The sequence below is a fragment of the Lampetra planeri genome, chromosome 4, assembly GCF_965212315.1.
Source record: "Lampetra planeri chromosome 4, kcLamPlan1.2.h2, whole genome shotgun sequence".
Lineage (NCBI taxonomy): Eukaryota > Metazoa > Chordata > Hyperoartia > Petromyzontiformes > Petromyzontidae > Lampetra > Lampetra planeri.
In genome coordinates, this window is record NC_136110.1 from 3,097,447 (window position 1) to 3,241,625 (window position 144,179).

At 46.3% G+C, this 144,179-nt stretch overlaps 1 protein-coding gene and 3 non-coding genes across 11 annotated transcripts; 2 read left to right on the top strand and 2 right to left on the bottom strand.

The window, feature by feature from the left end:
- Positions 1 to 14,461: 14,461 nt before the first annotated feature.
- Positions 14,462 to 117,806, top strand: ATE1 (arginyltransferase 1). Of its 8 annotated transcripts, none has more exons than XM_078593043.1 (14): positions 14,462 to 14,509; positions 14,696 to 14,847; positions 18,970 to 19,033; positions 19,758 to 19,820; positions 21,554 to 21,639; positions 22,876 to 23,052; positions 24,538 to 24,896; positions 34,157 to 34,285; positions 34,906 to 35,034; positions 46,143 to 46,175; positions 65,207 to 65,388; positions 68,956 to 69,055; positions 87,750 to 87,870; positions 88,219 to 90,366. In XM_078593043.1, exons 1-14 carry the CDS (start codon positions 14,490 to 14,492, stop codon positions 88,296 to 88,298), a joined length of 1,695 nt encoding a protein of 564 aa, XP_078449169.1. In that variant the 5' UTR covers positions 14,462 to 14,489; the 3' UTR covers positions 88,299 to 90,366. The 8 variants fall into 8 exon arrangements, with proteins under 8 accessions (XP_078449169.1, XP_078449172.1, XP_078449168.1 ...); XM_078593046.1 differs by lacking the exon at positions 88,219 to 90,366 and adding an exon at positions 117,597 to 117,806 and having other exon boundaries at positions 14,464 to 14,509; XM_078593042.1 differs by lacking the exon at positions 88,219 to 90,366 and adding an exon at positions 108,478 to 110,138 and having other exon boundaries at positions 14,465 to 14,509.
- Positions 113,027 to 113,098, bottom strand: TRNAA-UGC (transfer RNA alanine (anticodon UGC)). The gene has a single exon. It is a non-coding gene; the product is annotated as a tRNA-Ala (tRNA).
- TRNAQ-CUG (transfer RNA glutamine (anticodon CUG)) lies at positions 113,334 to 113,406 on the top strand. Its single transcript has one exon. It is a non-coding gene; the product is annotated as a tRNA-Gln (tRNA).
- TRNAA-CGC (transfer RNA alanine (anticodon CGC)) lies at positions 113,891 to 113,962 on the bottom strand. Its single transcript has one exon. It is a non-coding gene; the product is annotated as a tRNA-Ala (tRNA).
- Positions 117,807 to 144,179: the final 26,373 nt, after the last annotated feature.

Below are 144,179 nucleotides of genomic sequence, written 5' to 3' on the forward strand. Positions count from 1 at the left end.
GGCAAGTGGGGCCCGCTGTTGCAGCGTGCATAACCGTGCGGGTTACGATTGAGTGTGTTTACGAAAATAGTCAGGGGGGAAATATCGAGAAAGCCGTTAACAAAAATGTTTTTTTTTGCTGACCTCTCGGTCACATTCTATTCACAGCCCCCGTGACGGGCAGATATGAGAGCTCTTATCGGCTCAAGTACGAACTAATGTAGGGGACGCTGTCGTGGCTTAACGATCAGCGCAGTTGTAAATGGTTCTATCACAGTCAATTAGCAGTTCACGTGTGAAGGGGTAAAGTGTGGACACTCCCACTTCTTCAAAAAACGACCGGCTAATGTGAAAGAGTAGGAAAAATTTCCTTCTTGAAGGTGTTCTCTCGCGCTCTCTCTAGTGGAGGCCCTTCTGACAGCAGTGGCATGCACAAATAATTGCAGGATCGCACCTTTATTTTTCAATAACTAATGTAAGCCAAGTTTGCGGCTTGTAAAGGAACTGTGTGGGTTATGGGGGTTTGCGTAATATAGACAGAACTGGAAGCACTTTTACAAAAAAGACTCAAATTGTCCATAACTGCATTCAACCTTTTCGTTATTTGTATATTTATTGAGATGATTTGCGTGTTTTTATTGTTGCAAATCTGGAAATGAAACCATGTCGTTACCGGGTGTCTCGGCGAACACACACAGCCCGGAATAGTCTTCACTCGTTATTATCACAGTTGGAGTCCAGATGGGTCTTATCGAGCAAATCATCTCATACAAAGAACTTGTCGCCATGCTCAAGGCATTCATCCACTCAACGTCGTCACTGCTCGTGGCCCATCCAATTCGACTTTCAAGCCTCATTTCAAAGCCTCCCCGTTGAACGGCGACCGCACAGTTGGAGAGAGAGTTCGCGAGATGGAGGCGTCCCAATGTGCGTGACGCGTAACAGTCGACTGCACGCTCTGAAGCTTTAGATGGATGACCTTTATTTATAGATGCCCTTTATTTGTGGAGAAGGGCGACGGAAACCAACGCGGTTATTGGAGTGGTCTCTGTGAGTCTGCCGACCAAGGGAAGGTAGCTACGTGAGTCCAGGTGGTGGGTGGGATACTGCTCGGGTCCTCCCTTAGAGTGTGCGGCAGCTGCGGTGTTTGGCAGGAGGCGATTTGTGATTTATAACCAAGCGAGAGACTTATTGGGATTAGAAGTGTCTTTTTCAATGAGGGGCTGGGAATTGAGAAATATGTTGCTATGAAAGCACAGCACGTAAAATGATTAAAAACCGCATATGGTATAGACTTGGGTTGACAGCTGATACATCTTTGAAAACCAACTTAATTTCCAAATCACCTTGAGAGATGAAGTTAAAAAAATACAGGCTTTCTATTACAAAACATCTCAAAGGCATTGATGTTCAAATGGTCCAACTAAGGAATCAAATTGTTGATTAATGTTTGGCTGGCCCTGCATCATGTTTAGACATAATGCAGATGTGAGATCAAGCCATCTGTGAGGCATGTCAGACATGGAAGCGGATTTGCCAACATTGTATTTACTTTTGGGACATGGCACGGAAATATGTGAATCACAATTTGAAATGACACGGGTTTAACTGCGAGGTTAAGCAGATTAAACAGCTGTGTAGGTGATGCGTTTATGAAAGCCTTGGAAGATACATTAATTTAGATAAATCCAGGCTACTCCAGAGAGATGACCAGATGATTTGTGGATATCACGGTGAAGGACAGAAAACAATTCTTGCCAAGAATAAAGCATTAAGCCGAAGTGAAATTGTGCAATGTTCTTGCAGTGTCGCGTTTCTGCAAACAGCGTGGTGGTTTGTTGCTGCTCTATTGAACACAGAAACACCACGTGCCTTTGGAACTCGGTGCAACTGTAAGCAAACACCATTCGAGGTGTATCGTGAATGCGATGCCGTGCTCTGCTTGGCTGGATGTGATTGGCGTGGGAAACATGGTAATGATATATCCAACATCGACGTTTTAAAAAAAAAATGTACGGTTCAGCACTGTGTGGAGATGTTTTTGAATATAACTAGATGTATGTATATGAATGTAAGGCATATACCCACCTGAGTTATATTCATGATATTTTATTTTTTGTGCCTAACTTTTATAAAACTATATTCTTAGTTCTTTCGGTAAAGTCACGTAGAAGGAAAATAAGAAAATAATAAAACAATACAAATATAAAACAATAAAAAATCTTACGACGTTTCGACTGCAACACAAGCAATCGTCATCAGGTGTGAAATCCACAGCAAGAACATTTTCTTGATGATGATTGCTTGTGTTGCAGTCGAAACGTCGTGAGAATTTTTATTGTTTTATATTAATATTATTTTATTATTTTATTATTTCCCTTCTACGTGACTTTACCGAAAGAACCAAGAACATGAATCTCTGCAGTCACGAAAGCTTTAAATCAAAATTTTTATAAAACTACCAATTTTTTTTTTATAATTCACCGGCCGAGCAAGTGCCTTTCCTTTCCTACCTCCCCCGCCAAGGCCTCAATGGGCCGCTATTGAGTTCAATGCTCATTGACGACGAGCCGCACTTTAAAAGGGAAGCAACAAGTTTGGAGTGGTTTTACATGAACTATTGTCCAACATTTGAAAAGTGTACGTTGCATTCCAAATGGAAAATAACAAAGTTTGCAATCACACTGTGCGGAAAACATGCGGACAGTTGTCTTTCCAAACACAAATACATTTTCGTGAATTTCAAAACGAGTCATTTGTCATTTTATTTTTTCCCTATTCTTTTCCACTGCAGTTGAAATGGCATCAGCGGGCAGTTTTCCGAATGGAGCACTGTTTGTGTCTCTGCTGGTGATGAATGCAAAGTTCTATCGACAGCTGTCTGTTTGTTTTTCAGTTTCTCTGCCGAGTGTGTTGCATGAGCTTCGACTTTTCGCTACACATCCTAGCAGGTTTTTTTCGGGAACTGATATATACTTTTTTTATAACACATGACAGAGTGGAGAAGTTTAAAAGAAAACTAGATCCATCAATTGAATGATCATGTATGACGTAAATTTCCTGATAGATCTCCAAGCACATGGACCAAAACGTCGGACATGAACCCAAACATTTTCCGGAGAGCTACACGGCATGACCGCCCAAACTCTACACAGTAGTCATTTCTTTCTTGTCATTATAAATGTCAGAAATTGAGTTGCATATTGCCGAAACAGCGCAATCAGTACATTTGATTTGGGTGGCTTTGACCTAGTGGGGCTGAGTTCTCTTCGTATGGGTGAACGACAACGTATACCTCCACCGGATTCAAGCAGCCACCCGCTGGGTTTCCATGAAGAAGTAGGAAAATCAGGTCAGCTTAAGTATTTGAAAAATTAGAGTTGTTTCCCTCGATGGGCATCGTATGCTTTGATCTGTTCGTTGTTTTCACAGAAAAGGGTAACGGTGCAACCCTGCATTTACTTGCTCGCACCATTGGTGGCAGAAGGGCCTCAAACTAGAGGGGGATCTGGAGAGCCGCTTCTAGAACAGTGGATGTCTGCCAACGCTCACAAAATATTCACAGACAATTTTGTTGTCATTCTATTGATTTTCCAAATCAATGGCGGATCGTTAAATGGTACGGAGTAGTCGACCAGCAGGTCACGTGTGGTGTGGTAAAGTGTGAGTGCTGCCTCATCTTCGAAGGCGTCTGACCAGCGTAGAAGAGGAGAAAATATAATACGCTTTAAAGGGACGGCTCTCTAGAGCTCCCAACAGTGGAGTTCCATATAGCAGCAGTGGCGAGAGTTGGAAATTACAGGGCTTCACTCGAACAAGAAAGTGAATTGTAAACCTCGTAACTGCCGTGCAAAGTGGACTCTTCCATAACAAATCTAGATTGAAAACTCTTTTCTTTAGAACCGCTCTTTGAATGCCCTTCCTCCGCACCTTCGATGAGCATGGTTGGCTAACGTACATACACACAAGAAAACTGTTCCCTGAGGCACATCTGTCCCCCGTCGGTCGAATGGAACGTGCCGGCAAGCCGAGGAGTCACGAGCCCTGGTGGTTATAGCCGAGTGCCTTAACGAAGGACAGGATGGAGTGGCTCCTCTCGAGGTGTTACTAAGGTGCGACAACAATCCACAGCAACACGACCGTCATCATAATCAACGTCGCTTTAACGAGATGATTGCACAGAAAAAAAGAAGAATACTTCGTTCAGCCCACCTATATATAGAAATCAATCAATGGGGTACAAGAATGTGCCATTAAATAGTTATTCGGATATAAAGCCCGCTGTAGCCATGGAAGATTTTGTGCACCAAAGCACCACTTTCAGATCACACATTTTTCAAACGCATTTCTGCTAAATGAGATATACTCCCTTTTCTATTTCTCATCATGGAGAGACATTCACGATACATGCAAACATGTAAGAATCTATTCAGACCGACTCGTCTGTAACGTGTAGTCCTATTTTAAATTCAGGAATGCTTCTTAATTTATAAACCGTGAAACAAAGTGCAGTGTTTTTGGGGGTGGGAAATTCTGGAACGTGATTGGTTTATTTTCCAAAAAGAGTGCACATTACTGTTTTTGGAAAGTGCGATTTGAAGTAATGTTTTTAATCGACTCTTAAAAAATATATCTTCTGTTAGCCTTTTATATTAATTCAGTTCTCTTAACAAACGAGGTTGTACATTTCTCGCCAACATCATCAGAGCTGGGATCCAAGGCTGAGTGTTTGGAATGGTTTGTTTTCCCAAGACTTTCAGGGAGATGCTGTTACATAAACTGTGGCACCAAAAAACGTACGTCATAAATTTCCCAACGTGCTCTTGGCAATTTCATTACTTAAGCTCGTCTTATTTTCGCTACCATATTGCATTACTGGTCGATGCAAAGAGCAGAAAATAAATTAAAGAAGCAAGCAAAGTTTGCGTCTCGACGTCGGCCGGTTAGCACGGGCATAGAGATACAAATCTAGTTGCAGCTGTCATCTTTGTAATCATGACCATATCATCATTTTCACTATCGTCGAAATCATCATCATTTTGAAAACTGCATTCCTCCTAAACCAGATGTCACGGTAAGTGACAGTGGCTAACAAATGCATTGAGAAGACCAAAGTTATTTTAAGAGATGACTTTATGATAATCGTTATAAATATTGCAGACTTTTTAAAAGAGAAAACTAATTTCCCACTGTTATAATTTTCCACTGTAATAGATTGTTCGGACCTGCAGTCCATCTAAATGGCATCTCTGATTTTAATCAATTCACAACTCATTCTTATGATCTAATTACCCAAACAGACCTTGTAGTTGTGATATATGATATGTTGCGCATAAGAACAGTTAATTAAATTAATTGAATTAATTGCTTTGTTTTGTTTTGTCAGTGGTGGATTAAGTATGATAGCACCCGGGGCTGTTGTAGCTGTTGTAGTTTTATGGGCCCTTCTTAGCAATTAATTCATTTCACCGTTTTACCACTGCCGATACCAACTACCCCATTGCTATTCACCTTGGATGTTTCAGTTCTGTTTTTTTTACATGTCAATCAAATTGTAAAGTTAACTTAAATTTCGGCACGTAAATCGTAAGTAATACACACAGAGTGATGCTATGATTTGAAATGACCAAAATAACTCTCGGATTGATCACAGTATTACTTTTCAACCATTATAAATCAATAGATATATACTTTTTTAGGAGGGGTGGGGGGGGGGTTAGCGGTCTGGAGTCCATAAAGCCATCGCGAAAATACATCGCGCTGTTTGTGTTGATTCGGCACAACGATGAACCGGCGGGTCTCCCTTGCAATAAAATAGCTTCGGAACTTGCGAAACGGCACTGCCCGTACGCTTAACTCACCAAAGTCGATGTTAAATCTCGTGCCCAGTGGTTTTGTGTCTTGCCAGCTGGCGGGGGGCAGGGGATAGGACATGTGCCGGTAAAGTCGATGCTTATCAGCGATGGTGTACAGTTATATTCTTTCCTGCGAGCAAATGAGAAGTTCTTAAACATTTAAATTCAAACTAAATTAAACAGTCGGCGATTTGCAGATTCACCTTAAATAAGGCATACGGATTTAAAATCAAGTGTTATCTTCAATCACGTACTATTTTGTATTTGCAAATTCGACTGCACATTGTACATTGCGTCATGTGTTCGATTCTTTGCCGCAACTATCATCAGCGGTGAGTGAAATCTGGACTCATCAAGGCCCTCTCCGTTCACCAATGTAGTGAAATGAAGTATCGTCACACAACTCCTATGGCAAATTGGGGGGTCTCCTGGGTGATTCGCTAGGCAGCAGTAATTTGACAAGGGGCTGAACAATTTCATTCGCTTCACGGTGGACAATTTCTGTTGTTTTACCCATTAGAATACAGTACTGTCAATGTGTTTTTGTTGTTGCAGTTTTCTGAGAAAAAGAAACTTTACTAAATTTCGATTTAAAGCTTTCGTGACTGCCAGGGATTCATCTTCTTGGTTCTTTCGGTAAAGTCACGTAGAATGGAAATAATAAAATAATAAAAATAAAACATAATAAAATAATTCTCACGACGTTTCGGCCACAACGCAAGCAGCCGTCCTCAGGTTGAGAACAGGTCTGTCGAGAAGACAGAGTCGAGAAGACAGAGTCTGACAGACCTGTTCTCCACCGAGGACGGCTGCTTGCGTTGTGGCCGAAACGTCGTGAGAATTATTTTATTATGTTTTATTTTTATTATTTATTATTTCCATTCTACGTGACTTTACCGAAAGAACCAAGAAGATAAACTTTACTACATCGTGACGAGTAATCGTGAGATAATTTATTCGTAACGCACATTCAATTCGAACATGTCTCGCGTCGATTCAAACGTAATGGAAATCCAGTTGCCCAGGAAAACGCACCCAGCATGTTCTTTTCGTGCAATGACTTGGTGTTAGACGACAAGAAGGCTTTGTAGGGGATTTGTTGTTGTAAACGTGTTGCCGTGCACCAGCCGTTCCTTTGCTCCCGGGTAAGAGCAAAACATGAAGTCCCGACGCAACATTGAGCAAGCGTCCTGTTACACGGGGCACGGCCGATGACCCCTGGGTGCCACCGTTCTCCACTTCACTCCTCTCGCTTGCACAGTAGCGACGGCGAATTCGTGAGCCGTTTGCGGCGGAGCAGCACGTTCCGGCCGGTAGTTGCCGTGGGCGTCAGACGTAAATCGTTTCCAACAGACGGACTGTGAAGGGGATGGGGTTTGGGGACATCGCCGAGGCACGAGACCTCGGCTCGAACGCACCCTCCGCGTCGCATCAGTCAGCCCGCATCGGCAGAAATCCGTGACCAAATTGGGGGGTCCCCTGGGTGATTCGCTAGGCGCGGTTTAATTAATGTGCAGTCCGTTCGTAGGCAATTTCGTTTCTCAGTTTTATTTGCGAGTTTCTCCAGCAGTTAAACTAAAAGTTGTATACAATACTGGTATGGGTTTCGTCAGTGCTTAACTTCTCGTGACATACTTTTTGGGGTCACTGGTAAGACTGGCATTGGCACTTACAAAAAATTGTCATTATTTACCTAAGTAATAGTTGCAACATCCACGACCAGAGGTTTGTTTGTTGACAATATATCTTCATTCCGTGCTCTCTTTCCATATTTTGTCTGTCTCCATGACTCTCCGGTACTGTGACCTCTTGTTCAGGGTCTCCATGATACTTTCACACATGACATGGCTGACGCATCTTTGTTTTTTCCTGATGCAAAAACCCAAGCTGGCAATGGTTTTCCTCTACCCGCTTCGAGTGACTCAACCAAATTAGTCTCTTTTGCTTGTTCCTCACCCTATTCCATCCGTAACTTTCCTAGGTATGGTTTTGTTGTAAACTAAACTATGTTTTATTTTACCAGGTACGGCCACCTTAATTATATATAGCAACCTGGCAACAAATGATAGCTCAACGAAGTGGCTTATCATGTGCAAATGTATAGCCGCCAAATATTCTAAATGCATGTTTATAAATGTGGAGGGAAACACCAGAAGACCCGGAGAAAAATCCACGTGACCACGGGGAGAACATGCAAACTCCAACTATACAGGCATCAGGGTTGGGATCGAATCTACGACCTCCTGTATACCAGGTGAGGTTGTTAACATCTCGCCACTGTGGCACCTTGCCATGGCAAAAAAGGAATTATTCAGTCTGGACTAATCGATAGTAAGTCATGGGATCTGGACTCCAAGCAAGGTCTCAAAGCACCCATAACAGCTTGTGCTGTGTGACATTTTTTATTGAATAAAATTGCATGTATTCTAAAAAATGCTTATGTCACTCGTAAAAAAAAAATCGGTTAAACTCAACGACTGAATACAAATAACAAAGAAGTCACGCCTCTCGCATGCCATTTTAAAAAAAACATTCGAGGAAAAAAAGAAGTCGGAACATTCGTTGTGCTGCAGAGCAAATTACAAGTCGCAGTGAGAGGAAATCAATGAAAGCTGAGCACAGAGTTTCTTCATCAGGAGACCCTGGTGACATTGACCAGCCAACACTTCCCCTGGCTCAGATGACTCCATGACTTGCACACTCCGTGAGCCAGCCCTGCTGATAAAACACAATTAATACAACCCAAAGCTGAACGGCAATTAGGCTGCACTGGTCGATGTATTTGTTACGACGTATTTTGCCTTCTCAATTAGACCTGTGCTTGAAGTGTTGCACCAAGCTCATTGTTTCGTGCATTCTTAAACCTTACCTGATTACAGTACAGTTAATTATTTATCCGCTTTAACAAATGTTGGCGGTTAGTGACTCACACACTTGTGTTGAAGTACATTTATTACTTAAAAAGCTATTAAAACAGAAGACACATTCAACATATTTCACTAAATACAAGACAACGTTTTCACACTTTTTCAGCATGTGCATATGTTGGTCTATTTATTTATAAATTACCCATAATTCTCTGCAACAGCGGTTGTGTTGTTTGATTATGGTTACTGGAGCTTAAATGAATGGCTCTGCCTATAACATTTGGCGACAGGACAGAAAATACATACTCTTTGGTTCTTTCGGTAAAGTCACGTAGTTAGAAATAAAATAAAATAAATCACGACGTTTCGATCGCAACACAAGCAATCGTCATCAGGTGGGACAACCACAGCAAGAAACAACTGCTGAAGAAGGCGAAAGAGCTGCCGTGGCACGAGGTTATAGAGACTATATAGGTAGGGTACAAACAAATACATGTTTTAAACAAGTTAACCTCTCCTGATGAGACCTTGAAAGCCAAAACCGGTTGACAGTTTGCCTCTTTAAACAATCTAATGTTGCGAAGCATTGGACTGGAAGGCTGATTGACTCGAAAAAATATACTTTTCAAATTTTTAGACAGATGTTTGTTTATTTATTTTAAACAAATGTTGTGCACTGGGCAGGTGTCTAAACATTCAGGCACTCAGATGCCACCGGCCATACGAAGTCATTGTATTTGTTTGTAACAGGAGGATGTGCACCCTCGCAGCTGGTACATCGCTTTAGATTTTTTTTCTTCTTCACCTTAGATCCCCCCTGACAATTTTTTCGAGAGTTTTTTGTTACTTTTTGTATAATTGCGAATGTTCCCATTGAGCCCAGTTTTATCGGCCGCGTTCCTATAAGCTACCTGGCTTCACCCACGCGTGTACTTAGAATGCCATCCATGTCGCATGTGCCGGTTTGGGAACGGCTGGAGCACAGCATCGTACAGCGCTACCTGATTTCCTTTTCCCTAACCACGAAAAATGTTCTTAAGCTGTAAAAAAAAATGTGTTCGAATATCGCATTATTCTATCTTTATAACACTTTTACTATGGGAGACAAACGTATGTGTAGTGTACTTACATTTGGGTAATATATTAAATGCATGCAATTGTGCTGTATTTGGACATGACTGATGACGGAAGGTTACAGGAGGTTACTCTGTTCTACCTCGAAATAAAAAAAGAGTAAAGACCCGAATTTTTACGGAAAATGGGAAAATAATCCATCGCATATTCTGTAAATTAATTTAACCTCCACACCATAAAGGCTTTGCCAACCAAAGTCAAACATGAATGTCCCCATTTTGATTCGTGACCAAGTGTCTGCTGATAGAATAGAACTCAATTACTGGGAATTAAGAGCTCTCCCTGTATCCAAGATCGGAGGGTTTTTTTATAATGCCCAAACGCTTTCATTTTTAACAACGCTCAGGTTTCTTTCAAAGTGGGCTGCACACCATATTCGTATTGGTATCCACGCATACATTTGAAGCAATCACAATGCGCTTGGGAGCATTAAACTGCTACGATTTACTGCATGAATTTGATTCACTCCTTTGAACATGATGAAGATATTTGTGGCGTACAATTTCCTTTCGACCATAATTGTTGTTGAAATGTCTACCGCTGCATTAAGTTAACGTGTTATTTTCCCAGTATGTAGCACATCATTATGCCATGTGTTTATGTTTTAAATTATTGGACACCAGTTTCTCAATGTGTCCCTTGAAGGCAGCCTCCGAGTGCCTTTAAGATTGTTTCCTCACAACATCTCAGAACATGCAACGGTAATGCATGCTTGATTGCGTTAAATGAATTCCCTGAGGGGAAGAAAATCTAATGGTGAAAAATGAGGTTTTTTTTTTACATAAATGTACGTTAAAGAAAGACATTAGTTCATGTGCTGGGTGGATTGTTACATCACGGAATCATTCGAAGTGGCAGCAGCTTGGGGAGGCCTTCATACAGCAGTGGATTGACGTTGGATGATGGTGGTCATTTTTTTTCAATCAGAAATTATACGTATGGATTTTTAAAATTTACTTTGTGTTAAGGAACAACTTTTTTCTTCTCTCGAAAATCATGAGCATCATCTTCATCCATGATTAATCCACTGTTGAATGAAGACTTACCCAAGTCGTTGCCATCTCTCACAATCCCGTGAGGAAAAATTAACATATCACCTGCATACGAGCTGATTAGAAAAAAAAAACAGCTCCATTCAGCTCTCTTAAATGTCGTTTATATTTTTTTCAGCATTGTTTTAAAACCAAAATCTAAGTTATTATACAATAATGCTTGTCTATTGTTTATGCGGGATATATAAATTGAGTACATGTTAATTGAAAGTTAATTTTGTTAAGTCTAGAAATAAAATCAGTTTAGTATAATGGCTGATGATGATGATGATGAGTAATAACGCCAATTGTTAAGCAAGAAAAGCCTCACTCAGTGTCAAAATCTTCTTAGGAGGGTTCTGCATTGGGATCCTTGGATACTTCCATGAATCGTTGTTAGACTTAATTAATGTGCACATCAATATACAAATAACTTGCTTTGAAGGTATTCTATCACACGTGTTAGGGCAGTAATTTTCAGCTTCAAACCTCATGACCCACCATTAAATACACTTTTTTAGTCTGGGATTCTTCATTTCATTCACGTGTACATACACCTAAAACTATTTTCTCTGGGAGTTGGGTAACATTGTCATAGATTGTACGTGACATTGCATTTGCAATACATGGAAAACTGGATGGGTTTGAATTTCAGAACCAATCTTCTTGGTTCTTTCGGTAAAGTCACGTAGAAGGGAAGTAATAAAATAATCCAAATAAAACATAATAATTATTTTACTATGTTTTATTTTTATTATTAATTATGTTATTATTAATTATTTTATTATGTTTTATTTTTATTATTGTATTACTTCCCTTCTACGTGACTTTACCGAAAGAACCAAGAAGATGAATCCCTGCAGTCACGAAAGCTTTAAATCGAAATTTCAGAACCCTTTATCCCACGACCATAATCCTTAGTTGGTCAAGCATTGAAGATGATCGGCTCCTGGAGAGGTGGCAATTTGGTAACAGCAGCACTGTAGACCCACCTAGCGGATAACAGTATGAACTACAGCAAATCCAGCAAGTAAAGTACTGTTTTGGAATGAACAAAAACATTGTAAACATTTGTATGTAGCGCTGCCTCTAAAACGATGGCCTTTCTTTCGAGCACATGTATGTGCTATGTTGCGTTTTTGTTAATTAATTGTGCCTGTATCACCAATGCAGCATCACCAAATCTACTGTTTTGGAATGCATGATTCCTCACTTAACCACCAAACCACTTTGCTATCAGTGTAAGCAATCCCTATAATTCATATCACACACACACAGATATACATATATCCGCGTGTGGGATAATCAACTAGAGCTAAAATAAGCATGGTTGACTTTAACCTCAAAAAGGCAGCGTTCGTGGGGAATGTAACATTAACCAGATTTTAGATTGTGCCCACTGCTCTGCATTGCATTTGATAATGATTTTGGGGTCAGGAACCTAGAAATGCAAATACTGCAACCAGCATGGGTTGGGGATTTGGCAGGCATGGACAACGTTATTCGTGACATCTCACACAATACAGGCCACGGTTGGACATTATTGCATATTGCGCACCGTGTTTTGACAATTACGGCTGCAATTTATCATGAAATGCAATGCATGAGTGTGTGAATGTACACACTTTGTGTTTTCATAGTCTATATTTAATTGTGGCAATTTGTGTAAAATCGTAAATAAAATGGCGACACGTTTACAAGGCAAAAGCCTGCTCCCCAGATAGCATCGTTACCATTAGTGGAAGCACAAAAAAAACTTGGTAAGGACTACAAAAAGCTCGGTTGTTTGGGCCAGAACGATGTCAAACATCTGGAGTCTCATTTGTAAAAAAACGAGTGAGAATCGCCAGAAAACACAGAGCTATGCGATCATGGTTGAACAGTTTCTGCTAGGAGCTACGGTGCCAGGTCGAAATACATCACTTCAAATACAACCCCATTCCACACTATCAAAGGCTAGCAATGGGCACGCACATAGCGATGTCAATTGGACATCCTTCGGGAGGTGTTAATGTGAGCCGTAGCATGCCTGATCGCTCCCTGCACATTGCGTCCACGTAGTCTTGGCTGGGGGTGGCAGAACTGGCCTGTGGTTAAAAGGTCAGGGTTAGGAACTCAATATTTCAACAGTGACTGGCGCAGAACTATGCATCCGTGTCTGTCGCTGTGAATGAACGAGGTTACTAAGCATGAGCAATGATAAATCCTTGAGGACTCGTTTATGGAAAGCGCGACAACTCACCAGATTACAGCCAGGGGGTTCATTTCTCACGACTGTCTTTCCTGTGGGGGATTAGGTTCTCGGGTCAAGAATTTAGAATTGCAAAGAGCGACCTGGCTTAGGTTGACCGTAATTGTCCAGCAATTCCCTTGCAACATTCAAGGATGCTCACATATTTGGGGAAATATTTTCGGAGTGTGAAATTCTTCACAGCGTGATCTGAATTGACCTACTAAGATTGCGTTATTATTCAGTGTATATTTTTTTATGCAGTGTTTTTGTGTTGTTAGTTACGAGTATTTCAAATGCTGTACTCATTTAAACAATTGGGCTATATACACGCATCAGTTATGCGGACTTTCCGGTGGATGTAATTTCCTGTAGGCATCAAAACATGCCACAAGCGTGGTCTTTATGCATCATGAAACTGATTTAACTCAACGTAAATTATTTAAAAGACAATTCAGTATAAAATGTTTAAGACATATTTTAACCTTTGAAGATACTGATTTCGTGGTTAAAATAGCTAGTGGGATGAGAGTAATTTCATGGTCTCTTGAGTTTTTCGCATTATGCTATTTAAAATACTCAAAATACCCAGGCTCGCAAGTCTTTCTTGTGAGAGATGATTCAATTTGGGCCCGACTTAGGGGCCGTCCATAAATGACGTCACGCACCTGGGGGGGGTCAGACATTTGTGACGATGTGTGACAAGGGGGGGGGGTTGAGAAATGTGACGTCACATCAAAATGCGCAACTTTAAATACATATAGACAACACGTTCTACTTAATTAAATAGACTTTTGAATAAATGTTTTCTCCTACAACATCAGAGTGCAGCGGCACATTAAATACGCACTACAATGGCAATAGTTTACAGCGATTTGAAGCATGTTTTTTTTTTTTGGGGGGGGGGGCAGAGCTTTGTGACGTCATATTTGAAGGGGGGGGGTCTGACTTTTTGTGACGCCGTGTGACGAAGGGGGGGGGGTAAAAAATTGTCCAAAATCGCGTGACGTCATTTATGGACAGCCCCTTAGCCCATAGAGGCCCCGCAGCAGAAATTACGTTTTGGGGCCCCCACTTTCAACACACGCACAGGCAAGCGATAGCGATGATGTGAAATAACAGAAACATTGTATTGATTAAAAAAACGGAGTGGCAAGATAGATGCAGACGATATTTACACGAGGTGAATTGCCTTTCACTTAACTAGCTTTAATTTTGGGATTGAATTTAACTTTTCGATGCACCGCACATTTTCCATCAATCCATGGGGGGCGGGCGGGGGGAGATGGCTCTTGAGCTGCTTGGGGGTTCTACACTTTGCCCTTTGCTTCATCTGCTCGTGCCCCCCACGTCACCCACTAGGGCAGCGAAACCGCCCAACAGGAATTGTTCAATGAGTAACTTCTTCGCAAAGTGAGACATTTTTTTTTTACACATCACTGGAAAAGAGACATCAACCAAGCCACAACACCAATGGCTAGCGGACGCGCTCTCGCACACAAAAGGCAAAACGCGGCGGCTAAAGCGATTGCTTCTCCCGGCACTTTTACAGAGGATCGTGTTCGTGTGTAGTCGTGGCTCTTTGTATGTTTTTTGTAGCTCGTTTCATATTCGAAGTCTTCGCAAGCAGCGAGGGGCATTTGCGATGGCGCGGGAGGTCGGGGCCTGGCAGGTTTTGGTGCAATTCTCGAGGTGCGTCTCGGGATCCTACTGCGGCTACTGCGGCGGTGACGCGGGCAAGTGGAGCAGCGGTGAGTTTAGATTATGTTGGTGGTGGGGGTTTTAACAACAGCGTCATAAAATTACTTTTTATAAAACCCGATCGCAATAACTATCATTTGTGATGAAACACAACGGGCTTTGCATTTCGTAGAGCTGTTGCGCAGCACGTGCGGAATCCAGAGCTCCCATTGGTTGAGACTATGGCGACGCGTGGGAGCGAATGGCACGGCCGCTCTGATTGGTCGAGCCCGACGCGAGGCGCCGCCCTTGCGGAGTGGGAAATGTAAAGGAGGTGCCGCGGGTGGGATCGTAATCGGAAATCTAGCGCGACCGTGAGCGCTTGTTGGCCTTTGGGGGCTTGATAGTGGCCCTAAAGAAGGATTTGGGGCCGTCCATAAATGACGTCACGCACCTAGAGGCAGAGGTGGGACAAAGTCATTGTTATGCAAGTCCAAGTCGAGTCGCAAGTCATCAAATTCATGACTCGAGTCTGACTCGAGTCCAAGTCACATGACTCGAGTCCACATCTCATAGGTGGGACAAAGTCATTGTTATGCAAGTCCAAGTCGAGTCGCAAGTCATCAAATTCATGACTCGAGTCTGACTCGAGTCCAAGTCACATGACTCGAGTCCACACCTCTGCCTAGAGGCGGGGAGGGGGGTCAGTTAGACGTTGCATATTTTCAAGTGAATTTTATGCAAAATTTCAGCTTTCCAATAAATGTTTTCTTCTACAACATCAGAGTGCAGCTCCACATTAAATACCCACTACAATGACAATAGTTTTAGTTTAAAGTGATTTGAAGCATGTTTTATTTTCAAAATGGAAATTTGGTTTGGGGGGGGGGGGGCAGAGCTTTGTGACGTCATATTTGAGGGGGGGGGGGTTCTGACTTTTTGTGACGCCGTGTGACAAGGAAGAGGGGGGGGGGTCAAAAATCGTCCAAAATCGCGTGACGTCATTTATGGACGGTCCCAAAAGAGCCCTCTCGCCCTTGCCTAGTTCGCGGCGCTCTCGAGCCCCGCGCTTGAAAGCCGATTACGACCCCGGGCCCCGTTCCGCTCACGCCGCCTCGTCGTTCGTCCGGAAGGGGAAACTCGGACAGAGCCCCGCCGCGTGTGTAGAGAGCACAGAGGGTAGGGTGGTGGTGGAGAGAAACCACCGTGAAGGGAGACAATGTCGACGATAGGGATGCGCAGCGTGGTCGAGTACCTGTCTGACAGCGGCGGAAACTCGTGTGGCTACTGTGGCGGAGAAACCTCGAGTGTATCGCATGGTATACTATTATTATCTGTTGTGCCCCCACACACACACACCAGCCCTCCCCCGTCTGTCATGCTTGTCTGTCGCCTGTCTACTCGGTTGTCTGTCTTATGTGTGCTTTGACCGTCGGCTAATTGTGCCTTAGCCTTTGTGCCGGCATTGGCTACAGCTACAGGGACAATTCATTCATGCTGCTGCTGCTGCTGAATCTGGTGTTAGTAGCAGCAGCAGCATCGTTATCATCCCTAGACGGGCATTTGACATCAACTTCTGGCACGTTCATACTCACTGCTGTTGCTGTTTTCAGCATCATCTTCACCATCACTCCAAACATCATCATCATCATCTCTGAGATGTCATTGAGAGCAGCTGATAACACCCCCTGCATCGCCATCATCAGCATCATCAGCAATACTTAAGGTCATCCTCACACGGGGTTCATGTCCTCGTTTAATTTGTGAATTGGGGAACGCTTCTAAGTGTTATTGCTTACATTGTAAATGTGATACTGTATTTCGATTTAAAGCTTTCGTGACTGCAGGGATCCATCTTCTTTGTTCTTTCGGTAAAGTCACTTTACCGAAAGAACCAAGCAGATGTGATACTGTACTCTGCTAAGTGATAAAGGGTTTTAGTCTTGGGGTTTCAATAGCTTTAAGGTTTGAATCGTTTGTGTCAGGGTTTTTAGGGTAAGGGATTATTGGCAGAGGTGTGGACTCGAGTCATGTGACTTGGACTCGAGTCAGACTCGAGTCATGAATTTGATGACTTGCGACTCGACTTGGACTTGCATACCAATGACTTTGTCCCACCTATGAGATGTGGACTCGAGTCATGTGACTTGGACTCGAGTCAGACTCGAGTCATGAATTTGATGACTTGCGACTCGACTTGGACTTGCATAACAATGACTTTGTCCCACCTCTGATTATTGGGGTAGAGTTTATATCACCATGTGTTTGGTTTATTGGGGAGCTTGCAGAGATTTGGTTTATAGAGCTTGAACTTGTAGAATTGTGGAAGTGAATTTGAGTGTTTTGGTTCCTGTAGATATTTGAACTTACTGTGTATGGCTATGAATAGGGCTTATAAGGTCAAGGAGTTTAGGGTTAGGGGCCGTTCATAAATTACGTCACGCACCGAGGGGGGGGGGGGTCAGACATTTGTGAGGATGTGTGACGTCACATCAAAATGTGCAACTTTAAATAAATATGAATTAAATAGAATTGTTAAAAAACACTAATTTTTATGAATTTTCACTATTAACTATTTGATTATTTAAATTTACTAAGGTCACCTTTTATTTACTTCATGAAGGAGCATTTTGCTTCTCCATGGGAGAATGGAGAAGCATACATTTCGTAATTTTTTTGAATGATTGCTATTAAACATTTTGATTCTCATGATTCTACCAGGGCTTTTCATTCTGTGAAATGAATATGTGATTGTTATAATTGTACTCTCCATTATGCTTCGTTTTACTACAAAATTTCAATAATTTTTTATAGTTATAATTACTTTTAATCTATATATAAGGGGAATTTGTGAATGTGTGTCTGTTCGAAATGTTTAGCATACTTTCCAACATGCTACAATCTTGAAATTTGGTATGTGGGTAGTTTCCAGACTGTACACAATGCAAAACGTATAAAAATAGACTTTTGTATTTTGGGGGGGGGGGGGGGGCGCAATAATGGATATATTTTGCATGGCAAGTGAGTATTAATCCAAGACAAAAATCCAAGTCCCGGGCGAAGCCGGGTAGTAAAGCTAGTATTTTATAATTATAAGATAATTTCAATGTAATATTCTGAACATCTGCAGTTTTAGTTAGACGTTTACTATTTTCAAGTGAATTTTATGCTAAATTTCAGCTTTCCAACGCCTTTTTAATACATGTTTTCTTCTACAACATCAGAGTGCAGCGCCACATTAAATACCCACTACAATGACAATAGTTTTAGTTTAAAGTGATTTGAAGCATGTTTTATTTTCAAAATGGAAATTTGGTTTTGGGGGGGGGGGCAGAGCTTTGTGACGTCATATTTGAGGGGGGTCTGACTTTTTGTGACGTCGTGTGACGAGGGGGGGAGGGGGGGGGGTCAAAAATCGGCCAAAATCGCGTGACGTCATTTATGGACGCCCCTTTACTATGTATAGGGCTATGAATATAGGTTGTAGGAGTTAGAGTTGATGAGATTGTAATTATATACTTAGGCTTGTAATATGATAATGGATAAAAAAATGGTATCTAAAGGTTTCGGTATGGTTCGGGTTTAATTGTTTATACTGTTCTGTATTCAATGTTAATATGGCTATATATTTTGGCATACTGACTATACAATTATTGCCTTACAGTACTATAGCTTTTTAGGAATGCGTTGAATGTGTCGTAAGGTTCTTAAGGTTACAACAGCATCAGTGGCGAGTGATAACCAAACCGGTCCCTGCACCCATCCCCACCCTGTTTCACCAAAACAACTTGCTTGGCCGACATGGTACAGGGATGTGTGGAGGCCTTCATCCGGCAGTGGATTGACAAAGGCCTGTAATTATGAACAGTTCAAGGGGCATGCGGTGCAAACCTGTTCGTTCTCCTTGCCAGGATCTTCAAAGCCTTACGATCGGATTGTGCTTGATAAATTAATGCAACTGTTGCATTCGCAATTGTATTATTACTCACAACTTATTGTGAAACAATCTTCTGGTTATGATGTTACATTCACCATCCGTGATTTTGTCCTTCCCAGTCTATATAATTGTCGCACTGACACGTTTTCGTTTGCTTTGGATGTTATTACTGATTGAATCTTGCGTGGTTTTGCAGGTCATGTTTGGTCCGTAATTTGCATGTCTCTAATTGTAATCTGTGTGTCATGTCTCCAAGGGATGTGGGCCCATGCCTTAACAGTACATGATTACCAGGATCTCATAGACCGGGGCTGGAGGAGGTAAGTAAGCTGCTTACTTTTCACTTTGACCTCTTGGAAGGTTCAATCTTAATTAGATGTTGTAATTCAGGGGGTTTATTCTTAAACAAAGTTCATACGAGACGTGACATGTGACCGCTTGTGAAAATGATATTGGGTTAAATGAATTGCCATGACAGACGCAGTCTTAATAGTCTCAAAGCCGTGTAATAATTTATGCCTTGATGAGTATCAATTATTAAACTCATCATGCATGCCGTTTCATATGTTGTATATGTTATTACCAACGAATACATCAGTTAAGCATATCTCAAAGTGGAACCTTGCAAGCACTTGAATGGATTCCCATAATGAATGCCAGGTTGTCAGAGGCAGCACGTGCTCACCCTGCGCACATGCTGGTCCATCAGAGGACGGTGCAGAAAAGTAAATTGTTCTACTGTACTTCTATACAACCATATTTCTGCTCCCCATCAAATAACCACCACGATCCACGCATTGCAGGGAGGCTCCCATCCAGCAGTGGATTGACAAGAAAAGGCTGTACATGCACAAATGAAATGTGTTAACGTCATCGCCGTAGCCACACGGAGTCGCTACATTCACCGCAATATAAAACAAAGCTTAAATATCTTGAATCGAATCACAACTTTAAATGGCTGGAGAGCTGGTGATGTGCTTTCTGATACTAGATTATGCTGATTTTCATTAGTTTATGGTGATATGAAATGTCATCTTTTTTAAGGAGTGGCGAGTACTTGTACAAGCCCATCATGGATAAGACCTGCTGTCCTCAGTATACCATACGGTAAGTTCTCTGGACATGGCAATGGACTGAATTGGCAGAAAATAGTGTGTTATTCCTTGCCTTTTCTTTTATTATGAGCCATTTTCTGTCCAATGTTGGATGAAGACCTCTCCCATATGGTTGTTATCGCTCACACTTCTGCATGTGCCCTGATCTCATCGCGCCATCTATGCAGTGGTCATCCTGTTTGGTGTATTCTCTCCTTTGGCAGCCTTTCTATCGGCAGACTAGTCATCAGCCATCATCCTTTCTAAATTACACGTCCTGCCCAAGTTCACTTAACTTTCTTAACGGTCAATATGACTTCTTTGTGTTTGTTTCCTGATCCTTTGTAGGAAACTGAATTGTATAAATAAGTAGCCATTGCAGTGTGTTTGGCAGTTGGGTGATGATATTGGCAAACAAAAGCCTGGGTTTATTCATGATTTCTCTATGGTTTTGTCGTGTCCACTTGCAGTAGATGACATGTTTGTAATTTCCTACACTATTGGCTTTGGAAATCAAACTGTTGAGTTTTATTTTGTCAAATCAAATCCTTGGCTTTACAAAATAACTTAACTTGTCCTTAGTGATTTAAATCGCGTGTTGTTGACTCCAAAATGCATTTCATTGAATACTTGCAACACACACAGCCTTAGTTTTTTGTAAACAAATTTGTACCATTGTTCATTTGCTGCAAATATATGAGAACCGTGATTTAATATTACTGGCCCTTTGGTGAACTTTGAAAGAATAACACGTTTTTGTAGCAGCAGTGGGATTAGACCAGAGGCTCAGAAAGACAGGCATTGCAGAAATTCCCACGACTCTCCACTTCTATAATTACGAATCGGTTCCCTTGGTACTGATGTTGCAGAACAAATATCACCGTAATTGGGTGCTGACAAGTAAATTTAATTCGGACTACCAGTTTTAACAGCAGCATATTCTCTCGGGTTTGCCTGCATGGAGAATGGCAGTTATGCGGTGTTTGGCTTGCGCTAATAATGTACGTTGGGGCTGACCACTTTCAATTTGCGTGTCCTGTTTATTTGCATTTGGTAAGCTGCGGCTCTGGAGCTGCGTGCGGCTCTTTTAGGGACTGCTTCGTGACGTTATTCACACTAAAAATATCGATTTTGTTTGACTGAATTCCAAGAAAATGGCGCTTCTTATCTTCTTCTTGGTTCTTTCGGTAAAGTCACGTAGAAGGGAAGTAATAAAATAATAAAAATAAAACATAATAAAATAATTCTCACGACGTTTCGGCCACAACGCAAGCAGCCGTCCTCAGGTGAAAACCAGGTCTGTCGAGGCGACAATTAGATTAAATCACGAAATAATAAAAATAAAACATAATAAAATAATTCTCACGACAGCGTCTGTCGCCTCGACAGACCTGGTTTTCACCTGAGGACGGCTGCTTGCGTTGTGGCCGAAACGTCGTGAGAATTATTTTATTATGTTTTATTTTAATTATTTTATTACTTCCCTTCTACGTGACTTTACCGAAAGAACCAAGAAGATGAAACCCTGCAGTCACGAAAGTTTTAAATCGAAGCTTCTTATCTTGTTTTCCGTCCCCTAGTCTAGGCAGTAAAGGGGGGAATATATACTTTGTGCACAGGGGTAATGTGATGGTGTATCATTGTTGTAGAATTTTTATTTGACTTATATTATGAAAATTGAGTTAAGGAATGATCTGGCAGGGAAAAGACAGCATGGCTAAGAAATGTCCAAACATTTCTTCACAGGTGTCAAGTTCTGGATTACCGACTCTCCAAGTCCCAAAAGAAAATTCTGAAGCGAATGACCATGTACCTTGCGAATGGAGACATCTGTAAGGAAAACGACAGTGAATAGTTATTTGGATTGCAATATTTTAAGGTGTTTGCTTGCAAATGTTTGCTCTGTTAGATTTCAAAGTGGCACGGTGATGTAAAGGGTTGACTGATCACAACTGCTCGTCCATTGTCTTGTATCATTGGAATATTACTCTTTGTTTTTTTTTTCCGGCAAAGTCACGTAGGTGAAAAATCAAATCAAATAAATGAAAACAATTAGATTAAATCACGACGTTTCGGGCGCAACACAAGCGTCCTTCTTCAGGTCGGGACAAAGTAGCGAAAGCACAACCGCTTAAGTGTGTCTAAGAGATGGCTGTGACGAGGAATTATATAGTCGCGGGGGATGGAGGGAGGGGAGGGGCCATGGTGAGTGTGGGCGATGTGAGGAACGGGGTGGGCGCAACGTACGGAGTTCAAACTGAAGCTTTGTGATGCCGGGGGCGGAAGTAGATAAGGAAACTAAGATTAAGCAGCCTTTTATTATGCTGCCGGGGGTAAATTGCGCAAGCTGAAGACACCGTGTATATATAATTGTGTCAGATCCCCTCCATTCAGCTGGGGAAAACATTATGATTTACATTTAAAAACAAGTATTTCCCCCCAGTGTTATCCCGATGTTGCTATCATCACGTTATGAGATGACGTATACGTTCTGATCTGTTGCAGAGCAGTGCAACCCTTAGACCAGGGGTCGGCAACCAAAATAACAAGAAGAGCCATTTCTTTCCAATTCGGTACAAAATTCAGTATTTCAAGAGCCGCAATGCATCTGAGTACATACTGTACATACGTACATATCGTCAAGAAGCAGCCCGTAAAGAGCCGCATGCGGCTCCGGAGCCGCAGGTTGCCGACCCCTGCCTTAGACTTTTAGAGAATGGGCGAGAGAAGAAAATATTACAGAGCCATCAAGTAACCTGTTTTGTACAATAGCGGCAGGACCTTCCCACTGTGTCAAAGCGAGCAATGGTCATCACACGACAGTCAAACCGATATGTTGGATGATCAGAACTGGAATTTAGCCGATTGTAAGTGCAGAACCAACTTGAAGGGGATGTTTTTGTTGCGTGTTGTCATTGGTCACTGGGTTTAGGCCATCAGCTGGGTGCTCATCTATGGGCACCCAGGATGGATCTCAGTAGTGGCAGCTCAGCGCTCGGACTTCTGAGCCACCCGGTCAGTTCTGTCTTTAATATTTTGAGTGAGGTTTTGTTTGTTGGTGTCCGCAGTACCCACTGAGGTGCCCATGGACGAGCACCCTTCTGCGTGCCACATGCCACATCCGGTGGAAAAGCCAAGCCAATTGGACACGGTGATTGTGGGAGAAGTCGATCAATCTGACAGGGCTTTGCCGAAGATATCTGGTCCATCGTCCGAAGAGAAGGCAAAGAGGCCCCCCAAACCTGGTAAATTCTAACCTGAGACATGGTTTCATAGCTTTATTTTAGTTTTTACAGTAACACGCTGCGTTAATATTTACCTTTCGTGTAAAAAAACCAACAAAAGGTGGGTTACAACATTACAAAACAACCCGTGATGACAAGTATGTAAACATGCTCTTGTTTTTCAAGGGTGACCGGCTTGCATCAAACTGATGGAAAATTGCGACACCGATTTTAAGCTAAACTGGTAGTCATCTTCTTGGTTCTTTCGGTAAAGTCAAGTAGAAGGGAAATTAAAAAAATATATATTTTCTTATTATTGTGACTTTACCGAAAGAACCAAGAAGATGAATCCCTGCAGTCACGAAAGCTTTAAATCGAAATTTAAACTGGTTGTGTTAAACTATGTTGCCTTGCTACATCGTGGGCAGCAGAGGGCAGTGCAGCAAATCCTTTTATCTCATCCAGCTTTAACCTGCCACTTGCAGGCATTAGGGAGGTCAACATCAACATCCATCAATGCCTTGACAACGGCACCGTACTTGTACGCTGCAACATTTGTTTGCTGTTGGTGCATTTGTAAAGGTCATTTTATGAATTTTTAAAAATCTTGTCCACGTCATTTGCAAGATGAACATTTATCCAAACGAATTCCTTTTGAATGTGTTCCATTTTAACACGTCCGCTTTCGCGACTAATATCATCCATAATCCATCATACAGGTTTTTTTGTGGTAGATCGCGTAAATATATAAATGTGTCGTTAAACCCGCCCCCACCTGACACAGCAAATTAGTAAGGTTTGTCACGTAAACAGAACATGGCAATTCGTATCTCGTACAGCAAACCAGTGTGTTGGAGAGCAAAGCCACAACATTTACAATCTGAGTACGACGTTTCGCCGGTAGTTACATCTAGCTTCAACAGGCGACCGCCACATTTATATATTTACGCGATCTAACCCAAAAAAAACCTGTATTATGGATGATATTTTTCGCGAAAGCCTACGTGTTAAATAATTAATAATGCAGGTTTTTTCTGGGTAGATTGCGAAAATATTGACGCGATCTAGTCCCCAATAAAACCTCGTGTGTTTCGTAAGTATTTAGTTTTTAGATTTACTCATCAGTTGCCTTGCTAGCCAGTAGGTGGCAGATTTGGACTGTTTCTGCCACTTGAGGGCATCTTATACCACAATCATGAGTGTCATACATTCTGGAGTAAATTATTTTAATGTGAATGTATAACGACTTGCAATGTCATATTGTTGAGTTCATGGTGCTTTGGGATCAGAAACATAACGTTCTATTTTTTTATTGCACGTTAACAGCATCTCATTAATTGTTGGCTTACTATTGTCACAAATGACACCATCATAAAACCATCCCGCCACTGATAAAAACATTTTTTACGTTTGTAAATAAAAGGAGTTGTGGCACAACGAAGATCCACGTGGTAATTATCAACAGGAGTTTAGAGTTTTGGTCACCGTTTTGATCCGTGGGTACAGGTGTGGGCGCTGACCCCAGCCGCCCAATGGCTCGTAAGGCCAAGGACCTGCGCAGGGAAAGGAGGATGCTGAAACAGCAGAAGCAGGGCGGCATGGAGAGTGGAGACCAAGCATCGGGCAGCTCTCAGCCGGAGTCCTCCTCTGCTCAACGTCTTTCTGCATCGTCTGCTCCGTTTCCATCCGACGGTCTTGCGTCCGACGCTGGGGCACTCAGCAACGTGGAGAAGGGAATGCGTTTGGCCGGCCTGTCGCACCGACAGGCCGGGCAGCACCCTGAGCAACAAGCACCAAATCAGCCAAAGACCTTGGAGGACTTTGTCACTAAGCACAAGGCGAGAGATGGCAAGCACAAGCTGGAGGTGAGCGAGAGGAACCGTTCGGTTGTTTGATCGTGGCAAGCCCTTGTTGGCGATGGTAGTGTGGTGGCCTTATCGTCTGCTTGGTTGATTTAATGTAATTAATGCCTTTCAGCCAGGAGGTGTAAGTATTTCATCTGTTTCTGACATTTTAGCACCATTGCCATGCATGTGTTGCTACAACTGAGTGCAAAAATATACAGTGTTTACATGGTATCCACTTGCAAACTATTTACATGAATAATTAAAGCGTTTAGTTTGTTGTCAGTTGCAGAAGAGGTCCGAGTATAGTTTACGCAATTGGAATTTTTTTTTTTTAAGTGGTCAACTCAAGCCTGTAGCCAAATTACCTCTGGAAATGTGTCTGATCTCAAAAGCTAAGTAGGGTTGAGCGTGGATAGTCAACGTTACAAGAAACAAAAGTGACAGTCTTTCCCAAGAACATTTCCGGAATTAAATCTCGCAGCCATTCAAGAGTTAATGAAGAGGCCTTTTAAAATAGTTCTCATTGGACATTAACATCCCTCTTCTGTGCGAAATCCCCAAAAGTGTTGTCTGTAAAAAAAAGGGTAAAATTGCAGCCCTGTAACTTCTTGCTCATGCCACTGCTGGCAGAAGCACCTCCAGAGAGTATTTGACCTATTTTTCCACGCAGGCCAGACGTCGTATAAGAGGTGTGAGTACCCACACTTTATCCCAGCACAACCGAGCGTCCTGCCGATCCTACTAACCGTGGTAAACCCATTTATACTTCATGGAGGATTGAGGCTGGGGGATTCAAGAAACGGGCTCATCGTTTCAACTCTCGCGCAAGGAAATCGAATTGAACCGGCGACCTGTGGAAATAAAATCCCAGCGTGCCACCGTGGCAGCAGCCCGATAGAGCCAAACTGGGTTTACATTGTATTTGCCTCGAGTAAAAAAACACACCAATACAATATTGTTTTTTGTTATTTTGCGTCCGCTAACGTTGCGTTCACCAGGGTCACGTTGTGGCTTCCTTCGTGAACCTTCCGCCCCGCGTGGCGTAACGCGGCCTTGCAAAAATACGTATGAAAGAGGATATTTGTCCGTACAGTGAGCTATGTGTTTTCTCCTACCGGTCCACAAGCACACGCACTTTTATATTTTGCAAACCCGGTGCTTGCCACACTCATGCTGTCGGGGATAATTCGTAAGTGACTTGCGTGTCGCTTGTGGGTGGCATTGCTTCCCCGGTGGGGGGAGGGGGGGTCTAACACAGGGAGTCTAGGGTCTGAAGTAAACAGCTCATTTGGAGTGTTGGGCAAAATGGAATTTATTCCCCCCCCCCCCCCCCCCGTTTTTGTTTCCTGCGCAGGGGACAGCTCTGGGGATTTCTTATTGCTGTTTTTAATGACCACAAGCGTGTAAGCAAATACAACTGAACTGTGGTTAGTTGTTAGTGGAAACATGCCTGACCGCTCGCCGATTGGTTTCTGCGCAAGGGGGTAGAGCGTTTCAGAATGAACATTGTATAAACACAATCAATGTAATTGTTAATGGCTGCAAAGTTTTGTTATGGAAGTGCAGAGGTTTTATATAGGAAGCATTCAAAAATGCTTCCTCCCATGCATTTTTTAAGTCTAGTGTGATTCATTGTTTTAAACTTAAGTTTTTTTTTATAATCGGTCTATATTTCCTGCATTGATGTATTGATCAGCAACCTGGACATTGTTAAATAAAGTGGAATATAAAACTGAAAAGTGCGCTAAGAAGCATGAAAAGGTGAACGCTCGGAATTACACTGAGTGGCAGAAATAAGATTTAGAGAACAAATAAAACCTGCAGAAATTCATTATTGACTGCAAAGAAAACTTAAGTAAACTTGGGCAGGACATCTTCTTGGTTCTTTCGGTAAAGTCACGTAGAAGGGAAGTAATAAAACAGAACCTGTTCTTCACCTGAGGACGGCTGCTTGCGTTGTGGCCGAAACGTCGTGCGAATTATTGTATTGTTTTCTTTTTATTATTTTATTACTTCCCTTCTACGTGACTTTACCGAAAGAACCAAGAAGATGAATCCCTGCAGTCACGAAAGCTTTAAATCGAAATTGGGCAGGGCACATCGTTAAAAGGGATGACGCTGCTGAGACGGCCAAGGGAGTGTACGTGTCTGCGAGGACTTCTAGCAGAGCTGCAAGTTGAGCAACTGCGCAGGTGCCAGGTGGATCGTTGCATTGTGGGACCGTGAGAGATGGCGTTGGCTGAGGGTGGAGGCCTTCATCTAGCAATGGACAGATCACGGCTGAATAATAACTGACGAGTATGTGCTAACGGCGTTTGGCGAACTGTCGAACAAAGACGGTAACTGCATCGCGCGTTTTCAGATGCGCTTCTGCGGCCATCTGGAATGCTCTTCTTTCCGACTTTTCGAAGCCACTAGAGCTTTGCACTTTTAAATCATCATGATTAAAAACTAATTTCATTAGAACTGCTTTTTGTGTTTAGGTCGTTATCCTTCCCCCGCACCTCCGATTAGCACGGTTGGCTACGTACGGTGCAAAAGAAGTTCATCATACATGCAACGTGCATCTTCCGCATGACGTGTTCTGCTCTGGCTTATGGAATGGCCGGTCCCAGCGCCATGCGCGCTGCGTGCGTGCTTGCTTGCTGCATGCGTTGCGTGCTTGCGTGCTTGCGCCGGGGAAGCGAACGGTAGCTCCGCGGGAGGTGCCGCGCGTGACGGGCGCCACAAGAGAGCGTTGTTGTTGCCGCGATTGCAAGTGACTGGGGTAATTGTTCAAAGTGGCGAGCCCCGAGGAGCGGCGGCACTCGCATTACCCGGAGACTGTGGGTCTCGTTGGGAAGGTTTTAACGTCTTACTTCAGAGCGGGTTGACGCCAGCGCTTTGACTGGTGAGGCCCACTGCCCTGATAATTACCCCAAATTACTTGGCGAGTTATGGCCGGGCTAATTCATGTTGTACGCAAAACCGTCCGATTTGCACGTAATATATGTCGTGAGTATGAGGTGGAGGCGTTGAGCAGGATGCCCGTGTGCGGCAGTGCGGCGCAGGAACACGATATTGCAATGAAATGTCTGCAGGGACTTTACGACTTGCGAGGAATCTCCCTGTGTCGAGGGGTCACATCCATCACCTGGTCACCGCCGGCTTGCCGAAGGTGCATTCACTGCTTAAGCCCCGCCGTGCTTTGTGCTGACGCACTCAATCCATAGTGTCACCGACTTGTCCTGTAACCAGCAAGCGGATTATAGATCCCCGATGTGTTTTCGGGTCCTGCTGCGTGTCGTTTGGCACGATGTCCGACGTTTCGCTCCACGTGATGGGAGCTCCTTCAAGCAATTGAATCTAGGCGATAACAAGTGGCTTCTCAATAAACTACGCCGACTCATCCACTTCCTTTGAGCATGAGTCTCTTTCATGCGACTTTGGCACGTGTCGTCATGATCAAGAAGTCCTATGTATTTTCAAAGTTGTTGCTTGTCCGGTTTAGTCTCACCATCTGCTTGTGAATCTCTTGGTTAGTCGCTCCCAGTCTGGCCGGCAGTCCTTCTGGCTATAAATCTCTCCATCTCTCTGCCCTTCTGTTCCCTCCATCTGCCAGTCCTGGCATCTGTGGTCCATTTGTTGGTCAATTTGTCCATCGTGGTCTCTGCCGGCTAAGCCATGAGATTTTACATACTTGGAAGTAGGCACGTATAGATTCTCACCCTCAGAAATAACATACATTGTCGTCACGTTTTAGACTGGTCATTTGATTATTTAATCAAATCACAGAGATCACGTGAAACCTCCTTAACATATAACACACGGGAATCTCAGAACGGTGATCTTTACACGCGCGATACGATGCCTGCATCGTCAGCTTAAGAATCGATATTTATCGATGCATTGTTACGTCTCATTTTGTTAAATCTCAGAGCTTCTCCACCTTTCTCTTTATCGAGCAGATACACAGATCTCCCTTACGAGGCCCCTTGTTCTACAGCAAAATGTGGCGCTGGGCCAGGCATGTGTGTGCGTGCAGTGTGGTGGTGCTGGCCACGTTACCCCCTTGTGTGCTGCTCCGGCCTTAATAGGTGCTCGCTAACAGCACTTACCCCTTGAGTCTGACCAGGTTATATGGTGGGGGGGGGGGGATCTTTGTCTATCTCATCATTGCATGATTTTGGTGAGAAATGCCAGCGGAAGCGAGGCCATGGGGGCGTGCATTATTAAGCTGAAATGTAATTTATTGCCAAACTCGTAATTGGAGCGCAGCCGGACTTGCACAATTAAATACATAAAACATTTCATTGCACTGTGGGACATCTAAAGTCATGCGCATTGAAACTTGGCCGGATGAAGTCTTGCTCTCTAACTGGTCGGGTTTAGTCATAAAGAACGGGGAGAGACCAAATTGAGCTTTGGAAGTTTATTGTCGTTCAGGGGACTGCATCATGCTAAACAGTTAAATCTCATGTTTGTGTACCGGGTAAGTAAGGAGCCCACTTTCTACATTGCGATTGCTTTACGTGGTCGTTTAATGTGGATGCACTTAGTCAGGTTGGTGGTAGGGGGGTGGTTGTTAACATAACTGGCTGAGTGTTAATTTACTTACATTGCATAAGGGGTGAAGCAGTGGCATAGTGATGAGCGCACTCCGACATGGATACCCGGCAACCTAAGTTCTATTCCCGGCCACTTCTAATGCCACCCTTTCGAACCGGATTGACCAGTGGTGAAATATGGTCAGACATTTCACGGGGAGGACTTCATGAGGCAGTGGTTTAGCAAAGGGCTGTAAAATTACTATTATTATTATTATTTCTAAGTGTTCTTGTACCATATTGAGGGCACTAGGGTGATATTTTGACCCAGGGCAAGGCAGGTTGGTAATCGTTGGGGTCCTGTGTAGCAATACTTCGTGATTCTCTGAAATATGGCACTCAGGGACTCCTTGCCCAGTAAATGAAGTCTGAGACTACCCTTTAAGAGAAACCTAAAACGTAAACTCTGCTATCAAAGTATTAACCATGCAGTTTTTTTTTTACAGTAAAGTTTGAACATGTGCAATGCATTAGGGCCATGATGTATTGCGTGCTTTTAATATTGAATAATGCCACGATAAATATTGAGCCAGTGCACTGTTATTTACTGTCTTCCTGTAGGTTATGAAAGGCAAAAATAAGTGTGATCGGAGATCCAGCCCCGAAGGAGCCCAATGGCTTTTAAGGGGGAGAAAAAAAGAGGCCATGCGACATAAACAATGCTTAGCGTGCGGCTATTGTGGCTGAGAGATGTAATGATCGCTTTTCATACGAGTGCTCATTGTGAGCCATTAGTGGTGAACCTGTCTCGACGGAACCCATCTGTCTGGGCATGTCTCTTCTGGCAGGATGCTGGCTTTATTTGAAAAAAAAAATCTCAACAATATTTTCAAATTTTCTTTTTTTAAGATGTCACAAGGGGAATTGTTTTTATTATTCGCTTTCCTCCCATGTTGCATTTTGTGTACCGGTAATTATTTTTTTGCACTAATTATTCTTTGTGTGTGTGTGTGCGTGTGCGACTATCTGATTTGACCGTCGCAAACCTCTTGAAAGGAAAGAGTATAATTGTCGCGGCGTCGTCTCGCCGCCCATTCGCCGCGCTCGGCGGTTAAACAAAGCGACAAACAAACAAAACGTGGCCCCCTCACATTAACTTGTTCCTGGCGGTAATGTTTTGTTGTTGGCTTTGTGAGCCATGCGTGCTGCACATCCGCCCGCGTTCGTGTGGAGACTCACGGCTGCCACTTGATCGACCGTCGGGACGGCTTTGGGGAGACTGGATTTGCCGCCGCTGAGTGGGCTGGCGAGCGCAGTGCTAATGTGTTGTGTATAATTTCATTGATTTCACGGGGGCCTTGCCCGCCTTAGGCATGGAAATGTTGTCGGTGTTTGATATCACAAGCGCACTGCCGGCTCTTTGTTTTGGGGGCAATTTGGCTGGCGTATTTTTTCAAAAGCAAACATGTTTTTAAGAAAGCCGACGCTTATTTACCAATGTTGGAATGTTTATGACTTTACAAGCACTTCGCTTGCACAGTTTCAGATCAGTTTTTTTTATCTGCTGCCAAAATTGCTTCATTTTGCTATTAATGTTTTTTTTTTACTTCTTGGATTCTAATCATTTCCTTGAACTATAATATCGCGTTTTGGCAGCTTATTTTTCTTAACTAGAAAATCACATGTGGCCATTAACCATATAAATGAATAAATAAATATATTTTTTAAAACTGAATAAACAGGAAGAAAAATACAAAAGTAGCCAATGTTCATTAGGGATAATTAACATTTGAATATGAATAAAGCAAGTCTTTCACTTGAGGTTATGCTGCAATTACGTGTACTCTGGTGTAATTGCGATCATTGTTAGTTTATGTTTGTTTCGTTCAGTCGAATTTACCAACACATCCGAAACCTTGACTCGCACTGCGTCGCCTGCTCTCCTGCTATTTACTCCGTGCGCCAATGCACCTCCCTTGCTGGCCTCCACAGCAGTGGTTGTAGGTTCATAGATGCTCACTCGCAGCACTTGCCCCGAAAAGTCTGCAAAAGGCTATGTGGGAGTCTTTGTTGTACATTATCAAAGTGTTGATTACCCCCTTGCATGTCAACGCGAGGTAAAGGTGCAGCCCTGTAATTGCTTACTCAACGCTACTGCTCCCGTTAGCACGGTTGGCTACGTATGGTGCAAAAGAAGTTAAAAATACGTACATACTGTTGGCAGAAGGGCCTCCACTTACATGGGCCCCCTTTGGAGAATATTTGGCCTTCTCTGGCAGGCTGGCCAGTTGTCTTTAAAGAGGCTTAAAGCAAACGATTTGATTGATTTTGGCGATTCGAGGGCTGTTTTGTAACGTTATTTCTTGTCATGTTCGTATTGTTTCTCATTCTTTTGTGCTTGTCGAATTTTGTTCGCTCCATTGGCGCAAATGTAACATTAACATATTGCTTGTGTAAAATTGTGTGCAATTTGTAAATCATAAGATTATTGCGTTTGGGATTGGAGTCATGTATTGTGAGCGTAAGAATAGATTTACATCTGCACCAGTGCATCTTCACATATTCATGCTATATATGTGGTGTACAGGTATAATGGCCCTTTTGTCAGTCCACCGGTGTGTCGGTCTTGGGGCTTATTTGACCCTACCTCACCATGCTGGTAAGTACAGGTTGGTGACGGCGGTGAGCATGGGCATGGGAACGTAGTACAACACAACAATGGATTCATGCTGCTCTCAACGGCGGCTTATATCACTCATATTTTATGCACGGTGGTCACCCATCCCAACACTCTCCTTGCTCATTCGGAGCTGATTTGGCAATTGGCCTACGCACCGTTACACCCTTTATGCAGGGCGCTTCAAAAAATGTTAACACTCATATGGGACTTGTTTTTAATGGAAAAAAGAACGGATAATGCAGAGTAACATGATAACAAACGTATGTTAATCGCCATCGTTGTCAACGCATGTCTGGAATCTTCTCCAGGTGGTCTCCAGAGCCCGGAGGCACATCTCTTGTATTATTATTACAAATTCTCAGAAGTGTTAACATTTTTTGAAGCACCTTGTATTTATACCTAAAATAAATCCACTTCACCCTTTGTCGTGCGAATACAGGGGGGGTGGGGGGGGGGGATCCTTTTCCATGACTCCTCATTCCGACACCTTGGGTCTAACTCAATGAAGCCGCATCAGAGCACCAATAGATGGGACGGTTCTTCATGACACCAGCTCCCGCGCGTCGTAAGGCTTCACGATGCGGCTTCACAGCTCAAGGTGGCGGGGAGCGTGCTCTGTTTGTCCAGCTGATTTGGGGCCCACTCGCCCACCTGCTTGTCCGCTCGACCACCCGCTAGGCCGCTCGCCGACCCGCTCGTCCGCTCGCTCACCCACCCGCTCGCCTCGCTCGCTCGGCCGCCTGCCTCCATCCGCCCTCCATTCCTTCACCAGCCACCACCACCAAAGACAAAGATCCCACCGTATAGCCTTACCACACTGTTGGGGCAAGTGCTGTTAACGTGGATCGCCTATGAGGGCCAGCACAGCACACGAGGGGGTGGGTGGCCAGCACCACGCCCGGCCGCCTTTGTCCCTCGAGTGGCGATGTTTACACACCGGACCGGGTTACTCATTTGAGGCTGAGTCAACCTAGCGGAGGCCCAGGACCGGTTCAGACAATCGTCACTGGTGTTGGCCGTGAGCGGGAATCGAACTCGGGTTGCCGGGTTCGTAGCGCAGACCGCTAACCGCTATGCCACCGCTCCCCTCCGCCACAGCCGCTGCTGTTGGCGCGCACCGTGCTGGCGTGAACAATGGTCCCTTCTGTACTCCCTCACTGGGGCTGCCTGCGGGAAGTTCCCTCTCTCTGGTAAATTTAGCGACCCCGTGTGTGTGTTTAGGCGCCTGACCAAAAAGGGAAGATTTGCGGTCCGTTTGGCTTTCGCAGAGACTGGAGGCCGCAGCCTGCGCCACTGTTGCTGTTTGTGTGATGGGTGTCACTCATGAGGAATGTGATTTTTGACAGTGGCATTTGAAAAGGAATGGCCAATTCACTTTTGATGTGCTGGGATTTTTCTTCTTAAGATTCAGCAACTAATATTGCATGCTCGTACAGTATTCCGTGTCTTTCAACGCTGGAGGTGAGTCGTCAGCAAGTCAGCGCTTAGCTAACGTGCACTTTGCAGCCGCAGATTTTTTTTGTTTTGTACCATTGAGTCATGATGAAAAGGAAACGATCAAACCAGTCCTGTATTATTTTGCACTCAGTTCTACTCCACGTGTATCTGAATGGTCACCACCTATTTCCTGCTATGCTCGTTAACATTGTCACAACCAAGAATTATTACGGAACCCAAAAAATTGTCATTTCAAACCAATGCCCTCAAATAATGCCGCAAGTTCGTATGATACTAAACGGAGAAAATGGCCTCTTTTTGATCAGATGGTTCGAGTCACTTTTCGACTCATTCCTGCAGATATCCAAGACATTGCAAACATAGTGGAAAATGGTGGTTTATACATTAAGATGGGTTCAGTTTTTCCCATCACTGAAATTATGATTTGTTTGCTCTTACGATGTTTTTTGTGCCGAGTTACAGTGACCTGGTAAGTACGCGTTGTCCCCGTGACAGTCTGTGTTTTTGCGTTTAAACGTTATGTTGCCTTGTGTTCCCCCCCCCCCACTCCCCCCACCCTCTTGAATCGTGTGGCCCTTCCGCTGCATGCTCCTATCGGTGGCCCCTTGCTTCAGGTGAGGCTAGTGAGGTCGTCTCCGCCCAGCTCTGAGTTCCTGGCCAGCTTCCAGGTGTCCTACCTCCTCTACAAGCGCTACCAGGTGGTCGTACACAAGGACCCCCCCAGCAAACCCTCGCAGGAGCAGGTTAGAGACCTAGCGCGCGTCGTGGGCGCTCGGGTGACGAACCGTCGCATGCGCGCTTACCGGGAAAGGGGTTGTGGAGGAGGCTGTGGTAGGCCCCAAGTGGAGCCCAATTCTAAATCTTGACTTTAACAAAAAAATATCCGGAAATTTGTTCCTTGGCCTGGTTGAAAGAGAGACGATCTTACTGACTCACCTCAAGTATGGAAATCCACTCATGAACAAAACAGCTGGCTTTTGAATTAACATAAAAATAAAAAAATAAACAATTAAGCTACTTCCTGCGCGAACATTCTTTTGAAACAAAATCTTCCGTAATAGTCGATGGCCCGTATGCTTTTGCCGTTGGACAAATTCCCAACGACAAGCTTGTGGAAATAAGTTGCGAATTGAAAATTCGAGAGCAGGTTGATTTAACTCGATCCCAGCTGTTCGTGCTTATTGTCGTGTGGGTCCATTCAGAGTCACCGACACACCGCTCTGATTTCTTGTGACGGACTCTCCTCTGAGCAGGTGTGAAGGATGTGTTGGGCTTCACAGTCGTTGAGCCACGCTGCCTAAACTCCATCCTTGTGTGCCTCCTCCCCTGCCCCTGCCTCGCTGCGGCCCGGCGCCGTTCAAAGTTGAGGCTGGTGCCATGCTCGCTAGAGAATGACTCGTTTAGGGCCTCGTTTGACGCGTCGGCGGCTCTCTATGCCAAGTACCAGGCGGCCGTGCACAACGACGCTCCGGAGCAGTGCTGCTCTGAGGAGGTGCGTTTCTTTTCCTTCATCATCGTCATCATTGCCAGCGACCACATCGTTTAAAGCAAAAAATACATGTATAAAAAAATGTTGCGTTGTTTATAAATTGTGCTCATTGTATGCTCGCATTTTATGGGTTGGAGTGGTAATCCGGGGGTTTGTGCCACTGTGCTTTGAACCTGGCGACCTGAGTTTGAATCTCAGCCACGGCTAATATCACTGGCGTGTGATGGTCTCAACCAGTCATTAACCCGCATTGACCACCATGGTGAAGTATGGTAAAATGAAGCCCTCATGATGAAAATAGCATGGGGAGACCTTCCAATAGTGAATCCAGAAAGGGCTGTAAAATATAATAATTATCCCCTGCTTTTTAACATCTTTCCTCATTATTATACTGCATATATATTTAAACAGTTTCGAGTAGCAGCGATATTTTTTGTTGCCAGTTTTATAAAAAAAAACTACATTTACTGCCCATTAGCCATATTGATGGTAAGCGAGTTCTAAAGTAGTACAGCTGCCACCAGTTACTTTGATAATGCCCCATAAAAATGAAATGGACGATGTCAAAATTAATAATTGTGTATTTAATGTGACGGCATTCAATAATTTGCAATGCCATTCGGTAAAACCTCCCAATTCAAACTGCTGCCTACACTGGGAATGAGACAGAGCAGCACGTGGATCACGGGGACACAAATCGGACAAAATGTTGACCGTGGAGAAAAGTAAGTGGACGGAATGATGATGGGCAATTGTAAAGATTACCGACAAAGTGGCGGCTAAGGAATGGAACGTGGAGATGGAGCAGTGAGGTCGGCTCGTGTGCAGGGTGCAAGGTGTGTTGCCAAAGGCTCATGACAGATGGCAGAGCCTTTGGGAGGCCTTAATCCAGCAGTGGATTGATAATGGCTGATGTCTCATTTTGAAAAACGTATTTCAAATATTGTGAAATTTTAACATTCCGTAAAGAAGTCTTGTGGTCGTGGTTTAACAGTGATTGGATTTAAGCTCCTTGCATTTGTCTTGTGCGCGGCAATTTTTTACTTGTTGTTCGTGCGTTTTAAAAACCTGGCATGAATTCAGAACTATGGTGCCAGATCAATTGGCCGGCTTCCCACGCTGTGCCATGTCAGCGCAGAGCTTGTGGGCCAATTGGCAGCTTGTGTGACCCTTGCTATCCATCCCCATGTGCACCAAAGCATGCTCTTGTCACCTCTCTAAACAAATGATGTAGATGATGAAAATTATATTTGTTGTGTTATTGAACAGGATATTTTGTCGTGGTTGCATTTCCTGGAGCCTTTCTTCTGCAGGGATCATTTTATTGTGTTTTTTCGTTTGCAGCTTTCGTTGTAGCACACAATAATAAACAAAGTATCTCATAAATAAACACCTTTCAGCTGAAAGACTAACAAATGATCCAACAGGGCTGTATGCATTCATAAATTAATATTAATATTAGATGCCTGTTCAGCAACGTCTTTTGGATTACTCTAATCTGTCATCATCATCATTAGCATTGAGGATCAATCCACGGCTGAATAAAAGCCACCATCATTTGCCGCGGTCCTGCGATGTAACAATACACCTAATTGTCCATCGACTATTTTCTTCATACGAACAACCGAATTTGACAGTTAAGCATCGATCGGCTCCGAATGAAGCGTGCCTTATGCGCTCAAATGTATAAGGAATATTAATAGTTTGTTCGTAATTGCCTATGAGTTCCTGTCAAAGCAGACTCGAGCATTCCTATCCCTTCCCTCGTGACCCGCTTAGTCTCTGCGCTAATTGTGCCCTTGCGCATAAGTCCCTTGTCACGAGGCCTCGCGACTTCTGAGTCAACGTGACCACCGGCAGGTCGCTAGCGACAATGCAAATTATTTTCGGCGGTGCCTTTAAAAAAAAATAAAAACTCGCGCAGCTGGAAATACGTTTTTGTTATAGAAAAGTGTAACAAAAATAAAACCGCTGCCAGATTTATGGATGATCTTATGCAACCCAGAAAAAAAGTAAGCATTTGTAAGTTTGTTATAGGGCAGAATAAAATGTTCGGCGCGCCGTTTTTCTCACGAGACTTCAGCAACTTTTTATGTCCATTCACCTCCATTAGCGCAACCCTCTGGCCAATGGCACTTGCCGAGGGCGTCTGGTCTTCCTGGCTACCTAAGCGTGTAATCGATATCGGTACGAAAGCATGGTCTCGACTCAATGCCCATTGCTTTAAAGAGAGATATACTGACTGGCCATTTACACCTGCAGAATCTGAGAATGATCTGTTAGGGGTTAGCCTAACATGTCAAATATCGAGTGCCACCCTCTGGTCTTAAAAAAAAAGATTTCCCCCAATTCTATTCCAATTGTTCTACCAATGTCGTGTCGTGAGAAGAGGCATCTATTTGGGATTCTCTCAGAGTTGTGCAAATCCTCTTTTTTTCAGAACGATCCATTCTAATAATAATAATAGTTAAATTTGTAACGCGCTCAAATTTGCAGACGTAGTGAAATTTCTTTGTCCCAAGTGAGGCATAAAGAGGTCCACTGCTGTGACCTTGCATATCACTCAGACACAGGGTGATACCCCACTAGCTGTGAGTTGTTCCAAAAGGATTTTGTCATATTTTGTCATGCCGATATCACATTTGGAATGTAATGGTGGAAATGAATATGTAAATATTTAACAGAAGGGGAGACATTTTTTTAAATTTACAATTGTGTAGTCAGATCTGTGCGACATGGCTTTTTATTTTAAAAATGTAATTAGAGCAGTAGGTTCATCGTCATCTTCAGTTATGATCTCCCCACTACTGAATAAAGACCTCCCCCACATTGGTACCATTGCAGATGATCCTGCAATGCTGAAATCCATCTCTTGCACATTAGCAGATCTCATCACCTTTCTCTCCACTGCAGTGGTCATTCTGTTTTGCATGTGCTCTCCTTTCGATTTCATTCTGTCACCAGCCTTGTCCATTGGTCATCATGGAAACAAGTTTTTTTCTTGATCGCATAGTTACTTTCAATCATCGTATATCTAATAAACCAATGAAAGCCATCGTGTCTCGCTTTTGTAGTCTGTTCTTCAGTTGAAATTTACACTGACAAACACATTCAAAATGGGAACAGCTAATCTGAGATTACATTAAAGTAACACTGCAAATCAGCAGAGGAGTCAGGCTCTCTTCAAGGCTATTCACAGTGGAGAAATAAAGAAGGTTCATAGCGTGCATGCGTGCTTTAAACCCACCCTCGACGAGGGCTGCAAGGAGAGATGAAGGATTATAAAAATAACCTGGCCTTCCTGTTCCCCATAAATAAAAAGGTGGAATTTAAGAGATACGCACTTTTCGGCATGCGTGTCATCATTTTATAGGCCGTAATTAATGCTTTCCTGTGTTCTCTGCTGGCTCGGTTCTTTATGTTTGTCTGAGCCTCTGGGGGCGTCTGTGGTGCATTTGTGTATTCCGCACAAGTTACAGACGGCTGTGTGTGCGTGTGAAGTCTGTACATTCAGACGCTGGGGCAGTCCCATGCACAGTCCACAACTTAGATACTGCACTGTTGAATGCCTCTAGCCACTACAGACAGTGGCCAGCTTTTGTTTATCCACTGCTGGATGAGAGCATCACTACGTGGCTCATGGGAGATATTTGACCACACTTCACTTTACTGGTCGGTGCTGGTTGGTCAAGTCGCCCATATTTTATTCACTGCCACATGCATTTGCTGCACATTCCATGATTAACAATGTAACGATTTGCCCTCCTTGCAGTATGATCAATTCTCACGATCCAGGGACTCGATTCAGTTCCAGATTTCATTATTTTTTGCCATTGTGGTACATGCAGAGCCTCCATTGGCTCAGGGTTCATGTGGTCCACATCGGCAGGACGCGTCGCTCAAAGGGATGACGTCCGGTGGCCGAGACTAACGACGGCGTGGCAGTCAATGCGGAGATGGAGCAATGAATTCAGCTCATTTGCAATTACTGGATGGATTTTTGCATTGCAAGACTGTGAGAGATGCTGATGGCTTGTCGAGGCCTTAATGCAGCAGCGGATTGAGCACGGACTCGTATCATTAATTAAATAATCAATGCTTTATTACATGCCTAGTTTTATTTATTTGTTGATATATGCTGAAAATAAGCAGCAGGTACTACACCAATAAACATTAGGATTTGTGTATTTTTCTGGGTTTGAATTGTACATTAATCAAAGCCATATTTTTACAGAACCAATTATTGAACAAGCCTTCATATGGGTTATTTAGTTTGGACCAATACACAGCCATAGTCTAGCCAATTAACAAATCTTATTCTCCACTTTACATCTTGTGCTATTTATCGACCTGCACAGGAGTGTGTGGATCTTAGTGTAATTGCAAGGCATATGCTAAAGCTACGAGGTAATTCTCATTTTTCGTCAGCCTGTGGCTTCTGGGCCCATTTTTTGTTGCTGCTGCTGCTTTTAAAGTGTTGGGACATTTTCCGAAATGGCCTGGGAAAACTGCACGGCACTGCGAATTTTTTCTGCAGTGAAGCTTTAGGATTTTTATTTTTAAATTGATAAAAAAACGTGAAGCCCTCTCCCCCCTTCCGCTTTCGCTTGGCACTCTGAAGATGGGTGCTGAATTCAGATTGGAGGAGTGCAAAAAAATGGGATAGGATTATTGGGCAATAGATTCCCTTTTCCTGACTTGCAATCTTGTAAATATTTCATTCATGCGACCTTTGCAAATTACCATTTAAACTGGCATTTCTCCCGGTTTAATCGCTGTGCAGCAGAGTCAAAGTAAGACCACCTCCCTCCCCCTTTATTTTAAATTGCATTTTTTTGGCCAATTCTTTTTACTCGCCATTCACTCACCAAACAAAGTGTTATATACCCTGTTGAAATGGGCCAAGAATAGTTAGTATGCAAACAAATTGATCTGGATGCATGCTTCGTCATGTCATATATTTTTTTGTTGGTGGATTTTTGTGTGCACCCACTGGAATTCACACTAACTTGCTTTTAAAGAGCCTACCTGGCATTAAATCTGCAGAGGCCATACCGACATTTTATGCACATGTTAGTATTACGTTTACATATGAGGAAAAAAATTATCTAAATAGTTAAAAGAAATGTAACTACTCCGGGGCCTGGTGTCGTGCCACAACTGTGAAGATGGATTTACATCTTGGTTGCAGCCGGTTGGTTCAGAGGTCCAAGCACCGCGCTGGCGCTGCTGAGTGGTGGTGCCGCGGTCAGCACGCTGCGCTGCTGCGCTACGAACCCGGCAACCCAAGTTTCGATTCCCGCTCACGGCCAACACCGGTGACCATTATCTGAACCGGTCCTGGGCCTCCCCTAACTCGACTCGTCTTCAAATGAGTAGCTGGTGTGGTGTGTAAACATCACCACTGGGGAGACAAAGGCGGCTGACCGTGGTGCTGGCCACCCACCCCCTCTTGTGCCATGCTGGCCTACATATTTACTCGCTAACAGCATTTGCCCCAACAGTCTGTTAAGCTATATCCAGGAAGCCGCCGGTGATTAAACCGGGTTCTCGTATATGGTTTCAGCTCAGTTACCAATGACTGTACAAAAATCCCCCATCACATTAAATTAAGTTTTTAACATAATTTGGCAAATTCGTTATGAGATTGATTGTCATATGACGAACAACCGTTGCACAGCATGTAAAAGGTGTGCCGCGGGTGTAGATAAAGAGACCTGTTTATGACCTCGGAAGTAGTTCTTTGATACCATCTTCGAGGGCCATCCTCCGATATTAGGGGGCGCGCTGCAAACTGCAGAGTTACGTTTGGAAATATCTATGGCTCGTGACATGCCGCTGATATCACAGTTGGAATGTAAGTTGGTTAAACAGCAATAACAATATGGATCTGCACCTCAACGTTTAAATTTATACTTCTGCCATCATCACGAAGCCCCTTGTCATTGTAAACACGTCTAGTTTCAATTCTCTTGGCCGATGAACTGAACGACCCTTTGTACTCGATGGCTTGCATGCCTAGACACATTGATGCAATGAAAGTGTTTTATATAGTAGAGCTCGTGTAAGGCCATCTGGCAAGAACTTGGCAAGAAGGACTTAGCGTCCTTTGATAGTCTGGCACGGATTTTAGTACTCACGGGAACAAAGATGACCCCACCAAGTGGGTTTTTAATTTGATTAAAAACATGTTCCTTTCTCAAATCTGTGATAACGAAAAAATGCGTTAATGTGTTGGCCCGTGCATTGTGTTCCACATTCTCAGCTTGATGTATCTCACAAAACAAATAAAATAATGAATACAAATTGATATTTTTTTTCAGGAAAGCCACCGAATGTAATTATTGTCTTTTGCATTTCCATGACCGACTGCGTTACTTTAATAATAGAACATGTTCAGCAGCAATGAGTTAAAAATGTAGCGATGTCATTGACAGGAAATTTTACATGCTTCCGTCATCTCATCTTGCCTATTGTTGGATATGCCTTAAAAGATTCACCTAATTCGTATGAGAGGATCATGTGAACAGTATTTTTACGAGCCCATGGGTATCATTATTAGCACAAAATATATAAACATTCACTTGGCTGCTTATTGTGCCCCGGGCTACGTTCTGCATGTGTGAATAAGTTTCTGCTTTGCCTGGCATGTTGTGATGATGGTCTGTAGGTTTAACAGAGCCAGTTGTGCCATGCCCTGCCAGGCACGTGATTCCCCAAAGCAAATCCTCCCGAGTCTCGCTTGCCGCTGCGGGGGTCGGGCTACATTTGCAGGATTAATAAGGCAGGATGATGATGATGATGTGGCGCCAGCCATCTTGGGCTGCAAAACCAAAGCAAAACAACCGTATTATACGTGACCCGCCAGCCCACTTGGCAGCCGGATTTATGCAATCCTAATGCCGGAACTATAATTTATATCTGAGCACGTCCTGGCTAAAGCTACGGCAGAGAAATACAAATTACCTTTTTAGTTTTTTCCAGCCACCTCGCCTTTTGTCTGCCAAATTCAGAAAAGAAGGGCAGTCTCTCTGCATCGGGATCATGAGCATGCTGATAATGTAGTGCCCAATGAAATTTAGCCAGTGCCGGGTAATCCATCCTTGCTGCAGATAGTTTCATGGCTTCGTGCTGCCGTTGGCTCGGAGTGCTGTTGCCCGTCTGTTCCAAGCCATGTGCTGCTGCTCGTAGGAGTGAAGGCCATCCTCGATCTTCATTAATCACCCCGGTGGCCTGTCATCGATTTGTTAATCTGGGACAAAATGTAGAATTTGGAATGGGCCCAGCTTGCTTAGATTTCCAGTGTTGCTGCGAACCTTAGCACTCGTTTTTTTTTGCGCACTTTGTTCTTGCTGGCTATGTACTGCATAAATCAAGCAAGAGAACAAAGACATTTACCCACGCGAAAACCATGGCGGAAATAAAAACATTCCACTTTGGAAATTGTGTGCGTAAAATAGGGCTGGGGTTAAACGGACTTGAGATGTGGCAGCGAGGGAAAGAGGGTAACATGGAACATTGTGTAAAAGCAACAAAAATAAATAAATGCCAAAGTGTTGATAATTCTTGTGCATTGCAAACTAAGCAGTTGCACTGCCCAGCATTTATATTAACTGCATATTCTCACGTGATTCCCTCCCAGATGACCGCAACAGCGCATGCCCTCCCTGCAGAGTTGTGCTAGCAGCACGTTAGTAATCCACCAGGCCTGCGAATCTTCAAATAACTCCACTTCCGTCATGGCCTATATTTTAAATTTAAGGTGCCTAAAATTCCACGAAGGCAAACTTGCCATTGTGAAGATGACACGGATGTATTTTTGCAAAAACAAATGCCCCACACGCCATTGTGGCAAGTGTCCTCTTTTGTGCAAAACCCACGAAAATGTTTTAAGTAATGATGCAAGTACATCATTAGACCTCCTTTGCCAGTACCAAAATATGATAATATATTTTCCCATTTTTTGTGGCAACAAAACTCAAACCTTTTAACAAGGATTCATGTCTGCATTCAACACAATACTTGTGGTCAAAATGCAAACAAAAAACACACTCTGGTAATGTATGCATTGTCCTTTAAACTGATTGGTCCACTCCAGAGACGGCTTTTTTTGAGCTTCGTCTCAATTGGTGCTAGACCAGAGGACGCTAAAAGGCGTACAGCTCAAAGACGATGCACTATCAAAGTAATGAGGGCTCAGGGTAAGCATATACATCATTAGACCTCCTTTGCCAGTATGCCTTTTGGCGTCCTCTGGTCTAGCACCAATTGAGACGATGCTCAAGAGAAAGCCGTCTCTGGTGTGGACCAATCCGTTTCAAGGACAATGCATATATTATCAGAGTGTATTTTTTGTTTGCATTTTGACCACAAGTATTGTGGTTAATCCACACATGATTCCTTGTAAAAAGGTTTCAGTTTTGTTGCCAGAAAAAAGGGGAAAAATCCTATTATTATATTTTGGTACTGGCAAAGGAGGTCTAATGATGTAGATGCTTACCCCGAGCCCTCATTACTTTGATAGTTTATTGTCTTTGAGCTGTACGCCTTTTGGCGTCCTCTGGTCTAGCACCAATTGAGACGAGGCTCAAAAGAAAGCCGTCTCTGGTGTGGACCAATCAGTTTCTGGGACAATGCATATATTATCAGAGTGTGTTTTTGTTTCCATTTTGACCACATGTATTGTGGTTAATCCACACATGATTCCTTGTAAAAAGGTTTCAGTTTTGTTGCCAGAAAAAAGGGGAAAACCCTATAATTATATTTTGGTACTGGCAAAGGAGGTCTAATGATGTAGATGCTCACCCCGAGCCCTCATTACTTTGATAGTGCATTGTCTTTGAGCTGTACGCATTTTGGCGTCCTCTGGTCTAGCACCAATTGAGACGAGGCTCAAAAGAAAGCCGTCTCTGGTGTGGACCAATCAGTTTCAAGGACAATGCATATATTATCAGAGTGTGTTTTTTGTTTGCATTTTGACCACAAGTATTGTGGTTAATGCAGACATGATTCCTTGTATAAAGGTTTCTGTTTTGTTGCCAGACCAAAGGGGAAAACCCCTATTATAATGATGCAAGGTAGGGCAGTTATTCTCAATCTGCTTGAAATGGTGGCTCCTCCAATCAAGACCAAGATACGTAGAAAGATAATATGTCCAAGGTTTTAGTCAACACGATGTTCGTAAGGCATTTGATTTTGGTTGTATATTAGTTTGTCTTCTAATCTACATCATGGTGCTGATTTTCACCGTACACAGTAAAAATGTCTCCTGCACAGTATTCATGTCACAGCCTGCGCCCCTCTTGAAAGGCTCTAGCGCCTCCCTGGGTAAGGGGGTGGAGGTGGAGCGAGACCCACGAATTGAGAACCGCTGGATTTGGGCCCTTACTGAGACGCAAGCGAGATTTTAAAAGAAGCAGGCGGAGTAGGGTCTCTTCTTATGGGAGTTCGTGACAGAGGTTGACTTGGGGCGTTGGTGTGGCTTTAATTGGCTGGAGGTGGCCCTTGTGATGCATCAATTCTGTTAACATTGTGCCATCGGTGTTACGTCATGAGACACTGTCCAGCTGGAACGCTCGTGGAGCCATTGCATCACTCTGTGAGTTGGCAGATTTTCTAGAACTACGTACTTGTGACCTGTTTTCACTTGACTTTCTTTTTTAATCCGCACACTAAGCGGGCGCATTTTCCCACGTGCCCTGCTACGGAGAAATGTTTGCAACGTGGCGCTCGTATTGATATTTTCATATGAATTGTCAGAGCTGAAATGTAGTAAATATTATGAATGCAGCACGTGATTGGGTTTTTCTTTTGCCGGCATTGGTGACTGGACTGTGATGCCGTCAAAGCAAACTGATCGAGAGCTCAGTTCAAGCAATGGTGGCTCACACCCAGATTGAGACCCTGGTTCTCAGAAGTGCCATGTCAGTTCTCTGACTCCTGAACCACCCAGCTTCCTGGTTCACTGTGTTTTGAAATTTCACTTGTTTTTTTATTATATACAGATAATGTGATAAAGAGCTTTTCAGCTCAACGGATTTCTCCGGTATAGAAACCTATTCTGATCTGATTCTGAATGTGCAGTGTTTCAATATAAAGATTATAATTTCCTCTAAATGTTTTTTTTATATTTCCTTTAATATACCTATAAAGTACGTCATCTCAAAGGTTGTTTGATGTATTTAGTAGCCTTTATTACGTGGTTTCAATTGAGACTATTAGCGAATACTGTGGGATGGAGCAATGGTGCAGTGGTTAGCGCACTGCGCTATGAACCCAACGACGGGTTCAAACTCGGCTACAGCCCTAATGTCAGTGGCGAGTGGTATCTGAAGAAACCCGCACTGACCAACATGGTGAAGTATGGTCATACAACCTCCATGACCGGCATAGCTTGGGCAAGGTTTCATGCAACAATGGATTGATAAGGTTTAAATAATGTTATTTCATTGAATATCAAATACAGTAAAAAAAAACATATTTTACATGCTGAGTTAATGTATGTGTTACCTTATTGCTTTAAAATTACAGTTGTGTTTGTTTTAAATTGAACAAAATAAAAAAATGAAGTGAATGTGGGCTAGACACCATGACAGAGGCTTGCCTTACTGCAAATAAATGTCACGAAGCTGCATCCATTCAGGTCTTTATGCCATCTGGCTGCCAACCGTGCTTGGTAGAATGGAAATAAAAATACCGATCCAACAGAAAAATATCAACAAGCAGTGCCATTGGGGAATTTCTCTGGTGAAATCTTTCTGCGGCACTTCAGCTCAGTGTCTTGTTTGACAGTTGTCAAAGGCAATAATGAGGTTTGAATTGCCAAGGCGCGGGGCAGCAGGGGGTAGTTCTGAGACGGGGTCAGGCCACCCGTAGGCCCACGCTGGTTAGGGTTTCAGCAGAGATTGCGTCTCGAATAACCTGCCTTGTTAGACGCCCGTTAGTACAGGGTTATTGACCCTATTAATCTTGTGGCATTTTTCTCCCGGCCACTTTTTCTCATTCGTCCCCCCCCCACCCTTCTCCACCGCTACCTCCCCTCCGCCGTCGGCCGGCCGACCGACCGAACGCCCCACGCCTGCGCCGTCGTGCCAACGCCTGGGCCCTGTCAGTTCAAGCGGTTCCTGTGCAACTCTCCTTTCAAGGTAAGGCCGTGGCAACGCGCTTTAACCCGCCGCCGCCGCCGCTCACTTTTGTGGTGCGTAAAGATTAGCTCCCCCGCCCCCACCACCACCGCCACTGTGATTATATGAATTGTAATGAGTTGGGGGCTGTCATTTTGATTCAAGAATCGAGCCTTTAATGCCCCATTTGTTGTTCAATCTTGTATTGCCTTGTTGGCGCAATTAACCCCAATCTCACCTGAGCACGGGATTTGCATAATCTGTCAATAATCGAAGTGCGTGGTTTGATGCGTGTGTCAATCAAATGATGCATCATTCTGTGTCTACTCAATTGCACCTAGTGTGGTACGGTGAGGCCAAATAATTGGTCGGTTCCTGTAGGGTGGGGAAACAAAAGGAGGTGGGACTGATTAGTCAATATAGGTTGTCACTTGACCTTGTGTGTAATTTGGCCACATTTTTACTAAATATGTTATTTATTGCCGCTTAAAATAGATCTTTACCACAATGATATGTATTGTACAACAATTTTAATGAAAATATATATAAAACAGTTGTGGGAGGGACACAACTGGAAAACACATCGGAGTGTTATATCTGTGTATGTTATTGATAAATGTGAGTTTTTATGTATATCTCAGTAAATTATTGGATATTTGAGAAGGATGAAACTTGTAAAATAGAGATGAGCTAGAGCAGGTTGGAGTGCTTTTGGAAAACATATTTCGATAAATGAAAAGCAGTCTGCTAGTGTGCCGAGAGAGGAAAGTTTTCGATAGGTGCATATCACCAGCTGTGAAGTAGTGGAGCAGAAACGTGGACACCGACAGATAAATTGAACAAAAGCTCATACAAATATCCAACCAATCCTTATTCACAATGGTACATTGCATCAATCGTCATCATGAGAATCGATTTCAATCAATGAATCTTCTGAGCGGTCACGTGGTTCTTCATAATCCCACAGCTTTTAAATCCTCGTGCGCCCAATACAACTGAAGATAACTAATGCTCATTCATCGAGGGATTTGTTTACAACTTTAAAGTGTTGCTTAAAGGCGAGGGTCGGGCTCCAGGGCCTTGAACCTTTGTAGTACAAGTGTTATGGAAGAAGACGCAATGGCAGTGACCCCTTCTCACGTAAGTGGCCGTCTTCTTCTCTCTTGTGTGCGATCGAGTGTAGCGTAAGGCGGCCGCTCCTGAAAAGCCCGTCAGCCTTGCGGCTTTGAATTCTGAATCCACCCAGGGCTGTACGCGATGACCGCAGTGACCTCTTTGGTTTCTTCCCGTCCTGCGCTTGTCTTCCGAGAAGTGCATTGCTGACATCCCCACCCTCTTTTGGATGAACCATTGAATTTTAAGTGGCCTCTTGGATGCCACGTGGATTCATATTTTCGTGATATCTGGCAGTGGACTTTCCCACGTCCTTGTGATAAAACCCGGTCAAGTAAAGTAAGATTGCGTGTAACCAAATGGCTCGCAATGTGCCCGATTTGTCAGAAGTCATAAATGAAGCGGGAGTGTAGACTGACTCGTGCTTGGATGCACAACAGCCGTTCTGGGCCGCTGCAGGGGCTATATTCTGGGCAGCGCAGGAAAAAAATACATTTGTTGCAATGTCCTTTTACACTCCCACGTCTGTGATCGCCATCTTCACCAGACTGAGCTGAGCAGCGTTGTGATCTTCGGCCGAATAACCCCCGCGACTTGCACGGCGTGGGGGAGACGCTCATCCAGCAGTGGATTGACACCTAGGGCTGCACACGTACAATGAGTGACATCGTCATAGAGTTTTCAGATGGTGCCCGTCGGTGTGGGCTTCCACTCAGCTGCCCGGCGCGTTCAATGGGCTACTTGTGAAATGAAAGACAGGCGGCGTCAATATGCGTACGCGAGCGGGCATTACTGTTTAGCCAACAGAAGCTTTTGAGATTGAAAAGTGCCCGCGGGCCCCCGGCGTTTGGAAAATGCGCAGAAAGTAACACGACCCCCCCATCTCTTGCACTTAGCCGCACTGTGGTCCCGTAATGATCTCGGCCCGGCCCAGCCAGGACCGTCATCTCGCGATTGAATGTGAAGGGTTTGGCACTTAGTAACTGTACATTTCCCGGTCAGTTTTTTGGCCGTCGATTTAAGGGGTTTGATGTACGACTTCCTCAGCGGGACACTTCTCTTCGGCCGCGTTGACGCCGGTTTTCCCCCGGTGCTGTTTCCAATTTTCTCCCGCCGCGCTGCTCGCGTTCACCATCCCTGCTTTGCCCCGTCTGCTCTGCCCGTCTGCTTAGTCGCAGGGCGTGACACTCTGTTTGAAGAGGTGGCAGAGCCTGCGCGTGTGTGCTTGTCTGCGAGCGCGCGCACGCGCTTGGTGCGTACCGGCTACGTTGATCCCCACGCGCGGGGACATCGAACCCCGGCGAGCGTGAGCCAAGCGGATTATTCTGGGGGGCACCTGGCGGTCGTAGGGACGGGCTTTAAGTAGGTAGGTGTAGGTGGCCAGGTGGGTTTAATTAAGGGAAGTCGGCTACTAAAGGAAACAGGAATGTGTGGGCCAGGAACTGCCTGCCTTCTCTTCAGACTTTCATCCCGGCCACTCTCGCCGGTTTAGCGCATATTACATGGCTTTGCCGTGTTGCCTTCAATCAGCCACTGCATTACTCCATTCTTCTCTGGGAAGCCGATACGGAGTCTGGCCCATTGAACACTATTTCATCAGAGTTGAACCTTCGGCTGATCAAGTCAAGATGCTCGCGATGTTCTTGCGCACTGTTACTAAGGGGTGCTGTAATTGCTCTATGTGTGTTTTCTAGAATAAAAAAACACACGTCGTCAATTAGAGATCGTGGTTTTTCTTGTGCATGGATTTAAGTATAGCCGTCTCGATGGTTCATCACAGCAAGCCATTGTGTGCTGTTGGCAGTGCGCTAACACGTCAGTACCTTAGGCGTTTGGTTTTTTTGTGTAAATAGTGCACATTTGTCAATGAAAGGGGATTTTGTGCTTTTGACACTGCACTCATTATTAATGTTGCAATTATTAGGGCAATGTTTTAATTGGTGCGGGGAGCTCATAACTCACGTCAAATGGAAAAAAACTGAAAATCTGTGCAATTATTGCCGGAGTCAGGCGAGGCTATGCGACTGTAAATCGCACATTTGTGCATCGTGGATGGTTCCTTGTGAATTGACAGACGTGTGAATGTACCTCTTGTGGTGTAACAGACGTGGCTATTTGTGTATTTTCACCTCGCCGCATTGCATTGGACAATGCCGAATTCACTTCCATATTCCACATCACGACCGTGCAGGCGTTGGTTGGCCTTCCTGTTACTCATTTAGGCGTCTGTAATGACCAAGTACACGTTTTCCCCTCCCTCGAAGGAGTCACATGAAAAATGAGTTCATTTTGGCTCATTTAAAGCTTCCCGAAGAATTGGTAAAGAAAATAAGCAAGAATAAAAAAATGTGGCAGGTTGACTCAGGGATGAGGGGAAGGGGGGTGGAGGGGGGGGCTAGTGAGGGGGGGTGGGGGGGGCTAATATGCATGTCAGAGCAGTGAGGCACCACTGCTCAGATCCTGGGTCTGAATCAGCAGAGCCACCCGACATTAAACTATAGTCATCGCGGTTTACAATGCCTGCACAACAAGTAAAACAGTTTTCCCGTGAACTCGTCGTTTGAATTGTGCAGTGGGTGTGGGCTTCTGTGCCTTGAAGCCGATTCGCAAAACCCCGAAAAATCGACAAAATAAGTCTCGTAGAAATGAACGGTAAAATGTTTGAATACAGCATCACCCGACGGCTAAATACTGTTGCACGTAAAGAACACGCCGGCAAAATATCCGTCACCGGCACGAAATGAGAAGGAAAAAAAATTGCTCGCCCGCCTGCCTGCCTGCCGTACTTCCGGCGCGCCACTTGTGGGCAGCCTCTCGCCGTTGCCGTCGCACTTGGGGCGACGTCGCCCTCAATGCGTCCGGTCGCGGCGGCTCGCGCAAGCCAAGCAGTTCTTGAGTCTGGCTAGCACTTGGATGGGAGGACGACTTGCCTGGGAATACAAGGTGTCGTCGGCCTGGGCTCTGCGGGAGCCAGGAGGTGGCAGTGCGGCCAATGTTAATTCTAGCCGTGCGGAGACTCGAGTGCTTTTTCGGGTTTCCTTCCACGCGCGGCCAAAAAAACATCATGAGTGGAATTGGCCAAATATCCCAATGGAGGGACCCACCTAAAATGTGCTTTTGGACTCATCGAGGCTTGCGAGATAAGTGAAGTGATTTATTGCACCGCTCCTGAGACAGTGGTGGAAGTTTGACATTTCTATGGTGGGAGTGTCTTTATTCATCGGGACAACCTCCGCTGGTTGCTTTCCCACACAGTGTTGCTCATTTTACCGACCCTGGAGGGACGCTTTTGCCTAGACAATCCCCAACCAAGATTTATTTAAGTTATTATTATTTGAACTCGCAACCTTTTGCGATTGCGAGCCGCTCTCTCTACCACTGAGCCATCTGGCGGAAAAAATAAAGGGCGACGTTATTATGACCGTACGCCACTTTGGGAACCTGGAATAGAGTGTAGCGCACACGGGCAAGGCGAGAGATAAGACAGAAACGGCACAAGCGACACAAACACAGGGTCACGCATGCGTTTCAGTGGAACGTAAATAAGAGAAACATGTTACCATGTTCACGCGCGTCACGGGCTTGCAAAGATACGCATCTGGTCTGTCACCCATTATCTTGAAATAAGGCATGAGACTGCATGTGAAAATGAAAACAATATTAGCGCATTTTGTTGGCGCGCTGTTCATGGACTGATGGTGTTGCCGCTGTCACACGGCTTGGCATTTCTTTTTCTCTCCCAGCTTTTTCCAGAGGGCGAGAGATATTTTTGCTGGCTCATACGTCTTTCAGATGTATGTGTATGTGCTCTTTTAAAGGATATTTTAATGAGAGTTATTCAGTGAATAGTGCAAGCATTGCAGGAAATAAATTAAACAGCAGGAAAATAGTCATTGCTAGACCAAACGAAAACTCTCGGCATGCTGATACAATTTCTTTCGGGCGCCATATTCTTAGTGCATTGCAAGAGGTTTTCATTAGAACTCCCAAACAAGAAAACTGTTATCGTGTATGACTTCAAAGTCAGTGACCTCAATCTAATTCATTACCTTTCCTGTAACCAGGTGAGAGCTCATTGTGCGTTTATTTATTTTTCAATCATTTATAGGTTATTTAAAATGTCAGGAATCTTGAGAAATGCCACTTACACTGCCCAACATTTGCAAATAAATATGGAATTAATTTTGTATTTTTTCCCATACTGACATAGGAAGTGTGCTGTCGGCACCAGGTAGACAATCGGAACTCTCGCAGAGCCGTGCATCACCCCAACGTGCCAGACATTGGCCCACAAAAGTAGATATTGGATGATTGTTTTTACTTGTTGATGTGGATAAAACACATTCAGCTGTAAGCTGTTTTACAAGATACATCAGAAAGTACTTGTGAGATGCCTTCAGATGACCTTTGCCAAATTGACCAATTGTCCATTTGTTAGAAGAGTTTGAGTTTGTTAGATTTTTTTGTTTACATGGGTTATGGTGCCATTTAGCCAGTTGCCCGGTTATTTTGCACGAGAGGTCCGTGGGGCAGCGTGAACACAAGCAAGCAACAACAAGCAAAAGACAAAACCATCAATATTGCGGAGAAGACCACTGAAGAACACCACTTCGTACCCATTACGACCATTGGATTACTCAACCAAGAAGTGAAGAATCATTCATTGTCGATGCACGCTGCATTTTGGGCTGTGAGCCGCACGTTGGAACATCTGTTCACGTTGGATTCCTGAACACACGAGTGCGAAGAAGCAGGGTCTGGGTGAAAAACGGCATCGCTGGTTTCAGTAGTCGTTATCCTACAAAAGAGCGACATTCACCACATCTCCCGTGAACTTCCTGGCAAGAGCCCAAGGTATCGGCATAGGTTGTGCAACTGTAACGCCATCTTTTACAATATTCCACGCGATCTGTTATGTTTCATTTTTCTGCAGCGAGTGTCAATGATGATTAGTTTCTGGGCCAGTTGCTAGCACCAGGTTTTAATGCATCCACGACGTATGTAACACCTCTGTGTTTTTACTCGAACAAAGGTGCCTTGTAAAGGTTGCTTAAAGTATTTTTCTGGAGAATCAAAAAAAAGAATCGACTGTCCAAACCATTTTTCATGTGGCTTGATCGTTCCAGCAAATGCTGGTCGTGCATGATGAAGTTCGTGCTCTGAAAAGTAAGTTCCTTTTGGTCACGCTGTTATTAAAATTTTCAACAAATATACAGATATTTTTTAATAATACTAAGATGAATGCGTAATTGAAAAAAAAGTTCAATTCATCGTATTATTTTAGGTGCAGGCTTTTCACACAGTTTTTGAAGGCTACAGTACTTTCATAATAATTCAGAAAAACTATGCTTGCCGCAGTAGTTATTAACGCTATCCCGAAAAGAAGTACAATTTCTTTCAGAAGTTTTCTTTTTTAAGATTCCAATGTATTATCTGCGAACAGTAATTCATTCCCAGGGGAGGCCTCTTACTTAAAAGCGGGCTGAGAAAAAAAAGCGCCAGACTACGCGGTGCACAAGGGTCGTGCTGGGTTGAGCCTCCTCGCAGAGAGAGAGAAGCGCTTAAAACCGTGCCGATTCTTTATTTTTTTTTCCTATGTAACGAAATCGCACCTTTCCCTGCACCCGCCTGGCTCCGGGCTTGACCCCGCTGTTTGCTTAACAGGCTGCACACTTGGTCTGCATTAAGGAAGGCCTTGGCCACGTTGACCTCGCACATGAAAGATGGCTTCACATCGACCGGGTGAATCTGGCAGCGCCAGCTCCCATTGTGCGAGCGCGCGCTGGCGTCACGGGTGGGGCCTGCCGGACGGAGCGACCCTCGGCAAACACCCTCACCGTGCGGTCCCACCTCACGGTCACGTTGTGGCGGTGGCGGTGACGCGACCCCGGCGCTATATGCATTGGTGGAGGACGATCGTTGCAGAGAGTCGCGGTCCGGGCCCGGCAGCTGCCCGTGGTTAATGATGCGTGTCTTATTAATCGTAAAATACTCACCGTCGAATTCACACTGGCTGTTAAAGAGCCTCGTGAAAAAGACTAGGCCGTGTTTGCCGGTGTCCAAATTGACAACATTTTATGGGCTACTCGCAAATTACTTGATTGGGAAAAATCCACTTCGCAAACATGGCCCCCTACTGGCAGACTAATGCCCATATGCAGGCCGGTTCCGTGTTTATGTTGTGCTGGACAAGGACATCTGCTAGCAGGGGGGTCTCCCTTGGCTAGACTGCCGCAGCGCTTCTCGAGATGTACTGCGTGGGAAGTGCGGTATAAATATGATGACAACGATGACAACGGACGATGGAGACGCCGTTTAACGTTACCAAAGCATGGCGACGCGTGACGCGTCGGGATATTGAATCAACCTTTCGCGTTCGCGGTTCACGCTCGTGGGGGGGGGGGGGTGCTGGCGTGGCTCCTGCTTGCAGCGAGCGCGCCGTTTGATGTTCACGGGAAACCGTGTGTGCCCTGCATCGGGTTCCTTCGGGGACGAAATTACAACTGACAAAAAAGTCCTCAGTGCCTCTGCGGGCCGAGCGAGGCTCGCGCCGGCCCCGACCCCCCCGCCGCGGCACGCGGACTGAGGCCCATTGACCGCGCGCGCACGCGGGGTAATGGCACCCTCGTGGAGCCAGCAGCGAGAAGAAGGGGGCCCATTGAAAACACGGGCGGGCGGCGGCGGGCCGCCAACCAGACCGCAGTGGCGGCGTCCGCAGGGCGCGCAGAGGGGGGGATAGGGGTTGGGGCGCGGGAGGGGCGGTGGACGACACTAGCGCCAGCGCGGCTGCCCTCGGACTGGGTCCGTTTTTCACGTGAGTTCGCGCGTACCGTTTTAAACCATCACGCGAACTCCGGTCATCCTCTCACAGCCAGGGGCTTTTGGCTCGCCATCCAACAACGACGATAATCGCATCGTGCGCTTTCCAGGTGCGCTTCTGCAGGCCGTCCGCAACACTCTTCCCTCCGATGTGTGGAAGCCAGTGGAGCGATGCACTTTGAAATCTTTATTTAAAACAAATTTTCTTTCGAACTTGCCCTTTGTGTTTAGTTGTCCTTCCCCCAGCGCCTCCAATTAGCACGGTCAGCTATGTACGGCGCGAAAGAAGTTGAACGTGCGCACGACGTAGGTACGTGTGAACGAAGGCGCGTGCGCGTGCACGGGCGCGCGCCGCCACTGCCCGGCCGGCTGGCTGCGCGCCAGCGTTGTTGTGGCGATCGCACGGGGCCTCCTCACGTGCGTCAAGGCAATTTGGCCCGGAGAGCTGGCAGCCCCTGACTAGCTTATCTGTGCTCGAGCAGAGCGAGGCGTCATGCTGCTCCGCTCGAGCTGTAGCCGCTGTGGCTACGCGCGTACGCTCGGCAAATATTATTATTTATGTGACGCCGGCCGGTCGGCCTGCTCTGAATAGCGCAACGTGTGTGTGTGCGCGCGTGTGTGTGTGTATGTGTGTGGGTTTTTTCCTTCTTTTCCAGAATCTCATTACCTATTGCTTTACGAGAGCCAGTTAAAACAAGTCAAACAGAACCAATGTCAGCATTTAAAATGTAATTATTGCGAGGAGCCATTAGGCTGCAGACCGTTTAACAGAACGTTTTTGTGTATATACATGCGGCATTTGAGAATTACACAAACTAGCAAGGTAGTTTATCTTTAAATTGATGCCTGCAACAAATTGTTGACAGTGAATGATAGCCTTGAAACTTTGCATGGATCATCAACACTGCTTGTACGTACGTGTACTTGTCAAACGTTGACCTCTCCGCTCTGGGTCAATTAATGCACCTATGCCTACTTTTCAACATTGGCGGTCATAAATGTCGCGGGAAGTGAAAATGTTTCGGGTGCCGCCACTGGCACCGGAGGAAAAACAGACAGGGAATAAATCTGGGCTCTCATAGCAATTGATTAAAGACAATTTTGTATGGGGTGATGTGTGTGAATGCTTCACGGGAATACAATTTATGAGGCCCCGTCCACCCATATGCCAAGTCCCCAGATGAATGTCCAAACAGTGCCAGTTCCCTCAAACCGGTCTTTGATTTTCCTGGCCCCGGCGTTTTTTGCGTGGGCTACTGTGAGCCGGCCGCTGACAGACCACCAAAATGGTGTCTGGCTCGTGGGGTTTGTTTGAATTGTGACGTCTCTATTTGCTTGACCTCACCTTATCCCCCAGTTCAATTCAGACGGGCTCTCCGCAGCACACCCGCGTTTCCCCCTTTTTCCATCGACGCGCCCTGAAAGCCGAGCGTAGCCCCGAGTGAATGCCGTCCGGCGGTATCGGCGTTTGCACAAGGCAGGGCAACGTTGAATGTTGCAGATATCCCATGCCAGGCGGCCGTATCGGAAAAACACATCAAAAGTGCTCGGCTTTCATTTTACAAGATTGTTCGTGAGAGAGACTGAGCGAGTGGGAGAGAGCGAAGTGAGGGGTGGTGGGGGGGGGGAAGAGAGGGTCCGTCACATTAAGCTAATCTTACGTGCCGCTTCAGCTCTGCTCTAACGCAAACAGGATGTGAGAGGAAAAGATGAAAGTTTAGGGCAACGGGACGGATTCAAAGGCCTGAGTGTTGCGTGGACGGGCAGATGGAAAGGTGCCTTAAAAGCACCGCACGAGGGACAGTGCTTCCACGAACCGCGTCCGATGGATGCGTCACGCGGCGCGGACAGCTTTTCTCATGTATAAACCCGGGCTTCACTGGCACGCATTCATCCCCGTGATTCATCAGAGTACACCGCGGTGATCATTGGCATCGCCGTACCTTGAAGGATGTCTTTCAGTGGCTGTTAAGCCGACTGCCATCGTCACGTCGCGTATTTCAGAGATGATTATTTTTCCGCGTGAGTATTTGGCTCGTCGGTGCCGTAAGTTAATTGTTCACATCAGTTGTATTTCTTTAAAACCAGATGAGACCTGAGACCTGAATAACTGAACATTTATTAACGGACTGCTACATTTATCAGAGCACTGTACCAAGAATCCAACAACTTGTATTCCATTCCCAGTTACGTATAACATCAGTGGTGAGTGATACCTGAACCGGTCATGGGTTTCCACTTCAACCTTTGCTAAGCAGCGTGGTGCGGTGTGGTCAAACAACTCAGAATGACCTACATGCCATCGAGAGGCTTTCATCCAGGAGTGGTTTGACAAACAACTGTAGAGTTATTAAGTTGATGCATTTGTGTATTTTGCATGCGGTCATTGTTCTCAAGTGTAGGATTTAGGCACAGATACGGCCACTGAACGGGCCTACTCTTTACCAATGACGTTACAGAATCTCGAATGTCCCCAACCAGGTAGTGGATTAAAGACATCCGACCGTGACCTCGAAGACAAGTGAATCCACGTGTGCTCCTGTGTCGTTTTCGTACAGTCATTTTTATAAACACTAGAATTCTCGTTGACGATGGTGATGACGCTTGCACACCCGCTTGTGGACCCCGTGGCCACGCTTGTCCCACGCGCGTTGTGCGTGTAAGCGGGCGCTTGTGTGTGCACCCGGGCGTGTCAGTGGTCTGGCGTCAAATCCGCGCGGTTACATAAAATGTGATTTGGCTGCCGCCTTTCAGATTTTTAATGTTCAATAATATGACCGCGTGTTTGATTCCCTGAAGTAACCTTCCAGTGGTTGTGGCCAGCCTATGACAACTATAAGCCGCTAGTTTTGAGCCCATTCAAGGATAACAGCTTTTTCACAAGTGCGACAGGATTCGTGGGCAATTGGGATTGGCCCGTGTGGCCGCCTGACTCCTGGCGATTGGTCACCTCGAGTGATATTCTGCTTGTAGCAGCGGTGGCACAGAACAGTGTCTCCCGGTCACAAAGTCGTATTCATTAATTTCAGCAATACGAATGTATTCCGTTGTGTGCGGTAGAAATGTATTTCTGTTCCCTTGTGGGGTATTGAGCTACACTGCGGAGAGCGAGCACGCCCTGAATGAAGCAAACCTGAGTTTGATTCCCAGCCACGATTAACATCAGTGGCAAGCGATATCGGAAACTGATCCTGGATTCTCCATTCACCAGCGTGCACTGACAAGCGTGGCGAAGTTTTTATGCAAGCACAACCCCCGTGACCAATATCGTATTGGGAAGCCTTCATCCAGCAGTGGACCGACAAAAGTTACGTGCATAGTCACAGTTTAGGGATGAAGTGTAGAACATCCCTTCCAAGTATTGAATTTCACAGAGGGCTGTAAATTATTATGCATTATTCTTTTATTGCCCAGCACTGCGTACCATCAAGTTAATGGCTCTAGGCTTCGGGTGCGAGGTTTCTGTGAGCCGGGAGCGAGTGGAAGGGTGGGTTCTTCGTGCAAGCCCGATGTTATTCTTATTCTCTCTCCGGCGAGCGACCAGACACAGCCATTGCAGGATGGTGAACTTCAAACAACGCTGTCAATCCTTTATTTTTTATTAATTTGAAGTTTGTGTTGTTTGAAGACGACCATCCGGCCTTTTGTCTCGTCGCCGCAGTGCCTTGCCCCTGTTTCCGATGGAGCTGCCCTCACTTTGTCAGGGCACGCTAAGCACTTGGTGTGGGTGACGGTTTCCTGCTCCCAGACTAAACGTCGAGACAGAATTACAACCAATGTCGCTCTCCAAAAAGTTTTTTTTTGCAACAGAAACAGGGAATTAACTCGTGTTGTGCAAAGGAGTACTGTATCGGATATCTCCAATTAACTTGTGTAAATGCCCTTGCATACCTATTTGTTTACAAGTGTATATGCTAAATACATTTTATGATTGGCTCGCTCCAGAGCTCCTTCTACTGGTGGTCTTTCCCCCCGGCAGTGATGTGAGCACACAATTGTAGGGATGCACCTTGAACTGTTTATACACGTACAGCTCTTTTGTCAATCCAACAACCTCCCTGTGCCACGCTATTCGTGGGGGTTATTTAGCCCACACTTGACATTGGAGCATAGAAGTAGCATAGAACAATTGATTAATATGCACTTGTCATCATTGAAGTGCAACTTGTGCTTGCATATTTAGACTGGCTCTCAGTTTTGTATCTTACACTCATTACAGTATTCATTGCATTGTGTGATGACGATGATGATGATGAAATAAATTGATTCAACTATGAACATAGATTGTTACACACAACGAACAAGTGTGTAATAATAAATATTTCGTTTGTATTTACTTATTCTTGTATGTGACGTGGGATAGGTTCACGTGGCCCTTGCAGTCACTGTTAGTGGCCACTACAACAACCACAATGGCAAACAAAAAATCCGCTATTTGAATTGAATCGCCTTCCTGAATCAGGGGGGTTATAATCATTACACTTCTTGCATTGTGTATACGTGTTCACGTGACACAAATATGCAGAGCGCATTTGCAGAATATAAACACAACATTGAAATAAGTACTGATGTTTCCAACGGTATTCGTGATAGCGTTAATGACAAACATTTATGCCATTATACTTTAAAGCAAACACGATTTAATTGTATGGCCCTGTGTATTCACATGGCCGAATTTTGTTGTTGTTCAAGTGCTTGTTTGTCCAGTTTAAATATTTAAGCTTTTTTATGGAACATTTAAAGCCAATTTCTGGGAACTGGTGATCTTTTTCAAAAGTAGCAATTTTCTTTGGAGTCAGGGTGTTATTTTTGGATCTCTGATGCACTTGTGTACCCGAGAATTATTACAGGGCTTTTTGAGAGTATTACATTGATGAACTTTTAACCATCTCTCATAGATGCTTACAAAGTATTCGTAAATCAATAGTATTATTTCCAGCAGATTTAAACTTAATTCAAATCCCCCCCCGCCCCTCCCCCAATTAAACCAAAACATCATTGGCATTTAAACAATTGAACGTCTCTTTAAAGCATTGGTTTTTAATGCTTTCTAAAGTGAAGTTGAAAGCGTTTGTGCATTCGCTGGTTCCTTCCATCCGTCTGTCCTTGCTACTGTCTGCAACTGGGAGGCACGATAAACCCGTAAAAGACGATCCCACAGGAATGAGACTTCAGTGTAAAGTTGTGCTGCTGTCGGAGGCGAACGCTGTAGAAAAACTGGCCACGTTGGTCAAAGGGTCGCCCAAAACCAGGAGACCTAAAGCTGTGCGAAAAAGGACCCCACCTCAGTGTCTTGGCTGAAGCGTGCGTTCTCTCTCTGGGCAGAACTGCTATCCCAGCACTGCTGTCTGATTGCGACCTACGGACGTACTGCTTCCTGTGCTCCCTGGCTCGAGCCCTTCCTACGATTGGTTATTCGCAACTGTCTTAATTGGCAAATAGAAGTTATTTATTGACACCTGCTCATGTGCAGTCGCAGCAGCGTGGACCTTTTTCTCAATCCGCTGCTGGATGAAGTGCCTCCCCCCACGGCATGTGGGTCATCGAGGTTGTTTTCACTGTACTTCACCACTGTTCGGTGCCAGCGTGTGAATATGGGGACAGAGAAGCATGGTACGGCAATGTGTTTTGCCTCGCTGCCCTACGCTGACCTCTGCTACACTCCCAGTGTAGCCCCACAGCAGCCTATGCATGGTGGTCACCCATCTACGCACTATCTCGGCTAGATCCTGCTTAACTTCTGAGTTCTGAAGAGATCGGGCACAGTCTGGGTGATTTGGTCATCGTACCCCTTATGTATACATTACGCACCTTCGAATGCCTTTGTATTTTTCCAGCTTATTAAAGCCTTGATTTTAAGCAAAAGCACCCAGATTAAGTAAAAGTCGTTCATACAGAGGGCTCATTCAAGGCCAAAAGCAAAGGAAACGTTTCCACACTTGTGGCATAGGTTATCAAAATATTTATCCCACACTGAGAAACTGTTTCTAATATTTTCCAGGTTCCTGCATGGTTTTTTAAAAGTATTAAACAGGTTATAAAGTGTAAATAACACTGATCGCCACATGTGCTGCGCTATTTAAAATCCGGATAAGTTGCCGGAGTTGGGAATTAAACTCGGCATTAAGTGAATTAAATTTTGTGCAAAAACAATACACATCACAGCACAAGATATACCTTTCTCCGTGAAAGCCGGCAAAAAATTATACGCAGAAATAAAAATATTCTCGAATTTAAGCAAAAAGCTAACTGTAGGCGTAATTCAAACAAGCACTTCAAAACGGCCATTGTTGTTCTTGGTGGTGGAGGAACGGGCTGCTCCAATGCCACGCTCCCCCTTATACTTTTATTACTGGTAACGATCCTTTAAATCACTTGCACATGTGCGAGTCAATTACTGCCAGCAATCAACATACCAAAACACATCAGCGTGGCATAATGCGCAATTGTGTCAGCTTTTACAATTTGCCATCAATTTGTTTCCAGATTGCCCCCTTAAAGATGAAAATGAATTCGCGCTCGCGGACGTTTCCCCGCCGTGAAAATGCGGCCCTGAAATCGGCTTTTGGCTAGCCGTCCAGCAAAGACGGTCACCGCATCGCGCGCTTTCAGATGAGCTCCTGCGGCCGTCTGGAACGCTCTTTTAAATCATCATCTAGATTGAAAACTCATCTCTTTATAACTGCTTTTTTGCATTTAGTTTGTTGTTCTTCCCCCGGACCTCCGATTAGCACGGTTGGCAACGTACGGTGTGAAAGAAGTTCAACGTACATGTACGTACAAGCGGCGGTGGTGGAGGAGGCTCCCGCTTGCCAGCCGGGGATGGCACCTTTTCAAATGCGCGGCGCGGTTTATGAGATGCGCCGCGGTGGTTAACTACCTCGCCTGGTATGCAGGAGGTCGTTGGTTCGATCCCAATCCTTCCACTTGTTGTATGTTTGGAGTTTGCATGTTCTCCTCGTGGTCGCGTTGATTTCTCTCCAGTTGCTGCTATCCGGCTGCTATAAATTTACACACGATGATCAGCCACCTCGTTGAGCGTTCATTTGCAGCCAGGCCGCTTCTGAAGAAGAGCTGTATAGCTCAGTGGGCCTTGCCTGGTAAAATAAAAAGTTTACTTTTAGTTTCTAATTTGAGAGATAAACGGCTGGTAATGATTTTTCAGGAGCCGCGTCTTCTTTGATCGGCGGAGGCTCATTGATAGTTGACAATGGCTTGTTTGTTATGAATAAGCTTCAAGCGCTTTTACGTTTTTTGTTACTTGTGGCATTTCGTTCTCTAAAAAAAACTACTTTCCGTAGAGCTTACATAATTGCGTTTTTATGTGTGTGCTTAATGGACGCATAATGTGTTGTTTGGCCTTTTCAATGAGACGTTTTCCATTCCTCGTTGCGCTAATCGTGACTCCTGCTGTTGAAATTTAGTGGGAAAAAAGCTGGAAATGTTTCTTGTTTGCTGCATCCAGTCAAACTATGGCTTTATTGAAACTGCAATTGAAGGTGGAAACAAACACACGCACACACACGCGTATTTTCGTTTTGAGTCTTCATGCACCATTTAGATTTCTCAACGGGAGAGGTGCATTCCATGAAATACATGCATGGCCAGCATATACATATAAATATACACTGCGAGCTGCATTCACATGTTTACTTTTCGTAACATTTCATAAACCCGTGCCAAGAAGCACAGCCTACCCCCCCCCCACTTCTGGTTACCATGGGTACCGTACAGATGGTTAATTGATCCGCCGTAGGGGTTCCGTGTAGGGTAATGTGCCCTAAGTAGAGAGTTGCTGTAGTTTTTACGCTTTTGTGAGGGGTGGAGCAGTGGCACGGTGGGTAGTGCAGTGCACTATGAGCCTGCTGTCCTGAATTCAATTGCCTGTCACGTCTAACAATCAGCGGGGTGTCAAATCTCCACTGGTCCTGGGCCTTCCCCTCCACCAGCTTGGAGAAGTGTGGTCAAATAACCCCCGTTACCGGCAATGGCGTGGGGAGTTTTACATCATAGTGAATCGACAAATTGTTGTGAATATACATTATTTTGGGTCGTGTATACGGTCATATTCAGCCATGATCTGTCCACTGCTTGATGAAGGCCTCCAAAAGCAGGCGGTGTCCCTCAGGGTTACGCTGTGAAGCAGCATTCCACCTCTCAGTGAATTGGGAAAAGGCTGTAAATTAAAAGCCCTCATCAGTTGACTCATCTAGATACAAACTGTTTCTTCCTGTATCTAGGGACCAGTTAAATATTTCGCCAAGACCTCTGCGCTCACTCTCTCTCTCTCCGAGACACATTGCAGTCGCATAAGCGCATATTGAGAGATTTATTTTGGGGCATGTAAAAAAATGCAAGTGCTCGGTGACTTGAAGCCAGAGATGGTAGAACACCGCATTGTTCCACGCTGACTCTGCTAGCGTGCCCTGTTTGAGTTGGCTGAGTGTCTCGCCTTCCTTAACAAAACTTCCCTTCCATATGAATCGGGGAAGTCACATCTGGAGGGGTCGAGTTTCAGTGCTCGGTAGCCGAGAAAGCCACACAAGCCATGAAATTGTATTAGGCTGTTGCTTGCTTGCCACCTGTCATTAGGTCTGCTGTGAGATAAGTTGTGCTCGAGTGACCTCACTCGTAAGTAGTGAAATGTTTTGAACAAAAGTGGATTGTTCACGCTTTTCGACCAAGGTTGACAGCGTTGATGCATTAGTTCTGTTCGTTCTGTCCGTCTGTCCTTCTGCCTGTGTCTCTGTCATGGGGTTGCTGGGGTGTGACGAGGTGGTGGGGTGATTATAACCTACCAATGTTGGTACTATTTGAGTCAAATAAATTTAATGCCAACTTACGTGGTATACATTAACTGGAGCCTTACATTTGAACTTAAATCATACTTTGAACTACCGTACAAATATTTGCTCTTACAAACCCTGAAAACTTTTCTGAGTAAGAATATTTCAAGAAACAGTTTAAGTCTTTCAGAACTTAATAAAAATAAAAATTATATCACAAAGCATATTTCCTAGTGTTCAGCGGTACACATTTCAAAACACAACCCCTAATGGGCCCCAAAGATCACGTGACAACTCCTTCACCGTGCTTGCGAACTCTAGCCATTCGACAATATTTGCCACGTATTGCCGTGCATTCATTTGAAACGTCTTGCGCAAATCACATTTTTAATGCGCAACAAACGGCCCCATCACTGTGATTATCTGGAGCGCTGTGGCCCTCCTGTTTACAAAATGCTCACTTGACCGGTCTTGCTCGATGGGGTGCAAGACAAAATAAAACAGACCCCTCTGTGAGCTCCTAACAGCAAACCTGGCTGACATTTAAAAAAGTGGGAAAGCGTACAGTTAATAAAGTCACGTTGCAAGTCGAGAATTCTGAGTTGATGGTAGCAGGTAAATATTTATGCCCAAGATGTTGGGAAAGCTGTCCCATTTTTGCAACGGTCGTCACTTTAAGGACGCGTGGCAGCTCTGGCTAATCGTGAGGTAGCGCCGCTCACGTACGGTTGTTTGTGGCGCCGTCCTCACCGCCCGTCCTTCACCTTGTGAGAGGCTCCTGCATCTTTTGTTTTGTTTAGCGCATGAAAACAAACTATTAAGTTACACCAATTAATTATACGAGTGTATTTTTTGCCAGGTTACAGATTGCCTACATGTGTTCCGTTTTTTTCCAAATACATATACACTTTAGTTCTATGTACTCAAGTGTTTTGCCCGGGTTTCTGATGACGCTTAATGGGTCTGACTTGGCCGGGAACCTACACTAAACAGTAACACAATGCGAGCATTGTAATGCTTGCCGGCCTGTGGAACGCGGGACCGCGAGCAACGTAACGTGCAGCTTTGCTACGAACTCGCAGAACGATCATCCATCATTCGCCGGAAGGACCACCTTTTTCGCGAAGGGCGCGCATCGCACGTAACGATTGTGCTGAGGGGGGCCCCTGTAACCCCTGAACAGAGGGTCACTTGGGGTGAATGCTCATTTGTGGCTCGTACGGGGATTAAGGTCGTTAAAAATCCATGGGTGCGCCCCCCTGCTTGGAGTTGCATTGAAAGAGGAGCGTTGTGGATTATAGAAGATACGCAGGTAAAGTTGACCACTTTGAGTTTTAAGAATAGTAAGTGGGGTCGGGTAGGACACTTTGCTGGAAGGTGTGATGGATGGTGGGCGAAAATAACAACAGAATGCCAGCCAAAGGGTAGCATCCTCCCCCACCCCCCCCGCATTAGTATGTCCACCGCAGTGATGTAGCGATGAAATTAACTCGTGTGCAGGTCATAGGTGGATTGTTGCGCCGCATTGTGGAGAGCGGTAGTTGTGGCGGTTAGCGCGCTGCCCTGTAAACCTGGCGGCCCGAGTTCGATTGTCGCTCACGGCCACCGCCAGTGACGATTATCTGGACTGGTCCTAGGCCTCCCATAGGTTGACTCAGCCTCAAATGAGTACCTGGTGCGGTGTGTAGTAAACATCGCCACTGGAGAGACACAGGCGGTCGGGCATGGTGCTGGCCACCCACCCCCGGGGGTCTTAGTTACACCGCATGACCGTGAGAGATGATGACCACTCAAGGAGGCCTTCATCCCTCTTCACTTACCAGCGTGATTTGCGCACGCCAGTCACGGGGAATTTACGACCAAGCCGCTCGATTGTGACCAAGAGGCAAATGACCCAGAATGTTCCCGACCTCATCTCCAGATCTGAAGAGCTAAATAGGATTGAGATTTGCATGGGTGATGACCATTCAAAAATAGGTTGCTTATAGGGATGCGGGGCCATGTGGTAGGGAGGAGAGGGCAGTATATAATAAAATCCATTGTTGGTTTGTATTGTACTTCTCTGATGCATTAATTTGTGCTACCCGCCTTTACCATCGCGTCCCCTTTCCCCCCAGCTTTTGTTGTGATTCAGAGTCATGATTCGATTTATAAATAAATTTCGTTAGGGTCAGCAGGGGCACGTGATCTGATCATATACAACGTACACGGCATGTATTGCTGTATCGTGAGTGAGAAACTACACACGAATCGATGAACCGACCACACTGGGGCTCTGGAATAATGTGTATACCTCCGATATATATGTGCCTGTGTGCGTGTTTGCGTGCGCAGGACGAGTACGCGGCAGATGGCCCTGACGTGGGCTATGGCTCCTTCCACCAGCAGTACTGGGTGGACGGGCGTCTGATCGCCGTGGGTGTCTTGGACATTCTCCCGCGCTGCCTGTCCTCCGTGTACCTCTACTACGACCCCGACTTTGCCTTCCTCTCCATGGGCATCTACTCCGCGCTCAGGTGCGCTGGCGCGGCCCCCGCACCCCCGATGTTACACAGCCTCCTTTCTACCGCAGTGGTAGTCCCCTGTCTTCTGCTCACCCACCAAGCGAAAACAAATTTCTTTAGAACTGCTTGTTGTGTTTAGTTTGTTGTCCTTCACCCGCACCTGCGATTAGCACGGTTGGCTACGTACGGTGCGAAAGAAGTTCAGCACACATGCATATGTGGATGATCGGTTGTGTGTCCACTCAGCCTTTCGCAAATAGTCATATAAGTGCCTTCGGTATGGGTTGAGGAGCGGTGGCGCAGTGGTTTGCGTGCAGCGCTATGAATCTGGCGACCTGGCCACGGCTAACATCGGTGCGGATTGATATGTGAACTGATCCTGGGCCATCGCGCCTTCACCAAGCTGTATTGAAGAGTGTGGTGAAGTATGGTCGAGCAACCCATATGACCGAGACAAGGCATGGGGGGCCTTCATCCAGCAGTGGATTGACAAAGGGCCGCAAGTAAGTGTAAGCATAGGTCATACATTAACCCTACTACCACTTCACGTGGAGTATCAGAGTTTGTTGCGTCTTTGCGGTGCTTTATCACTCTAGTTTATCTGACTGCAATGCCTGCCAAGTGTTCACAATGATTGCGTCTTAATGGTGTAATGCACAATGCATTATTCATACACCTAAAGTGTATTCCGCTGTGGACTAGTATTGATCGCCTTGCCTATTTATTGCAACACTTTGTGAACATAGTCGGTGCTTGGATTCTAGCGATAAAATCCATTTGTTTGCACGGGTTTTTTTGTGCTCAAAGTATACTGTGCGGGCTCACAACAGAATTATCGTGAAATTGATGTGAACAGCAAAAAATGATGAAGTATCAAATTACGTTCGCATCTGATTTCAATAATGAGAAGTTGGAAGTTAATTGCGTGCGTTTACCCTGGAGACTGGTTCACCACAGTGTTTGGTAGCTCCCTACGCATGCATTGGAACATTTCGTCATTCCCTGATTGATCTATTTGCTTCAGATTTCCCCAGTGCAATCAACTAACGAGGCTTTTGCAGTGCATTAAAGGGGTTCCCTAATTTAACATTTCCTTTGCTTAAGATTCTCGATGTTTTTTAACGACTAAACTAAAAAAATCCACCCAAAGGGATGTCTTTATAATTCTGCTCTGAAAAACCCAACACTTATCAAACAGGTATTTTGGAGATCTGTAAGGCTGTGGCCACAACACTGCTGCATCTGTGACTTATATTGGGGTCCCTGTATGTCACCCCTGTAGGACTTTCTGAGTATTCACACACCATGATTGAAAGCTCTGCTGAGAGCAATTCATACAACTGAAACCGATACGGAATTTGCCATTATTTGCCAATGCTCCTGGAAAACATTGGTTCGGAAGGCGAATTATTCTACTCTCTTATAACCCACAGTGGAACGGTGGTGCAGCAATTAGCGTGTTGAACCATGAACTCACCGACCCAAGTTCACTTCCCGCTCACGGTTAACCTCAGTGGCAAGTCGTATATCTGAACCGGTCCTGGGGCTTCCCGCCCCACCCTTCACTATCCCAGCTGAGCAGTGTGATGAGGTGTAGTCAAACAATGCTGACGACTAGAAATGGCATGGGCAGGCTCTAATCCAGCAGTGGAATGACAAAAAGCTGCTCATTATAATCCACAGTCTACCACGATAGTATGTAATACTTGATTAAGTATTTGAATGCACGCACAAATACTTTTTAATTCCGCGTATTGCTTAACTTTGAACACTATCGCAAGGCTTTGAATAGCCACCCGTCTGTCCGTGTGTTGACGTCCTCAAAATCACGTAATCAAACGGAGCACATGCGGCGTGGACAACCTGGAATATTAAACCGAGCGGTGTCCGTATAGCAGTGTACCAGATGGCGCAGCCGCTTGTCTGCTCGTGCTGTGGAGTGGCCCAGCTGTGCCGCTCACTGCTTTTACATTAACCCTCAAGTGCCACCAACCGGCTAATGGAGACACTCGAGTTGTTTTAGTGTCCTTTTGTTTGGCCACATTCCAGAGCCGCTGTGCGGTGGCTTGATAGCAGGCGTGCCGCCCTGCCCATCGCACGCCCGCTCGCTCGCCCGCTTTGGCGCGTGCGGGAGATGCCCTTCCGAGCATAACACTGGTCAACAAAACAAAATTCTGGCCTGGACTTTTGCAGCTGTTTTAGACTAATTTCAGGGTGCTGATTCCAAATCTGATTTCAGATTTGCCCTATCACATCTCATTTTTATGCTATCGGCATACCACATTTTCATTGATTTTACCCGAAATTAACTCTGTCGCTTATGATTGCAAGTTGTTGCGAGTCAGTGACTTCTTTATTTATAAAATATGGTGCTGTATTTTTAGGATGCTGTGTTTATAATATCATTTTATGTAGATATCCACATTTATTTAATATTTTTATTCTGCAGTTTTTATTGAAAATGTAATATTTGATATGCCAGATTTGGAACCAGCACCCCAAAATTACCTTAAAACCGTTGGAATACCTTATGCCAAAAGAAGTGTGTTGACCAGTGTTATCGGAGGCCGTGGCACATGGCAACGCGCTCCCCAGAGCTTCGTTGAGAAGATGCCGTGGTCAATATAGGATTTAAATAATTAAGCATATGATTAGGTTATGGTGTCTCTAAATGGGAAAACAAATTAGTTCTGGAGGAAATGTGTGAAATGTTATTTTTCTGTCCCATCAGCCAGCTCGCTAACTGAAATTTACATGAAATATTAAAAATGTTTAACGGCTCTGGTTTATTAAATCTACTGTCATCTGTCCGGTACAATGTGTATATTCCCGGCAAGATGTTCTCTGGAAAAAGGCGTGTTTATGATTTAGCTATTCCCTGTTATAAGTAATCGTTATTTATCAACGTTAATAAAAAAAAATTCCCTGAGTACTGGGCATCTAACGATTTCCCTTCCACCTCCCCCCACACCAGCGTGCCGTGTAGCTCTCCGATGTGTATTCTACTTCTACCGCTTATCATTCAGCGTGATGTGCGGTCGTGTTCCCGGTGAGCGCGCTGTGTGACGAACCTGGCAACCTGCATTCGATTCCCGCTCAAGGCCAACAGAAGACGATTATCTGAACTGTTCCCGGGCCTCCCCTAGGTTAATATTTGTGTCCGTGGTTAAATCAGGAGCCTACGTGCTTATATTAGGTTTTAGAATCGCGTGAGTTATTTACTTGCTTGCCTTATAAGTGTAAATTATTCTTCAAATGAGTACTCATGTGTAAACCGTAACTAGGGAGACAAAGGCAGTCGTGCGTGCTGCTGGCCACCCACCCCCTCGTGTGCCGTGTCGCCCTTTATAGATACTCACTAGCAGCACTTGCCCCAAAAGTCTGTTAAGTCTATACGGCGGGGGGGGGGGGTGGGGGAAGCTTTGTCTTGTCTTTGTTCGACAAACTCCACTCGGTGTAACTCGAAAACTAACCGGAGCGCTGTAGCGCACAGCCAACCGACCGCGGAGACCTCTGCAGAGTTCGCTTGCTTCACCCAAACTTCTCTTGTTGTTGTCGGTCTTGTTTTGTTCGATGCAGAGAGGTGGCGTTCACACGGCAGCTGTACACGCAGGCGCCGGCACTCCGCTACTACTACATGGGCTTTTACATCCATTCCTGCCCCAAGATGAGATACAAGGTGAACTCAGCTCTTTGTCTGTTGTTGAATCCGCCAAATTATACAAGGGGCGCAAAATTGCAGAGGAGAGGCGGTAAGCGGCTCAAAAAAGCGTGCATATTATCCATCATTGACATCATCGTCATCACTATTCAGTTATTTAAATGTGCCTAGCTTTCAGATTACGTCTCGAGAACATGAACGTTAAATTTCGATTGAAAGCTTTCGTGACGGCAGGGATTCATATTGTTGGTTCTTTCGGTAAAGTCACGTAGAAGAGAAATAATAAAATAATAAAAATAAAACAAAAACATTCTCACGACATTTCGATTGCAACACAAGCAATCATCATCAGGTGTGAAAACCACAGCAAAAAAAATTCTTGCTTTGGTTTTCACACCTGATGATGATTAATTGTGTTGCAATCGAAACGTCGTGAGAATTGTATTGTTTTATTTGTATTATTTCCCTTCTACGTGACTTTACCGAAATCATCATCAGGTGTGAAAACCAGAGCAAAAACATTTTCTTGCTTTGGTTTTCACACCTGATGACGATTGCCTGTGTTGCAATCGAAACGTCGTGAGAATTGTATTGTTTTATTTTTATTATTTTATTGTTTCCCTTCTACGTGACTTTACCGAAAGAACCAATCATAACATGAACGTTGTACAGGGATGAGCAATGCGGGGCGTGAACCTTGACTGGTGAGAGCGGGGGAGAAATAGTTCTCTCGCCTTGGAGTGGGGAACAATTGCCCGCCGTGCGATATTTTACTGTTCGTCACCACTAGGGGTCGCTTGGTGCATCCAATCGTAAATCAAACCCGCAGATTTGGCCCTATATGGGTCCGGTGGGGTGGCCGTTCCGCATTTAACTCGAGAATCAACAGTAGTAGTCCGAGGCGATCACTCCCTGTGTGCAAGGCCTCGGTGTCGTCTCGCCACCGAATGCATTGTATTCGGCGTTCAATGTTAAGGAAATACAGACGTGCGAGTTTATTGAATGGAATCAAAAATGGCCTTTTGCACGTCCCGGACGTTCACAACGCCTTAGTTGGAGTGTTTAAAACTCTACAGTAGGTCCGCCTAAAAAAGGTCAGGCCTGTTTATCCAAGTTGGAGTGGATCAGAGTGTGTTTGTTCTCACTAAGCAAGCATATTTTTAACTTGAAGAAATTGAATCCCCGGCAAGTCATGAACTCTGGCTTTAAATAGGTTATTTATCCTTTCCTTTACCGAGAGGATATTGCAGCTACTCGCGCCGATTTTTATCTCGAAAGCTTTTAAAGGATTTAATTATTTTTACACTTTCTCCACTGTGTACTGCGGAATACAGTGTATCACATTGTGTGTGCGGTGTAAAAAAAACCAAACCGCGGCGCCTTTACGAGCAGGGAGACGTTTTCGCTGTTTAACGTGTGGGCTGCAGAGCACAAGACGACCACATAAAAATAGTGCAAATGTGAGCTCGGGCATCACTCGGCCACCCTCCATGGTACACGCTGCACGCCACATCGCCCCACCGCCTTCTGTGGCCACACGCTGCCCACCACATTGCCCGGCCACCTTCCGTGGCACACTCTGTGCCCGCCACATCGCCTGCCCGCCTTCCGTGGCACACACTGACCGCCACATCGAACGGTCCCTACGCTTGAATATTCGCTCGTAATTCCGCAGCGGTAAGCGGCAGGCTCCGGCGCAACCCTAAAGTGCAAGGCAAATATGAAGTAAGATGCAGCTCTCATGCGTGGACATGTGGCTTTGGCGTGAGAGCTTGACTGTATGCCTGCCACGCGCTACAAAGGGGGCCATTGTACCTAGGCCTTTGCGTATTTTGGCGAGCAAGTGGCGCATTTTGAGTAATTGCCACCCGCCCATCAAGCATGAAGGCTGCGAGGATGTGTGCACAGCACGGATTCATGGGCGGGGGGGGGTGCTGATTTGTTCAGTGTGAAAATCATACGTGCTTATTGTATCATGAATATATAGTTTCAGGGTGGTATTCATTTGTTTTAACTCACCGATGGTGATTATTATTATTAATGATCATCAAAATTCACGACCACAGATGAAAGGATGCGCTTTAGCCGTAGAAAATATTAGAATTTTCTTTCATACAAATTAATTTTTTCGAGCGACAAAAAATATTTTCCAAATAGTTTTAAGAACAAATGCCAGTGGCAATGCAATTTTGAGGGACGGATTTGTGGAGATTGCGTGTTCTGTTTGAGCTATGGCAATCTCTGTGGCCTTAAAAAAACCCAGAGGCCGGTTCCGCGGTGTACAGGGTCGGGTCAGTGACCCGAGCACCGGGGGGAGAACCCAGGAATGCCGACCTGGTTGCCCGGCAAACCTTGACATTGCCACGTCTGGCCAGCTAATGGGACGAGGGTCAGCTACTTTCACTCGGCGGTCAGTGTCTGCGTGTCTGCGAGCCGTCTCCGGAGCTGCAACCTGATTAGCCCTGGCACGGAGGCGGCGCTCGCCATGGCATCTGTGGCGATGCAGTGAAAGGGCAGCGGTGGCTTTTCTGCGAGGATGGGTGGGTGGCTGGGGGGCCGGCTCGGATGAGCTTAGCTCACTCGATCCATCCACTCCGTCTTGTCTATGTGACATCGCCGCTTGACAAGCAAATGGGCGACGCCTTGTTTACATTTTCAGTTTTTTTGGGTGTAATCTTGTATGGGTGTGATAAAGGGCTCTTTTTTTATAAGTTAGGCTTTGTTTTGGAATGTTTACATTGAACACAGGGGTGCGATGTGCTTTGCCCATAAAATTATTTTTGATTGCATCTGTCTTGTGAAAAAATTATCCGCCAGCATGTTTAATTGCAAGCTGTGCAGAGATTTCATTAAATTGTCTTTCAAAATAATGTTCACATTGAATTTGAAACACACGTCAATGTAAATTTCAGTGTTACTGTACAAAGTTGTATCAAATGCTTAATTATTTAGTTATACCTTTGAGCTCTCCACCAGCTGCGGGTGGGTGTTTAATTTATAATCCAACGTTGGATGCGAAACGTGTCGAACCCTGCTTCTACAAAAGGGGCGGCACGTCAGACAAACACAGCCCCGGGCCATTGAAATATATATTCCTTCAACGTAAAGCCAACTGATTCTGATAACCTCATCTCATATCACTCTGCCGCTTCACCCGAGCTACCGGTCTCTTTCACGTCCCCATATCACCCGTGAAGCCGGCCCACCGCTCGCGCTGTTCCCTCCCGTTCTGCTGGAAACGTTCACACTGCCCCCGGACCGGCCGTCCATTGTGCAGGGCGATGAGATTTATAAACAGAGACGGCAGATTATGCCCTTGTCGCGGCACAGCTGGATGGCTTTAAGGAACGGGGCAGGGTGAAATTAGGTGGCGAGCGGTTCTGCTGCACCTGGGTTATTTTTTGTCTTGGCTATGTGGTCTACCTCTCGTCCGCTGACCCTTTTGGCGATCGTGTGATGGAATTCAAGCTACAAGGTTGTCTGCGCTGTCCTCCCCGGTTGGTTCTGCCCCGCTGTGCGTTTGCGTTGCGTACGTGACCAGACTGCACAGCCGCACGCGGATGTTTGTCCAGAAGGCTGGCCCATTTGGATTGCTCTATTAGTGGACACCTTGGTAATGGTATTTCAGTCAATGTCTGAAAAGGGTCTGCTCTCTTAATACATCCCAAGGAACCCAATTAACTTGGCTTATCAGTCTTCAACCATAGTTTCAGGATGGGCAGACTGAGTTTAATGGGTTTTTTTGTTTTCAGGTTATTTTTGGGTACATGTATTGCGCAGTCATTTAGAAAACTGCCCTATGAACCCGGCGACCCGAGTTCAATTCCCCACGATGGTTAACATCAGTGGTGAGTGATATCTGAACCGGTCCTGGGTTCCCTCTTCGCTGGCCTGCATTGACCAACCCGACAAAGGATGGTAAGACAACCTCTATAATCAACAAGGTGTGGGAAGGTCTTCATCAAGCAGTGTTATAACAAAAGGCAGAAGTTTATGACAACTAATTGTTTTATCGCATCCTTGGAATTACATTGAGAGGCGGAAAGATGAACACATGGATTAGAGAGCATGCGTGTGTTAAAGACATCAATCAAACTGTTAAGAAAAGTAAGTGGGCTTTTTGCAGGAGGTGTCTCGTAGGGACGATGGATTAATGGTCAAAATCGTGATGGAGTGGCAGCCAAGGAATGGAATGCGTCCGAGTGGACGTGCATTGAGGGGATGGAGCGATGAGATCGGCTCGTGTGCAGGTGCGAGGTGGATTGTCACATCGCGTGATCGTAGGGGTGTCGGTGCCTTGGGGGAGGCCTTCATCCAGCAGTGGATTGACCATGGCTGATGATGAAGAGTATTATGTTTCTCCTTGGCTAACTTAGCATTTCCACATTCGAAAAGTTTAAACGCAAAACTTTGTCCGGCAGCGAGTAAAAAAAAAAATCAAAGGCGACAAAACACTTTGTGCACCTAATTGGGTGTTCTCGACGACTTGAATCGCCTGTGACTCGGCTTTAGCCACCGGAACCGAGCGCCACGTTGTTAATCTTTGGTTGTGCGGCTACACAATTGGAGATGGCGTCGGGTGCGGAAGGCACATGTGCCAGGTGCTCAGGAAGCGTGACCCGGCGGCCCCGCAGGATGTGAACCGTTGTGCCAAGAGATCACGGCTTGAAGTCCCGCACGCCAACGCCTGTACCAAAAAACCTGGTCAAATGAGAAGCAGCCTCGCTGTACAAGGGATGCCTCCACGGTGTAATGGTTAGCACATTGGATGCTTAGCACTTTTGATTCGCAAAGCCACGGGGCGCCGGTTGGATTCAATCTCCTGGCGTGGCAGTGGATAAACCGGTGCAGGTTTCTTAACCCCCCCCCACCCCCCCGCAATATAAAATGGGTTCGCAATAGTTAGTCGATCGGCAGGTTTTGTGCGGCGGGTCAAAGAGTGGTTACTCCCAGCTCTTCCGAGGCATTTGGTCAGCATGGCAGAGTTAGGCGAAACACTATCTAGAGGAGGTCTGTCTCCCACTGGTGGCGTGGGCAAGCTTTTTGCTGGGGCTACACCGCCCCCTCTGCCCAGTGATACACCAGCCAGACAAAGCTACAGATCGTCCAGCACTCAGTCTCCATCGACGCTGAGCCGCAGCTTGCCCGTCCGTGGCCTGCATGTGCAGTTTTATGAATGGGGTGTTGTGCGCACGACCCAACAATTGGAAAAAAAGCTATCGATTCAGGTTCGCTCGGTTGGCCCATGGAATTAGATTGCATGCTAGATTGCAGGGGTGAGCTAATTTTGCGTGAAAATCTGCTGTGGGTTGGTGGGTGGAGGGGTGGGCGTGTGCGGGGGGGGTGAGAGCAGCCCGCAATTTTTGCCAGGTACGGGTGTGCCCTTTGACCTCGGCTCTCTGCTGACGGGCCAGAGTTGAGACCCAGAAATGTGGCAGGCCTGGGCGAAGGGTGATGCCCTCGGTGTCTGGCTGCCTTGCTCGCGTCTCTCAGGAGGTAGCCCACGTGCACGCAGATGCCTTCTCGGCGAAATTGCTTCCTCGTTTTATTTCTTATTTCTTCTGGATTTGTGTCAAAACCGAAAATTTCAGACTGCAAGTCTAGCTTTGGAATTTGAAATCACTGCAGTTAATATTTATATATGAGTATTTACAACTAACCTTTGTGGGGGCAGGGTGGGGTGGAGGTCTTCATCCAGTAGTGAGTAAATCATTACTGTTGCTGCTGCAGCTCATGATGATGATGAGTATTTATAGTGGCAATTACTGGGGAAATCCACGTTCCCTCCGTTGACTTCTATTTATTTCAACATTTCTGTTAACCCAAATGGCTGTCGCAAATGGTTCGCGTAATTTAGACTAAGACATTTTATTATTCGGAGAGGCTGCGGAATCGGTACAATGCTTCCATTATGAATTCAAATTGCAATTTGTGCCGGAGCTAAAACTTGAGCGCTGCCATTCATTTTTTGCACCTGGCATTGCTTCCACGGTGGGTTTACAGGACTTCTGCAAATCTGGCATTGCCTGGCACTGTCTCTCGACTCCGGTGTCAGGTCTCGTGAACCCCAGTTGGGAGGTTGTTGTACAATACACTACAATTGGATTCATCATCAGCAGCAGTAGCTGATATGGTCAATCCACTGCTGGATTAATGTCTCCCCAAGTTGCCGCCACCAATCACGATCGTGCGATGTATTAATCCACCCAGCACCTTCACGCGGGCTGATTTATCTAGTTTGTGTGGATTCGTATATCGTCTAAATACCAACCGCATCTCGCGACGAACTTGTGAGTGCGAACGTGTCCGTGTGATGAAAGGTTTTGGCGAATTGTCCTTTTCCGTTGCTCTTCTTTTCCCCTTTGAAGCACGGGCATTTTCATCAACTCTATGAGATGTCCATAATAGAGGACTATGAGATGTGTTGTGCGTAACAAGTGGCAATATCTGAATGTGTGGCTTAAAGTGAAAGTTCTCTTGGGCACGGAGAAAGGATTACTATCTTTAGGATCTCAGAAGAGCTCGTAATGCCCAGCTGCTTTGCACCGTCCTGGGCTGTGGGAACATTGCCAAGTAGTGGTCAGCCCTTTGTGCGCTTTAAAAAAAAACCAGATTTTTTTTTATCAGAGCGGTTGTTATTATTTCAGAGATAACACAGAGCCGGCAACGTTGTTGTTCCGATAAGCTGATCGCCAAGTAATGAGTTTTAGAGAGCCCCGGCAGAGATGTTTGGTGACAGCTTCTTGTGTTCGCTTGATAAGCTGTTTTTTTGTTGTTGTTTTGGTCAATATTTAAACTTAGTAGATTTGGTGAACAGACCCTCTCTTCTCGCAGGTGTGCGTCAAGCTTATTTGCATGATAATTTGAAGACGCAATTCTTCTTCAACCTCCTTTTTGGTCTCTGACAGTTGGGCGCCTGGTGAAACTGTCAGAGACGTCGTTACGAAAACAGACGCCAGTTACAACGTTTCTCTTTGGGTTTTTATATCTGAATAAGGGGCTATGAGCAACGTTACGTGCCTCTTATCCTGCGCGCGGGAAAACGCGCCCTCACTTGTTAGTTTATAAAACAACAAAAGCCAAATTGTGTTCGTGTGAAATGAATATTGTTTGCAATATGAGTAATGTGAAACGCGTGTGTTTTTCCAATACCTTTTCCAATGCTCGCTCGCGCGCGCGCGTGTGTGCGTGCGCGTGCATGCGAAGTGCATGCACAAACAGCCGTGCATTCAAGTTTCAGGGTGTTTTGAAAGCTGTGTTTTATTTTGTGCCACTCGCGTTCTTTTTGAACATAATAATAATAATATACCTGGGGCCGTATCGACTCATTTTGCACTGCGCCCAAATGTAGACCGGCTAGAGGTGGGCACTTTGCGTCGCTGGCAAATGTGTTTCTTAATAATTTTATTCGCGACCGGGTTTTGACAACTTCCTTTATTCCACTTGACTTGAGTATTTCTGTACCATTTATTTATTTAAATCAATACCAGTAGCATTTGGTTTCCCTTTATTTGATATTAAAAAAAAAACAAGCCGCACAGTGAAACGAAACGTGCACTTCGCGTCCACGTTTAAGGGATTATTGTTTGTTTTGTAACACGTGTGCTTTGTTTTTTTGTCTTGTACAGAAGCCAGTTAATGTCACATTACAAAATGACAAATGAAGGTAGAAACACCGAAAGTTATTTCATCACACCAACAGACCGATTGTAAAAAAAAATCAATATAAAAGAACCTGCCCATTCGGCAAATGCAGACTTGTAATCTTGGCCACGTGTGCGTCAGCTCAACGATTTATCAGCGTTGTCAGTGCGAGTGCATGTGGGTCCCGGCAGTTCTCTACGCGGAACGCAATTCGCAATAAGAGAGCCATAACGAGAAGAAGAATTTGAAATACAAAGGGTGGCATTGAGTTTTCATTCTACATGCACAAACCAGATACGTTGTATTGGCTGAAGAGGAGTAAGTTATGCTCGGGCTAAACGGATCGCTGGAAAGAGTGGCTGACGATGGGCAATGGATCAGATTGGTCAACGCAATGGTAGCCAAAGGAGAGCAAACACGTCACAGAGAACACCCCATCACACAGATAGAGCACTGAGATCAGTTCACGTGCGGCTGTGGGATGGACTGTGGCATCGTACGACTGGGACTATGACGGTGGCGAGATGTTAACTCCCTCGACTGGTATGCAGGAGGCACCGTGGATTCGATCCTGACCCTGTGAGGCCTGCTGTACATGTGGCGTTTGTGTGTCTCTCTCCCTGTGGTTGCGTGGATTTTTCTCCGGGTCGTCCGGATATTTCCTTCCAGGTTTAGGAACACGCGTTGAGAGTATTTAGCTGATATATGTTTACAAATGATAAGCCACTTCGTTGAGCTATCATTTGTGGCCGGGTCCCTTGTGAAAAAGAGCTCTATCGCTCGGTGAACCTTACCTGGTAAAATAAAAAAAAAATCGTTAAAAGTTTAGTTGAGTGAGGGTTGATGCCTGCATGGGAAGTACTTGATAGGGCACTGTGTATACATTGGCTGGTCCTGGTGATTTAATTTGTAATCGAATAAACATGATATTACAAAAACATTCAAACTGACAACAAATATGACCTTCGTTAGCCCTCTCTGTGAAACAAATGTCTTGCTGACCATGTGATTTACAACAAAAAAGAAGCATATTTTAAACCCCAACCGTGCTTGGCTTAGACAGGGAATTATCGTTCTCCATGTATCAGCAGGAGACCAAACCACACAGTATGCGCCGATCACATCAGATCCCCGGAAGCTAAGCAGGGTTAAGCCTGGATAGTTCTTGAGTAAGTGGGACAGTTTGGTGGGCGGTTATAGGGCAGTGCAGCAAAATTCGTCGTTGTAGTGTCCTCCTCCGATTTCACGATGATGGCTCCCGTGCCTTCACCAAACCCACGCAGATCAATTTTGGCGAATTGTTGCCAAGTAACCCCCAAGTGTCTCACACGGCATGGGGAGGCCCCCGTCCAGCAGCGGACGGACACAGGGGCTGTGTGAACACATTGGCTTTTGCCGTTTCGATGAAGGCAACTCAACTTTCTCTGCGGCGGTGGCTGTGCGCGGCGTGCGCGTGGTTCGATGCTGCCGCTGCAGGTCGTGCGTCGTGCACCTGCAGCAGCTTTTGCAGCGGAGCACGTTATACGGCCGCGCGTCCGTCACGCAGGCAAAAATACCAAGCGTCGGTGCGCGGGCCAATCAAACGACATTCTCACGACGATTACTTGCCTACATCGCGCGCGCACCGCTCTCGCGAGGTCGCTCGTGCAGACCTGCCCTCTGTTCGCGCGTTGGCCAGTGCTCCTGAATCGTGGCATCGCGTTAAGTGGCACAGAGGTCAGCCCCGAGTGGTCAAGGTGCACTACGCGGAGCTCCACAGAGCCCACCTCCAGAGCGGATTTTGGCCGAATCTTTCACGCTGGCACAGACAATCTTGACAGAGGTGGGAGTACCCACACTTTACCCCAGCACACCACGTGACCTTCCCATCGACCGTTAGGTACCCATCTATTTATACTGCTGGCGGCACAGAGGCAGGAGATCGAACCGGCGACCTCTGCAGTGCAACTCTGGCGTGCCAACCCTGGCACCGTGGCAGCACCCACCATAAACAAGTCCCGCATCTACTACGATAGTAGTGTGCGCATTTGTTTGCAGGTCGATAATTTCACGGTTAATGTTAGTGCGTTTGATTAGGTTAAAATGACAGTATTCTTGTTAATGTTTACTGCATTTGGGTTGTATTCCTAGCCAAGGGCTGACATCAGTGGCAAGCGATATCTGGACCAATCTTGGGCCTCCACTCCTTCACAAACTTCGGACTGACCACCATGGTGAAGTATGGTCAAATAATCCCCATGACCGAAAGGTGATGGTGGCGACTTGCATTCAGCAGTGCATTGATGGAAAGGCCTTACATTGATGATACGGGAGCATGCATCTTCCCTGGAAAGTAATGCATTGACCTTATGTGCGAAATTCCCCAGATGAGAAAGGCTCAATTGTTACAATTTGAGGTCCTATCTTTTCCCCTCTACAAAAAAAAATGATTTGCTCCTCATGACCCCATCCTCTCCGCATTTGTAAACACTTATGCAACAAGCGAGCAGTCTAGCGTAGTACCGACCACCCATGCTGCGTTTGTGCTTCAGACCTAGGAACAAGTGCCAGGCCGCAGCATCATCAAGGGTATGTTTTTTTCTTCCTCCGAATCCTTTGACTTAGCGCGACGCTCGGTTTGTATTTTCATGGAAACGTTCGTTATTGAACCGCGCGTGCGTGTATGGAAGGAACTCTTTAACTCCACGGCGAATTTCGTCTCAGATGTTAAAACCTTGCGACCGTCGTTGACCGGCAGCCTCGGGCTCTCGGCGTGTGTCCGCGGTAGCTTCACGGGAACGCTCGCGCTACGCAACGTCGGAGCGCCTCGGCTGCTCCTGCGGCGATTCCACCGTGGTTATATTTAACCAACGGCGGTGGAGAACGCAGTGCTCGCTGAGGAAGGCTGCTGGCGACACGCCGAATTGCACGCTCCTCTGCGAGCCGAGCACCTTTTCATCTTTGCCACGCGCCTTGGCTGAACCATCACGAGGCTGTCTCACGCGCGGTGCAAATTTTACTGAAGTATCCGTACGTCTACCCACGTTGGAGCAATTACCATACAATGTTTATTTTGCCCATGGGGAGCTGGTAGCTAGCAGATGAGACAAAGGGGGGCATTTGTCAATATTGCACAAGATGTGGATTTTTTTTTCTTTCTCCGATTTTTGCATTTGCACGAGAACACTGTGGCACACCCGTGCAATGATGTCACGGGTCTTCGCTTAAAATTTTCATACAATTGCACGTGCGTGTTCTCATCTCGTGTTGCCAAGACTGTTTCCTTTGCGCACTGACAGGTCTCATCACGTGGAGTGTTTCATTATACAGATAGACTTCTCCCTGTGTGCCGCATCCCGTTGAAGGTTCTCCTTTAATTGTTTGTCAGTCCCTCCTGGCCTGGGACATTTCTCCAAGCCTTTATCAGTATCCCACAGTCAATTCTCAACCACTGCTGCAGCACCTTCACTGCAGGATGCTTGTCATGTCGGGTTTAAGGTTTTTATTTTTTTACTATTTTTATTTTTCGATTTAAAGCTTTCGTGACTGCAGGGACTCATCTTCTTGGTTCTTTCAGTAAAGTCACGTAGAAGGGAAATTATAAAATAATAAAAATTAAACATAATAAAATACAATTTATTTTACCAGATAACCCCCCCCCCCTGAGCTGTATGGCCACAGATAATAGCTCAACGAAGTGGCTTATCGCGTGTTAATTTATAGCAGCTAAAAACTCTGAACGCATGTTTCTAAATCTAGAGGGAAAAACCGGAGGGCTCGGAGAACAATCCACACGATCGCAGGGAGAACATGCAAACTCCAAATATACAAGCGTCAGGGTCAGGATCAAACCCACAACCTCCTGCATACCGGACGAGGTAGTTAACATCTCGCCACCGTGGCGCCCTTCACTGTGCCTATGATATTTCAAGGACATTTCAAGGGCACGCCTTCACGCGACAGTATAAAGTGGAAACTGCGCAGCGCAGGGAGAGAACGGCAGTCTCCCTTAGCCCGTAGCGTCTGGCTATTACGCATGACGTAATGTCTTTGTGAAATCGCACGAGAAAAGTGGGAATGCCGGCTTGCCTGCCTTTGGGATTATTTCACAATTCCAGTAACCTTTGTGACTGGTGCAGAAAAATATATATTTGCGGTATGTCTGAGTCATTATTGCCCTGCTAATTACCCACAGAAATGCTTATAAGGTCAAAGAAGGAAGTCAGATCATTTTAAGTCCATTAAATTAATATATATTTTCAGTTTCTGCATTTAATCTCAGAACATATTCACTATGTCTATCCTGCTTGTCATGGTATACCTAAATAACTAAGCAAATGTGCTTGATATAAGATGAGCTTTTTCAAATTTATTTTTTTAAGCTCCTTCATATGTGTTCTGCGATGGTACAGACTTTATACAATGCCTATCGTATTTATCATCGTGCTTACATAGGCCGCGACGCAAACAGCAAAGTAATATTGTGGTCATTGAATAATTAATATGTGGCCCATTCGAATGTTACCATGAGGGTCGCGTTGAATGCAATTGATGGGTTTAGGAAGACCGCACAATCAAGCATACCTGTGTGTGGCTTTGGGCGCACGTTCAGGAATCGTTCAACGCTGAACGAGCCTTTAGGGAAACATTGCCAGAACACCTTCCTCCTATTACCGCTTAAGGTCTCGGGAGGACTGGTGAATTCCTGAGTGCCTTTAAATTTTAATCTCTTTGGTGTGGTTGGTCCTTTTTCTCTCCTTTCAATTATATATTCGATCCTGCCAAATTTCTCGGTTTGCGGTGCAGTCGCACGTTCTGTTTGGGTGGCAAGCAATTTTCTCAAGGCTGTTCTCATAATTTTTTTCCTGATTGGGTTGTAATTAAAAATTGGTTCCCATTTGGCACCATTAACGGTGCATTGCCCCGTGTGTCGGGGAATCTGCGAGGGAGTGAGTGTTTTGCCGACGATTTGGCGACGGTCACGTGTGCGAACGGAAGACAAAAATTTTGACGGATAAATTATACCAGGAGGAACGTGCAAATTTGGCTAATCGATTTTTATCAGATTTTATAGCCTGAAATTCACCAAATTTCCTCCAATTAGCATGGTTGGCTACGTACGGTGCAAAATAAGTTCTACATACATGCATACATTTCGGAAGCTGCAAACTCCATGTGCATGAGTGGTGAAAAAAAACCCACAACCATCTCCTGACATCATCCGCCAAAGCCTCATGCAGTCGTGGGTGTAATGTAGGTGGATGTAATGCAGTCTCTATGTGGCGGAGTGACCGGTCTGCCTAACACCTGTCCCATTTACACAGCCCCATCGTCATGGAAGGCACCTGTAGATTACGCCGGCGTAAGCCCACAAGGGGCCTGCAATTACATCACTCGTGACTTGCGGTCTCGCAGAGGCTCGTGCATGCAAATACTAGACCGCGAGTGCACGCACGCGTAACCACGCGGTGGTATGACACACGCGCGGGCTGCACAAACACGCACGCGTGATTACCCACGCGTTTGCGCGTACTGCCGCTCACACGCTGGGCACATGCGTAAGCGCTCGCAGACAGACGTGCGCGCCGCCGTCAGACACTGGCGGCAAAGCCGGGGCAAAGTAAATAAACCCTGCGTGGCCAGGCTGACCTGGGTAACTTTACAAGCAAACACGGTGTGGCTGGAGAGGTGGGCGGCAGATAGACACTCATCTTCGGTTTCAAAGATTTTAAATTAAAACGTCTTGGTGAAAGCAAAACACAGTTTTAAAGAGGTGGCGGGCAACTGTCACGCTCTCGTGTAATTGCCGACCAATTTTTGTTGCGATGCATTGCGAGTAATGTGTACCGCGTGCATAATGCAAACATTACATTTTAATGCTTTGTTTTCAACAAAGCGTTGAAAAAAAACCATAGCCTGGTATGCGATGCAGTTATTTCCACACTGCAAAAAAAGGCATTTTTTTTACGGATGAATAAATTAATGAATGCTGTCTAATCTGGGCACTCATTCTGTTGCTGAGCCATGTAAAAGCTTTATTTCTGTATTGTTCAACATGCTTTTGTTCCGCGTTTTTTTCCATTCATATTTAAAAATGTCATCCTTGTCTTCTTTTTATACTTTTCATGTCAATTGCGTTTTCAATTTTTTTTAAAGTGCATCTGATTTGGAGAGGAGACCATCGTGGTTTGTGGTCTCAGTGGACGCGTTTATTGTTGTCTGCGTGCAGGTATGAGCCTCGCATACCTTCGCGCGTGAGGACGAATCTGCGGGCCCATGCCGCGTGTGTTGACTCAAGCGTAATGTGGGCCCATGTGGACAGGATGCTTTGTGCTCAAATTGTATTTTGAGCAAACACAATCGGATTATTTTTCGTTGAACGCAGCGCGCCGCAGCGCACGTGCCTGGAAAGTCTTTTCCCCATTTCCTTTGAGTGCGGCGAGCGTCGGAAGGACATGAATAGTGAAACGAAAGCCATAAAGTTGCCCGGTCTGCAACCCGTTGAGGCGTTATGCCTCCTAGGCTGCTCACAGCCGTGATAATGCCTCATAGGCCCCCGTACAGCTGTTTCTCTAAACGTCTGGCTGTGTGGACAAAGGTGGCGTTTCATCGTTGAATGAGATGCCATTGGACAGTTCCACGATTTCAAACGCTTATTTCAGACACTTCAACTGATGCTCACGTGCACGATTAAGTACGCACATCACGCTTGTAGGATTTTATTAACGATGGACTCCTCAATTGTTGTATGGCCCTAGTAGCCTGCCAACCCATTTTTTGGGATGCCCACAGTAGGGAGCTGATCCAGCTCATCGGAGATTGCATCCAAAAAGGCTGGGGGGGGGGGGGCAAAACTTGTGGAAAAATACCGTGGGTTCCACAGTATTACAAGCGAATCGCATAAGCGCCGATTACGATGGTCACAGCTTAGTCACCAATTCACTCGGCACAAAGCAATAGTAAATTTGGCGTGCGCGTTGGACTCTCGCTCACGCTTCGGGCGGTGACGTGGCAGCCCAGCGGCAGCGCCCTTCGCCGTTTGTTGCAGAAGTTCACAGTTCGAAGCCAGTGGCCGCCCTGATTAACAATGCCAATGCATTGCCATAATAATAATAACGAGCCATCTTGCTTCACAGCGGACGGTAAAGATCCCCGACGACATTCTCAAGAGCGAGCGTCGGGGTACAAATTTGCCGAATTTGAAATTGCCCACAAATTGGTCAATTGGGATTACACGTAGCAATCACCACCCCCTACTGGAAGACGAATGCCCCAGGTGATTCTAGCAAATTACACTATTATGGTCTCTTGAGTTTTCAGCTGGTTAAACAAAATAAACGTGGTGTTAATTGAGAGGTTACATGTATAAAGTGGGCAAAGGAAGGTAATTCCTCTCAAGTATTGCCTCCTTTTACCTCAAGAAGGGCAATTATTTGCAAAAAAAGATCAACTTTTTTTGAGAAAAATGTTTCAAATATTTGCGTCGTTTATTCAAGTTAATATTTTTTTTATTGTGCCCCCCCCCCCACCCCCCCGTAAATGTCGCTGCTTGTTAGCTTGACCAGAGTGCCGTGACTGAGAACTAATGCATTTACTAACACCTGGCAGACATTAAGGCAAATTTAACTTGGCAAATGTTAACAGTGACAGAGTCCATTCTGGATTGCAAGCGACAGGATTTTAGGCGAGCGAACAGGCCTTGGTTGCGCCGTTTGTTTTGCTTAGTGTCACTCCGATGCGGCACGCGCCGTTTTTTCTTTTTGGGAAATCTGCAATACGAGCGTGCTCGGGTCGTGGCGTTGAATGGCGCGACACCGTGCGTGTGGCTCCGTGAGGTTGTCCGCCATTTGTGTGTTTTAAAATAAACACCGCTAATGGCCTGGTTTCTGTGTTTGTCAGAGGCTGAGTAAAACCACGCGAGAACGCAATTGACAGTTGTGTCCCTGGTACAGGAAATTTGGTGTAAATCATGCAGGCAGCATTTATTTAGTTATTTACCTTGCTGAGCGGGTGAGATCTGCGGGCATAACGGAAGAACGAACGTTTTTCTTTTCTCTCGGCATCACCGCACAGTTTTCGCCGTGAGGGTCGGTCAATGCGGAAGCTTCTCAGTCATGGAGGACCGGAGCGTGTTTGGTAACACAGCTCTATTGTTGAGCTACGATATCACAAGTTGGTCTTCGCAGCCCCAGAATATTTCCACTGAAACCCCCCCCGCCCCTTGAGTAGTCCACCCATAAGAACAACGTGAGCTAAACATCGTAATTATCTGCATCGTCCTGATCCTTGGTAGATCCAGATGACTTTATGAGGCCATTGCTCACTCAGTTGCTATACACAGCTCATTTATGTCGGTTGCTTTGCTTATCTTTGGCAAACGATTGTTTGCATCATCATTCACCAGCATGGACCAGTTCAAGAGTACACGTCGGGCGGGCAGAGCCGACACACACGCAAATGCACAAATGCCCGACGTTATGTTTTATATGTGTATAAGTTTGGCGCGAAAGAATCACTTCATGCGCATGAGCCAATGATGAATTACACGCCGGTGTTTGACACTTCGGGTAGTGAAGAGTTATGTGCCGCGTGTGAGAAGCCCGCCACAGGACTTTTAATATTGTTGTGCTGCGAGCGCGGACGAGGCGTCTCGTCCGGGTAACCTGAAACTAACTTCATTAAAAGTGGCTGAAGTGGCAGAAGGATGAGGGAGGGTTTGGGCGCAGAGCGTGGGGGACATGGGAGGCTGGAGGGGAGTGGGGGGGAAGTAGTGCGGGGAGGATTGGGATTGCATGGGAACCCCTGGTTGACTGGCAGGTCCACTGCGGCTGTTGAGCCACGGGGCAGGTTTGAGTGCAACTGCTTAAGCCAGTGGCAGTTCTGTATGCCCTGCTCGCCCATAGGGCAGATCAGCCCTTAGGGCTCGTCTGCATTATATAATTGCTTGCACGTGGGATATGGCTATGCGTGACTGATTTTTTAAAATTATATATTTTGTTCTGCAATTACATCCCGATGGAGCCATCCCCCTGTCACGACATGAGACGAATTATCACTGTGATCTCTTGCAGTCACAGCAGTGTTAGACAATGCCCCATGCAGGCGGATATCACAATGCTACCTCTGGCCAGAACATTTAAGGGGCAGCATTTTTATCACGTGCCCTGCCACGCAGAGAAATGCATATGCCAGTCAAACCAATATATTTAATTTCGAGAGCTGGAAATTAGGCAATTTAAATGCAGAACTAAATTGAATGTGATTGGTTTTCGTGCAATCATTGGTGAGCATGCTGAGTCCGCCAGCTCACTCCGCTTGAGGCTCGTGACTGCCTGTGCCGTTACGACTATGCAGGTTTGTGCGGTTGTTGCTATATAGCTCTCTGATTTGTTTACGGGCTGCTTCATCAGCTGCTCCATCCAACTCCAGCAGCAGCAGCAGCAGGCAGTGCTGTCTAATCGAGGGAGAAGCGGCTGAGGTCGTGGTGGGTTTCTTTCTTCATTCCTTTTGCTCTATGCCCCCCTGTACTGCTCCCATTGTTCTGCAATGTGCGCTGTTGTCTCCTTTGTTGAAGGCGATATTGGCCGCGTGAAATAAAGACTGATTCGATTGATTATGGTTCATTCATTTCCTGAAGAAGCTGCCAGCGCGTGGAGCGAAAACGTCGTACATCGTGCCGTCGCACGGTACAAACCCGATAACACATCCGAGAGCTGCCCGCGTTGCGATCTATGTCTCGGTTGTGGGGGTGGAGGGGAAGCCTGTGAACGGTGAGCGTGACCCCTGGGTGAGCGTGACCCCCGGGGTACGGGCGGGCGAGGGTCCTCCCCCGCCTGCGTGCCCATGCAAGCCCGCCCACTCAATCACGCCGCCCACGATTGCGCTGACTCCCTCTGATGAGTCAATCATTAAACCCCACTGCAGTTCACACGCCGTCATCGTCTTCGTCTCGCTACGTGGGAATTCATTATGGCTGGGAGAGGAGAACAAGTCACCGCGGCCCACGCATTACGGCCTTCGAGGCTGCCGCTAGTTCTGCAAATTGGAGCCTCTTTATTTATGCGCCCTGTGTCAGATCCTTGTCGTGGTCGTCGCGGCCAGTGTGAAGAAAGTTTGACGAATTGATTTCCGGCACGGTCGTCTCGTGTAGCGAGCGCAACGAAGTCTGTTTTGGCTTCGCATGAGAAACGCTTTGTTGCTGTCCTTGGGCTATTTTGCGTGGACTGCGGAAGGGTACCCAGTCCTTGCTTGATACATTACTACTGCATTAGGGCATAATGACATTCTGCTTGTTGACACAATGCACCGTGGATGTTTATCTTTTTTGCTATGGAAACTTGCAATGTGTTGGTGTGGAGGAGACCGGTGCGGTGGGCACAACAATGTTGATGAAAATTGCAATGCTGTGGATTTCAGTACCATGTTTGGGCAGGGCAGCAAGTGGCCCAAGATATTAAAGTTGAGTCTGAAAAGCGCATGAATCAATATAAAAAATGTAATTACAGTTTTTAAAAATGTATTTCACATTACCCCCCTCGCCACCATCCCCACCTTTACAAAACAAACGCCGCTGGAGTGAACACGCCCAGGGTGAAGCTCCTTCAATTTTCTGGTGCAAATAAGTTTTCCGACAAGAAATAAAACATTGCTTAAAAACGTATTAAATAAAATTCCTCGATGTGCTTGAGGCTGCCACCATGAATATATTGATGAACAGTGGCGCTTTTCCCGACGACATGCCTGATGAAGGTAACTGTTTAGCTCTCCTTGGGAACTGAAGAAGCTCCGAGCTCATGGAGCAAAACGTCGGACAACACGTGGTGCATCGTGAAAACGCATCGGCGCAACCGCCAAAAAACCTACGCAGTAATCAAGGACATCATCATCATCATCATCCATGGTCAATCCACTGCTGGACAAAGGCCTCCCCAATCCGGCGCCACCTCTCACGATTCTGCGACGCAATAATTTACTTCTCCTCTACACGCGAACTGATTTAGTAGCAGCAACGGTAAACGTTGTAAATAGGATGATGATGGGCCGTCAGGTTTTGTTTATAAACGTTTGTTTGTCTCGCGATGTTTCGCAGGCCCAATATGGCCCAGCTGACCTGCTGTGCCCGGAGACGTACTCCTGGATCCCTGCGCCGCAATGCCTGCCCAAGCTTGACGTCAATAAATACTCGCGGCTCAACGCGGACGCCAGCGCAGGTACGCACGCGCACACGTTCGTACACACGCGCACGCAACTGAGTAGCACCACGCACGGGGCGGTAAGATCCTCGGTGGCAATCGTGCCTCGATCGCAACCGAGGATCCGTGCCAAGACAGATGTTCGATATCTGGCCCTCGTGTGTCGTCACAGGCTGATTGGCGAATGTGGTAGAATAACCATCTCTCTCCCACTCTGCTTACAAGGGCCCCAACTCCTCTGAGTCTGCCTGGATATCTTATCGGGCCTATCATTCTCTTTATTTATGCATGTATATATGCTCTGTGTATATTTATATTTCTTGACTTTAAATATGTCTGCGTGTTTGTATTTTTGCTGGATCGAAGGCTTCACACCAATAGCCTACATCAGAATCACCCAGAATGCACCTGATCTCAGCTGTTCTCAGAAGCTAAGCAGAGGTTGAGCCTCGATAGTGCTGGAGTGGGCGACCATCATGTGTAGCAGCTGGTATAGGCTGTGGAGCTACATGGTGAGCATCTGAGCGAAATGCATGAAAATAAATGTTTGTATTGTACTGCTATGCGGGGAGCGGTAGTGTAGCGGTTAGCGCGCTGCGCTATAAATCCGGCGACCCGGGTTCGATTCCCGTTCATGGCCAACACCAGTGACAATTATCTGAACCGGTCCTGGGCCTCCCCTAGGTCGACTCGGCCTCAAATGAGTACCTGGTGTGGTGTGTAAACATCACCACTGGGGAGACAAAGGCGGCCGGGCGTGGTGCTGGCCACCCACCCCCTCGTGTACCGTTCCGGCCTTCATAGGTGCTCGCTAACAGCACTTGTCCCTACAGTCTGTTAAGGCTTTGACAAATGTCTGTAGATGTAGAGGCTCGCCTATTTAACGGCCTGTCAAACCCCATCGCAAAGATTCGTATATGACACCTCATTTACAATGCGTGTCAGTTTTATTTTGCTGAGGTTATACAAATTTGCGCGCAGGGAAACATGTGACGGAAGCCGCACCCTTTTGATGTTGCAATAAAAAAAATGCATTTTAAGCTTTCACACTAATAGTTTTCTTCCAATGAATGTATACATTTTAAAATATTATCTTAAATATCTATTAGGAGGGGGGTCGAGTGTGTGTGTATGTATATATATGTAAAGAAAATTTTTCAAGTTTCTTGTGTCTGTGTGCGCGAGCAAAACCTGTACTTTGTGAGTGCGGAATGCGCGATACTTGCTGGACCCCGTTGCCCCCTGGCAGCAAATTCTCCATCGATAATTGATAACGTACGCCCATTACATCTGCCTTGACTTCAATTAGTTCTAGCTTTGGTTCTGCCAAACTTCCGATGGCGAATAAAGGCATCTCGGGGCCCGTTGTGCGACGGGGAGCCCCGCGATTGAACGCGCGACCGTGTGTGTGCGCTTAACGGAATAATCGGAGTGGCACTCGGGGGCATGGGAGTTGCGCGGCGGCCCACGTCGGAGCTCCCCTTTGGCTCTCTGGAGATTACGGAGCTTTGGGAGGCCGGGCGAGCTGTGGGCGTAATCGGGATCAGTGCTTCACACGCGCGCGTGAATGCGCCCGCCGCTGCCCCGGTAATGTGGGAATCGGTGTGAACTGAAGGTGGCGTGGTGGGGGGGAGAGGACCGGCTTAGGCGTTGAGAAATTAAGTCGCCTATTTGGAGAAAACTCACGGAGCTGGAAAGCCCTGGCACCACTTCATTCTCTGTTTGCTTTAATCCCGCCAGGCATGCATTCGGGTAATTATTGGCTTCATTTACATAAAGGCTCATCCGTCCCCCGTCTGCTGTTTGAGTAAGAGCCAAACCCGGGTTTTGGTTTCGCCCTCCGCCAGCATCGCCCTCCGCCCGTTTGCTCTCTCCTCATTGTGCGATCTCATAGTTGCACATTTATTCCGTCCATCCGCTCGCGAGCGTGCGCCGCCGCCGCCAAATTGAAGCCCCCCCCCCCTTCCGCCGCGTACCCCCTCGAAAAGGAGTGGTTATTTATTTATATGTTTATTAGCTCGCTCAATTTATTTGTGGATCTTTTGTGCCCGAAGGCTGGCTCAATTTGGCCCGTGGAGAGTTGGGGACGCTTACAATGACGGCCCCTGTGTCACGTCAGCTCCGGCGAGACGGCGCGGCCCTAATGAGAGCGGCTCAAACGAGCGGCGGCGGTGGCGGCGACGCCCTCCTCCTGTCGCCTCCTTTGAGGGCCCCGTTCATCGCGCCGGCCTCGCCGCCGCAAAAAAAAAGGCGACAACTTTATTCGCCTTTTTTTTAATGAGAGAGAGAGGAAAAAAAAAACGAATCGGCGCTTCGTTTGCGAATTCGTCGTCCTCCGCTCGATAGAAGCCATCGTGAGCATCGTCCTCTGCCACCCGACGAATTGATGTAAGGAAGCGTGTCCTAGGGGGGGGATAAAACGACGAGAAGTCCTTGAATGGGATTCTGCGGGAGGAGGACCAGGGGAATGTTCTTTTTATCTGCACAGCCGGCAAAGGCCCCCCCCCCCCCCCCGTACAATAGAACAACACGAATGTGAGATGTGCAACTGTGGCGGTGTTCCACCCTGGGCTGGGCCTCCTGTGGGCTCCATTTTTAAGGGTCAGGAGTTCAGGTCTGTTTTTTGTTTTGTTTTGAATACACAGTAGCACTTCACCGTACTCTTTAAGGTCTCGTATCGCACGGAAAGTATTGGCCTTTTTTGTTTTGTTTCAAGTGCGTAATAGCCGGTGGAGAGTAACGACGGGCAGGGAAAGTTCGGCAACGTCGAAATATACGGCAGTTAATGAAGCAAAGCGTGGAACATATACGAATCAACATTTTTTCCGACCGAGCCTTCATCACTCTTCATTTTTATTGTCGTTGTTATGTTTTTTTCATGTATCTTTGCCCTCGCAACGCCTCCAAAAAAAAAGTGGAAAAAGAATACCAAGGCGCCTGTAAATTGCGATCGCTTGCGTACGTTGCCTGGCTTCCCGTAGGGAGCGATCGCAAGAGCCGGGGTATACAGAGCGCCTCCCCATAGTAACAGTGCACAGCTTCTCTGTCACACGTGCCAATCTACTGCTGGATGAAGGCCCTCCCACCCCGCACCTAGTGGGTCAAGAGGAGTATCCGTGACCGTATTTTGCCACGCTGGTCGTTGCGGGTTGGTGAACACGGAGAGCGTAGATGCGGGAGCATAGAAGTACAGTGCTGCATTGCATTTTGCTGGGCTGTTCTCTACTTCCCACCATTTATTCCATGCTTGGTGGTCATTTAAAAAAATTTTCAATTAAAAAAACCCTCAATATTTCAAGAGCTGCAATGGACGTGCATACGAGAGATCGTGGTCCTTAATAAATAACGTGTGACGAAGCAAGTCCTCAGTGAAGTGCCGCAGGTTGATGACCGCTGGACCAGACACCATCCAGGCTCAAGCTTGCTTAGCTTCCGAGACCTGCCGAAGCCACAGATCCGCTCAGCTGCGCTCGAAAAAAACTTGTGAACCCCCCCCACGCCCCCCCTCCCCCCACATCTCTCTATTGGGACACATTTTTTGCTTAAGTTATAAATGTGCCCAGTGTGTTCTCTCATTGTGATTCAAGTGCAATCGACATTTTTTGTTTGACGTTAAACAAAGCGACCGCAGATAACTTGGTGAAACGTTATCGAAGAGAGTGCCGTGCGTCGTTAAAGTGTGCAGGATAAAAAAATTATTCGAACTGTTTGTTTTATAGAAAACGTGTCAGAGATAAATAGAAAGATACAGTAATACGCGTTGGTCCGTTTTTGTTCTGGCCTCTGTTAAATAATAGCTTTAACCACTGCTATAATAACAATGCCATCACCGTTGGCTACTTTCTCCCAGCTTTTAACAGAAAATCCACTTCTTGTGAATGCACCGCAATGATAAATCTGCTGAAAAGGCAACAACAACAAAAAAGTTTTGGTGAACCGAAGAAGAAATATTTCTACCATGAAGCTGAAATACGTATAGCTGCACACAATAGAACAAGCTAAAATATAATTTCAAGTAAATAGATGGATTGATTCCATTTACTTAAAACTAGGTTAAGAGCGCACAAGAGACCACGGCTCTCTTTTTGAAAGGAGTTCTGGGTAACTTCGAATTATATCAGCGCTGGCTTTGGGCAGGCAGGGTGGCGTTTCTCACAGCAAGAAGGGGCTGGGTGCGATTCCCAACTCGGGCACTTTTCTGTGTTGGGTTTGTATGGGTCTCCTCCTTTCTGCACGGGTTTTTACCGGGTTTTCTGGTTTCCTTACAATGCAACTGGAATTGGCCAAAACATTCCAATGCTGAAAACGTACCTTCGAGTATTTGGCTGCGATACATTTCCACATGATAAGCTATCATTTGTGGCCAGGTTGCTTCTGAAAAAGAGCTATATAGCTTAGTGGGCCTTACCTGGTAAAATAAAAAAAAAAGTAGTTAAAAGTTTAGTTGAGTGAGGATTGATGCCTGCATTGGAAGTACTTGATATAGCACTGGATATACATTGGCTGGTCCTGGTGATTTAATTTGTAATCGAATAAAGGGAATAATTGAATGCTTGAATGACCCCCGAGATATAGCCTCATTGACGCCACCTTTGTCCATCGCACACCTCCGATTAGCACAGTTGGCTACGTACGGTGCGAAAGAAGTTCAACCTGCTTACACGCATTGTGGAGTGCTCTTGCATGTGCATACGTTGCCCATGCTCGTACGTTGCCTGCACTCTCGCCTCTGTTTATTTGCGAGTGAGCTGGTCGCGCTCAATTCAGCAGATTCTTATCAGGCTTATTGCGCCTTGATGGGCTTGTTTTGGCTTCAGCAAGTACGAATCCGGCAAATTTGTACAAATTATACCGTGGGTCTTATTTATGACTTGCTTTTGGGAATGTTACGGATTTGTTTTTTCTCTCGAGTCACACGCCCAGCTCTGCGATCCTTCACAACGCCACGGAGTGCGCGTGAAGAACCGTGCATGCTGCGCACATGGCAACAATGTTTAGCTTTGCAGTGGCAACAAACATAACAGGACAATCATTTTACTGTTGAAGATTTTTTTTTCGTTTAATGCACTAACGCTAGATCTAGTCAAACGCCAAAAATAAAATCGACTGGAAACTGCATTTTTTGTTACATTTTATTTTACACTTTTACGAGCAAAAACTTACGAAAATTAATGAGGGTATATACCGGGACCACAATTTCATGGCTAAAAAGGTGGGTGCTTTTGGAAAACTGAACTCGTTAATGGAAGCTATGCACCCAATGTGGTTAAAGAAAGTTTTCTTGTTTTCTTGAAAGCATATTAACAGCTCTGACATGTGGCTCAGAAACATGACCATTGACAAATACAATGGAACAAAAGCAGAAAGGTTTACGGAAAAGCACGGAGAGCGGCGCATGCTCGGAATTACACCAAGTTTGTTGTCCTTTCTGATTAGTACGGTTGGTTACGTACGGTGCGAAAGAAGTGCAACATACAAGAGCAACACGTGGATCAGAGAACAAATGCAAGCTTGAGACATCATATTGACTGTTAAGATATAATTACGTGCGTATGGGCAGAACACGTTGCTGGAAGGGATGAATGGTGGCTGGTGGTGGAGACGAATTATGCAGTGGCAGCCAAAGAAGGGAATGGGCCTGAGAGGATGTTCACCACAACGATGGGGGGGAAGAGATGAGCTGGCGTGCGGGAGCTACATGGATTTGTGCATCACAGTTCCCAATGGATAGACCATGCACGTTTGATTTTTATTTTCTGGGATTAATTGTTCTTGTTTTTTAGGTTTTCTTAAAAAAAAAATCCCAAGATGCCTACGCGTCAAAAAAACCCCGTAAAATCTTAACAAGATGAGCTGAGCCACGAACCCCATCCAAAAGGAAAAGAAACAGAAATTTGACACTAATTGGGTTTAGGAAAGGATAGCGAGTTGAGAGATAAGTTTTTTTTTTTAAAGACGGTATCTCTTTCAATTGGATATACTCGGCCGCGCCTCACTGCCCTTTATCTTGTCGGTGTCAGAGAGGACGAATTGCCTCTTTGCAATTGTGTTTATTTTCACTTAGCCTGCGCATGCCATGCATCACCGGCTATCAAGGCCCCACCGCGCTCGGGAGCGGCGTCATCAGCGAGCATCAAACGGCAGGCGTAATTAAGTGCGCGGCGGATCCCCTGCAAGGATTTCTAACAATTAAATGCAGGGCCGGCTCTGATGTCCCCAAGGGGATGAGACCCGGGCTCTGGACTCGGGTTGAGGGACCGGCGAGTGAATGTGGAATGCAGTTCGGTTGCCTTGCCATCTCCACTCCAGATCCCTTTGCCCTTTGGGATTCATCCGTATGCATTTTGGCTTGCTGGTGTTAAAATCCGTGGAAAGTTATTGGGGCTTTTATACGCGCAATCTTGTTCGTTATTTGGTTGATCTGTGGACAGTATGTATGTGTATGTACGTTGGACTTCTTTCGCACCGTATAATTGCGGGGTCTCTGCCTTGGTGCCTTAGCACGCTGACGCCGGTCTGATTCGAACTCCCGGTCGTGGCAGTTGTAGCAACGACCCAAGTTTCCTTACTCTCCCGGTTCCCGTCCACCCAGCTGTCTGTATACGCGGGTACAGCACAGTCGATTGGCGGGTTGCGTACGGTGGGGTGACATGTGTGTACTTTCACCTCTTCCAATACGTCTCGCCCCGCGTGAAAGAGAAGCATAACTCTCCTATTGAGGGGGGCTGCCTGAAGTTCCCCCAAGTGGAGGTCCCACTGCCAGCAGTGAAGCTCCTTCAAAATTGCGTGGCTGCACCTCTCCCCTTTAGCTTTTTTTTGCCGAGAAATAGCAATAAAATATGGAAAATGTTATTGGGGTGTAGAAATAGCCAAAAAATGAACATATTAAATGAATAAATGAACCAAATAACTGTATATATATACACACAAAAAAAACTAAGCCGGCTGTATTTCGTTTGTTCAGCTGCACGCACAGACTAACGTCGCGTTATTGCCAACATTCATTAGCATTCGGCAAAACTACGAGGCAGAATTGAGTAGGTCGTCGAATGAAAATGCAATGTGAGAATTCCGTCAGCCGGTCCTTGTGCGTGTCCTGCCGTAACCCGAATATTCCGCCGAAGCTCCAGTTATGATTTGTACTCTTGCTCTTGGCATTTCGTGGCTTGGGTGTTTGAAGAGGGGGGGGGGATCGGTGGGGGGAGCGGGGGGGGGGGGGAGCGGGGGGTGGGATCCCGTTCCCGGCTGAGCGCAAGGTTTCTGCCATGTCGTTGACACTCCGCCGCGTGTGATGGGCGGCGATGTGTAGGAGCTCGGGGTGGTGTGGGAGGCAGTGAGAAACACGCATGGCCACACTTCCCACAAAGCCGTCTAATTAATGCTGCCTCTCACAGCGGCAAGTCCGTCGCTTGCCAGTTTTGACGGCACGAGCCTGGGAAAGATGAAAACGTGGGAGAGACGCCGTGGGGAATGTGCCAGCGTGTGCGTGTTAATGCAGGGCTCGCAACATAATTTCATCCCGCGTCAGAACGCCCAGTGTGTGATGCGTGCATTCTTAATTGCGTTGAGAGTGAAGCGGGCACCGTATTTTCATCGCTCGTTGGATCTTTGCGATCCGACAACGGCGTGTCTGTGTATGAGCTGTACAGCTTGATGCTAGAGAGCGCATGCTATTGATGCCGGTGCTGTGGTTTAAAAGGCAGGCATCGTCTGAAGATAGTTTTGTTGTGTGTGCTTTGGTTTTTTTTATGTGGAGTAATGTCGTCCTCTTATTCCAGTTGTACAATTCGCGTCCATTCGGAACTCTAGCTGAGCAGGGCCATACCTGTGCATTAGAGAATATCTCACAGATAGATATTTCAGAGAACTTCTGAGTATCTTTCAAATACAATTTTTGTATCCACACGCTCGGGGTGCACTTTCCAACATAACCTGCTACAGGAAAATGTTCATCGCATGGGCAGTCGAGCTGATACTTTTTTCAATCTACAACTTAGAAATTAGCCCAAGTTAACCTGGATAGCCAAATTTTAATGCGGTTTTTGATAACCTTTATTTGCTCAGACCATCAACTAAGTACACTTGTGAACTCAGATTAATCATAGGTGGCTGCCCAGATCTGAACCCAGGATCCCAGCTGTTCTGGCTCATGACTGTGACCCCTGAACCACCCAGCCATGCTTCATCTTCAACATATCTACAATGTTGATTGCTAATGAACTATGGGGAGTATATACATACGTTACAGAAACCAACGGGATCATTTTTGTGAAGGGCATGTCTCCGTCAGTGGATACATTTTTTATCAAATGTAGAAATATTGTAACATATTGTCCCGCTAGAAATTATATTGCCCTTTGTGATGTGTAATAAAAAGTAAGTTTACATATTTGGTTGAGGCGGTGAATGCTTTACTTTAACATCAGTGAACGTCCCAGTTCTCCTGTGTTGGGGCCACGTCCATTGCATCACTTTAGATTGAGCCTTTTAAATATGGATTGAAAACGAATTTCTTCAGAACTGCTTTTTGTGTTGAGTTGGTTGTCCTTCCCCCGCACCTCCCATTAGTACGGTTGGCTGCATATGGTGCAAAAGAAGTCCAACGTGCATCATAGATACATGAGTCGAGTTCAACATGCATGCCTACGTACATACGAGCCGAGTTTGACCCATGGAATCTCAAAAGCTCTGGTCCCTGGGTAACCGTGCCAGCCTTGTGGACCACCCAGCCACACGTCCGCACAAGGAATTTCGGTTTTCCCAGAATTAATGGTCGTCTCTCAAGGTGCTCATAACCCGAATAAACCTCGGAGAAAATATTGTTGCAGTTGAATGCTTTTATTTTTACCACCACCCACCCCCCCCTCCAAAAAGTTGAACTTTGTCGACCCACTCATAACTTAACGGAGTAAAGCACACTTTGGTCATGCAAGCTTTATTCTGAAAACAATGCTGAATTGGCCGCCGTGTGTGTGTGTGGATAATGGTTGCATTCACGCGCCACGAGCTACGGAGACCTTCGTGAAAATTTTCCACGGCCACCGTTTTAGGCTCCCTCTATAACGCGCGTTTTATTTTTTGTGGAAACGAAACGCGGAATTATTGACTTGGGGGGGGGGGGCACTTTGTCCTCTAGTTTGGCACGTTACCGGTATGGGATTATAAGGTTCGGTAAGACATTGTCTACCTGGGTGGCCATGAGGCCTCCTCAGCGTTCCAATAAAAACCCCTGGCAGCGCACAACAATCTTAGGCAACGATGACTCGATGAAATTGGACCAAAAAACAAGCAAACTGTGCAATTGCTGTTTTCCTCAGGTTGGGATTTAATACGAGAGGCCTCTCTCTCACTCTCCGAGCTTGAGGCTCACGTCCTCGTCATGTCCCCCGCCACCACCCGCCACCACCACCCCCGGAATTTCACTTCTCACGTTTTGTCAAGCTAACTGGGCCGTAATTTGGGTCGGCATATTCCAGTAACGCGTATTGATCTGGCGTCGTGTGGGACGCATGAGCGTGATGCTTGTGTGAAGAGCACTTGGCAATAATTACTCCGGGTACGCCCGTGTTCGTGCACGCGTCTGGGGCTCACGTGGGCGCAGGCTGGCACACTCGGACGCGAAGATTCAGCGGTCCTTCCCGGATCCCAATGCATTAATAGGCAAACATTACTGGACACAGAATTAGCCGATTGATCGCTGCCTGTCATGCAAACTTTGCTTCGTGAGATAGTGCTTTTGTAAAGGCGTCCTTTCAAGGTCACTAAATAGATATCGATTGCGGTCCTTTGTTGTTCGTCATGTTAGGGTTTAATGTGCAGATTTAATATATGTGTGTATCGATGTGACAAATGGCCTAAGCGCCAGCGCACGGGGAGCGGCTGTCTCCCAATTGTTTAATTCATCAGTCACACAGGCACATTACGCAAATATACGAACATTTTCCTGGGTTCATTGCCCCCATGATCTTCAGTACAAAATGTTTCCGCGAGTCCTTAGCAGTCGTGCTCGATAACTGAAAAAATGACAGTTTCACACTTTTGTGGATTGAAAAATAAATGTGCGTTTCCGTTTTTGCCGCATAGCTTACATCGCAGTATGCGTACGTTTCCCGCATGCCTACGCAGCAGGTACACTCGATCAACACTTGGCAAGGGTGCCTGTACAATGTTGAACGTTTCTAACGCTGTTGACTGAGTTAAAGACGTGCGATGCACGACAGCACTTTCGCTTGGGTCGTTTTTGGCGGAAGATATCACGGCAGTTGCATGCATATAAACTCGTACTTCTGTTATCACTCGTAGCAACAGTGCACGTTTTCATGACTCAACTGTCAATTGTATATCGGTGCAGATCCTTTGCAGTTGGCGCAGCTGGTGTGCTCAAACAAAGTGACCGCTAATCCTGGCCTGTTTGACAAGTTTCTGCAATTTATCGATATAACGCGAACATGTTTTTACACCCGTTCATTATTCATAAACAGGGTCACCCATTTATAGATAACCTCCCCCTCCCTTCTGATTTATAATGACCCTCTTGCTGTCTTCCAAAAGCTCGCTAAAAATTGTGAAAGCAATGGCTCTGAAACCTCCGGCGGAGGGTATTCAAAGTTTTCCATGGTGTGTTGAGATTTGTAGGAGACGTGTAGATGCTTCGAAACGGTGTTATTTCTTTCTATAATCTCTCCCTATTATTTCATCGGGGGTATCTATAACTGAATCACCCGGTATGCCAGCCACCCACGGGTATATTTCGGGTGACCTGGAACCCACTTTAGGGATAGGCGCACCCTGAGCTGTGCAGCTTTAGCGTGCAGCCCACATTCACCTTGCATGCGGGTAGCTATCGACCGCGATACGTGGTGGCATCATCGCGTGTGCTACATTTGAGAAGAACGTTGCCAGCTCGTCGGATTATTGTGCAGTCTCTGCGGCACTCGCCCTTTTGGCATCGTGCCTCCACCGCACAAAATATTCGGTGTTCCCTGGCAAGCCGTGACAACCGCATTGCCGCGGTGTGCACACACGCACGTGCGCTTGGCGCAGGTGAGGTTACGCTGAGGGCACCGAGGCTGCTCATGCGTACCAATCGCGTCATCCCGTATCACCCCGGCCAGGTTTGCTGCGTTCCAAACGAGTGGCTCTGCCAGGAAGGGCAGGCATGACAGTCGTCCGACCCCTGTGGGTTTGTTCCCACCGACCGTCAGGAAATAATAAATACTTGGCTTGAGATGCGTGCGTAGGTTATCGAGCTTCTGCCTGTCATTTTCAAATAAGAGATCTTCCTTGTGCTGGCCTCATTTAATATTCCATCTGCAGAGCAAATCTGTACTGACCTTTCTGAAAGACCCAAACTTTTACGTTGTGCTCTGTATTGAATTATGGCACACCCCGAGCGCACCCTGAATTATTGACGTTAATAAATGTTTTACTTATTTATTTGCTTTAACATGTCTACTTGCAAGGGAAAAATTGCTTTGAACAATGGTGTGCGTTAACATTTTTACGAATCTTCAAACATGCTATGTTCATGATAGACGAATAGGCTACTTATTGCTATGCCCAGAAAATGTTGTGTGTCCCTCCGAGGACACTATACGTTACGCCATGACAACTACACAAATTCCCAAAATCAATAGTTATGAATCATAGCACAGCCCCACCAATATGAGTGCCCGGATCGTTGTGGCTCTTGGGTAATGTTAGCAATGAAATGATGATAACATAGCATTGAAAGAGAAGATCACTGTTGTGTACCAGCAAGAATAGCGTGGGAGCATTCGAATGTTGTGTAAGCTCCCGCCCTTAACAAAATGTACGCTGTTGTCAATTCACTGGCTTTGCCAGATCGTAATGTACATTTCTGTATGTTATGGCAGGTATTATCACGAAGCTTATTGATCCATTTATTGAGGTATATGTGAGCTCGATGGAAGTTATTAATGAGCTTCACGTCCTGCAAGGCCTGCATTTACAGAAATCATTGGCAAAGGCAAATGACCGCTGAGGGTCTTGTGTCCAGAAGAAGAACTATCTTGAAACCACATCTGTTGTGTTAAAAAAAAAATGCATTTCATTGTAAGTCCGCAATGCTTGGAGAGAGTTCCTGCCCATTTGTGAAGGTGTTTGGAATTTTAATCTCGCCAAATCAGAGCGAATGGAATGCACGTATTCTGAATATCGGCACTTGTGCAAATAATTTTAGAGAGTGAATATGCCTCGGTGGCATTCCAACAAATTTTCTGATAAATCCTTTAATTTAGCATTTAAACATTTTACGTGAAAAAATCTTTGCTTTCCGTTTGAAGTCAAGAATTATAAGAAGTTGAATAGAAATATTGTCCCATACTTAAAAAGTGAAGGAAAGTTCTTGCTTCATCTGTCAGGCAGTGAAGTCTGGAATGTAAACGCAAAGCCAAATTCATCTGAAACCTTAGACATATGTTTTATTTTTTATTGAACACAAAAAATATTAAAAATTTTTTTTTCCCATTCGGCACTTTATCATGGTTTTTTTTTGGCGCTAGCGGCGATTTTTATGTACGCACGTTTAACTTCTTGCACACCGTGTGTAGCCAACCATGCTCATCAGAGGTGCGGGGGAAGGACAACAAACTAACCACACAAAGAGCAGTTCTAAATAAAAAAAAATGTTTCGATTTAAAGCTTTCGTGACTGCAGGGATTCATCTTCTTGGTTCTTTCGGTAAAGTCACGTAAAAGGGAAATAATAAAATAATAAAAATAAAACATAATACAATTCTCACGACGTTTCGGCCACAACGCAAGCAGCCGTCCTCAGGTGAAGAACAGGGCTGTCGGAAAGACAGCATCTGAAAGCCCTGTTCTTCACTTGAGGACGGCTGCTTGCGTTGTGGCCGAAACGTCGTGAGAATTGTATTTTATGATGTTTTATTTTTATTATTTCTCTTCTACGTGACTTTACCGAAAAAACCAAGAAGAAAAAAATGTAACACGTTTACACGAAGGTACAGCACTCGTGTGTACAGTTGCACCTATGATACTGTGTTTGGGGTTCATCCTGCGATTTAAAGGATCGCACCACTGGACTTGCAATCCAGGGGGGGTCGCCGGTTCGGTTCATTCTCCCGGAGTGGTAGTTGCAACAATGGGAACGTTTATTAAATCCACCCCCCTGTCACCTCTGCCCACCTAGCAGTATAAATGGTTTCACCACAGTGAGTCGATTGGGAGGTCGCGTGGCGGTGCAAAGTGTGGGTACTTCCACCCCTTCCAAAATGTCTGGCCAACTTCGAACGGAAGGACAAATACAATCCAGAGGGCCTGTCGTGCTGCCTCCAGTTGCAAGCCCTTCCGCCTGGAGTGGCATGAGCAAGCAATTACAAGGCTTCACCTTTACACTGTGATTAGGCCTGGTTATTTTATTTGTTCGCTAATGCGACAGAGGCATTCAGAGCGCGAGCGCACACGCCAGCAGAAAATACATAAAAACCAATCGTGCCTCGCGCCGTTTCAGTCGGAATGCGATTCCTTCAACCTTCACTTGACCACTTATACCAACTACAATAAGAAGCCACGACAGGAAAACCAGGTTTTGAGCCACGTTCTTGATATTACAATACATGTAACCTACAGGCACAAGTTAAAGACATCATATTGATGGTTAAGAAAAGTAAGTGGCTTGGAGGAGAGGACACGTTGCTAGAAGGGATGACAGCCGGTGCATGAGACCAACGACAAAGTGGCAGCCAAAAGCGGGAATAGCCCCCCTCTTTCCTCCCCACTTACTCCAACGACCGCGTCCATCGTGGAGATGGAGCAATGAAATTGGCTCGCGCAAGTGCTAATTGGATCGTGGCATTACAGGACCATCAGTACATGGGAATCGCAACTTGGGGGTGGCCTTCATTCAACAGTGGACTGAATATGGTTGATAATCATATGAGGATGCCAAAGCAAATTTGGATTCAGAGATACGGTGTAGTGAAGCCAAAAGCTTTCACCCTATTTATGTATTTTACCAGACCTCTGTATATACTGTATGGGCACCTAGAAATGGCAGTTTATTTATTGCCGTGAAATATAATGTTTCTTTATGCAGCCACTCAGAATAAATATCTGTGGATTAGACCATGCTGTGTCTTTTAAGTAGGAGCCCTGCATCCGCCAAGTGCAGGCAGACTCAGATTTGTGTGGAGCCCTCGCCTATGCCCTGTTCCACCCCTGCTCTGCCGTCTGAACATCTAAACGTCTAAACGTCTTAGCAGGAGGCTGCCCTTTGACCCATCGAGGCAGGCTATTACCCGTGCCCCCTATACAGGTCCACAGAGAGCCAGGAAGGGCAAGGCGTCTGGATTCTTGCAAAACATCTCAAGTCCCTGCGTCTGCGGTGACTTATTTCAATGATTGCTGCTTAACTGATAGATGTCGTCTGTCTCCTTCCTGGTAAACACCCCTTGGCTCTGCACCAGCGTCACGGTTTTGAATGACCCTTTATTGTTTGTGATATATTTTCTCCCATGTGGCTAGCGCCCCGTGCAGTGGAGATGGTGCTATCTTTGACCCTTCGATCGAATAAAGGGCTCTTAAGACATTTGTCCATGGCTTGCACAAATGTTTCCGAGCTAAGATTAATTAAATTTAAGTGCTAGAGATGACTTTTTTGTTGCGCATGAAAGGCACTTTTTTTCTGAAGCTTTTTTTTTTCTGGTTCAAATTTTCTGAGACTCATCCAAAAGTTGAAATGCCATACTTTTGTGCACATCCTTGGAATACCAAATGTAATTGACATTAAAATATATGTGCAAATCAATTTCACGTTCTCCCTCAATGTTTACGTTTAAAGTATACATGAATATGTTACTGTATGAATAGGTTAATGTATACATTATATTGACATTAATCATACGTTTGTGGCATATTTTTTTGTGATTGGCGCTTGTGTAAGTTATCTGTTAGAATCCGATGAACTTTTACAAATCCCGCATACACAAAGGGCCTTTTTTGGGGTGGGGGGGTGGGTGATTTTCTTTTTTTGCGGTAATAAGCTGCACGCTGCTGCCAGTGAATCTGACCCTTTGCACAGCAAGGGTGTTCTGGTCTCCGTAAATTCGCCCCACAGGAAATGAAATCCACGCTCCCCGTGCCTTGCCGTTGAGAGCGGCAGAGATTGTGGGGGTCGCTGGCACGGGGCAGCAGCGCGCCTCACACCCAAACATCGCACCCATCTCCCTGCCCGGGGCACAGGAAGTTGGGGGTTCTGCTTCATCTGAGCAGCAATTTTCCCGGCAGCTTGTTTAAAAGGCTGCCTCAGTCCCGGGATTATATTTACGTTTTAGTTTCCTTTGCTTCGCGAGGCGCTCCAGAAAGCAGAACCCAAAAGAGATTAATGGGAAAGGCCTTATCGTAATGTCCAAATCCCAACGACGATTCTTCTTCGAACGCTGTGATGGTTGACGAAGCGAGAATGTACGTGCGTTGTACATCTTTCACACCGTACGCAGCCAATCGTGCTAATCGGACGTGAGGATGACTATCTTTAGGAAGCAGTTTTATTCTTGATGCACTAGCCGCAGTAATGCTGCTTCACCAAAATTCATAATTAAACCCTGTTATTTTATTTCGACGGGTGGCTGCGGTGTGGTGGTGGTGGTGGTGGGGCAGTGGGAAGGGAGACATCACCGCATCTTCTCGATCTCAAGCCCCCCTTCTGCTGTTGACGTAGATGTCAGGTGGCCTCGAGTGTGTCGGCACGCAGCCCAACGTGGCTCTGGGAGAGACACCGTTCTCTCTGCTGCCGGGCGTTTCGTGGCCTGGTACTACATGTCGGTTGCGTGTCCTGCCAAGTGCTCGAGGCAAAGCCGAGTGGGTCTCTGGCTGACGCAATTCGTCTTGGCAAGCGGTGTCCAAACCTGTGCAGAGTCCGCGAGCCGTGTGTAGGTTAATAAAGTGCCGCCGACCGCCCCCCCCCCCCCCCCCCCAGCTTTTCAGAATTTGGCCGTTCGTGTTCGAAGGGAACTTGTGGAGACGTCAGAATGCCTTGTCCCCATCGGAAAGGGCCATTAAAGGTTCCAGCCCATAGAGCATTTTTGAGTGGTTCGCGACGTTTTGAAAATGCCTCGGGTCGATTTTGTCACGTGAAAGGTATCCGTTCGCAGACAAATGTTGTATTACAAAGCTCGGTGTGTTAAGAGAGGCCTTTTATTCCTCTTAAATTGTCCTGTGTAACTGTCCAAATCCCCCCCATACAAGCAGCAAACCGCAATTTTCAGAGAGTAATTTAATTCAGACCTGATGGAAATTACTCTCATATGTTTATGAAATTGCTTGAAGATGTAGATCTGGGCCTAGCGGGAAGTAATGTTAGTTTTTCTTTGTATCTATCCCTTTTCCTCCGAGCATTTATCTGTAGAGGAGATTGTCAACGGATCTCCCGGCCTTTGGCTTCACGTGGACTTCGGTGGCCGGGCACCACGAGTTTTGCCTTAGCGCTTTGTGAATTCTTCCCGGACGGTTTTTGGCCGTGGATGTGCTCGGTACCCTCGCACTTAGGCAGCTAGAGACAATGTGGGCTTCGCACGTGCACGCCAGGCGAACACGTGCGTCGCGTTTGCCGCGCGGAGAGAGCGAGAGAGAGCCCTGTGCTGGACGTTTGCTTATCTCCCGCGCTGGTGATTTTGTGCGACCGCGGAGATTTCGTCAGATTATTTAAAGCCTCGCCGTGTCATGATTCTTATGACTTATTGATTCTTCAGTGTCTTATGAGCATCTTGGCCATCGCAAGTGTTTTAATTGGCCACATAAATCAATGCTCGGTTATCCGCTCTGCCAGAGTGTGTGATCGTTATGATGAGGAAGCGTAACGATAGATGGACATGACAGCAGACTTCACAGCACTTTTTGAAGTTTGCCTCCCCCCCCCCCCCCCCCTTAGTAGCTGTAGATCCTTCCTCCTCTGAGATACTAATGAGGCTCCTGCAATTAGAAAATAAATATATACATACATACATATAAGCATATATCCGCGCATTATACCACCACAATCAGTACACTACCAAAAACTACTCATGGAATGATAAGTAGGTTGTTTTAAAAAAAAAATTGTTTTTAAAATAATTTCATACAACAAAAATATATAATGCGTCATTGAGGCTCATCCATTAACATGACTTCCACTCAGTCATGCATGCGCTACGACAGAGTTGATTTTGTTAATCCATATTGAGGAATACTAACGGGTGTTATGTGCGGTGCATACATGCATAATTACGGATATTCAATATGAATCAAAGTAGCTTACTTTCATATTTTTTGCACGTATGCTTTGCAGTGCCTTTCCGCTTTAAAAGGTACCCTATACACACATGCTCTTTGTAACTTGCTTAAAAAAAAAAAATGTACGTATGAATTACCTTTGTTCCTGCTTAACACAAATAATTTAACGAAGGGTATAACGCACTGCTCACTCACTGCTCAATTTTTAACTCGCTGCTCGCTTGCTCGCGCTCACTCACTGCTTACTCGATCGCTTAATTGCTCACTCACTGCTCACTCACAGCTTCACGCATTCACTGCTCACTCGATCGCTAACCCCACCCTCTGACACGCACTCCCCACCGTCCCTCCAACCATGTCCGGCGACGTTGAACGCGAGTCTCCGGCAACGGAGAGAGATTCTCATCGCCCGCCGTTTCTCACTCAACCGTCGCCGCATCTCGTGCGGCAGGAGCCCAGAGGTCGCAACCGGGTACCCGATACCCGTACCCTACCCGATACCCGGCTACCCGTACCCGGCCGGGTACGGGTACGGGTACCCGTTTGCAACCCTGGTGCGGCCGGGTACGGGTACGGGTAGGCCGTGAGTCACTGGTGAGTAACTGTCACTCATTTCCCAACGTCTTGTCTCTTCTCACAATTCGAGTTCCTAGAATCAACTCACCCGCGCCTGCAACATGGCTTCATCCCAGAGGTTGCAATCAGGTACCCGATACCCGTACCCTACTCGTACCCGGGCCGGGTACGGGTACCCGTTTGCGACCCTGGTGCGGCCGGGTACGGGTAAGGAATCAAAACCCGTTTGCGACCTCTGCAGCAGCCTCCCGCGAACACCGCGTTTGTGCCCTGGGGGGTCCCGGCGAACGCGCGGCACAGTCGTGTTAGCGGCGCAGGCTCCGCCGGCTGCCGGGATTCAACATCTCTCAACAAAGGGCCCCATTGTGTTTGATGCCGACTGTTATTCTTGTGTGCGTGTGTTTTTTTGAGTCGGAGGCAACGGTAACCGTAGCCTGTCCATAAATTAAATGCAGGATGTTTTTTCTCGCGGCTCGCATCCAAAGTCAGCGTCAAGGGTAGACACCTAAAGCGGCAGGAGCTGAATTTTTAAAGCAAAAAAAAATGGCAATGGAAAAAGGTTCTCGGAATATCTGGCACAGGAAGTGCAACTGGGTGGGTGGGTGGGGGGTGGGGGGGGCGTTTATAATAAGTCTGGATGCAGGGGCACAGTGCAGGGCAGGTGTCAGCATCGCGCTCCTCGTGCCAAGTGTGAATCCCTGTGTTTCTCGCGTATATTTTTGCCGCCCGGACAAAGCTGAATTCAGCACTTTCGCCTTATTCCATTCCACCGTCCGGATGGGGCTGCAGATTCTTCAAATAAAAGCTAATGGCTCCCGTTTGATGTTTTTCCATAACGTTGTCCAACACTCGTTGGCACTTCCTGTCGAAAGGTGATTGGAATCTACAAATGACATGTAACAGTGTCGATGTGTAACGCTGTGAATTCAATTAAACACGCAAACTCATTTATTGTGACGATGTCTGCATTAAGTATCGAATGATTCACTCCCCAGAGATTCGATGGGGTGTCACAATTTTGGGATCACGATTCGACTCGAGAGTTAATTATTTCTTTTAATCTTGTTTTTACCATTAAGTTTGTATATTATAATTCTGTTCATGCCATTAACCTCACTATAAAATGTGCATATAATGTGCATACGATTTGCTACCGGGCAACTGTTGACTTCACAAATGTATGATTCCGGACATATATTATTAATAAATGCATTTTAAAAATTACGTGTGATTTTCAAAAAAATATAGTTTAACAAATGTAAACATACGTAAAATATAGTCACCCCAAGCTGTAATAGTTTAATTCTTATGTCAATCCATTGCTGGGTGAAGGCCTGTCAATGCCATGATGGTCATGCAGCTTGCTTGATCATACTTCACCGCTATGGCTGGCAATGTAAACCAGGCCTCCTGGTTTCCGAGTGCAATGCAATGCTAACGACCGTGCCCACCGCTCCATCCACCAAGACATAACGCTGCTGATAATGACCTCACGAAGCAGTATTGCGCCCTCGGAACTCGGCTTTACTTGCATGCGTTCCCATTTAAGGTCCGTGACCTCCGTTGGTAGCGCAAGCGGAAGCCCGTAGCTGCTGCGCGCGCTGGCAGGCGTGCGTGCACGTGGGTGCGTGCGTGTGCGTGTGTGCATGCAAGCCTGCGAGCGTGCGTGCATGCAAGCCTGCGAGCGTGCGTGATCGAGAGGGTGTGGATTTAAGGCGCGAGCAGACAGGGGCTCAGGCCGGACGTAAAACCCGCGTCTTGCTTTTCATGACTTGGTAACCGTGCGCCGCGCGCGGGAAGACTGAGCGATGCACTCCGTGTTGCAGGAATTTATTAAAGGGATACGTGGAGGAAATGAGCCCAGTGGGACGGATGATCCCCGAAGCCTGGATTTAGTTTAGCACAGTTGTAAGCGCGGCCCCTTTCGACTGGGCAGGTTGGCGCGGTGCATATTTCTACGCGCAAAAAGTTGCCGTTAATAAAATAGCATAAATGACCTCACTGCTGTAAAGTAAATTTAGATCGCGTTTCATCGTCTTGGACAAAAGAGTGCTGACAGGAAAATGGGTCTGCGCTAACGAGCGTGTCTGCGGGGACGTTTGGACTCTACTTGCCGCTGCCTACAAGGCCGAATGTCCGCTGCAGGACCCTTCGGGGTAACGCGGCCCCGCGTCATTGCGAGCGTGTTTACGTACTCGCTGAATGTGCGTACTCGCTGAATGTGCGTACTGGCTGAATTTGCTGCGTGTTCCCGCTCCTGGCGAATCCGGTTCATGGCGGCAAAGTTGGCATCGCTGCCCCGCTCGCTCCGCTCCGCGCACGTGGGCGACGTGCGCCCAGCTGATGGAGGAAATTGAGAATTCTCGGTATTTGTGGTTTTATGAGGGAGCAGGAAGTAGCTTTGTATGATTGGTAGCGAAAACAGTGAATAGCAGGCCCATCGGGACAGCTGCCTGTGTTTATATCCGTTTGGTCTTTATCATGTCACACCTGTGCCTCTTGTGTTTATATGCGTGCCTTAATGTATATACACGTGCGTGTGACTGCATACACAGCGGAGGTAGAGGCGGAACCCTGCAATTGCTCGCTCATGCCGGCTTTGGCGAGAGTGCCGTCACCAGAGGGAACTCTAGAGATGCCCTCTTGGAGGGTATTTTGGCCTGCTCCTCCGCTCTTGCCAAACTTCGCACGGCGCGTACACAGTACGAGGCTTTTTGCCGGACAAACAAGTGAAATTATTATCTCCGCCACGCATCCCCATTTGCCCCTCGCCCTCCCTCCACCGCCCCGCAAACAGTGGACGAGAACCACCCTGGGGATGACCTGGCCCGCCTGCTGGTGCTCTACAACATGCACCCCATGCAGTACGGGCGCTACCAGCGGCTTGGCGGCGAGGCGGGCCGCGGCGACGACGGGGAGGTGCGCGAGTTCGCCGGGCTCGTGGGCCGCGCCTGCGCCCAGCGCATGCTGCTCTACCGCCATTGACGGCGCCGCCGCCACCGAAGCCGCCGTCGCCGGCGCCGCCGGTGAGCCTCGGGAGAGAACGGACGTGCGGTTTTGGGGAGAATCGCGGGCTCCGGGCCTGAAGGAGAGGGGGGGACGGCAGCGATGGCGCGGGAAGCGGCGAGACGTTACGGGCTCGGCGCAGGCGGCCAATTGGCCGTCGCTGTGGCGTTGCCCCATTGGCCAAAACGGGCCAACGCTGTCGGCTCGTCGTCCTCCAGGGGGGGCCGGTGCTGTGACGGCACGAGGGCGCAAGTCGCGGGCACTCCGACCAACATGCATGCCAACAGTTGCGGCAGTGAATGCACGCCATTGCCTTAGTTACAAACCGGTGTTTATTTTTTGTGTGATTGATGGGTCGGGTGAGACTGGAACCCGAGGGATTTGATGAAAAATAGAGAAGGAGGTGACAGTGATCTAGTAGGATTGTTCCATCATGATACATTTGTTTCTGCTGTGCTGGCCACCGGCATGTTGTTAGACCAGAGCCTCCCGATTCGTTTGCCTTGACCATGTAACCGTTAGGATTATGCGATTGCCAATGTTCTCTTGGCACCTTTACGTTGTGATAATTCCGCACGTATGTGTAGGTTTCTGCAAGTGGTAATCCAGGGGTACGTTCAAGGGAAAATTGCATGCCGGCCGTGAGTGAGTAGAGGCGGTTAAGTAATCAACATGCGGGGAATGTGCTTTGTTGGTGTCTAATGTATACGCATAAACACCTGCACGTTCAGACAATTCTCGATTATCTGGGAACATGGGGAGGGGTGCCCCAGAAAAAACATAACGAGGGACATGCAAAAACCTGTCAATTTGGCCGTGAAAATGTATTGAGGATGTGTCGTCTGGTTTTATCGCTCCGATAAATAATCGGTTCATTTGGCGACACGGTCGAGATCGGGCACCGAGTCACCGTCCTGCGAGGAGCGAGGAGAGGAGCAAATTGAACGAAGCGCGATTGATCCACATCCCAAATAATACGCCAACGGATAATCGAGAATTGACTGTGCTTATTCAGTCTGAATTTTTTTTATTGAATTACATATAGAGATATGAACAGTGACCGCTTATCTTACTCCATTATTCAATTGTCATGAATAACATAAAGCAGATTAAACTATCTTTCCTTTTTATATTTTATTTTTGTGGCATCGAAAAGATTCACGTTTTGCCATATGTCTTAAGGTTAATATTTTACTGAGTATGTGTGTGGGCACAGTGGGAGTAAGCGAAACAAATTCAAAATGAAAATGCTGTGGAGAAAGTATATTGTGAATGTGGGTTACATTCTGGTCAACGTGCTGAGAAGACATATCTAAACGAAAAAGGAATTGGCCTTAAAAGAGTGTATCGACTGCGGTTTTCATTTAAGTTCATGGCAAATGGTTGATCTTTTTTCCCGTGTGATTCTCTTTCATTTAATTCCAGAGATTTACCAATAAAAGGTTTCATTCAGCCACATCGTCCCTTTGTTTTTTAACTTTTTCTTATTTACCAGTTAAAGCCCACCGAGTATTACAGCTCTCTTTCAGAAGCGACCTGGACAAAAGTGATAGCTCGACGAAGTGGCTTATCGCGTGGAAATGTATCGCCGCCATATACTCAAAACACACCGTTCCAAATGTGGAGGGAAAAACCCAGAGGACTCTGAAGAAAAATCCACGCGACCGCAGGGAAGAACGCGCACACTCCAATAGAAAGCAGAGGCGTCAGGGTCTGGATCGAACTCACAACCTCATGTATACCAGGCGAGGTAGTTAACATCTCGTCCCCGTAATATGCTCGAGGATGCGCGAGCCGTCCCCGTGCCTCCCGGCTCGCACAGGCGATGCTTGTGGTGCTCCTGAGGACGACGCGTGGCCCACAAATCGCTAAGGCCATCTGCACACGGACGTCACGGTGTGGCAGAGGTCGCAACCGGGTACCCGATACCCGTACCCTACTCACTCACAGCTTCACGCATTCACTGCTCACTCGATCGCCCACCCCACCCTCTGACACGCACTCCCCACCGTCGCCTCCAGCCATGTCCGGCGACGTTGAACGCGAGTCTCCGGCAACGGAGAGAGATTCTCATCGCCCGCCGTTTCTCACTCAACCGTCGCCGCGTCTCTTGTGGCAGGAGCCCAGAGGTCGCAACCGGGTACCCGATACCCGTATCCTACCCGATACCCGGCTACCCGTACCCGGCCGGGTACGGGTATCCGTTTGCGACCCTGGTGCGGCCGGGTACGGGTAGGCCGTGAGCCACTGGTGAGTAACCGTTTGTCACTCATTTCCCAACGTCTTGTCTCTTCTCACAATTCAAGTTCCTAGAATCAACCCACCCGCGCCTGCAACATGGCTTCATCCCAGAGGTCGCAATCGGGTACCCGATTCCCGTACCCGTACCCAGCCAGGTACGGGTACCCATTTGCGACCCTGGTGCGGCCGGGTACGGGTAAGGAATCAAAACCCGTTTGCGACCTCTGCGGTGTGGTACGTGCGTCGTACGTGCGTCACAGTGGGGTACATGCGTCACCCGTCCGGTGACGTCTCTCGGTCATCGGAGCGAACGGAGATCGACGCAGTCGAATTACGCTGCACTTCGAGACAAAACCAATCGATTTGTTTGAAGGTGAAGGTGCAGCGACCGCAATTGCTTGCCCACACCACTGCTGGCAGAAGGACCTCCAACAGAGGGTGGCTTTTAATTGTCCCCGTTATAGAGGGTATTTGGCCTCCTCTTCAACGCCGGTAAATGTATAGATTGCATACATTAAACTAGTTCCTGCTCTGTTGTGCGAGGGTTAACATCACACGTGAAATAAACAATTGCCATTGATGCATTTCATAGTTTTCTGTGTGAAAGACGTGTGCACGCGTGTATACGCATGCTGTTAACATTTTTTTAATGACATAAATGGAACTCGCCGCAAGAGATGTTTCATCACAGCTGTGTGGCAAGGCTACAGATTTTTTTTTTAAATCATGTGAATACATAAATAACCGATTGATGATCGCTATTAATCTCAGGCCAGTGAATAGTGCCAATATGCGGTGTTTATTTTTGCTGTAACTTTGGATATGTGGGGTTATTAAATGTAAACAAGATTTGTACATTGTTGCTGCACTCCATCTGTCTTGTGTCCCAGAGGCCAATCGACCGGGATGGTGATGTCAGTGGACCACAACTCCTTGCAGCTCTCTTCATGCCAGCCCAACCAGAGTAGGGGGAACTGCCATGTGTCGTGGGGGTTGTGATGTTTATCTGCAATTTCCTATATCAGCAAATGTAACTCTTTTTAACGAGCAGTCCAGATTGTTGCAAACGGTTTGAAATCGGTGGCTTGAAATTAAATGTCAGTTGGCGTGCCAGCGATGGAGGCTGCTTTGGCAGCCTTCCTGTTTGGAGATAAATGTTTGGAATTAAACGCGCTCGTTATGCGCAGGAATCTGAGAAACAAATTAACTCGTGAAATAGAACGACGCGGAGTGTTTGGACCAAGATGGTGCTCACGTACATAACACTGTCCCAAGAGTTTGGAAAAGCACACTTGGGCTTGGTTACCAGTTTAGTAAAATTTGGTGACTTTCTCGACGTGAAAACAAACCTTGAGTTTGAGGAGCAGGTGTTTGAGGTGAGGCATTCGGAGGCAGGGGCACAGAGCTGCCTGAGAATGTGCAGAAAATGTTATTCGAAAGGTTTGTCCACAATAAGATGAAAAAATATTTGTAGTCGGAAATAAGACGGGTGCATATTTATTTCGCAGTTGGCATGTCCAGCAGCTATTGGACGGGGGGGGGGGCAGGAATACTTGTGAAAGGCTTGCGATGTATTGCGTGTGTGTTCAAGTTCATTTATTAGGTATAGCCCTGTGAGTCATTCGGCTCTTGAATCGGGTGCAACCGCAACAAACAAAAAGCAAAACATGAACAAGAAAACATCTTAAAGTGACTATGTGACTATGTGCAAACAGAAAATCCAACAAAAGACAGCAAAATATTGCAGAAAAAGCACCGTACACCAACGCTGTGTGCAAAAATCCCAGTGGGATGCAAGTCAAACAACAACAACCACAAGACAACTTAGATTAAGGCCATCAGTCTAACTCTGTACTACAACAAACAAACATGGCCAAACCAAAAAACTTTTCGAAAAATCACCAAAATAAAGCCATAAGAGCAATGAAACAATGATCATAGGAACTGTGACGGAATTTTCACAATAAACGTCGTACACAACATGTACCGTCCTAGGACGGGCAAAATGCGAGTATGGTAATATTTACGAGAGTTAATGTGCACCCCAATGACAGGGACATGGGCACAGCCAATGGATTTTAAAATAAAAGCTTCGGATATGGAGATGCCGGGGATTGAACCCGGGGCCTCACACATGCAAAGCGTGTGCTCTACCACTGAGCTACATCCCCACCACACTGGCTCAGTCTGAACCCAGTAACGTGACCTCGTTGTGTAAGGGGGCTATCGGGGTCATGGCCTGATTTGAAGAATCTACTCGGAAATCTCGCAGATCGATTCCTTTTCCCGTTTGTTCGATAGCGGCACTTGGAAGCAAGCATTACTTGGGCTACTTCCGAGTACCTTGAAAGTGACATCTCATCCACATTAGGGGTCATCACAAAGAACACAGGGCTTGACGAATGTGGCCCTGTGGCCTAATGGATAAGGCACCAGCTTCTGGAGCTGGGGATTGTGGGTTCGAGTCCCATCTGGGTCTTTAGTGTTTTGGTAAAAATTCAACGATCATATTTCTTCAAATCACAAGTTGATTTCTCATTCAATTTCCTAGGCAAGTTTTACCTCTACACTTATAAAGAAAATTTCCCAAGTATCCTGATATAATTCCACTCGTTGAGTTATCCTTCAGCGATGAGGACTCCAGACTGATTTTCGTCTCACCCACTCCGGTCGACCACGACTCGGCAGGTCACAACATTTTTCTGTCGGCTTCTTCCACGCACTGCTCGAATTTGGAAGTCCATCCTGCGGTATCACGTCTAATAAACTTGATAATTTCCATAAATATGTTGACTCTTATCGACGACAACTTTGATTGTAGTGCTGTTCAATGCTGACCGTTTGACATGTTGGGCTTCTGGATCTGTACTCAGCAATCATAACGAATGAAAACAAGGATACGTTTTGTCCAGGCCACGCATATTCCTTTGAGTAAAATTGGCCACTGGCAAAATGTCACTTCGTGGAGATGCCGGGGATTGAACCCGGGGCCTCACACATGCGAAGCGTGCGCTCTGCCACTGAGCTACATCCCCATTCCAGTTCTACCTGGACGCAGTTCCACCTAGGTACGGGGTGAAACTTCGTCATCAGCTTCTTTCTCTCCCTTGTCACCCCACTCACTCTCCTGTTGGCCCTGGTCCCTGTACCCATCGATTCTGCACAGAGTCCAAGAAAAATGTGTCGCGGGAGAGCTCTGACTTTGGCTGCAGTAGCTCTCTCGCTACATTTCTTCCTGCCTCAGCAGTCCGCCTGCTGTATTTTTTTTCACCTGATGACGATTGCTCGTGTTGCGATCGAAACGTCGTGATTTAAAAAAAATTCTATCTGCGTGAGTTTACCGAAAGACCGAAAGAATAAGTCGAGGTTCTGGAAAGCGATTCGAGTCAGGAAGTGATTTGTCTTCATGTTGTGGTAAAAGTAGCGGCCATGAGAAGCTGTAGAGGTAGCGTCAAACGAATCGCAAAACATTGATTCTTAACATACACGATTCGACGTGTGTATTGCCGACTTACGAATCGGTTTTTACATATTGATGCATCGGTGCACCGCTCTATACTTCGAAGGCTGTCCCTGCTTATCTTGAATTTAATTACAGATATTGTCCTAATAAAAAAACATTTGCTCATGGTAACGAGTTTCACTGTGGTGGTGAGATGTTAACTCTCTCGCAAGCTATACAGGGGTCGTGGGTTCGATCTCGAGCCTGACGCCTGTATATTTTGAGTTTGCATGTTCTCCCCGTGGTCGCGTGGATTTTTCTCCGAGTCTTCGGGTTTTCCCCTCCGTGTTTAGAATCAACGTGCGCTTAGAGTATTTGGCTGCTATACATTGCCACGTGACAAGTCGCTTCATCGACCAATCATTTGTGGCCAGGTGGCTTCTGAAAAAAATAGCTGTATAGCTCAGTGGGTCTTACCTGGTAAAATAAAAAAAACAGTTGAAATAGTTTTTTAAATCGTTTCCGCCGATTGGAAGTGACAATTTTCTGCATGGCTATTGGGTGCCGACAGCTTCACACGATTTGATAACGTTGCCTATTTGTGGGACATGATTATGAGCGCGTTCCACATTGCGTGAGGGAGTGACCGACAGCTCCGTGCCATAAAACCCGCGGTGAAAATAAAGTAGTTGATTTTATAACATTTTCCCTAAAAACGAACGCGAGATTGCAACCCATGGCTTTTTAAATTTCGCATTTTGCAAACGTGGCCCCCACAGTTTGGTCGGTAACTGCTTTAATTAGTAATGCTCAAGATTTACTCAACCGCATGGTGCACGTGTAGAATTTACATTACGAGCCTACTCTGTGGGCCTAATGGTACACAAGAGACGCCGAAAGAGATTGAAAGCACAAAACGACGTGTTTTTCTTATAGATTGTGGCTCAAAGTTTCCACTCTGCACCGGCAGTGATGTGTCATTTTTATTTTGTGGAGCTGCCATGGAGGTTGGCCCAGTGTGGTGCAAAGTGTGTCTCTATAATGGCGAGCACGAGATGATGAATCGACGCGTTCCTTAGCATCGATTCGCAAAGCTCACGGACGCATGCATTGACTCTCTCCGTTGAAAATCATCTCCGTTTGTCATGTTGTGTGTGTCGTACGCAATGCGGAGCGGTGCCTGTGGTCGAGTGCGCTTTGCCAACACCAGTGACGATTATGTGAACCAGTCCTGGGCCTCCCTTACGTCTACTCAGCCTTAAATGAGTACCTGGTGTATAAACATCGCCACTTGGGAGACAAAGGCGGCCAGGCGTGTTTTTGGCCACCCAAACTCCTCGTGTGCCTAATTTTCGATTTAAAGCTTTCGTGACTGCAGGGATTCATCTTCTTGGTTCTTTCGGTAAAGTCACGTAGAAGGGAAATAATAAAATAATAAAAATAAAACATAATAAAATATAATTCTCACGACGTTTCGGCCACAACGCAATTAGCCGTCCTCAGGTGAAGAACAGGTCTGTCGGAAAGACAGCCGAAACGTCGTGAGAATTGTATTTTATGTTTTATTTTTATAATTATTTTATTATTTCCCTTCTACGTGACTTTACCGAAAGAACCAAGATGATCCTCGTGTGCCGTTCTGGCCTTCATAGGTGCTTGCTAACAGCACTTTCCCCAACAGTCTATTAAGGTTATGCTGGTGATCTTTGTCTTTGTTGTACGCAATGGGTTCGCCTGACCCCTTCAGACACTATAAGTCAGAACATTCGACACAGTCCAATTCGGATTTACTGCACAGTATATAAATCGCATCTAAATGTGACCGCATCTCAAGATTCTGTTTAGAAACTCAGCATATTTATTTTTTGTTTTTTTAGAGAGAGAGGGAGGCAGTCAGTCATGAACGAAAAAGAGAAGGCCTTGAAGTTGGGCTTGGCCAGGGGCAGGGAGTCTACAGCATGTTTGGCTGGGGCAAGAGAGCTCCAGACCATCTGAGCAGCAGCAGAAGAGAATGGACGCCCTCTCACCGAGTGAATGTTGACATTTGCAACCCATTAAAAAAAAAGTATTATTTATAATTGTTTTGAATAGTGACACAGAATCACATCGGGGGTGAATTGTTGCACCCCGAGTAAGCAGTGCTCCATAACCTTCCCAGGCTGGATGGAAAAGAATCCCCCAAGGGGTGACAGATATCTATATTCATCCCTTTGTCCCAGAGGCCTTCAGCGTGGATGAGCTCATGTAGCAACACGAGGTTTCGTGTGCACCGCTCATACATTGGGAGAACCGGTGATTGCAGGCAACTCTCATCTTGCCAATAACAAAAATATTCCCCTATGACGAGACTCGCGTCCCGTGATTTTATGTTTGGCAAAATATGACGAAAAATGCCAGTGTTTTATTTCTGTGCTGCCCAGCTACGTGGAATTCCGCTCGCTACAATCAAGCACAATATTTACAATTACACCCCAAGCGTTCCCACGCCGTCTTGGCACACTCTTGACTTCGTTTTTTCGGTTACTCCAATGGACGGAATCGCTGGCCTTTGCCCGTGTCTCGTTTGAGTTGACACTCGCCAATTGGAGGTCCTCTGGAGACCGATTGAGACGGCGGTGCGGGACGAGGCCGGCCGGTGATGGCACTGCAGAGGGTCCATGCGCTCCTCTGGGTCACTCATTTCCTTAGAGGGGGGGGGGGCGGGGGGGCGTTCTTCGTCTACGCCGCTAGAGCCGAGAGCCGTCGGCGTAGATCAGCGATGGAACCGCAAGCGCCGTGTCTGCTTTTGTTCCAGCGCCTTCGTGTGCAGCCGCCCGATGGATTGACTGGCGTGTTTTGTACACAGACCAACCAACCAACCACCCCCCCCCCCTTCTGTGACAAAGGGCAGCAGAGAGGCGCGCCGACTGAACCCGGCCACGACTTTGTATGAGCCTGCGCGCCGTGAGTGAGTTACCCTGCCGAGGCTGCGGCAGTAAATTACGGGGGGGGGGGGGGCGTTGCCTTTTTTTTCGACTTTCGCCGCTAGATCTTTGGCGACAACTTTTTTTTTTCAAAAAGCGAGCGGCGGTGACAACGTTTGTCGACTTTCTGGGATGAGGGGAGGGCATTGCGCTGTCGTCGGTGCTTATTCCCACTCGCGTGTGCGTTACGGGTCACCCCTGTGCCGGGTTTCTTCGTGTAATTGTGAAACATTGTTATTGACATTTTTTGTTTGTCGATTTTAGAACGTCTGCCCTGGCGACTCGTTTGAGGTTCCCTTACGGAGTTGGCAACGACGAACCCCCACTGCGAGCGACAACTCCTCGCTCCTGCTCGAGATCGAGAAACGCCTGTCCCGAGTCGGATGGCGTCAAAGCGACGCGATTCCTTGGCTCCGCTGCGCCGGTTGAGTGAGAACAAAAACATTTAGAAAGTAATACGTTAGAACAATTTGTTGTGCCCTACTCTATTCTGGGGGTGTGGAGGGGCGGGGGAGGGGGGTGGAAGCGGGGGAGTCGTGCGATTTGGAAGATAAGTGGCCTTTAAAGTTTGGCGATCACCGCAACTCTTCTGGGAGCGAAGGAAACTGGAAGAACATCTGCCAAAAACGAGCCGCGAGACAGGACGTGCGAGCGGTGTTGAGGATTGCGGCTCGTTGGCAGGGCACACTTAATATCGCACGCGTGTGGAATGCAATCACGTGGTAATGACAAAAACACTTGGCTTTTTTGTTGTTGTTGCTTTGCACCAAACTAACGCACACATATTTAAAGCCGGCATCTGACCAAAAGTTTCAGGTCAGGGCGAAAAATATAAAAAAAACACAAGCATGGTTGTGCGTGTGTTTGCGAAGATTATAGATAAAAATCTGTTATGGCGATCCTCTTCATTCCACATTGTAAGGCACCTTATTGGGCGAACATTGGCCTCTCTTGATTCGGAATTTTCCGCAAAAGATTTTTTGTAGAAATCTTGACAAGTATGAATAGTTGGGCATTATTTAGAGCCTCGTATTGCTGCAGTTGGATGAATGGTTGAACTGATTCCTGCAAGCCCGTGGTTTGCCGGCCAACCTTTTAATTTACTTACTGATATATATTTTTTTAAATGTGAAAATATGAATTGGCATTGTGCAACTGTGGTTTAGTGCCGCATTTATTTTCTTTAACAGTTTGATGTTTTTTTTAGAGAAAAAAATAAGCTCAGTCGTGTCAAGGCATTCAGTAACACAACACTAAATCGATACGAACATCTTTGTGCCACGTTCCATCTTCGCTGTGGGCGAAATCAGAACCAATCGGTGCGTTTCTCAATTCCTCCAACGCGTCGCGTCTAATTACAAATAATACCGTTTAGTCATCGATGTTAACCTCATTAGAAAACATTTAACTTCCTCATGTTGCTGTGCTGCCCCTGAGGGAGTGACGGAGGAGTTGCCAGCCACTAATAAACATGGACTTTTCAATCTGAGCGACTGCGAGAATGAAAAACAACTTCATCTTCTTGTCGTGGTGCAGGAGTCACAACGGATTTAAGGTTTAGACCTCGGGACCAAACGCGATTTGATCTCTCCAGTGGCTGCCAGTGAAACAGATGCCCGCCACGTATATCGCCGAATTTACGAATGAACGATACTCCCAAATTATATTCGTCTAACAGCATTGGCACGCGTGCACGAAAACCAAGAAAGGCAGGTCCCCAACGGAATGAGTGGAAAGCATCGCACATAGCCCTCTCATTCGTCACCTTCGCCATTGTACGGAGTGATAATCAAAATCAGAATGTTTATTTAGACTGCAAGAAGAATCCGATGAGCTATGAAGCTCTTTTTCACAAATGTTCAGCATGGACTGGTCAGCAAGTTACAACAGCAAACGATGCAAAAAAACCCGATAGGGAGTGCAAAATCAAGGTGCAAATGCAGAGGCAATGTAAACATTTCAAGGTAAAGGTGCAGCCCTGCAAGTGCTTGCTCACGCTACTGATAGCGGAAAGATGTGTGGAGAGTCCCGATCTATAGGGTCTCGAGGGCAAGTGTCCTACTCCTCCACGCTCGCTCGATGTCTTGGAAGACATGGCAGTACCCACGCTTTATAGATTGAAAACTAATTTATCTACAACTGCTTGTTGTTCTGTTTAGTTTGTTGTCCTTCCCCCGCACCTCCGATTAGCACGGTTGGCTACGTGCGGTGCGAAAGAAGTTCAACATGCATATAATAACGCGAATGAGCGTGAAACTTTTCTTGTCCTGCTATTGCCTAAAATTGAGTGGTTAATGTTTTTCTCTCTTCTGAGTAGGTGTCTTATCACAGGCTGCGTGCGTTATAAATGCAGGAACGGCGACGTCATCTTCACATGCAAAACATGCACGCACTATGCCACGCGTGAGAAATTAATTGCAGGGCTGCCGAATCCGCTCACTGTGGTGTACCCGTGCATTCTGCTGGGTGAAGAGAGCCGGAGGGGCATGTAAGAAACCAGCCCATTGGTACTCTTTGGTTCTTTCGGTAAAGTCACGTAGGTGAAAAAATAAAAGTAAAAAATAAGATTAAAAAAAAATAACTCAATTAAATCACGACGATCATCATTTCTAGCTGTGATTTTTACACCTGATGATTATTGCTTGTGTTGCAATCGAAACTTCGTTATTTAATTTAGTTATTTAAAATTGTATTTTTTTATTTCTTTTTTTTATTCTTATTTTTTATTTTCACCTACGGGACTTTACCGAAAGAACCAAAACGTATGGATCCTTGCAGTCACGAAAACTTCAAATCTAGAACAGCCCATTGTTATCACTGCCGTGCCGGGAGAGATCCAACCGGCGACCACTGGGTCGCAAGTGTAAGTTCAGTGGGTTTTGTTTTGGGTTATATCGCATGAATATAAATGCGTCGTTAAACCCGCCACCACCCGACGCAGCCCATTAATAAGGGTTGTCACGTAAACAAAACAAACCAATTGGTTACCACTTCAGCACACGGGTGTGTTGGAGAGTAAACCCACAACATTTACAATTCGAGGACGACGTTTCGCTGGTGATTTCCACCATCCTCAGGCGATGAGTCAGAATTGTGAAGAAGTTCAAGTTCATTTATTAGGTATAGCCCTGTGAGCCATTCGGCTCTTGAATCGGGTGCAACCGCAACAAACAAAAAACAAAAACATGAACAAAAAACATCTTAAAGTGAAGAAGGCCCCCTGGCTTCGGTCTTAAACAGAGCAATTGTGGTGGCATCACTGTGAGCCTATCAGGTGCGATGATGGCCAGAGAGGGCTCAATGTAGTCATATAAATTACAACGGATCATGTTAATCTGACAAGATGCAGGACGTATTGTTGCTGAGGTTATTCGCAGTATAAACACAATCACCTTCACAATGGTCGCGATAGTCTAGGTACTAAGCTCAGTGCGCCAAAGCATTAACCACCACCGCGGCGCGGTTGGGATACAATGCAGCAGTTGTTGGAGCTGGTTCTGAATGGGAGTGCGGAGAATATGACTTCAGATCATGTGCGAAGCTTTGTGAGACACGTTCAACAACGTTTGCCTTGAGCCCTTTCAGATGTGCAATGTTCACGATCGTTATAATCGGGTATGAATGAATCCCTCTTCTGTCGGTATGTTGAATAAAGTGGAACCTGTGTTGTTTGTTTGGTGTAACACAGGACAAAGTGTAAGTGATAATTTAGCGATTTTCAGAAAACTAAATTTCAAGTGCAGCAGATTTTTTTTTTTGATGAACAGTTCTTTGACCTCGGCAGGTCAAAAAGTTAAGGAATATTTGGCTTCGTGGCGTCACTGCTCAAAACAAAACAGGTCATTGATTTGCCAACGAAGGGCTGAAAAGGAGCGGTCACGAATGTGAGCCAAACGTGGGGTCATATGCGCGTCGTAGACTGTAAGCCCTGTGCTGAGTTATTAAAGTAAGGCTATACCACCCTCGGTACCCAGGCCGCAGTCCGGATAAATTAGCTGCGCGGTAACGCGGCGAGCCGAGAAAAAATTTCATCCCGACGTGAGCCGGTCATGGGGGTAGGGGGGTGGGGGTCCAGCCACCCCCCCTCGCCCCTTCCTTGCTCCCCCACCACACCGGCTACCTCCCCACCTCACGGACCACGTGTTTGCGTTTGCGTGTTGCTTTCCGATCCTCGGAACAACATCTCTTTGTGTGCCTCCCCTCCGTCACCCACATCCCCACCACCTTTCTCTCGAAGCCCCTTTCTCCTCCCTCCTCCCCACTTGCACTGCTCCCCCTCCCCCCTCCCTCCGCGCCTCTCCTTCAACCTAGGCACACAGCCCCCGTCTCACCGGCGGGAGGCGGGCGGGGGCGAGGATCCCTGAATGGAGCCGTCTGTGAGTGGAAACGTGTGGCGCTGTTCCCCTCCCTCCCCTCCCTCCCTCCCCTCCTTCCCCAACTCCCTCCTACAGCCAGCCCACCTCCCGACCACCACCACCACCACCACATTCCACCCGACAAAATGAAAAAAAAATCACACACACGACCCTTTTTTTTGCTTCTCCTACCGCCTGTGCTCACGGCCCCCCCCCCCCCGGGGGCAGTCCCAGTGCCGAGCCCACAAAAACAAACCGGCGGGGGCAGAGGCAAGGGGCCTCTCGCGGCGCCACACGCGTGGAACGTGCCAAGCAGAATGTGCGCTTTGTTATCTGTTGCTTAAGACGAAGGTTTCGTATTATTGGGGGTGGTGTTTTTTTTATTTACAGGGTAGGAGAAAGGTGGTGGCGGTGGTGTGGAGGTGCCACTGGCGCCGTCTAGACGACGTTGTGAGCCCCTTGAAATGTCTGAGGTCCCGTGAGGCTCCGGGTGCTGATGGTGGTGGTGGCTTAATTCTAGATTTGAAGCTTTCGTGACTGCAATGATTCATACTCTTAGTTTTTTCAGTAAAGTCACGTAGGTAAAACAATGAAATTAAAAATAATAAATTACCAAGGCTTAATTTCTCACTCGTTTGGCAAAAGTCAACGTTATGTCCTGCTGCTCAAATGGTGCTCATCTATTAGCCCCATATATATGTATCCAGTCAAAGCAAGTCTGACTGCTGATGAAACATTGAATGGCAAAACCGGGCAAGAGTTTTGACGCATTGAACCAATGCTGATGAAATTCTACGTGCACTCCCACAAGGTTGTGCGGTTGATGGGATGTTTAAAACGCTTCAATTGTTTATGTGGAGCGACAGGTTTTTGGGTGAGATCGCGTAAATATAAATGCGTCGTTAAATGTGTCGGATTTACTCTCCAACACACCGGTGTGCTGTACTAGTAACAAATTGGCATGTTCTGTTTTCCTGACAAACCTTACTAATTGGTTGTGTCGGGTGGTGGCGGACTTAATGACACATTTATATTGACGCGATATAACCCCAATTTTTTTTTTATTATGGATAATATTGTCCGCGAAAGCCTACGTGTTAAAGGGAGGACGTGTATTGTCTGCTTATTTATTTTGTTACTTATGTAGTGTTCAACACGGAGGCACACACACTGGACTGGGAGGCAATACCTTTATTTAACAACTTCTCTAGCGGTTAACACTGAACGTAACTCCGGTTCTATAGAAGGCGATGTGGCTCACTATGCTAGCAGCGAGTTAACTCGAGACGAAGACCCGGAGACGACGAGACGCGGGACCCAGGCTTGATTCCACAGACGAGCCAAGAACACTACCGAGACTGCGCCTTGTTGCTCCTGGGCGTGGCCTCGCTCCGCCTTCGGCCACGCCTCCTTCGAGACCTTTCCCGAAGGATCTCGACCGAGCACCACGTGTCCCACTCAGGTCCTCCCTTGCCCTCTCTCTCAGGCCACCACCAGGACTATGCCCCCTAGGTCTGGCTGACATGCCGCACTTACTCTGGTGCTGGAGAGAGGCTCCAGGCACACAGTTGCACTCCTCGAACAGTAGCTGGCACGAACACCCTAGAGACACCATTTACGTCACTACACTTATATTCTCCATAATGACACTCAATTATTGCACACGTGATGACGAGTAGACAGCCATAGCAACAGGTATACCAGATGTGGTGTGCTGGGTGTAGAACTGTTAAATATTGACTTAAAGCTTTCGTGACTGCAGGAATTCATATTATGTGGGTCTTTCGGTAAAGTCACCTCGATAGGTAAAAAAAGACAAAAAACGGAAGTTAAAAAAAACTTGTAAAATTATTCTTTTTTTTTAAACCTATTCATGTGACTTTACCGTAAGACCCAAAGAATTTGTAGAACTGTTATTCGGGTCAGCGCCCCAGACAGACCCAGCTGAAAATTGTTTTTTTACCCTTCTATCAGGCAACAAAACTGACACCTTTTTTTACAAGGAGTCATGTTTGCATAGACCACAATACCTGCAGCCATAATGCAAACAAAAAACATAACTCTGATAATATGCTTACCCCGAGCTCTCATACTCTGATGGTGCATTGTCTTTGAGTTGTGCGCCTTTTGGCGTCATCTGGTCCAACCCATGTGAGACTAGGCTCTAAGGAAAGCTGTCTCGGGTGTGGACCAATCAACTTCAATGACAGTGCATATATTATCAGAGTTATGTTTTTTGTTTGCATTATGGCTGCAGGTATTGTGGTCTATGCAAACATGACTCCTTGTAATAAAGGTGTCAGTTTTGTTGCCAGATAGAAGGGTATAAAACCAATTAAGCCCTGGGGTGTCACTTGGCCAGGTGAGCCAGCAGTAGAGTGAACAATAGATAGTTTGCGAGTTCAAATCCTGGTTAGGGGGTACCGTCAGCTTGTCATTCCTCCGGGTCAATAAAATTAACTTTGTGTGGCAGTTAACAGTGGTTACCCTTTGGTTATACTCACCCCCGCCAAAGGAACGTGGAATTGCCACCACTGACTCAGGGCTGTAAATGGAAGATGAGCACCGCTTCAATTCACATTTTTGCTGGAAACTCACTTTTGACTCTGACTTTGTTTGACCCTGAGAGATAAACTTGATGTGGAGCTTTCGTGACTGCAGGAATTACTGTTTGGTTCTTTCGGTAAAGTCACGTAGAAAAAAAAATGAATTAAATAATAGCATACGACGTTTCGATTGCAACACAAGCAATCATCACCAGGTACAAATGAAAGAGAAGACAAACCTAGTACACTTAGAAATATAATGCAATACAACACAGAGAGTCGGCTAACACAACAGTCAACACCCTACCTGGTTGATTGCGTTCATCCAAAGATTGCTAAATTTGAGAGAGAGACAAAACACAGACACGGAGACACATAGACAGACAAACAAGCAGAGAGAGATAACACAGAGAGAGACACACACATAGTCACGCGTAGAGACAACTTTGGTCAGGCTGCATTCACCTACCACACCGTAGCACCAGGGGTTCACGTCCTGCTGTGCCCTCCCTGTATTACGCACTCCCTGCTGATGTTCGAACCACTTGGCCAACCAATATGTTATTGGTGTAGGCTGAGCTGTTGCATGACGTACGAGACAGAGAAATTCGGGACTATTATGTTTGCGTGTGACGTGGAGCAGTGGTGCACTGGTATGCTCCGACCCCTGCGACCTGGATTTCTTTTCCAGCCGCGAATAACATCAATGGCAAGCGCCATCTGCAGCTATTCTGGGCTTTTCCAGAGCTCGACTCAACCTGAAATAAGTGCTTGATGTGGTGTGTGAACATCAGCACTGGGGGGGACAAATGCGGCGTCGCGAAGCTGCTAGTTGTAGCATTCCCTTGGGAGCCTTAAAAGTTGAGCGCTGGCAGAATTTTGCTCCGACAGAGTCTGTATCACTCTGTGGGTCATATTTGTTTTTGTGCGCGTATAATTTTTTTCTTCTTTTGAGTCAAACTGGTATTTAAAATTATATGTAATGCCATGAAATCCGAATTTTCATGGACTGGTGACCTCCAAGACAAGAAATGCAAACATTTAAAATTACACTGTAAAATGAATGAAAGCGTGTTTTTTTTCCCTTTAATATATTAGCGGTTGTGAAAAGTATATGGGAGTTTTAAATTACAGATCAATATGGATGCTGTTTGGGGTATGGTTATAGAGTCAACAAATATTACTTTACAAGATCAACTGACTGGAAAAAAATACATATTTCAAATATTTGACACTAATTCAAATTTGGCATTCACTCCAGATTACTGCACAGTAGTTTACAGCCCTTTGTTACTCCACTGCTGGATGGAAGCTTGACTATACTTGGCCACTGATGTGAACCGTTGCCTGGAATAAAATAAAAGTCGCTGCCACGTTCGAAGCACAGAGCCGGGTTCGTGGCACAGATCCACTGCTCCTGCACTCCCAACATTACTATTATTATTATTGAACATCTCTATTCATATGTTTGAAAAATAATATTGTAAAATAGTTACATTACTCTGCTTTACATGTGGCATTTAAATATCAAATGTTATTAGCCTATTGCATATGGAGACTCGGAAAGTTGATTTCGGCTCGTGGAAATTCCAAAACAGAGAAAATAATGGTGCATTGTTTCGAGAGTTATTTATTTGTTTATCCAGGCTGCGAACCTATCAAACGCTACATTTTTTCTCTCCAATTCACTGGAGCCTTGCAGCCCCGTGTTTCTTCCAGATATTTGAACATTAAGCTCCTTCACTTTTAAACATCAACAGGGAAATGTCATGGAATACAATATTCCAGGGGGTGGTGTATAGCGCATTGCACTCACTCCGTGACCTCAGTTTGGTTTCCGGCCAAGGAAAACATCAGTGGCGAGTGATCTGAACACACCTTCACCACCAACTCACACTGACAGTGGCGTAGCGTGGTTGGCATGGACTGTGGTGCAATGAATGAAATGGAGTTCCGTATATTAAGTCCTCACTTAACACGATAGGAGAGATGCGTTCCTGAAAAGTTCGGAAAACGCGTTCAAGAGAAAATTTCGCCATAAATAATGCAACGATAAAGTTTGGCGAGATGCGATATACGCACACGCGGTGAGATGGTCGGACAAATAAACAGGGATTAGCGTGCGCCCCCCCCCCCCCCCCGTTGCTGTATCATTCCGCGGGCTGCATCACACCGCTCAGTTGCGCAGTTCAATAAAGTAGTTCCCGTTCCACGTTGTATGTGAACCGCGTTATCGCGAACACGCGTTGTGTCAACACCACACGTTAAGCGAGGACTTGCCGTATCTCAAATATTCCCCTTTGTATCCCGGCACCTTGGCCCCTTCGGCCCGCGGGCATCGGTGCAATTGCACCGCCTGCACACTCGATAGCTGCCTTCACTGCGCACTGACCAGCTTGGTGAAGTATGGTCAAGCAGCCTCCATTACCGAACAGTGAGGCCTTCATTCAGCAGTGGATTGATAATGGCATGTACATTGCATTACAAATGATTCCATTCAATTCTGAGAGAGAGAAAAAAAGACGCAAGTTCTAATTGCCGAGCAGGTCACAATGGTAGCGAACGTGGCATGTACACAATTGTGAAATGGAGAGACACGAGTTGCGCTTTGCGATCGGTGTCGTTGAGTCGACGTCGCTAATATTCGTACGGTTCACACGGAAAGCAATAGGTGTGAGGTATTTACACCATTGGAACCTCATTTGCCAGAAGAACAAATATGATAATTGTTTTTTTACCCTTTTATCTGGCAACAAAACTGACACCTTTTTTTACAAGGAGTCATGTTTGCATAGACCACAATACCTGCAGTCGTAATGCAAACAAAAAACATAGCTCTGATAATGTATGCACTGTCCTTGAAGTTGATTGGTCCACACCCGAGACAGCTTTCCTTAGAGCCTAGTCTCACATGGCGTCATCTGATCCAACACCATGTGAGACTAAGCTCTAAGGAAAGCTGTCTCGGGTGTGGACCAATCAACTTCAAGGACAGTGCATACATTATCAGAGCTATGTTTTTTGTTTGCATTACGACTGCAGGTATTGTGGTCTATGCAAACATGACTCCTTGTAAAAAAAAGGTGTCAGTTTTGTTGCCAGATAAATGGGTAAAAAAATAATTATCAGGTGTGAGGTAGTTTGGTTTTTGCGTGGCTCGGAGTGCCCTTGCGTCTCCTCAAGCAAATCCCTTCGCCACGCCGGACGACGCACAGCCTTTGGCAGAACCTAACATTTTTACGTTAAATTGATAAAGTCAATCTTGAAAAAAAAAAGATACTTACAATACACTTAAGCATTATGACCATGATGATGATTATTATTATTGTATTTTCAAAGCGCACATGGGATGTGATTGCTTTGAGAACAATTCAGAAAACCCCGAATGAAAATAAGCGGCAATGTTTTGAGAAGGAGAGGGCCGCCACGTGGGCTCATTGGAAGCAGCTGCCACCACCACCACCACACACAGATGCCACCACCACCACACACAGATGCCACCACCACCACCACACACAGATGCCACCACCACCACACACAGATGCCACCACCACCACCACACAGATGCGGGGCAGCCGGCCTGCTGCAATCGTCGGGGTGAAGCTTGCGGCCCTGCGGAGCCACGTGGCCGAGGGCATCTGTGCGAGAGTCACATCGATCACCGCCGTCTTAGTGAGCGGGGCACGTTGCCTACCTGTGTATGTTGAACTTCTTTCGCACCGTACATAACCGACCGTGCACATCTGTGTGTCTCGATGGGTCTCTGTGTGTGTATGTTGAACTTCTTTCGCACCGTACGTAACTAACCGTGCACATCTGTGTGTCTCGGTGGGTCTCTGTGTGTGTGTGTTGAACTTCTTTCGCACCGTACGTAACCAACCGTGCACATCTGTGTGTCTCGGTGGGTCTCTGTGTGTGTGTGTTGAACTTCTTTCGCACGGTAAGTAGCCGACCGCGCTAATTGGAGGTGCGGTGATTTCGACGTCAAGATTGCTTGGCAAGATCTCAAGAGCGACGGACAATGCTTCATTCGTGTTCCATTTGTTCGCCCACTGAACAACGGGAGCTTTAATTGCGTTTCACATTTTTTTTTAACGAAAACAATCATTGGCGACAAATCCCTACGGTTCGTTATCTAAATTATCGTCTATAACCATCGCGCGCCTTTATTTATTAAGTTATTCGATCAATTCACGTGGCTCATTTCCACTGGTTGTTATATTAATTATGCCATCAACAATGTGGTTCATATTTTCGTCCGTCGTTGTTTGCGCCATTTATTTCTGCAATCTAGTTTCCCCCCCCCGGAGTACCACGCTCACAATCGTGCTCAGAATAACTTGAGCCGAAAGCGCGTCCACGTATTTCACTCACCCTCTGAGGTGTTTCGTTTTCCTAACTTCGCGCAGCCTCGGAGATGACATTCAAAGCTCCACACAGACGGATTCAAACCACTTTGTTGAACTCCCGTCTCCTGGCCACCTCACAAGTCCATTGGATGTGAGAGTTTCACAGCCGTACGTCATTCACCGTTGCCTCCAAAGTGCCGGATACTTACCTGTGTATGCCAACGTGCCGGGCTCAGATAAAGACTTGCTTGTGCCTGATAAGCCCTGAAACAGATTTCCTCGACAGCACCTGTTCACAAATATGAGACGTTCTGTTCAGGCAAGGTATAGGTAAAGGTGCAGCCCTGAAATTTATCGCTCGCACCGTTGTTGGCAGGAGGGCCTACACTTCAAGGTACACCCTTACACGCTACCTCGGCGTTTAGAAAGATGTAGGAGTACCCACACTTTACCCCACCAAGTGTGACCTGCCAATCGGAAACAGATGCATTTGTGCTGGAGGAATCCGGTAAGCTATTAAGCTCTTTTTCACAGGTGTACAATAGATGTCCAAATCGATTTGGAAGGGGGTGAGGTGGGTGGGCGGAGTTAAGAAGCAATGCAGTATAGGAAAATAAATGACCAAATAAAGTGAAAAATAGACATTTCATCGCTCAAGGTCAACATTTTAAACCCACTATTCTTCCAAGCCCGGTTAGCGGTGCATGTATCGCGTACGTGCCCATGGGTGTGGATGGCCGTTGTCCAGTGACCCCCGTGATGTGTTCTGACAACTCTCGGCCATATGTCAGTGAGGTAGCAAGAGATAATCAGTGCATCTGTTTACTGCCCAGAGGAGCCGCGCGCCGGACAGATGGGGCCCCAGATAGCATCGGCCGAGCCGCGAGCTGCAGTCAAGACGCCGCAAGCCGAGATCAACGTCCCCCGTCCATCTGTGGTCCGCGACGATTGCCACCCGGCCCTTGACAAGCCTCGTGGTGGCACCTGCGTTACCGACTCCACAAGGGAGTTTCCATGGGTGCCCGCGCGTGTGTGTGTTGAGTGTGTTGAGCAGCGGTTTAGCGCTACGCTGCGCTACGAACCCGGTCGTCCCGAGTTCGATTCCCGCTCACGGCCAACACCAGTGAGGATTATCTGAACCGGTCCTGTGCCTCTCCTGGGTCGACTCAGCCTCAAATGAGTACCTGGTGCGGTGTGTAAACATCGCCACTAAGGGAGACAAAGGCGGCTGGGCGTGATGCTGGCCATCCACCTCCTCGTGTGCCGTGCCGGCCTTCATAGATAGGTGCTCGCTAACAGCACTTGCCCCAACAGTCTGTTCAGGCTATAGGGGGGATCTTTGTCTCTGTGTAGGTATATGTACGGTGGTTATGATTACACCACCCCGGTGATTTCCTCGCACGACGTGCCAGCCTTCATAGCGTGCGTAGGCCACACGGAGGATACAACTCTTCGTCGGATGGAGCGACAGTGTAGCGATTGGCGCACTGCAATAAAATCCCATCCACCCGGGTTCGATGCCTGGCCACGGCTAACATGGGTGGCGAATATCCGCAACGGTCCCCGGGGGCTTCTCTTCGGTTGACGTCGCCTCAATCGAGAGACTTGGTGCGGCGTCTGGACAGGTGGCAAGGCGTGGTGGAGGGCACGCCGCTGTCTCGAGCGCCGTGTCCACCTTCGCTTCGCGAGTTGCTCGCGCGTCGCATTTGCCTCGACCTCCTATGTGTCGTCTACGCGGGGCGGATCTTTGTCGATGGCGTCTACGCGAACTCGGACTGGGGACGGGTTGATTTGAAGGGACGGCTAAAATCCAACTTGATTTAGCCCATCGCGGTGGCATTGTTTTTTTTCGAACGCGGAATAATGAAGGCATTGAAATCTGCACGAGAGCTTTGATGCCGAGCGGTGTTATTATTATTCAGACAAGGCGCGGATTAGGCGTCGTGGTATTAGCATGAGAAAGCGGCACTGAATGTCAGACAGCCGTGTGTCATCTACTCCATTTCGGCATTAGCATGACAATGGGACGGAGGGCCGTGGATAAGCAGGGCCACACATAAGCATCCTGGCCAAGCAGATGCACACCAGGATCACCCTCACAATGCGGCCAAGTCATCATATTGCCATCCTTTACCTTGGCACTGCATGCATTGTGTGCATCGCCCTCAAAAATGTTATCATCTTCTTGGTTCTTTCGGTAAAGTCACGTAGAAGGGAAATAATATAATAATTATTATTTAGAAGGGAAGTAATATAGTAATATAATAATTATTATTATTTTATTATTTCCCTTCTACGTGACTTTACCGAAAGAACCAAGAAGATGAATCCCTTTAGTCACGAAAGCTTTAAATCGAAATGTTATCATGTAATAATCATAAAAATACTTGAATAATGTACGGTAAGTCCTTGCTTAACCCATTTTCGCCATAACGCAGTTCTTCTCTGAGGGGACACTTTTCGCACAACGTAGAACGTGCCTTGATAGCACAACACGCCCGATATAACGCGGAACGCGGCCGTCATAACGCGGTTTCTGGAAGATCGACGGCGAAATTATTCCTTGAGCTGTGCGTCTGAGCAGTGTGATACAGTACGCGGAACGATACGGTACCGAGCGGTGTATCCCCATCGCAGTCCTTTGTCGTGGGATGACTGCAGGCTGATTCTATAGTGCCGTGATTCAGTAACACTGCGATTCCTCGCTTAACGGGGTTTTCGCTTAGCGTGGCACTTTTCAGGAACGCATCTACCGTGTTAAACGAGGTCGTGCCGGATGGAGAGGCCCCCGTTGAGATGTTTTGGATGTGCTGCGTCCATGCGCCCTCCAGCAACCTTCGCTGGTGATCAGATCGCTCTTGCACACTTTCAATAAACTAAAATTACAATTCGATGCGATTGTTTTTCTTCCGTCTCTGGTTTATCGTCTCGTTTGTATCACGTCTAAATGACATCGGTGAAAAGAGCTTTATAGCTCCTCGGATTCCTCCGGCCTGGAATCGGAATCAGGTTGGTGGCTTGGCAAAGAGAAACACATTCCGAGTACGATTACATTTTATCCAAATAAAGGTTATTTAAAAGAGTATTGTGATCCCTAAAATGAGAAATCGGTGATTTTTTGGGGTTATAATAATAATATCAGAATTAGCTGGGGCTGTTTCACAACAAAGCTTTGTTTTTGCATCTCCAAATTGAGTTGCGACACTGCAATTGCGTTGCTCTCTATAGCTCGTTTCAATGTTTATCAGCTTTGACAGTGTTATGAGTGTAATGTGATTTATGCACGCTAAATCAGTACCTATCACAGAACACTAACAAATGCTTTTTTTTTACCCTTATATACACTGCAACTTGCTCGCAATTCAATCACGTGAATAGTTTCTGTTCCATGAGCATATGTCACAATCCATGCATGGCAGACTAAACATCGGCTTTCGGTAAAAAAAAACAAGCCTTGCCCCTGCGGGCTCTGCCGTTGAGGGTGATCGTCGGTTTGTACAGCGTGCTTCAAAAACATGTTAACACTTCGATTTAAAGCTTTCGTGACTGCAGGGATTCATCTTCTTGGTTCTTTCGGTAAAGTCACGTAGAATGGAAATAATAAAATAATAAAAATAAAACATAATAAAATAATTCTCACGACGTTTCGGCCACAACGCATGCAGCCGTCCTCAGGTGGAGAACAGGTCAGTCTGGGGTGTGTCATTCAGACTCTGTCTCATTCAGACTCTGTCTTCTCGACAGACCTGTTCTTCACCTGAGGACGGCTGCTTGCGTTGTGGCAGTAACGTCGTGAGAATCATTTTATCACGTTTTACTTTTATTATTTTATTATTTCCATTCTACGTGACTTTACCGAAAGAACCAAGAAGATGAATCCCTGCAGTCACGAAAGCTTTAAATCCCAAATAAGTGTTACAATTTTTTCGTGTGCTTGTGGTGGAGGACGGTTCTCAACCAGGTGCCACTTCCACACCGGCTAACTTGGGAGGACCCACACTTTACTCCACCACTCATCGACGAGTTGGGGGGGGGGTGGATTTATAGAAATGCGCCCTTTGTTTAAACTGCTACGGAGGGAGGATGAAAGCAGAATCCTCTGGATTGCAAGTCTAACGTGCTGACCGTTCCATCGATCCCGACCCTGACGCCTGCTGCTGTAAATTTGTAGTTTGCGTGTCTCTCTCTCTCATCATCATCACAGTGGCTATGAGATGTTAACTACCTCGCCTGGTGTGCAGGAGGTCGTGGGTTCGATCCCGACCCTGACGCCTGCTGCTGTATATTTGTAGTTTGCGTGTCTCTCTCTCTTATCATCATCACAGCGGCTATGAGATGTTAACTATCTCGCCTGATATGCAGGAGGTCGTGGATTCGATCCCAACCCTGACGCCTGCTGCTGTAAATTTGTAGTTTGCGTGTCTCTCTCTTATCATCATCACATTGGCTATAAGATGTTAACTACTTCGCTTGATATACAGGAGGTCGTGGGTTCGATCCCGACCCTGACGCCTGCTGCTGTAAATTTGTAGTTTGCGTGTCTCTCTCTCTCATCATCATCACAGTGGCTATGAGATGTTAACTACCTCGCCTGGTGTGCAGGAGGTCGTGGGTTCGATCCCGACCCTGACGCCTGCTGCTGTATATTTGTAGTTTGCGTGTCTCTCTCTCTTATCATCATCACAGCGGCTATGAGATGTTAACTATCTCGCCTGATATGCAGGAGGTCGTGGATTCGATCCCAACCCTGACGCCTGCTGCTGTATATTTGTAGTTTGCGTGTCTCTCTCTTATCATCATCACATTGGCTATAAGATGTTAACTACTTCGCTTGATATGCAGGAGGTCGTGGGTTCGATCCCGACCCTGACGCCTGCTGCTGTATATTTGTAGTTTGCGTGTCTCTCTCTCTCATCATTATCACAGTGGCTATGAGATGTTAACTACCTCGCCTGATATGCAGGAGGTCGTGGATTCGATCCCGACCCTGACGCTTGCTGCTGTATATTTGGAGTTTGCGTGTCTCTCTCCCCGTCGTCGCGTGGATTTTTCTCCGGGTCCTCCGGTTTTTACCTCCGCATTTAGAAGCGTGCGTTTAGAGTATGTGGCTGCTATAAATTTCCACACGATGATACGCCACTTCGTTGAGCTGTCGTTTGTTGGCCAGATCGTTTCTGAAAGAGAGCACGATAGCTCAGAGGGCCTTACTTAGTAAAATAGAAATAGTTTAGTTTGAAGGTGGAGGTGAAATCAAAGCAATGCCATCTTGTTGGGACTGTGTTGGTGGTGGCGATCGATACGACATTTTGACGACGGAACCATCAAAACCAGGAACGGATTGAAGAATGACCCCAGGGGTGCAAGCCAGTGTTCGTTTAGCCAGCAGTTGTCATAGATGATTCACAGACAGCCCGTGGATGTGCAGTCAAGTCGTATTCTGTGGATTTTATGAAGGCATTCCCTTCGTCTGTTCTGTCAATCATGTGTGTGTATGTACGGGGTGTTGAACTTCTTTCGCACCGTACTAATCGGAGGTGTGGGGGGGAAGGACAACAAACTAAACAATAAAAAAGCAGTTCTAAAAAATGTGTCCACTTTAGTCCACTCTTAGTTATTGTTCGTGTGACGGGCCACGCAATATCCCGCTAATATAGTCAGGTCAGCCATTCGGCGAACTAATTTTCACACACGTGTACTGTAAACAGTAAATTATAATTTGTGGGTCTACCTCAGTGCATAGAAGTCTCTAATAAGGTGATTGAACTATCTTAGTGACTGAACGATCTTCGTGACTGACTTGTCTTCATTCAGACTCCTTCATATCCTCTCGTCACAGCCGGTCACGCCTTGATCTCTGGCGGGCAGCAGCAGCAGCAGCCATCACCATCGTCGTCACGCTTGACTCAAAGTCTATTTTAAAAGAAAACACACACACGCGCAAATAATAACAACACACGTCACTGACGAATATCGACGTCACTCGCTTCGTTAGCAAAATGAGCACGGCTACAGATGCGGGAAATTGGCTTCGCGATGAGCCACCGCTCCCTCACCCCCCCCCCCCCACGGTAGCCCTTGGCTCCTTTGATGACGAGACCCCATCGCTGGCAGGAGGACCCCGCTTGGCACGGGCAATTGCTCGCCAGCTCTCTCTCTCTCGTGCGCGCCATCCCTCATTGAGCAATCAAGCATCTCGCGCAAGGGATCACCCCGGGGGGTTAGGAGGGGGGGGGATAAAATGATGTAGATGATGGTTGTGTTTGTGTGTGTGTCCTGATCAAGGGGGAGCTTCCGGTGGGGGGTTCCGGGAGTTGTGGAAGCGGGGGGGGGGGCTCTGACTCGTTAGTATTCGGAGCGTGGCTTGCCGCAGCAGCTTCGCACGCGCGCGCCCAGCAGCTCAGAGCTACTTTGTTTTAAAGCGTTGATTCGATCGGGATTCTTTCTTCTAGATTTGAAGCTTTCGTGGCGGCAAGGATTCATACTCTTAGGGTTTTTTTCGGTAAAGTCACGTAGGTAAAACATAAAATTAAAATTAATAAAAGTAATAATAGAAATAAAATAATAAATCACGACGTTTCGGAGGCATCACAAGTCTCCGTCATCAGGTGGGACCGTCACAGCTAGATTTACTGTATCAAGTGAAATTTTTATTTTATTTTATTTATATTATTACTTTTATTAATTTTAATTTTATTTTTTACCTACGTGACTTTACCGAAAAAACCTAAGAGTATGGGATTCTTTCTCTCCGCACGGCTGCGTTTGAAACGAGTCCGCTCCGTTGTAGCAATGTGGTGGGCCTCGGATAGGAAATGCTGCAAAATGCCTTGCTGTACTGTACTTCTACGCTTCCGAATCTCTACCTCCCCGCATTCACCAACGCACACTGACCAGGGCGGTGAAGTATGGTCAAATAACCCCGAAGACCCACACTGCGTGGGAACGATCTCATCTGACATAAGCGCTGTGCAACGTTTAAGTTGTATCAATGGATACGCATTTCTGCACAGTATGGTATTATAAAAAAAAACATTTGATATGCTTTAATGTTTACGCAGGGGTGTGGAACGTCCGGCCCGCGGGCCGTATGAGGCCCGCGAAATCATTTGGTGTGGCCCTGCCAAGGCAACCGCAGGCGGGACTCGAAATTCAACATATCTAGGAGCAAACCTGGAAAAGCAGTTGCGAGTGGCAACATCATCAATACCAGCTAACATCGCACGCCTCACCAAAGAGAAGCAGTTCCAGCCATCACATTAGGGGTGAGTTAATTACATGTTTGACCAAATATAACAGGCTTATTTTTAAGTTGATAATTTTGTATGGCCCGCGAATGATGTTATACATATCCAAATGGCCCTTGGCAGAAAAAAGGTTCCCCACCCATAATTTACGGACACAGTTGAATATATAGGTTCGTGATTTCCCCATCAGCCACTAAAATCGGTTATTCTCATCTCGCACGCCGCACACGTTGGCAGGGCTGCCGGGCTATGAACTCCACGGTGTCCGTGGGGTCACGTGCTCATCCTCGAGGCACCTTCACGCGAAGAATCGAGGCTCCTATAGAGAGTGAGTGTGAGAGAGATAGAAAGACATCCTACCGCACACGGCTTAGCAGTGGGCACATGCCCTAGTCGAGGAACACAAAATGTCCCGCATTCTCTTGGCGCGGGGGCAGCTCTCAAATAAACTTGTTGGCTGCATCAAACCTCTTCTTCTCCATTAAGATGCTAAGCAAATAAATAAATTAAACACACGCGCGCGCGCGCACACACACACATACACAGAATGTATCTATTTAGCATGACACTTCCCGCGGGTTACGCAGGGAGTGTGGGAAAGAGAGGCCGAGGTTCCGGCCAGCCTTTGTGCGCTGGAGAGACGGGCCGGGAGCGAGAGAGAGAGCGAGGGAACGAAGGAGGAGGATGGTGGGGGGTGACGGAAGGGGCCGCGTCATTGAGGCTCTGTGACGCTGTCACTTGACGACTCCGCGGGGTGTCTGGCGCGCGCGTGCGCGCGTGCGTGCGGTGGAACGAGTGGGGGCGAACGAACGAGCGATGGGGAACGAGAGAAAGAGGGGACGGGGGGGTGGCTTGAGAGAGAGAGGCTCAAAGAAGGTTGGTCCTCACCCGCTCACTTTGGAGGTGACATTAATCTGGACGTCGCAAGCCAGGACCCCCCCCCCCTTGCCGGCCACTGAAGATCCCATGACCCCCCCCCTTTGTGAAAGGTGCCCATTGTCCGCCGCTGTGCCGATGCCAAATTACCGGCCAAGTTTTAATTTAACTCGTTATCCCTCTACTCCCGTCCCCTCACCCGCACCCCAATTGAGAATCAGCTTCTCCGCTGGCGAATGCGCGTAATGATGCCGGACTGCGTGAAAGATACGCAGTCGTCTTTTAATTAAAGGACAACAACGGCCTTGCCTTGTGTGCTGCCATGCGGCCGGTCCCCCTACAACGTTAAGACGTCTCCAGATATCAAGATGTTGCAGGTGGAGGCCAAATCTTCATCGACGATGTCTCACGCGTAACCCTCAATTTTTGTTCCAACAGACCTGTTATTTTTGTTGTATTATTTACGATTTGTTGTTGTTGTTGTTGTTGTTGTCTCTTTCGGAGAAATGCAACCGCGGCTGGCATCGCGTTTACTGAGAGGTGAGCGGTCACGAGGGAACAGATGCACATCTTTATTAGACGAGGGGAGGGGGGGGGGTTGGGGTAGTGGGTTTGGGGGGGGGGGGACTAACTCGGCTGGAACTCGACCATCATTTTCTCGCCGAGATCATTTGGGGGCGACTTGCGCCGTCTCCGCCATGCCCCGTCTCCGCCATGCCAAGGTCACAGTGAGGCTGACAATGCCGAACTGACAGCAGCAAGGAGGGGGAGCCGGCTGGAGGAGGAGGGGCGGGGGGTGCAGGGAAAATGCTACCGAGAGAAAAGTGAAGACAAAGAGAGCCGGTTGGGCAGCCCGCGAGCCATGTCAGCAACGCAAGAATAATGGCGTTGTGGGCAAGCGGTCATTGTCTCGGCACTGCGATTGAGACGTTCCCCAATCCAGCATCTGCACAGCATCGATGGGCTGCGTGGACATTCAGTCTCGGCTGTGCAATAGGGTGGGGAGGGACACAACAAAAAAACACCCCCTTCCTCTTTCGAGTTCTCATAGCGGCGATCGCCTAAACGGGTTCGCTCGTCCGGGTGTAGTAGTAGTAGTAGTTGTTGATTAAAAATAAAAAATGCATGATGCCATTTGAATTTATACCACGTCCGAATGCGGCACTGCGAACGGGAACTGAGACGTTTACCGCAGCGGTGAGTGATACCTCTACCCAGAGAGCATCGCTCGGCTGGCAGAGTTGCCAGCCAGTAGTCGTGCTGCTGTAGTAGTACCAGAGGTGTGGACTCGAGTCATGTGACTTGGACTCGAGTCAGACTCGAGTCATGAATTTGATGACTTGCGACTCGACTTGGACTTGCATAACAATGACTTTGTCCCACCTATGAGATGTGGACTCGAGTCATGTGACTTGGACTCGAGTCAGACTCGAGTCATGAATTTGATGACTTGCGACTCGACTTGGACTTGCATAACAATGACTTTGTCCCACCTATGAGATGTGGACTCGAGTCATGTGACTTGGACTCGAGTCAGACTCGAGTCATGAATTTGATGACTTGCGACTCGACTTGGACTTGCATAACAATGACTTTGTCCCACCTATGAGATGTGGACTCGAGTCATGTGACTTGGACTCGAGTCAGACTCGAGTCATGAATTTGATGACTTGCGACTCGACTTGGACTTGCATAACAATGACTTTGTCCCACCTCTGAGTAGTACTAGTCGTAGTAGTGGTGAGGGCATGAGTTCAAATACAAACCGGGGTTGGCTTGGCCCATGTTGGTAGCAGCATGAATCAGCGCAATTATAACTGCACATCTACATGGGCTACATCATTTGGTGAGAAGGTCGACGATTATTGTGCTGTGGATAGTGGAAATACTGGGCCCTGCCATAAAAAAGTAGAATTCCCATCACCAGCTTAGGGCTATGCTGCTCATTAATTTCAAACGTTTGCTGTTATTTCGTTTCCAATGCGTACACATAAGTGCAGATAACAGTGCACGTGTGTGTATTGCCGGTGTGTGTATGCGGTTTCCTTGTTTTTCAAATACTTCAATCAATGTGTAAAACTATAATTGTGTTTATTTCCAGTGTGTACACGCGGTGATGGTGGTGTACGCGGTTTGTAACGGTGTATGCATTGGCATTGTACAACGCATTTGGGAGGGAAAGTGAAAGGACGTGTTTGTTTGCGCAAAATGTTTGTGCAAGCCTGTGGTTGTTGCGCGCGCGCGCCTGCGGTGCGCGCAGCGGTCAGCGCGCTGCACAACACACCCGGTGTTGCCTAAGTTCGATTCCCTCTCCCGGCCACCAACGCCGGTGACGAATGTCTGAGCCGGTCCTGGGCCTCCCCTAGGTCGACTCAGCCTCCTGGGGGTGCGATGTGTAAACACAGGGAGACAAAGGCGGCCGGGCGTGCGCTTTGCCGGCTTTTCATAGGTGCTCGCTAGCGGCACTTGCCCCAACATTCTATTCAGGCTTTATGCGGGGACCTTTGTCTTAGTGCGCGCGCGTGTAAATCACATTGAGCCGATTGTATTGAAAGGCAGCTGTAAAGCAAGCGATGGAGGGGAGAGGAGGGCACAGGCTGTCGTGGGAGAGGTCAGGGTGGGTCCACTATTGTCTCCTTAAGAGATTCACGTCATACTCATAAAGAATCAGATCGGACCCGCTCGTGGTCAGTGGCCCGAGCCGGCCTAGCAGTGATGTCCTTGCGTGTACCGCACATCCCACCGTAAATTATCGCCGCTCACAAAAGCCCATCCCCTGCTTTTGAGCCCATGATCCAATGGGGGTTCGTCGGTTCCACCTCGGGGTGGCAAATGCGACCAGTATCAGATTCAGAATATGTATTTATACTGAAGCAATCCTATTAGCTGTAAAGCTCTGTTTCCACAGATGTCCGTGGGCAGTGTCCATAATGGGGAGAAAGTTTATCGCTCACGTACCTCTGTTACATAGACACACTTACTATTTAGTTCCAAAAAAGTGTGTCGTAGATCTTGCCTTAAAGCTTTCGTGACTGCCGGAATTCATATTCTTTGGGTCTTTCGGTAAAGCCACGTAGATCGGTTCAAATTAATAAAAATAAAATAAAACAAAAAAACTCCGACGTTTCGATCACAACACAAGCGATCGTCATCAGGACAACCGCTTGTGTTGTGATCGAAACGTCATCAGGACGATCCTATCTACGTGACTTTACCGAAAGACCCAAATAATGTGTGTCATTGATGTTTTGTTTGACGTGTTCACTCTTTTGGCTGCCATTCTCGTTCTATCACGAGTCTCAGCCATCAGCACTCGTCCTTCCTGGCTGGCTGCCTGCCCTGCCCGAGCAAACTTACTTTTTCGTTAACAGGCAATACCATGAGGTCTCTAATCTGTGGATATTCCCTGATCTGTGTTCCTCCTCGCGTCTCTGGGGCGCAATTCCAGGCGAGAAGTCTCCACATTACCCCGTTGCATACTTACCTTATCAAATATAATCCACACGTGCGCTTCTGCACACGTTTTGAAACAACGCATCTTGGGCCAATCAAAGGCAAACTCATTCTCTCCCCCCCACCCCCCCCCCCCATAAGCTCAATTAAAACAGACTTTCAACAGGAGAGTTGCATTTGTTACAGGCCAGGTCATTCCAGGGTAAAACAACCATTTCCGGTGTATTTAAGTCTCAAACCGTTACATTTCGATGTAAAGCTTTCGTGACTGCAGGGATTCATATTCTTGGTTCTTTCGGTAAAGTCACGTAGAAGGGAAATAATAAAATAATACAAATAAATACGTACGCTATTGTTTTATATGTATTAATTTATTATTTCCGTTCTACGTGACTTTACCGAAAGAACCAAGAATATCTCAAACCGTTGACAAATAAAAGCCACCAGTGACATCCCACTCGCAGTCCGGACTGGTGGCTATATGCGGCTCGTTATTTGTAATATTAAACTACTTACTTACATTGTACACATTTGTTTCGCACGCAAGCAGCGCCCTTTGTCTTCAGGACACAATGACGCAGATGATGAGTCGGCACAAAGTCAGAAGCACAGGTGCCCATCCTTGATTCTAATTGCAGCCCCCCCCCACACCAAAGACAAAGACCCCCCGTGTAGCCTTTACAGACTGTTGGGGTAAGTGTGCTGTGAGCGAGCACCCACGAAGGCCAGCACGGCACACGAGGGGGGGGGGGTGATCTCGGGGAGCCCCGTGACCGGTGCAGATGATCGTCACTGGTGTTGGCCGTGAGCGGGAATCGAACTTGGGTCGACGGATTCGTAGTGTAGAGCGCTAACCAATGCGCCACCGCTCCCCGCACGACACTGCCTGCCGCAACGTATTTAGCGGCTCTGATGGACGGTAATTACCTACGTCATCCCTTTCCCTTCCTTACTGGAGGGAAAATCATTTGGTGAGTCTATTAATTGGATCATTATCCAGTCTATTAAAAAACAAAACCTACAGGGACCCCCACATAATGACACACCTGACAATCAATGGAAGACCGTCCATCTCGAGCCATTATGGAACATCTTTCATCGTGCCACTGACGGGGTTTTTTTGTTTGTTTGAAAAGGTGAAAATGATGATTACCGTCCGTGGCGCGTTGATTGGATAAATAATGCCGCGGATGATTCTGGGTAATTGTACTGTGGCACAGCGGGCGTTCTCTCCTGAACAATCTGTGCTCATTAACTCAAGACCGGTCAACTCAGCTGGTTAAGCGGAATGACCTGTCAGCTCGCTGGTCGAAATCTCGCGCGTAATTAGCCCCCTTTTTGTTGTTTACCCTTCGCGAGAAGCTCCACTCGCCTGCTTTTTTATTCGTAGCAGCGCTGCGTGGTCGCAACGGGAGGGCTTGGCTCAGATTTGGATGCAACGCAGCTTCGCTTTGCGTGCAATGGTTATGAAACACACCATTGGAACCTCATTTGCCAGTAAAAAATATGATAATTGGTTTTTTACCTTTCTATCTGGCAACAAAACTGACACCTTTTTTTACAAGGAGTCATGTTTGTATAGACCACAATACCTGCAGCCATAATGCAAACAAAAAACATAACTCTGATAATATGCTTACCCCGAGCTCTCATACTCTGATGGTGCATTGTCTTTGAGTTGTGCGCCTTTTTGCGTCATCTGGTCCAACCCATGTGAGACTAGGCTCTAAGGAAAGCTGTCTCGGGTGTGGACCAATCAACTTCAAGGACAGTGCATATATTATCAGAGTTATGTTTTTTGTTTGCATTATGGCTGCAGGTATTGTGGTCTATGCAAACATGACTCCTTGTAAAAAAAGGTGTCAGTTTTGTGGCCAGATAGAAGGGTAAAAAACCAATTATCATATTTATGAAACACATTAACGCTATTTCAAGAACAACACAAACTAACTCAACTATTATCTATCAATCTTTATTTTGCCAGGTAAGGGCCCCCACACCGAGCTACATCGCTCTTTTTCAGCAGCTACCTGGCCACAAATGAAGGGGCTTCACGTCACGTGGGAATTTATAGCAGCCATATACTGTGCCGCTGCTCCACCTCCATGATATCGTGAAGTATTCAATATTTTCGCACTCTTAATGTCACGAATATCCACCATCATGGAGGATGGAATGTTGCATCTCAGGACCACGAGATATTTGAACTATTTTTTTGTCATCAGGTAAGGCCCACTGGGCTATAGAGGTCTTGTTTTTATAGAAGCGACCTGACCATAAATGATAGCTCACCGAAGTGGCTTATCAATGTGGAAATGTATAGCTGCCAAATACTGGAAACGCGTGGAGGAAAAACTCGGAGAACCCGGAGAAAAATCCACTCAACCACGTGGAGAACATTCAAACTCCAAATATACAGGCGTCAGGGTCGGTATCGAACCCCAGACCTCCTGTGTACGAGGTGAAATAGTTAACATCTCGCCACCGCGGCACCCAACAGCAGCAGCAACCGTGTATTGTGTTAGGGTTTGGATTTGTAAAGCTTATAAATGAAGTGTCACATCAAGATTCGGTACGAAATAGCCGGGCGCGTCTGTCCCACAGCACTCATTGAATCATTGTTCCATTCATAATTACCCCCAACGATCGGGTAGGGAGACATTATAGAGAGAATAACATTTCAACTCAAAGCCTACACACGTCTCTCTCTCGCCAGTGTCGACACACCTGTCACAATCCGTGTATCGCTCTTTTTGTGATACACTTTGTCCAATAATCGATTTCACGTGATCAAGAAGAAGGTAAGGAGAGAGAAAAAAATTTAAATTTAAATTAATAAAAGTAAAATAAAAATAAAATAAAAATCACGACGTTTCGGAGGCAACACAAGCTTCCGTCTTCAGGTGGAACCGTCACAGAACGATTGCTGTATCAAGTAAGCACGATAGCTGTATCAAGTAAGAGGTTACTTGATACAGCAATCGTGCTGTGACGGTTCCACCTGAAGACGGAAGCTTGTGTTGCCTCCGAAACGTCGTGATTTTTATTTTATTTTTATTTTACTTTTATTAATTTAATTTTTTTTACCTACGTGACTTTACCGAAAAAACCTAAGAATATGAATCCTTGCAGTCACGAAAGCTTCAAATCTAGAATCAGTTACCGTTCTTATTTTTTGATGGCTGATCGTTTGTTGATTCAATACGAATCGAAACGACGTCTCCTCAATACCGACCATCGTAGGTTTCCACCGATCGTTATGAACGTAACGCATTTCGCATCGGCTGTAATTATCTCAAAAAAAATCTGAAAATTGCAAAAATCGACTGACAAATTGCATACATGACAACAAAAATCTCAAATCCCAGCATGAGTGGATAAAAAAATAGATTAAATCCCCGACAATGCGCGGTACATTCTATCTCAAGCTGCGTAACGCTTATCCGGCAATTAAACGTCTCAATCGGTGGCTGTTGTGCGTGTGGGCCTTGGGCGATAAAGAAAAAGAGAGAGTGAGCTGGCGACCGTCCCAGCAGGCGCGAAGGTCCGTCTATATTTTCACAAGTATGCGGCAAGTGCGGCTAAGTGCTTGCTGGAGATATGCCGTCTGCGGCGTTTGCCAAGGAGCTAACAGTAATTCCTCTCCCCCCTCCCCCCCCCCCATTTGGCAAACATCTGTGCCGACACAAAGACTTCAGACTGGTCCAGCTCGGATCTTCACATGCAGGGACAATACGGGCAAGCTCTCCCCCACGCCCTCACCCCCCCAAAAAAAATATATGCCCTTCTCTCTCGCTCCTCGTCATATCAATCCCTCCATCGACTCGCCCACCCACCCATCCACCCACCCACCCACTCACCCTCCCACCCATCAACCCACCCATCCACCCATCCACCCATCCACCCATCCATCCACCCACCCATCCATCCATCCACCACCCACCCACCCATCCACCCACCCACCCATCCACCCATACACCCACCCCGCTCGATCGCCACCGCCTTTCTGGATTCCCACCCCGCC

Bases quoted from the DNA above. Each gene is read 5' to 3' on its own strand.
- ATE1 (XM_078593042.1), top strand. From the start codon at position 14,490: ATGAGTAACTTCTTCGCAAA. The intron at 34,286-34,905 runs GTTAGAGACCTA...CGCCGTTCAAAG, and splicing joins GCAAACCCTCGCAGGAGCAG to TTGAGGCTGGTGCCATGCTC. The intron at 46,176-65,206 runs GTAAGGCCGTGG...TTGCGTGCGCAG, and splicing joins TGTGCAACTCTCCTTTCAAG to GACGAGTACGCGGCAGATGG.